Source organism: Sodiomyces alkalinus (assembly GCF_003711515.1).
Source record: "Sodiomyces alkalinus F11 unplaced genomic scaffold SODALscaffold_1, whole genome shotgun sequence".
Classification (NCBI taxonomy): domain Eukaryota; kingdom Fungi; phylum Ascomycota; class Sordariomycetes; order Glomerellales; family Plectosphaerellaceae; genus Sodiomyces; species Sodiomyces alkalinus.
Window position 1 is genome coordinate 1134577 of NW_021167079.1, and position 129257 is coordinate 1263833.

At 51.1% G+C, this 129257-nt stretch overlaps 41 protein-coding genes across 41 annotated transcripts in view; 15 read left to right on the forward strand and 26 right to left on the reverse strand.

Moving 5' to 3' along the window:
* Window positions 1-15698: 15698 nt before the first annotated feature.
* On the forward strand, window positions 15699-16137 carry SODALDRAFT_326212 (hypothetical protein). The gene is made up of 2 exons (XM_028610114.1): window positions 15699-16049; window positions 16108-16137. The coding sequence occupies exons 1-2, from the start codon at window positions 15829-15831 to the stop codon at window positions 16118-16120; spliced, it is 234 nt and encodes a 77-aa protein (XP_028469852.1). The 5' UTR covers window positions 15699-15828; the 3' UTR covers window positions 16121-16137.
* SODALDRAFT_5848 (hypothetical protein) lies at window positions 15974-16610 on the reverse strand. The gene has a single exon (XM_028615507.1). It carries the CDS (start codon window positions 16528-16530, stop codon window positions 16117-16119), a length of 414 nt encoding a protein of 137 aa, XP_028469853.1. The 5' UTR covers window positions 16531-16610; the 3' UTR covers window positions 15974-16116.
* Window positions 16611-16800: 190 nt separating this feature from the next.
* On the forward strand, window positions 16801-17238 carry SODALDRAFT_270071 (Thioesterase/thiol ester dehydrase-isomerase; the record flags this gene model as incomplete). Its single annotated transcript, XM_028607696.1, has 1 exon — window positions 16801-17238. One exon carries the CDS (start codon window positions 16801-16803, stop codon window positions 17236-17238), a length of 438 nt encoding a protein of 145 aa, XP_028469854.1.
* Window positions 17239-17576: 338 nt separating this feature from the next.
* Window positions 17577-18921, reverse strand: SODALDRAFT_318815 (NAD(P)-binding protein; the record flags this gene model as incomplete). Its single annotated transcript, XM_028609408.1, has 3 exons — window positions 17577-18100; window positions 18188-18712; window positions 18876-18921. 3 exons carry the CDS (start codon window positions 18919-18921, stop codon window positions 17577-17579), a joined length of 1095 nt encoding a protein of 364 aa, XP_028469855.1.
* Window positions 18922-19615: 694 nt separating this feature from the next.
* Window positions 19616-21238, reverse strand: SODALDRAFT_266779 (hypothetical protein; the record flags this gene model as incomplete). Its single annotated transcript, XM_028607507.1, has 4 exons — window positions 19616-20174; window positions 20265-20356; window positions 20567-20824; window positions 20897-21238. 4 exons carry the CDS (start codon window positions 21236-21238, stop codon window positions 19616-19618), a joined length of 1251 nt encoding a protein of 416 aa, XP_028469856.1.
* A 3885-nt stretch (window positions 21239-25123) lies between these two features.
* On the reverse strand, window positions 25124-25965 carry SODALDRAFT_354169 (hypothetical protein; the record flags this gene model as incomplete). The annotated part of the gene is made up of 4 exons (XM_028613693.1): window positions 25124-25227; window positions 25322-25408; window positions 25490-25597; window positions 25677-25965. 4 exons carry the CDS (start codon window positions 25963-25965, stop codon window positions 25124-25126), a joined length of 588 nt encoding a protein of 195 aa, XP_028469857.1.
* A 774-nt stretch (window positions 25966-26739) lies between these two features.
* Window positions 26740-28936, forward strand: SODALDRAFT_326217 (hypothetical protein). The gene is made up of 3 exons (XM_028610115.1): window positions 26740-27398; window positions 27462-27618; window positions 27741-28936. Exons 1-3 carry the CDS (start codon window positions 27058-27060, stop codon window positions 28587-28589), a joined length of 1347 nt encoding a protein of 448 aa, XP_028469858.1. The 5' UTR covers window positions 26740-27057; the 3' UTR covers window positions 28590-28936.
* On the reverse strand, window positions 28770-30591 carry SODALDRAFT_347143 (chitinase 18-2; the record flags this gene model as incomplete). Its single annotated transcript, XM_028613288.1, has 4 exons — window positions 28770-29900; window positions 30041-30272; window positions 30371-30395; window positions 30479-30591. The coding sequence occupies 4 exons, from the start codon at window positions 30589-30591 to the stop codon at window positions 29215-29217; spliced, it is 1056 nt and encodes a 351-aa protein (XP_028469859.1). The 3' UTR covers window positions 28770-29214.
* A 2271-nt stretch (window positions 30592-32862) lies between these two features.
* Window positions 32863-34021, forward strand: SODALDRAFT_6068 (chitin deacetylase). The gene is made up of 2 exons (XM_028615531.1): window positions 32863-33038; window positions 33103-34021. Exons 1-2 carry the CDS (start codon window positions 32950-32952, stop codon window positions 33815-33817), a joined length of 804 nt encoding a protein of 267 aa, XP_028469860.1. The 5' UTR covers window positions 32863-32949; the 3' UTR covers window positions 33818-34021.
* Window positions 34022-35319: 1298 nt separating this feature from the next.
* On the reverse strand, window positions 35320-37257 carry SODALDRAFT_268589 (dual specificity phosphatase; the record flags this gene model as incomplete). The annotated part of the gene is made up of 1 exon (XM_028607614.1): window positions 35320-37257. One exon carries the CDS (start codon window positions 37255-37257, stop codon window positions 35320-35322), a length of 1938 nt encoding a protein of 645 aa, XP_028469861.1.
* Window positions 37258-38055: 798 nt separating this feature from the next.
* SODALDRAFT_6128 (hypothetical protein) lies at window positions 38056-39124 on the reverse strand. Its single transcript, XM_028615536.1, has 2 exons — window positions 38475-39124; window positions 38056-38388 (listed from the first exon to the last, which is right to left on the reverse strand). Exons 1-2 carry the CDS (start codon window positions 38980-38982, stop codon window positions 38174-38176), a joined length of 723 nt encoding a protein of 240 aa, XP_028469862.1. The 5' UTR covers window positions 38983-39124; the 3' UTR covers window positions 38056-38173.
* A 362-nt stretch (window positions 39125-39486) lies between these two features.
* Window positions 39487-40505, reverse strand: SODALDRAFT_326223 (60S ribosomal protein L34). Its single transcript, XM_028610116.1, has 3 exons — window positions 40435-40505; window positions 40209-40332; window positions 39487-39890 (listed from the first exon to the last, which is right to left on the reverse strand). Exons 1-3 carry the CDS (start codon window positions 40470-40472, stop codon window positions 39702-39704), a joined length of 351 nt encoding a protein of 116 aa, XP_028469863.1. The 5' UTR covers window positions 40473-40505; the 3' UTR covers window positions 39487-39701.
* A 561-nt stretch (window positions 40506-41066) lies between these two features.
* Window positions 41067-41568, reverse strand: SODALDRAFT_318822 (hypothetical protein; the record flags this gene model as incomplete). The annotated part of the gene is made up of 3 exons (XM_028609409.1): window positions 41067-41269; window positions 41329-41392; window positions 41446-41568. 3 exons carry the CDS (start codon window positions 41566-41568, stop codon window positions 41067-41069), a joined length of 390 nt encoding a protein of 129 aa, XP_028469864.1.
* Window positions 41569-41654: 86 nt separating this feature from the next.
* SODALDRAFT_354177 (hypothetical protein) lies at window positions 41655-43298 on the forward strand (the record flags this gene model as incomplete). The annotated part of the gene is made up of 6 exons (XM_028613694.1): window positions 41655-41687; window positions 41788-41876; window positions 42086-42174; window positions 42249-42329; window positions 42435-43155; window positions 43217-43298. 6 exons carry the CDS (start codon window positions 41655-41657, stop codon window positions 43296-43298), a joined length of 1095 nt encoding a protein of 364 aa, XP_028469865.1.
* Window positions 43299-44809: 1511 nt separating this feature from the next.
* On the reverse strand, window positions 44810-45521 carry SODALDRAFT_6208 (hypothetical protein). Its single transcript, XM_028615540.1, has one exon. The coding sequence runs from the start codon at window positions 45349-45351 to the stop codon at window positions 44887-44889; it is 465 nt and encodes a 154-aa protein (XP_028469866.1). The 5' UTR covers window positions 45352-45521; the 3' UTR covers window positions 44810-44886.
* Window positions 45522-45976: 455 nt separating this feature from the next.
* Window positions 45977-48039, reverse strand: SODALDRAFT_6215 (repressible alkaline phosphatase). The gene is made up of 3 exons (XM_028615542.1): window positions 47939-48039; window positions 46692-47868; window positions 45977-46622 (listed from the first exon to the last, which is right to left on the reverse strand). Exons 1-3 carry the CDS (start codon window positions 47939-47941, stop codon window positions 46030-46032), a joined length of 1773 nt encoding a protein of 590 aa, XP_028469867.1. The 5' UTR covers window positions 47942-48039; the 3' UTR covers window positions 45977-46029.
* Window positions 48040-48306: 267 nt separating this feature from the next.
* Window positions 48307-50260, reverse strand: SODALDRAFT_354179 (hypothetical protein; the record flags this gene model as incomplete). Its single annotated transcript, XM_028613695.1, has 8 exons — window positions 48307-48373; window positions 48493-48511; window positions 48602-48759; window positions 49113-49157; window positions 49219-49720; window positions 49804-49858; window positions 50019-50135; window positions 50201-50260. The coding sequence occupies 8 exons, from the start codon at window positions 50258-50260 to the stop codon at window positions 48307-48309; spliced, it is 1023 nt and encodes a 340-aa protein (XP_028469868.1).
* Window positions 50261-51323: 1063 nt separating this feature from the next.
* On the reverse strand, window positions 51324-53279 carry SODALDRAFT_269195 (hypothetical protein; the record flags this gene model as incomplete). The annotated part of the gene is made up of 3 exons (XM_028607644.1): window positions 51324-52140; window positions 52220-52663; window positions 52750-53279. 3 exons carry the CDS (start codon window positions 53277-53279, stop codon window positions 51324-51326), a joined length of 1791 nt encoding a protein of 596 aa, XP_028469869.1.
* A 4663-nt stretch (window positions 53280-57942) lies between these two features.
* On the forward strand, window positions 57943-59961 carry SODALDRAFT_6309 (hypothetical protein). Its single transcript, XM_028615545.1, has 5 exons — window positions 57943-58244; window positions 58361-58498; window positions 58587-58950; window positions 59045-59682; window positions 59757-59961. The coding sequence occupies exons 1-5, from the start codon at window positions 58131-58133 to the stop codon at window positions 59907-59909; spliced, it is 1407 nt and encodes a 468-aa protein (XP_028469870.1). The 5' UTR covers window positions 57943-58130; the 3' UTR covers window positions 59910-59961.
* Window positions 59962-61370, reverse strand: SODALDRAFT_6307 (ATS1 protein). Its single transcript, XM_028615544.1, has one exon. It carries the CDS (start codon window positions 61112-61114, stop codon window positions 60014-60016), a length of 1101 nt encoding a protein of 366 aa, XP_028469871.1. The 5' UTR covers window positions 61115-61370; the 3' UTR covers window positions 59962-60013.
* A 6317-nt stretch (window positions 61371-67687) lies between these two features.
* On the forward strand, window positions 67688-69546 carry SODALDRAFT_335930 (prephenate dehydrogenase; the record flags this gene model as incomplete). Its single annotated transcript, XM_028612552.1, has 4 exons — window positions 67688-67770; window positions 68170-68230; window positions 68290-68401; window positions 68504-69546. 4 exons carry the CDS (start codon window positions 67688-67690, stop codon window positions 69544-69546), a joined length of 1299 nt encoding a protein of 432 aa, XP_028469872.1.
* A 635-nt stretch (window positions 69547-70181) lies between these two features.
* On the forward strand, window positions 70182-71981 carry SODALDRAFT_347154 (hypothetical protein; the record flags this gene model as incomplete). Its single annotated transcript, XM_028613289.1, has 5 exons — window positions 70182-70223; window positions 70273-70389; window positions 70463-70783; window positions 70892-71428; window positions 71494-71981. The coding sequence occupies 5 exons, from the start codon at window positions 70182-70184 to the stop codon at window positions 71917-71919; spliced, it is 1443 nt and encodes a 480-aa protein (XP_028469873.1). The 3' UTR covers window positions 71920-71981.
* An 813-nt stretch (window positions 71982-72794) lies between these two features.
* SODALDRAFT_287038 (GMP synthase) lies at window positions 72795-75867 on the reverse strand. The gene is made up of 18 exons (XM_028608561.1): window positions 75631-75867; window positions 75423-75570; window positions 75335-75367; window positions 75243-75282; window positions 75034-75191; window positions 74849-74962; window positions 74604-74767; window positions 74449-74545; window positions 74233-74388; window positions 74146-74176; window positions 74015-74085; window positions 73924-73951; window positions 73826-73848; window positions 73728-73771; window positions 73637-73674; window positions 73296-73525; window positions 72999-73190; window positions 72795-72937 (listed from the first exon to the last, which is right to left on the reverse strand). The coding sequence occupies exons 1-18, from the start codon at window positions 75673-75675 to the stop codon at window positions 72918-72920; spliced, it is 1632 nt and encodes a 543-aa protein (XP_028469874.1). The 5' UTR covers window positions 75676-75867; the 3' UTR covers window positions 72795-72917.
* A 769-nt stretch (window positions 75868-76636) lies between these two features.
* Window positions 76637-78392, forward strand: SODALDRAFT_6546 (integral membrane protein). Its single transcript, XM_028615557.1, has 4 exons — window positions 76637-76716; window positions 76795-77010; window positions 77212-77487; window positions 77655-78392. Exons 2-4 carry the CDS (start codon window positions 76840-76842, stop codon window positions 78021-78023), a joined length of 816 nt encoding a protein of 271 aa, XP_028469875.1. The 5' UTR covers window positions 76637-76716; window positions 76795-76839; the 3' UTR covers window positions 78024-78392.
* A 401-nt stretch (window positions 78393-78793) lies between these two features.
* On the reverse strand, window positions 78794-79573 carry SODALDRAFT_262002 (ESCRT-2 complex; the record flags this gene model as incomplete). Its single annotated transcript, XM_028607455.1, has 1 exon — window positions 78794-79573. A coding segment is annotated over one exon (780 nt), but the record flags the coding sequence as incomplete, so codon positions are not given.
* Window positions 79574-79997: 424 nt separating this feature from the next.
* SODALDRAFT_269251 (40S ribosomal protein S16) lies at window positions 79998-80815 on the forward strand (the record flags this gene model as incomplete). The annotated part of the gene is made up of 3 exons (XM_028607647.1): window positions 79998-80066; window positions 80268-80339; window positions 80525-80815. 3 exons carry the CDS (start codon window positions 79998-80000, stop codon window positions 80813-80815), a joined length of 432 nt encoding a protein of 143 aa, XP_028469877.1.
* Window positions 80816-81412: 597 nt separating this feature from the next.
* Window positions 81413-82295, reverse strand: SODALDRAFT_6603 (hypothetical protein). The gene has a single exon (XM_028615564.1). The coding sequence runs from the start codon at window positions 82186-82188 to the stop codon at window positions 81601-81603; it is 588 nt and encodes a 195-aa protein (XP_028469878.1). The 5' UTR covers window positions 82189-82295; the 3' UTR covers window positions 81413-81600.
* Window positions 82295-83585, reverse strand: SODALDRAFT_6612 (hypothetical protein). Its single transcript, XM_028615567.1, has 2 exons — window positions 83424-83585; window positions 82295-83326 (listed from the first exon to the last, which is right to left on the reverse strand). Exon 2 carries the CDS (start codon window positions 83263-83265, stop codon window positions 82402-82404), a length of 864 nt encoding a protein of 287 aa, XP_028469879.1. The 5' UTR covers window positions 83266-83326; window positions 83424-83585; the 3' UTR covers window positions 82295-82401.
* Window positions 83586-86445: 2860 nt separating this feature from the next.
* On the reverse strand, window positions 86446-88275 carry SODALDRAFT_326237 (hypothetical protein). The gene is made up of 5 exons (XM_028610117.1): window positions 87912-88275; window positions 87616-87830; window positions 87212-87392; window positions 86657-87016; window positions 86446-86582 (listed from the first exon to the last, which is right to left on the reverse strand). The coding sequence occupies exons 1-5, from the start codon at window positions 88207-88209 to the stop codon at window positions 86575-86577; spliced, it is 1062 nt and encodes a 353-aa protein (XP_028469880.1). The 5' UTR covers window positions 88210-88275; the 3' UTR covers window positions 86446-86574.
* Window positions 88276-89530: 1255 nt separating this feature from the next.
* SODALDRAFT_354192 (hypothetical protein) lies at window positions 89531-91407 on the forward strand (the record flags this gene model as incomplete). Its single annotated transcript, XM_028613696.1, has 10 exons — window positions 89531-89547; window positions 89697-89929; window positions 89994-90065; window positions 90194-90251; window positions 90321-90380; window positions 90466-90476; window positions 90632-90752; window positions 91061-91082; window positions 91164-91249; window positions 91320-91407. 10 exons carry the CDS (start codon window positions 89531-89533, stop codon window positions 91405-91407), a joined length of 768 nt encoding a protein of 255 aa, XP_028469881.1.
* Window positions 91408-91786: 379 nt separating this feature from the next.
* Window positions 91787-93028, reverse strand: SODALDRAFT_354193 (hypothetical protein; the record flags this gene model as incomplete). The annotated part of the gene is made up of 7 exons (XM_028613697.1): window positions 91787-91845; window positions 91960-92009; window positions 92107-92145; window positions 92258-92485; window positions 92515-92722; window positions 92782-92859; window positions 92962-93028. The coding sequence occupies 7 exons, from the start codon at window positions 93026-93028 to the stop codon at window positions 91787-91789; spliced, it is 729 nt and encodes a 242-aa protein (XP_028469882.1).
* Window positions 93029-102775: 9747 nt separating this feature from the next.
* Window positions 102776-105760, reverse strand: SODALDRAFT_287048 (P-loop containing nucleoside triphosphate hydrolase protein). Its single transcript, XM_028608562.1, has 7 exons — window positions 105370-105760; window positions 104994-105121; window positions 103965-104933; window positions 103744-103851; window positions 103150-103278; window positions 102917-103075; window positions 102776-102855 (listed from the first exon to the last, which is right to left on the reverse strand). Exons 1-7 carry the CDS (start codon window positions 105504-105506, stop codon window positions 102815-102817), a joined length of 1671 nt encoding a protein of 556 aa, XP_028469883.1. The 5' UTR covers window positions 105507-105760; the 3' UTR covers window positions 102776-102814.
* Window positions 105761-106163: 403 nt separating this feature from the next.
* Window positions 106164-108913, reverse strand: SODALDRAFT_326239 (phosphomethylpyrimidine kinase THI20). The gene is made up of 7 exons (XM_028610118.1): window positions 108672-108913; window positions 108374-108555; window positions 107708-108178; window positions 107442-107601; window positions 107160-107310; window positions 106589-107059; window positions 106164-106453 (listed from the first exon to the last, which is right to left on the reverse strand). Exons 1-7 carry the CDS (start codon window positions 108725-108727, stop codon window positions 106415-106417), a joined length of 1530 nt encoding a protein of 509 aa, XP_028469884.1. The 5' UTR covers window positions 108728-108913; the 3' UTR covers window positions 106164-106414.
* Window positions 108914-109814: 901 nt separating this feature from the next.
* Window positions 109815-114395, reverse strand: SODALDRAFT_267304 (hypothetical protein; the record flags this gene model as incomplete). Its single annotated transcript, XM_028607543.1, has 3 exons — window positions 109815-111818; window positions 111923-113387; window positions 113449-114395. 3 exons carry the CDS (start codon window positions 114393-114395, stop codon window positions 109815-109817), a joined length of 4416 nt encoding a protein of 1471 aa, XP_028469885.1.
* Window positions 114396-115481: 1086 nt separating this feature from the next.
* Window positions 115482-115920, forward strand: SODALDRAFT_354199 (hypothetical protein; the record flags this gene model as incomplete). Its single annotated transcript, XM_028613698.1, has 3 exons — window positions 115482-115577; window positions 115645-115700; window positions 115821-115920. 3 exons carry the CDS (start codon window positions 115482-115484, stop codon window positions 115918-115920), a joined length of 252 nt encoding a protein of 83 aa, XP_028469886.1.
* SODALDRAFT_326243 (uricase) lies at window positions 115693-117272 on the forward strand. Its single transcript, XM_028610119.1, has 3 exons — window positions 115693-115786; window positions 115853-117009; window positions 117087-117272. The coding sequence occupies exon 2, from the start codon at window positions 115977-115979 to the stop codon at window positions 116862-116864; it is 888 nt and encodes a 295-aa protein (XP_028469887.1). The 5' UTR covers window positions 115693-115786; window positions 115853-115976; the 3' UTR covers window positions 116865-117009; window positions 117087-117272.
* Window positions 117110-117709, reverse strand: SODALDRAFT_374449 (hypothetical protein; the record flags this gene model as incomplete). Its single annotated transcript, XM_028614678.1, has 3 exons — window positions 117656-117709; window positions 117315-117435; window positions 117110-117239 (listed from the first exon to the last, which is right to left on the reverse strand). The coding sequence occupies exons 1-3, from the start codon at window positions 117693-117695 to the stop codon at window positions 117110-117112; spliced, it is 291 nt and encodes a 96-aa protein (XP_028469888.1). The 5' UTR covers window positions 117696-117709.
* A 588-nt stretch (window positions 117710-118297) lies between these two features.
* On the reverse strand, window positions 118298-119302 carry SODALDRAFT_326245 (54S ribosomal protein L23). The gene is made up of 2 exons (XM_028610120.1): window positions 119247-119302; window positions 118298-119071 (listed from the first exon to the last, which is right to left on the reverse strand). The coding sequence occupies exons 1-2, from the start codon at window positions 119265-119267 to the stop codon at window positions 118553-118555; spliced, it is 540 nt and encodes a 179-aa protein (XP_028469889.1). The 5' UTR covers window positions 119268-119302; the 3' UTR covers window positions 118298-118552.
* A 503-nt stretch (window positions 119303-119805) lies between these two features.
* Window positions 119806-121217, forward strand: SODALDRAFT_326247 (superoxide dismutase 1 copper chaperone). The gene is made up of 3 exons (XM_028610121.1): window positions 119806-120220; window positions 120310-120387; window positions 120563-121217. The coding sequence occupies exons 1-3, from the start codon at window positions 120109-120111 to the stop codon at window positions 121102-121104; spliced, it is 732 nt and encodes a 243-aa protein (XP_028469890.1). The 5' UTR covers window positions 119806-120108; the 3' UTR covers window positions 121105-121217.
* Window positions 121218-125353: 4136 nt separating this feature from the next.
* On the forward strand, window positions 125354-127415 carry SODALDRAFT_318843 (hypothetical protein; the record flags this gene model as incomplete). The annotated part of the gene is made up of 6 exons (XM_028609410.1): window positions 125354-125368; window positions 125560-125709; window positions 125784-126119; window positions 126195-126356; window positions 126425-127312; window positions 127392-127415. The coding sequence occupies 6 exons, from the start codon at window positions 125354-125356 to the stop codon at window positions 127413-127415; spliced, it is 1575 nt and encodes a 524-aa protein (XP_028469891.1).
* Window positions 127416-128333: 918 nt separating this feature from the next.
* SODALDRAFT_326251 (glutamyl-tRNA synthetase) overlaps window positions 128334-129257 on the reverse strand; it is a 2413-nt gene continuing 1489 nt past the window's right edge. Inside the window, exon 5 of the mRNA XM_028610122.1 lies at window positions 128334-129257. This exon is cut by the window's right edge and continues 20 nt beyond it. Coding sequence (XP_028469892.1) covers window positions 128519-129257 — 739 coding nt within the window. The 3' untranslated portion in view covers window positions 128334-128518.

The following is a 129257-nucleotide window of genomic DNA, read 5'->3' on the forward strand; positions in this document are numbered from 1 at the left end:
AAGGGGGGGGTTCGGCTAATAACGCTTTAATACCGCCAGGGTCCTGGCTTATAGGGCCCCTATTCAATACTAAACCAGACCATTATATTATCTCTTCCCCGTTATAGTATCGCCGTGTTCTTATAGGCTTCTATAACTTCGAGGGCGAGGCGGAAGTCGTTAAGCCTCTTCCGTTATAGGAACCACTTAGCTATCGCCCCGGCTTCTATATTATAGTCTAGTATATTATATAGATCCCTTCTAGTCGTGAGTAGTCTTCCTACGGCACCGAAAAGGTCCTTACGCTTATCCTCGGTTATATCCTAGTACTAGAGTATTATATACTCCGCTATTTCTGCCCCCCTATCGCCGTAAAGGCACCGCGTTATTAAGAATCCCAGTACCCTTACTTTAGCTAGAAAAGCTTATAGGCCTAGTTTTTCTAATCTAATCTAGGTAAGTACGGAGCTTCATAGCTTAAGGAGTCCTTTATATTTCCGGAGGGAGCGTATATCGGAGGGCGGCTTAGTGCTGCTACGGTATAGGTATAAGGCTATTATACTACCGCCTAGACTTAACCCTATTCTCTTATTAGGGCCTTCCTCGGGGGTAAGGTTCCGGCCTAGGTTATTAGGGCGGTAAGCTAGGCTATCCACGCAAGGGCAGCGTGAGTTCTATAATATTAATTCGGTATTACTAGGGCTTTTACCGCGGCATATACCCTGGCTAATATCTTATCTTCGGTCCTTTCTTCCTATATCCAGAGGATCTTCCAGGCACTTAGGCTTAAGAGGTATAGGTTAAGAGGGGGGATAAAGGTCTTTTTTTCGAGGACCCTAACTAGCGTGGCCCTATAGGCTCCGGCTACTATTTAGAGGTATCGGTTCTATACTGCTATAAGTGCTACTACGGGGCTATACTGTGGGCCGGCCCTTATCTTATAAACGGCTAAGGCATAATAGATAACCACTAGTCTTATTACTATAAAGTATAGTCTCCTAGCATCTCTAAAGCTATACCCTTATGCTACCACACTATGCCTTAAGAGGGCGTATATTTAGATGACTAGTCGGCTCTTTACCTTTTTAGTATATTATCAGAAGTCGAGTTTCCTATTAAGCTAGACGCCTAGGAGCCTTATCACCTCCGTTACTAGTACCGAAGTAGTACCGAGGTAGAGCGGGGTAAGGGAGGGTTAGCGTGACTTCGTAAAGGGGATATAGATATACTTAGCTAGTTCGAATTATAGTCTGCTCGCTATTTCCTAGTTTAGGTAAGTTCGCTACGCGGCGGCGAGGCGGTGCTATATCTATACCTCCGTCCTGCTAAAAGCGATAATATTTGTGTTATTAGTAAAACCTACTACTATTATTTTAAGGACCCTTTTTAGCTCCTCGTAAAGGGTAGAGATATAGAGGATAAAGAGGATAGGAGAGATCGGAGAGCCCTATAGTATACCCCCGCAGAGGTGTTATAGGGGGACTATTTTACTATTAAGTAGTAGCTAGGCTATATGGTCTTGGAAGAAGCTACTAATTAGGGTAATAAGCTATTAGGAGAAGCCTTTCCTTTCGAGTACCTTGCGGAGGCGAGAGTAGGGGATAGTATTAAAGGCAACTTTAATATCTAGTTAGAGTATCGAAGCGGTGCTGCTATAGGCTTAGCTTACTTTTACGGCCTCCGTGACTCTTTATACTACTATCGTTATACTTCGCCCGGTCCGGTTACTTATCTATTCTTTTAGGAGAAACTAGTAGTCCTCTGCTACGGCGGCGATATAGTTAGCTAGTATCCCCTTAAGGACCTTATCTATTATACTGAGGAGTAATATCGGTCGCTAGCCTTTCACTATCTCGTAATCGGCCGGCGGCCGACTTTCTTTCTTAAGGACTACTATAGTACTATAACGGCACCTTTTCGGGTAATAGCCTACTCCGAGGCATACTATAAAAATAGTATTTAGTGCACAGTATAAGGAGGGTCTATATACTTTTAGGGGTCTTGCTAAGAGCCTATTAGGCACTAATACCACCTAGGGTTTAGTCCTTTTTAGACGCCCCTATATATCCGCTACGGTAATATCGTGGCGGATATCCTACCTAAGGGGGAATTTTGCGCCTAGGGGCCTAAGGGCGGTAGGGAGGGGGGGTAGGAAGAACTTCCGGTTAAGGACTTCGGCTTTCTCTGCGTGTATAGTAACTAGGTTATCGCTATTATCTCGGCGTAGTAGCGGTACCGATAAGGGGTTTAGCGGTACTCCCCTCTTAGTTCGGGTCTATTTCTATAATCGCTAAAGGATATTATCGTTCTTCCCGGTCGTGTAGAGTAGGTACCGCTAGTATAGCCGCTTTATTACCGCTATAGCCTTATCTTAGCACCTCTCCATTTCCTAGAACTCGTTCTATCGATTCCGGGGCTTCCTAGATATATATCTACGGTGGAGGCGCCTTATTTCCTAGGTAAGAGCGGTTAGCTCCGTGTTCTACTAAGGGATAAGTAGGAGTCTAGGGGTGCCCCCGTAGCCACGTGGTACGGCCTTATCGGCTAGGGTTATAAGGTCCTCGATTAGGTTACCTAGTACTAAGTCGATATCTCCTAGTATTATAAGGGAGCCGGTCTGCTATAATTACGTGGCGGCGAGCTAAGAGACTTATAAGAGGTTAAAGTCCTTCTAGACCTAATAGGGCCCGGCTAGGTCCCGTGGTAGTATTATCGCAGTACTTGCCGCAGTGCCTATCTTTATATAGATTCGGGCTATCTATAAGTAGTAATCTAGCCCGATAACGGCCTTATCGGGGCTGCTAAAATCGTAGCGGAGTGTTACGACGGCTTCCGGTCCTCTATAGTTATAGCGGATAATAGGGGACTGGCGTCGAGGTTTTAGTTTAAGATAAGAAGAGGATATTAACTAAAGAGCAGTAACTATTATTCGTAGTGTTTAGTCGTAGTTGCGTCGTAAAGACTAGGCGTCTTCTTCACGAGGTAGGTTTAAGCGTAGAATAGTAGTCTAGGTAAAGACTTAGATTAATCGATATCTTATTCTCTAGTAGAAGTAAGACCTAGAATACTCTAGTATATATAGGAGGCTATTTACTAGGCTCGTAGTGAATAATCCTACGGTGTTTACTGGGTTCCTAGTGAATAGTCCGTGGTGTTTACTAGCTCCCTAGTAAACACTCTTAGGTGGGCTATATTACTTTATTAGTTCCCTTAGATCACGTGACCTCGTGGCTTCCTAAGTTAGCCCGTCCCTGCTTATATATAGTCCTTTGTCGTGCCTGACTATTTAGTGCGTGTTTAGGCTATTAGCCGTAATATTACCTCCCCTCTTCTAAGCGCTGTCCTAGCGGTCGTATAAGTAGGTCGCCTTCCCCAGGTTTTATTATTCTCTGTTCTCTTTTCTTTCTTCATAGCTAACTATTATATCCGACCGTGTGCAGAAGCGTTCTACTAAATCCGCTAATTCCCCGTCTTATTCTACGCTCGATCGCTAGGTAAAATCCGCGTTAATTAACGATTAAGGTTACGAGGCTATTCCTTATTCTCGTTACTTCGACCGTAACCTTAGCTGTCTTATCCTTAACGATCTTAATCACTATTCTTATTATTATCGTGTGGGTCGCACTTATAATTCTTCTCGTATCCTGATATCTTCTGGTTGGTGTTTTTATCGCTTCCTCGAGTTTTTCTTATTCTGACTCTTCTTTCGTAGCTCGCCGAATCAACGCCGAGCTTAAGCGGCTCGAGTAGGAGGAGAGTCTTACGGAGGAGGCCCTTCAGAAGCTCGTTCTGGAGTAACAGCGAAAAACCGCCGAAGCTCTGGCTAAACTCTCCCGTCTTCGTCGTATGCGCTTGCAGCTCTGTAAGAGAGGCGTCGAGATGGTCCGGCGGGACCTCGCGAATATAGAGGAGTTAGAGGAAGCGGAGCGAAAAGAAGCCGAAGCTCGTCGCGCGGAGTCGGAGGCTATGTTAGCTGCCCAGGCTACTGGTGTAGTTAACGTGGTTGGTTAGAATCAGATTATAGCGCAGGATATAGTTGATTTTTCGGATATTAATTTTATATAAACCGCGATATCCGGTTCTGGGTCCTGATAGTATTTTATCGGTATTGCTTTAGGAGTTGTTTGTAATTGATTAGGTTGTCTTTGGGTTCCTATGTGTTATCGCCGTGGTCGTAGTTTTTCTATTTTATAAAATATTCGGTGCTATCTAGCGTCTCTCAGTGGTCGAGGATTTGTTCTGCTTCGTACACGTCGCTAGTGTCTACCATAATCGTGTCTTATATGATTTTAGTATTTTCTGGTATTAGCTTAAGTAGTAAAATATAGAAATTATTATATATCCTTATTATCGGAGGTAGTGATAGAATATAGTCCGTATCTGATTTTTTCTTTAGGATTTTAAATAGTCCTAATTTTTTGAAATCTAATTTATCGCTTGGTCGTTGTGTTTTGATGTTTTTACGAATAAGGTAGACGCGGTCCCCCCTTAAAAGGGTTAGTACCTTAATCCTTAATTAATTCGCGTATCTGCTTATTCGTGTTCTGACTATCTCTAGGTCGGTTCGTAGTTCTTCGTGTAGTTTTTTCATGCTTTTAACTGTTTTTATCGCTCTTAGTGCATCTAGTCCTTCTAAAGGTTTTCTAAATACTATCGGGGTATATCCGTAGTTTGCTTCGAACGGTGTTTTCTTTATTAACTCGTTTAATAAGCTATTATATATAAACTATATAAGTAGTAGGTATTATACCTAATTATCTTATTCGTACCCTATATAGTATTATAGGTACTATTCTAGGACTTAGTTTATAATTTCGGTTTATCCGTCCGTTATAGGGTAAAACGCTATCGAATACTTATATTTCGTTCCTAGCTAGCTTATAACTACTTTCTAGAAGTTACTAGTAAAGAGTTTATCTCTGTCCGTGATAATTTCGTCCGGCGCGCCGTAATCCCAGATTAGGCGGTTAATAAAGATACTTACTAGTTCTTCTACTATAGTGTTTTTAATATATAGAATATAAAGAGTATATTTTATAAATCGGTTAACGATCACGAATACGCTATCGTAGGCGGTTCCTATTACTAGGTCTTTAGATACTAGGAATCCTATTATAAAGTCTATTATAATTGATTTCTATAGTCCGTCTACTACTAGTAATAGCTTTAGTCCGTAAGGTTTATATCGGCTGCTTTTTACTTTCTAGCAAATATTGCAGTTACGAATAAAGTCCCTAACTTATTCTTTAGTTCCTGTATAGCCGTATTATTATCGTAATCGGCGGTACGTTTTATAAACTCCTTAATATCTATATATTAGTAAGGCGTATACTTCTTTAAACGTGGTATCGATTACCTGATTAATGCTATTTATTTCTTTGTTTTTAAGAGTGAGAGCTTCTCCTTCCTATTAGAGTATAGCTTATGGTTTAGATGATTTATCAGGTATCCCTAGTCGGCTAAGTGCGTTTACGCGACTATTTTCGCTTTCTTTTATATATTAAATATAGAAGTTAAATTCGGATAGAAATTCTGCCTATCGGATCTATTGTTTATTAAGAACCTTAGTAGTGGTGAACTATACGAGGTTCTTATAATCCGTGTAGACCTATACCGGGTGTTTTATTCCTAATAGATACGGTCTCTATTCCTTAAAGGCTTCGATAATAGCTATTAGCTCTTTATCGTGGATCTAATAGTTAAGTTCTAGTCCACTGAGTTTTTTGGATATAAAGGCTATAGGATATAGTCTCCTTTCTACGTCGCGTTATCCGAGTTATACTCCTAGAGCCTAGTCGGATACGTCTATTTCGAGTTCGTATTCTTTATCGGGGTTTAGTATTACTAAGATAGGTTCGCTGGTAACCCTTCCTTTAAGGGCTTAGAATACTTCTTCTATTCTTTCGTTCTATTCGAAGTTAAGTCCTTTTTTAGTTACTTTAGTTAAGAGAATAGTAATTTTACTATAATCCTTAATAAATCGTCGATAATAGTTAATAAGTCCGAGGAAAGACTAAATATCGCGAACGTTATACGGCTATAGCTACTCAGAAACGTATTAGATCTTCGCCTTATCTATATAGATTTCGTTAGGTCGTATTATATACCCTAAAAAGTTAACTTCTTACGTATAGAATTAGACTTTTTCTGGTTCGACTAATAGGTCGGCGTCTTATAGAAGTTATAGGATCGTGTAAATATATTATCGGTATTCTTCGAGTGTTTTAGAGAAGATTAGGATATCGTCCAGGTATACTATAATAAAGTAGTCTAGATACTTCCTTAGGATATCGTTAATAAGCGTTTAGAACGATACTAGCGTATTTATTAATCTAAAAGGTATAACGAGGTACTCGAAATATCCTCGCTTTATTCGGAACGCTATTTTCTATTCTTCTCCTTCCTTAATCCTGATTAAGTTATAGGCTCCTTTTAAGTTAAGTGCTATAAACTATTAAACTCTAACTAGCTAATCTCGTATCTCCGAGATAAGAGGTAGTGGGTAGCGGTTCTTAATAGTTATATTATTAAGTTATTAATAGTCGATATATAATCGTAGTTTGCCGTTTTCTTTTAGTATAAATAGGATTAGGTATCCTGCCGGTGATTATAATACTCTAATATAGCCTTTTACTAGCATTTCTTCGAGATATTCTTTTAAGGTATTTAATTCCTTTTAATTTAGCCCGTAAATTAGAAATAATTTTAGGTATATCCCTTCCTTAAGGGGTATCTCGTGATCGTAATATCGATATTTCGGTAATCTAGTCTTTAGATTTTCGCTAAATAGCTTTCCGTATTTACGGTATTCTAGTAATACCTTAGCGAGTCTATTATAATCGCTGGCTATTAGTCCTTTTTCTGCTTAGATAATCTAGTAGATTCCTTTAATAATATTCGTTACGTGTTAGTTATTATGCCGTTACTGCTATCTTAAAGTTTTTCGGACTTCTTTCGCCTTAGTCCCTAACTTCTAGCGGCTGTCTAAGTCTCTCTAAGGCTCCTTCGTCGGTAAGTCTTTCTACTATTTTCGATAGATATCGGGATTAGGTAAGGTTTCCTTTATAGTCTTCTGCTTACTCTCTAATCTCCACTAAAGCTAGCTAAGCTTCTAGTCTATATCGGGATTCGACTTATTAAACTATAGCTCACTAAGGATAATATCCTTATAGCCTATATTATATATATCGAACTTTATTACTTTAGTCTTATTCTGAATTTCAACCTAGAGATATATAGTCTCCTAGCTAATAATGACTTCTTCTTAGGACTAGTTCTTTCCCGTATACGGAGTAATTTTATACTCGTTTTCTAGGTGTTTCCTAACCTAGGGGATAAAGAACTTTCTCACGGCTACTAGTAAGATAAAGTTTCCTGCTACGCCTATATCTAATAGTGCGTGTATCTTATATTTACCGAGTCGTATTCTAATATAGTAGTACCCTGTACTGCTACGTGTTATAGAGTATATCTATTAAGTGCCTCTCGCATGCTCCTTACGATAGTATACTCCTAGTTTTTTATCTGTTTAGCTTAGTGTTTAAGGGATATCTCTTTATCCAGGAACCCGTACTAGATTAAGAGCCGTTCTATCTATTATAGGCGCTTATCGAGGGCCTAGAAGCGTGATTCCTAAGCTTCTTAGTCTTATTCTAGTTATCGGATTTTCTCGATAGCATATACTGTATAGTTAGTGGTATTATATTCGTTTAACCGGTATTCGTAGTAGTTATACCTAAGTAGTTAAGGCGACTCTTATGTCCTTTATCCCTGGTTTCCGTGATAACCTAGTCGTTACGTTATCTTCTTAAATAGACTCTATCTTCTAGGGTTCGTCCTTTATTCCGTGGCTATAACTTACTAGCCTGTTTACGTTCTATCTATCCTTTCTTACGCGTTTAGTACTCGAGTGGTTAATTATCCGACTCTTATAGGCTTATTATTAGGCCGGTAAGAGTATCTCGGTTTTCCTAAGTATAGTAAGGTCGCTAATATACAGTTTATTACTATTCTTCGCTAGTATTCGTAGGTGCTTTACGGTAAGCATTATTAAAGCTAAGTTTGAGAAAACGGACTTAGTGGGTTTATCTAAGGGGTTCTTCCGCGAGCTAGTCGAGTATCCGTAGCTAGATAGTTTCTTCCTTGATTAGGTCGGCTGCTTCTATAAGTTAGTACTAGAAGTTCGTGTTATTATCCGGAACTCCGTCTAACTCCTTTTCCTAATCTTATTCTTCGAGTTTAGCGATTTCCTCTTATATATAACGTGCATAATCTTCTTTCTTAAGTTAGTATTTCTCTTTGGGAGTAAGTCCTACTTCCTGGAGGGTGCTAAAACCTCTACTATTAGTATCCGTATAGACTTCCTATTTCTTCTAGATCTCTAAGATCTACTTCTATCTTTTAGCTTCTTCTTTTATCTATCCGTATTTTTAAAGGATTTCTGCGATAGTTTATAAAGCTAGTCTATCCTTATCCTAGTCGGGGATTTTAAGGCTATAGTCGTTATCGTACTTATTACTAGATACTATAGCGAGTATCTTCTAGGGTCTCTTAGGGTAGTATCTAGCTCCGTCCTTCTCTAATTAGTATACTAGATAATAGTTATCGTAACAGGTTATCTAATAGAGGTTAACGTATAGTGTTTCGTCCCTATAAATTTCCAGGTATCTAATAGCGTTAACTTCTTTCTAGGGTCTTTATTTCTCGATCGTATTTACTTATCGTTATAATCGTTCTTTCTTAGGCTTATAATAGTCGCGTGCGTAGTAACCCGGTATATTATAGTTATAATACTTAACTTTCTTTATATCCCTTTTACTCTGCTTATCGCTTTATCGGTTAATATTATCGAGCTTTATAGGTCTATTATAGTACCTATATAAGGTGTTTCCGAACTAGTATAGGTGTAGTTATTTCTTCTTTGAATTAGCCGTGTAGAATAGAACGCTTATTTAATACTTCTTCTAACGGCGTTATTTATAGTTCCGGTTATTAATACGAATTATTATTATAGTATATTCGCTAAACGTCTTAGGTTAGTCTAATTGGTATAGTTTATCCTTTACTTCTTCCTTAAATCCTTAGTAGTACCGATCTATAAGGGGTTTATCCGGGTAGCCAAGCTTTAATAAGATTTACTAGAATCTTATAGTATAGTCCGTAGCTAACTTAGTTTAACGTAGCTGGCTTAGTCGTTCGGCCGCGACTCGTTCCTTATCGGGCTGGCCGAAGATAGCGTTAAGTTTTTTAATAAACACGTCGAAGTCCTCGAAGATTTCCGTGGTCCCGGGCTTCCTTAGGATTTCTATTCCTATATTCTCCAGGTAGTCTCTATAGATAGATTCGAACTATTCGTGCGTATCTCCCGTGAGGAGTGCCGCGGTATAGAGTACTTTAGTTTCTTCTATACGGATACTATCCTGGTAGAATAGGAAATAGCCTCTAAGCTAGGTAATAAAGCTCTAAAGCTATCCTCGAGTTCCGTCGTACTTAGGGGGTGTAGGGTACTTATACTTAGCCCTAATCCTAGGATAGTTTAACTGAGCTCTTAGGGTTACATTCTCCCCCTGAAGCTGGGTGACTATGTTACGAATCTGCTAAAGGTCGTTATTCCCTTTAGCGGCGGTGGTAGGCGTTATAGTACTCGTAGCGCTCGCGGTACAGTTATTATTATTCGATATATTAGAAGAGTGATTACTGGCTACTTCGTCGTCTTGTTAAGGTTATCCTGGTTCTTCCTCTTCGTCGGAGGAACTGGATTCTTCAGACGATGATTCTTCTTCAGATAAAGTGACTTCTTCTTCCTTAGGTGAAGTAGCTTCTGCTTCGGGCGTACTACTTATTAGCTATCAAGGTCAGCTTACCGAACAGAATCGATCAAAATATTATAACGGCTTCCGGTCCTCTATAGTTATAGCGGATAATAGGGGACTAGTATCGAGGTTTTAGTTTAAGATAAGAAGAGGATATTAATTAAAGAGTAGTAACTATCGTTCGTAGTATCTGGTCGTAGTTACGTCGTAAAGACTAGGCGTCTTCTTCACGAGGTAGGTTTAAGCGTAGAATAGTAGTCTAGGTAAAGACTTAGATTAATCGATATCTTATTCTCTAGTAGAAGTAAGACCTAGAATACTCTAGTATATATAGGAGGCTATTTACTAGGCTCGTAGTGAATAATCCTGCGGTGTTCACTGGGTTCCCAGTGAATAGTCCGTGGTATTCACTAGCCCTCTGGTGAACACTCTTAGGTGGGCTATATTGCTTTATTAGTTCCCTTAGGTTATGTGACCTCATGGCTTCCTGAGTTAGCCAGTCTCTGCTTATATATAGTCCTTCGTCGTGCCTGACTGTTTAGTACGTGTTTAGGCTATTAGCCGTAACACAGAGCTCTTATATCGTATATATAAGGTTAATAGTATTAGTACGCCGGCCCGGGCAGTACTATATAGTAGTTCCGGGGGGGGTTACTAGGTCTAGGTTCTAGCGAGTTATAAGAGTAAGCAGGGTATTAGCCAGGAGGTAGTAACGCGGTGGCTATAACTATAAGGGGTAGTATAGGTTAAAGTCTCCTTTAAGGATATAGCGGCCCCGTGGCGGTACTATCTCGAATATACCTTATAAAGGTATATTCTAGGGGATCCTAGCTAACTAGTAGTTCTCTAAGTAGATTAACTATATTATAAGAGTATTATCTCCGGTCCTAAATATAACCGCGTAGGTATTGTGGTAGGCCCGCTATATCCATGTATATAGCGGGTATCTCTTATAGATATATAGGAGGGCACGGCCCCTTCCTTAGATTAGCTGGTATACCCCTTAAGAGAGGTAGGCAGGGCTTTTCGTAAAAGGGTTAAGGCCGGGTTCCTGGATTACTATTATATTATACTCGGCGCCACACTAAAGCGGGAGCTCCCGCCGCGTCTAACTCCTCCCTATATTCCACGAAAGGACATGGATTTTTATTAATTAAAAGAGGGGAGAGATTAAGATAATATACCCGGTATAACCGGGGTCTGGCTCTAGCTCTAGGGCTCTTACTACGGTACCTCGCTAGCCCCGCGGGGGACTATATAAGCGCTTATTAGGCCCGGTATCAGGGAGCCCTGCTATCCCCTAGTCCTTTTCGGGGGGCGTCCTCTACCCCTATAAAGGGGTTAGTCCTAGTCCTGGGCGATAATAATCGGGGGGAAGATCTACGGTTACTATAGATATACCGTTTCGGTCTAGCGGGTGATATCGAAGTCCCTAGCTCGGTACTTATACGCTTCGCGGGTTTTCTCGGCCTGTTTCCTTAATAGTCGGTATAAATCGTTAAAGGTATCGTGATTTCCGGCGTAGGCGGTATAGCAGTGGGGGCGCTCGGGCGCTATAGTGTTATAGTAGCCTAGGCCTTATAGGTACGCCGATTCGGGTTTAGCATAGAAGCGGTATACCCTCTCTGCTGCGGGGTAGCCGTTAGTCTTATAGCCGAAGTATAGGTATTTATAGTACCTTAGGGGGCTTAGGTTAAGGTCGTATAGTTTATAAATATAGCTGCCCCCTTTAAAAAGGAGGGTGTTCCGGATAAGGCTTACTACCCTTTCCGGTAAAGCCGATTTAATAAGGAGAAGCGCTACCCTGCTAATACCGTGGTGGGGTACTTACTATTATACTTAGAGGATTTTAGCCTCGGGATTTATATCTTATAGAGATACTAGCAGGTTTTCTTCGGATAAAGCGTTAAGGACCTCCTAAGGGATAGCCTTAGTAAGCGTAAGGTAGGTGTATAAGGCTAGGGTGGCTCCTTTACTAAAGGCCTTCTTAACCTATTATTCCTTATAGGTAGTCTACTACTATACCCCTTCGGTAAAGGTAAGGTAGATATCCCCGCTTAGTAGCTTCCGTGTCGCTATAGCGTTATATTAGGTAGTTATAGCGTTTATAGCTTAAATAATTTCCTTCGGGGTCCTAGCTTTAAGGGGCTAGTTTTCGGGGAGGGTTCTTTAGCGGACGATTAGTTCCCGGTAATACTTAGCGGGGATTACTTTAAAGAGGGCGGGGTCCTATAGTGGTGCTATTATAGGAGCCCGGGCTATAATATTTACCTAGGTCTCTTTTATACCGCTTATTCCTTTCCGGAGTTCTTCTCGGGTAATGTAGCGGACGGAAGCATATAGGTATACTAGCGGTATTATACCGGCGTTATTACGGGTACTACGTATTATAATTAGTTCCTTTACTAGCTCTATAACCTGCTTAATCGTGTCCCTATTAGCTAGTAAAGCCTGGATTTCTGCTTTAATCTTAGCTACTCTTGGTTCCGGGAGGCGTGGTGGTCCCCTTTTAGTCTTATATCGGTTCCGTGCTATATCCTGCCTCCGGGGGGGGGAGGGGGGGGAACCGCTTATATTACAAAAAGTGGGTCCGTTACGAATTCTGTATAGTCGAGGTCGGAGCGATACTATCCTATAATTCTTCCGGCTATACCGTAGCGCTAGTATTACGGTGCCGCTATGATAGTATCCCAGGGGGGAGGTAGTAGTTATAACCTTTATCTTAGTAGTTTTATCGATTTTACTTCTGTTACACGCCCGTGGTTAATAGACGTATTAAAAAAGTTCTCTAATATAAAATAAGATGTTGCGAATAGGGTTATAATACCTTGAATATCGTAGCTAAACCTATTATCTACGAGGTAGAATCGCCTATTAGGTATAGAAAACGACCCTATCGTAGATACCACTTAAAGTAACGAAGAGTTATTTATACTACCCTCGGCGCCGGTTAGAATATACGTAAAAAAGAGGTCGAAGTCTATTACCGCGAGGATATTTTATATAAGTTAGCCCTTCCTATTATAGAATCGCTACTAGGACCTTAGTGGAATCCACGCTGCAATATATATCCTATAGATTACTCTAATATAGCCGTTAAACTAACTATTCTGTTACGATAGTTTGATATATCGCGATACGTACATTTACGGTGGACTTTTAACGTATTCGATATAAAGTTAACGTATTGTACTAAGGACCTTGTTAAAGATACGCGATCCCGTATTTAACGATATCTTAAAACGGTGGTATATATTATGTAACGACACGCTATAGCCGATAATATAAAGGAAGATTATAACCTTCTACGATTTCGTATAGTAAGAGGTCTCCTTAATAGTGCTATTCGTTATAATCTACTATATAAGCTAATAAAATTCGTTTCGATTAAGTCTGAATAGGTTACAGAATACTATATTGGAACCGATAAAGTAACCCTTTATAATACTTAACGTTATAGTCGGATTATTCCCGTGGTCGCGATAAGAGATATTTCTACGCCCCTAGAGGCGATAAGTGACTTTAATTCGTCGTAATACTAATTAAAGAACTATTATATCGAGTCCCCCGAGGGTATTATCGTTATCTTAGTTAGTAATACTATTATTAGCCTTACCTAAGACGGCGCGGCTAATAGTAGATCCTATCCTATTAAAAAAGTATAAGATACTGCTTTTTACTTTAATAGGCACTCCTATACAAAAATAAGACCTTTTTAATAAAATCTCCCTTATATAGACCCCTACCTAGCGTGGTACCTCGATAATAGAGGGATAGTAGAGGAATGCATAAAAAATGCAGTTACACTGAGAATATCGTAGAAAAGGGGGTCCTTATACATCGGTGGGTCATTATTTATGCATCCTAAGGGCATTTTTACAGTTTTCAACTAATAGTTGAAATTGTCGAACAGGGCCTTAGCAGGCGAATCAGCGTCAAGTAGAAGAAGGGGCCATCGTCCCCCGGTCACATTGTAAGTACCTTACCGGGAGTCACTATGCGTTAGTTATCCTTGGATTATAGCCTAGTATTGCTCGGTTTATATCGATAAAATATGTGGCTATCCTTAGATACTAGGCTATCCTTGGAAATACCACTATCCTAACTTTAGCCCGGAGGTAGTATAGCTAATAAGACGTAAGTACGGATAAGATATATTACTAGTGCAAAATTTATATAAATATGTATAAATACGATTTAATTAGACTTTATATCTATGCCTGTCTTAGGCGTTCTAGAAAAACTACCTAAGAAGTCCTTATCCTGAAATACGCTTACGAATACTATTTCTATAGAAGAGGTCCTGCTATGTAGAAGAGGCACTACTATATGGAAAAGGCACTACTCTGTGGAAGAGGCACTACTATATAGAAGAAGTTAGCTTTTCGTCACGATATCGTGGAAGAGATCTACTTACCTCTATTGCTTTAGAAGAGGCACTGCTATGTGGAAGAGGCACTGCTATGTGGAAGAGGCACTGCTATGTGGAAGAGGCACTGCTATGTGGAAGAGGCACTGCTATATAGAAGAGGCACTACTATGTAGAAGAAGTCAGCTTTTCGTCACGAAGTGGAAGGACTCTGCCTACCTCTGCTATTATTATAGGAGGGCTGTTATTATAGGAGGGCTGTTATTATATGAGGGCTGTTATTATAGGAGGGCTGTTATTAAAGGAGGGCTGTTATTATAGGAGGGCTGTTATTATAGGAGGGCTTTGTATAGAAAAGGAAGAAGAAGATCCTAATCGTAGAGTCACACGGCAGAATAACCGTACCGCCTACTACGTAACCTGCCTACCTGCCTACCTACTTACCTCCTGCCCTCTTACCCCTGCCTTCTCATAATAGCTTCGTGAAGACGTATAACTTTAATGGACCAATAAAATCACTTTAAAGTAAAATTCCCGTAATTCCTATTGGTTAATAATCAAGGACTACTACGTATCAAAGGATAGAACGGATACTAACGATAAGAGGGCTTTTCCAAGGATAATTAGTGGTTCCAAGGATAACTCTTTTCCTTATTTTCCCACTAAGGTAGGTACCGTACACTACAACGTAGCGTCACCGTCAGCTTTTGCAAAGTATTACGATTTAATACTTTAGGTACGGAGGCACCGTGGGCTTTTTTTCTTCTCTTTACGTCTCCTCTTTTCTTCCCTCCCTATTAATATCACTATCGATATCGACCCTCTGCTATCCGTATTTATTTCCGCTGCCTATCGTCGACTTCCTTTCGAAATAGAACGAGCTTGAACCTCCCCTTTTTAATATTAATACAGACCTGTCCTCCCTCCACTTAGCCGTTTCGATATCAGAATCATCTGATAACATGGCGGGAAACGGCGAGACACCCGCCTAAGGGCTAAGTTCTGTAATCTCGTAGGCGGTAAGAGTTAGCGCGATAATAGACCAGGAGACGGACACTCCGCTTTCCCGTTCCTACACCTTTCCGACCGCCGAACTTAACGTCGACACCAGCGACACGGCCCCCGCCCTATCCCCTTCGTCCAACCGGCAATAAGCGATAAACCGCGTTACCACTACCTCGTCCTCCGATTATAATACCGGCGTATCTTCCCTCTTCCGCCGGCGGGCCGAATCGCGCGTTAACACCTTCAGGCCGCTGGACGACTTCGACGAGGTCACCATGGGACTAGTCAGGACTAGTCCATCCCCAACGAGGAGCCAAAAGGCTGATGGATCGCCAAGGCGTGGCCACAAAACGCCAGTCTGATGCCGTTGGTGACGAAGACGTCAGATACCGCAAGGCACGGTTCACAGAGGCGATAGAGCATCAAAGGCCTCCCTCGCGGTGACCAGAGACGATCTCTGAAGACCCAGAGACGTCAGATATCCATGTGGGCAACTAATCAATTTGGTATTTTATTACCCAACAACAACCACAAGAACGACGATCACGACAACGACCACAGCAATCAGGACCAGCCTCGTCAAGCCAATTAACACGCCAAAGGTGGCCTCGACAGCAAGGCCCTTGGAGATGAGGAGCAGATTGGACTCTTCCCCAATCGACCATGACCCTGTCAATCAACCATGGCCCTATATCCAACCTCCGAAGTCGACGCTCTTCACAGATCTTCCCGAGGCGGAGCAAACGGAGGCTCAAAAAGGTGGTTTATTTGGTTTGTGTGGATTGTGTGTTTATTTGGACTCGAGACAACGGCCGCAACGGCAAGCAATTGGGAAAGTCGGAAGGTATCGGTATTCGTTCTCGGGTGGGATTTGCTACAGAAAACTGAAAAAGAGTACGAGTCAGTCTGTGGTCTTCAAAGTGCCCAACTGACAATACTCACAAAAGGATTTTAACGTTGTTTTCGAGCTCTTTGCGTTTTTACGCGTTTTTCGAGCTTTTGTATTTGAGTTGTTTTGGAGCTTTGCCTACGGGGGAGTGTTGCGGCGGTGGTCCGTGCCCATAGCCAACCAATCAGGTTGCCGCATTTAGGTTTGGTACTGCATAAGGTAAGGTACAGTTGTACCTTGCTTAGTGTGGTCGATTCAACATGGTCCGTGTACCATACGAAGGACGCACGATACTCCGTACTATATCCGAAGTGCCGGTCTTGGGGGCGGCTGCCGTCGATTCGTTCTTGACGATTATCCATCCGGGTGCAGCCTCCCCTTTTTATTTTATTCTTTTTCTTTTTATTCCTCGGGAAGAGAAGAAAAAGGGAAAAAGACGAACCCTCACATACAACACCACAGACAGTGGCATTCATTCAGGTTTGATCTCTCGGCTGCCCTAAAGTCATCGTTGCTATCCTCATAGGCACACCCTCGATTCATTCCCACCCCAACGAAAGAGCCAGGGTCCAAGTAACAGCGCCCATACGATGGCCCCTCCCGCGGAAGCAATCCGGGATCAACCGGATCAACAGGATCAACCTCCCGCAACCACGGCACCTTCGTCATCACCTTCTTCCGTCGTCCCACCAGATTCGGACGACGAAATATCCGCCCACATCCTCGCCTACCACGACACCCGCTGCATGGCCTCCCCCCTCTACGCCTTCCTCCTCTCTCACGAGACGCACGGCCTGCAGCTCACCCACGCGTCCAAGGGGCTCGTGCGCTTCCGCCTCCGGCTGGCGGCCTGCCACCTCAACGCCGCGGGGAGCCTGCACGGGTCCGTGGCGGCGACGGTGGTCGACTGGGCGGGTGGCCTGGCCGTGGCGGCGTGGGACCTGCGCGCGCAGACGGGCGTCAGCGTCGACATTCACGTTTCGTACCTCTCGGGGGCTCGGCTGGGGCAGGTGGTTGAGGTGGAAGGGCGTGTGGACCGCGTCGGGGGCAGTTTGGCGTTTACGACCGTGGAGATTTGGAAGGTGGACGGGTTGGAGGAGGAGGAGAAGGGCGTGGAAGGGGGGGAAAGGGATGGTTGTGTTGTGTTGGGGAGGCATACGAAGTATGTGAGGAGTCGGTCCTAAAGTTCTTCGGTTCGTTCGTTTTGCCTTCATCTTGGTGTCTTTGGTTCCCGGCGGACGAAGTGGTGGGCTACCATCTGACAGGTGAAGGGAAGAGTCATGGGTATAAGATACGAGATATGAGACATGGAAAGTAGACATAGATCCATCAGTATATAGACAGATACGTGGCATGCTTGGACGGGCTGACTGGGTGGTTTGTGTGTATCCCTACATGAAATGAGTAGCAGGATTGGGGGTCGCTGAATACAGGGTCAGGGAGATAAGGTGGTTTCTTTCGAAGGACGGTATATGCAAGAGACCGTATATACAAAACAAGGTCTGCAGGTCTAGGTGGCCATCTACTGGATTGCCTTGACGGCACCCCCGGCAGCCCCCGACTCCAACAACCCTTCTAAAATCTGCAGATCCTTCAGCGCCTCGAGGGGAGTCTGCCGCGCGTCAACCCCACCCCGCGCAATACTGGCCGCGAAAGCCTCCGTCTCAGCCTTGACGCCCGAGTCGCGCCCAAACTGCGTCTTCTCGACGACCTGCGCACCGCCATCGCCACCGCCCCTGCGCACGACCGTCACCTCGGACGACGTCATGGTCACGCTGCCCTCGGTGGTGACGACCTGACACTGGAGGCCGGCCTTGAACTCGATGCCGAACGAGATGCTCGCCGTCCCCGAAACGCCGCCGCGGGTCGTCAGCACGCCGTAGACCGTGTCGACGGGCGGGAGTCGGGGCTGGAGAAGCGCCGACCGGGCCGTGAGCTGGGTGACCTCTTCTCCTTCGGCGGCGGCGAGCATGGAGCGTAGCGCTGCTATAAAGTGCACGCCTCCGTCGAGGAGGAAGCCGCCTTGATATTCGGGGGTTTTGCGCCCTTTGTAAGGTTAGAAGAAAATAAAAGGAGGAAACAAAATGAATAGGAGAAGGGGGAGGGGGAGGGTAATGGGGAGAAAGGACGTACAAGCCGTGTTATAATACTGACTATCATCCTTCACAAGCGTAAACATGTCCAGATTAAACGTCACCAACTTGCCGCCCACCTCACGAATCTTGTCAACAGCATGAACGATGGCAGGCCAGAAGCGGAAATTCTCAGCAACAGCCCACACCGGCTTCGTCAGCGTCGTCGAAGTCATGGTATTATACCAATCCATCAGCTCCCTAGCGGTAGCCACGTCCTTCGCGACAGGCTTCTCGCTCAGCACATGCTTCCCGGCCTCCAACGCCTTGCGGATGACGGCCGGCTGCGTCAAGATGGGAAGGCAGACGACCACGGCGGCAATGTCGTCTCTCTTGAGCAACGCGTCCAGGGATCTATCCTCGCCTTGGCCCCCTGCTGATGCTGATGCTGATGCTGCTGGTACGTCGTAGTAAATGTCTACCGCACTGGAGGCCGATAAGGCGAGCAATGACGCCGATTTCTCGGAGCGGGAGTAAATTGCCTTGAGGGTCAGGGAAGGGATTGCTTGGATGGCGGGGAGGTGTTCTGAAATGGGTGTGCGTTTGTGAGGTTAGCTTCTGGCGTGTTCTCTGGCGCGTCATGTGTTGACATCATTTTGTCTGGGGATTCTAAAGTTTGATACCATAGACGTGGGGCATTGGTGACAGTGTTGAGTGATTCGTTGAGGGGAAAAGGGGGGCTGTCTCACCTTCGCGGGCGAAGATACCTGCGCCTAGAAGTGCAATGCCTGTCATAGTAACGGAGGGTTTATCTGGATTGTCTTTTGGTCTTTACCAGTGTGTGCACTTGATGAATTCGTACCGAGCAAGGTAGTAGACTGAGTACCTTGGGTAGGTAGTCGTGTTAGTGTTCGAGTGAGATACTGGCAAAAATATATATACGTGAAAATACCTGGAAATGCTCGAGTCTACCTACTGTTATCCATGACCCCGCACCCCGCATCTTTAAAACAACAACTCGGGAAACCGCTCGAAGTAATTACACAGTAACCATCCACTCTGCGTCATATCATACTCATCTCATATCCCGTCTCATCACCCGTGATGTCCACAAGAATCCTCTCGAATAATTCACCCCGGAACTAGGACCCCCACCGCCTCCTACCCCTGATCGGTACGTCATCAGGTGTTTGGAACGTGGAGACTTTGGAATGAACTAACTAACAGATGGGTCCTGTTGGGAATGAGTTTTACCTCTTTCTCATAAGAAAGCGATCTAACCCCTTCCTAAAGCCTCACCAGGATGGCATCCCCTAGCGACGTCAAGGAAGAAGGCATCTATTTGAGCATCAAATCTTAAAATTCCATTTGCCTTTTTGCTTTGAATAATAAATAACCTTGGACGTCCTGTCTTCCGGTGGTAGAATATAACTATTGCCAAACCCGCCATCTCCGCTCGCCGCATATCGTACTTCTCGGTGCGCCAGACTTAGGCATCAGGGCCGACGTGAATAATAGTGAATGTCGCTTCCTCGCCGCAAGGGCCCAGCACCAGTCTCCCGTCCCCAGGAACGATACACCGGTCTTCGCCCCCGTTGGCAGGCTTCCACACAAATTCGTCGCTGTCCAGATCAATCCTGACCAGTTGCCCGGCGTCCGTCTCCCCTTCTCCTCCGGCCCGCCCGCCGCACGAAAAGAGCGTGACGTTGTCGTCCGCCGCGCGCCTTCCGTCCGTACTCACGCACCCATTCGTCAACACGCTCGTCACCAGGGCCCCGCCCTTCACCGACCCGTTGTTGTTCCGCCCCGCCGTGATCAGGTCGAACTTCTCGTTCACGCGGCCTCCGCACCGCACCAGCTCCAGCGGGATCACATTCTGTCGGAAGTCCCCTGCCGTTGGGTCCACCGAAACGCACTGGCCCGTGGATGCCCGGATCGAGACGTATTGCACCGGCCGAGTCGCCGTCCTGTCGAATCGGTGGGCCTCGGCCGCTGCTGTAGGATTCAGGAAGCCTCCCGCCCGCGACACGGGAATGCGCTCCGTCGGGCTGGCTGGGGCATTGTCGTCGTCCACGTCATCTCCCGAGTCGATATTCTCGCCCTCTTCCGGGCCAACGGATGAGAAGACGGGGGCCGACGCGCTATCCGTCGGATCAGCAGGCGCTTCCGTAACGGTGGGAGGCTCTGAAGCTTCAGGGACAGCTGGTTCAGGGGTAGGCTGAGGGGTAGACTGAGGGGTAGGGGTAGGCGCAGGCGCAGGCGTTGGAATTCCGCCACCGCCACCGCCACCGCCGCCGCGGCCCCTACCGCCCCTGCCGCGACCTCTACCACCTCCTCTGCCACGGCCTCGTCCTCGTCCTCGTCCACCTCCACCAAAGGCCCTCAAGCCTCCATCCCGGTTGCAGTTCTTGACCTTAGTACCGCCCCCAGACGTGTGAACAGCCTCTGACGCTTCTGATGCAAAAGTAAACGTCTGCGACGCCTCCCCTCCCGCGCAGTCAGAAATCGTCAGCGCATCGCCCTCCACCGCAAGGCACTGGCCTTCACCGTTCTGGGGCCGGAAGGCCAGGGGCTCGTTGCCGCCCTCATAAGCGAATAGCTGCGAGTCCGTCACCCCACCGCCGCCCCCCGCCCGTCCACCGCACGAGAAAAGGTTGACTCGACCACCCCGGCCGTCGAAGTTCAAGCAAGCTTGTGTCTACCACATTTCAGTCAGCACACCATGACCTGGAAACCCCATCAGAAAGGAAGTGGTATATTGAATGCATACGAGCGTGTTCACGACCAGCGTCGCCCCCGGCCGATCATTGTGGATGCCTTCGGTGATGACATCCCAGCCCTGGCCGTCAGTGCTTCCGCATTCTGCAACCTGGACCGGCGTCAGGTTGGCTCGAAAGTCCCCTGATAGGGGGTCGACAAAGAGACACCGCCCATCTGATGTCTGAATTTGGATATCCGAGAAGGCCCGGGTCGCCGTTTCATCCCTTTGGTGAGCTTGAGCAGTGGCTTCTTCGTTGATCTCTTGTACGGCGCGGACAGGGAATGTCTGGCTTGCGGAGGCAGGAGTGAGCCAGGCAACTAAAGCCAGGGCCAGGGTTCGTTTGGTGAACATGATGAAGATGATGAGAATGGAAATTCTTGTTCGGAGCACCAGAAGGGAAAAGTCAAGGACAATAGAGAATGAAGATGACAGAGAATAAAGAATAAAAGACAAGAAACGAAAGGAGGTCGTCCGGCGAAAATAGTTGTAAGTATAAAGACAGGACCCTGCTCAGCAGTGTACCGAGAAGAGAAAGGCAAGCCAGAAAAGGAAGAAAAAGATTGTTGAAAAAAAGAAAGAAAAGAAAAGGAGCGGAAAAGAATGATGCTATTCGCACCCAAGATTGTCGCAACCAACAGCCTGTGGTTGAAGAAAATTCTCCGACATCACGATGGGCTGGCCATGGTATATACTACCCGAGGGATGCTCGCACCATGGGTATTTGGACACCACATGGTGGTTGGCTCCTCCCCCCTGAGCCAATTTCGTTTCCCCGAGCCTTTGTTTGAGGATTGGAGCACCCGTTTCACCCAGACCACCATCTCGAAAGTACCATAATAAAGCGGCATAGACGCCGTTTTCCGACCATGAAAGCGCCGTTCGGGTTGAGCCAAGGCTCTTCATGAGAAGCGAAAGACGGGATTGGAACAAGGGTGGCGGGTAGGAAGAGCCAGAGATGGGATGGCGGATCCCTGATTGCTTTGTGTCCAACTGTCCATCTCCCGTCAGATCATCCAAGTAAGGTAGGTACGACGTAGTGATGCGGGGATAGACGCCAGCACCGTTTTACGTGTACCAGACGACGTTTGTTCTGTTCTGTCTGTGCATGGTGCATGGCGGTGATCTTCTTCCAGATCCCTAGAAGAAAACATCTACCGGGCACATCATTGGCTGGCTCGCGGTTGCACCCAGGGCTTGTGAAACTGTTGTCAATGCGTCCAAGCTGGACAAAAGAACTGGTGGACAAAACATGAGACGCGAAAGCCCCGGCGCGGGTACAAATTGGGTCAAGTTTTTCGAAACCCTGTTCACCCGCCCAATAAAAAGATGAAAAATAAAATAAAAACTTCCACCTGCCCGTCCCAGCCGCCGCTGTGTGTGCAATGGACGTCCATGAGCGCCTCTGAATGAACAACCCCCCCCCCAACCCCCCCCCGATTTAGAGGAACAGGGTCTTCCACTGTGTCCGTAGTCAGTACACTGACACGATGGTGATACGCGCCCAGAGAAATCCTAGGAAAACATATTTCATCTGCTGGGTGCAGTGTTGGCTTGGCCGGCAAATCTGCGCCGACGCTTGACCAGAAGCCCGAACTGCAAGCACAGTTCAATTCGTGCTCCTGCGGGTATCAGTAGTATTCATCCCTGTGCTTTCCCACTATGCCCTTGGATAATCGATTACCTGCGCAATTTCAATCAAATGCGCAAACGACTGTTCGCCCAACTATTCACTCATGGACATTATCTGGAGCCTCAACGCGGCTGAGTGGCGGAATTGCAGCGAGTGTCAATGATGGTTTTCGAGGGTCGGCTGTGTGGCTACACATGCAGTGCATCGTCTCTTTCACCGATCAAACAGCGCAGTGCAAGGTGAGCGATGAGCAAGGCGTCGCCCCCTGCCTTGAAAATAAAATAGAATAAAAGTCCTCACGCTCCCAAGCAGCGGTCTGCAGACTCGGCATCACGCGTTCCCTTTCGTCCCTTTCCAAACAGTGATGCCAATGCTGACCTAGCCGTCCGTGGTCGAAGCGGCGAGACGTCGACACTGGGCGAAGGTGAGCACCCGAGTCGAGCATAACCGATGCAGCGAGAGTGAGTTTCTGAGGGCCATGCCTAGCCCACAGTCGGCATGCCTTCGTGGTATGGAGACATCGCGAGTCAAAAGAAAATCGAATGCAGCCGCCGGCCTCGGGGAGGTTGGAGCGTGCGAAGCGCTTGGAGCTCGGGGAGCCAACCCACCCAACCGCATTAGGTAGAGGGGACACGAGGTGAGATGGTGGGAGGGGACAATGCTAGACAAACGACAGGCCGGTGAAAACTGTCAGCCGGGCTGATAACGAAGCCAACCCCACTGGGGTGTTCAGAAGAAACGAAACACCACAATATTGACCTAAACCCCAAAGGAGAAAAGCCTATGGTAAGACAATGAAGGTCAAGGATTAGAAGGGGAAACGGAGAATGAACCGAGAAAAAGGAAGCATTCGCAGGAGGATTCGTTCCGCCGTGCATACCTGGTCACTCCATCACTGTAGGTGGAATGCGCAGAGCCTTCACGATAGCTTCATCCGGGTCATTGTTCCGGGTCAGGATCAGGGTCGTCTTCCAGCGCAGCGCACACGGGGGATGCGTGACAAGACATCTACCAGCCAGATCTAGCATGTACGTACGTCAAGCCGGTGAACCCTGATTGCGATGTGGTGATGGCGAAGATGAACATGATGGCGGCCTAGACCGAGTCAAGTCCGTTGTCGGGAGAGGCCCGAGAGATGGGGAGCATGTTCACGGGCATGGCGCTCACAACCACGAGGGGAGGGACATGTATGGTTGGCGATGGAGCCACGAAATTCTTCTGATTTGGCTCGTGACTTCCAGAGCAGCGGCCGTCACACCGCCTTGTTCTGGCTAGGACCGGACCCCTCCGCAACGAAGAAACTGGAGAAAGAAAGAGGGAAAACATCCAGGGTAGAAAACTGCGTCGGTGGGGGTGGACACGGCAAAGGCGAGATGAGGTTAAATTGAGAAGTGGCGAGAGACCGAGACATGAATATCATCGGCGGCGGTCGACGATGCGTCAACATGTGGGCCGTCATCTTGATGGTGATGTATGAGGACGGATCCAATGTCATATCATGATAGGTGAAAGAGGCACGGGGCGGGGAAAAGATGAGATGGTGGGAGAGAATAATAAGGATGCAAAAAGAGGAAGCAAGAGATAAGGAGAGGAAGGTTTGGGGAGATCACCGGAAAGGGGGTACGTGCGGCCTTCGCTACCTACCTACCTTATGGGCATGGCATGTTAGGTAATTTTCGAGTACACCGTATCACCCATTACCCCAACCACCTTTAAGGTGAGGCGAGGTGAAGCTTGAACTTTACCTGACTTTATACGGTGCTACGCCGTTACAGTAACCACCAATTCCCACGAACGGCGCTAGAGACCGGTAACGGTATTCGGTTTCTCTGCTTGGAAAACACCTTGAGCAAACATCGCCAGGCACCTGCAACCTAATAAGGTGCACCTTCTCGCCGAACTTGCCAGTTTATCGGTCAAACCCATCTTTACTGGATCCAACTGCCAATACCTTAGTTATGGACATGCAACACCTACCTGATTAGGTACCTACTTTGTATAACTCCTGCACCCCAAGAGAGAAGTAAGGTTTGGTTAGTGCCTTTTTCAAGGTCCTCAGGTACGTACCAGCCCCTGTATCTTGAAATGTCAGTGAATGGCAGTGGCTTTAGTAAAGCTTGTCTTCGACTGAGGTGCTCCTTCTTCGAATATCATACTCCTACCTCTCTACGCGTCATCTTTCGTCAATTCCCTCTCATCGTTCTTTCTCATCACGAAGTTACCTATTACGAAAGTAGAATATGTGCACTGACCACTTCGTGGCACCGCCATCCACTTAATTATGCTCCTCACATGTCCGACCTCGCACCTGGGTCTTCCTCCCCGGCATAACACACGACATCGTATCGTCTTGTTGCAAAAGCAGACCCTCCCACCCTCGGCTCCCGTCAGAGTCTGGGCCCTTCTATTTATTTTCCGAGGCTTCCATTGATTCCCCTGTTCTGTGCAGCCTGCGTCAGCCCCGGCTTTTCACACCTGCGTTGATCGTGGTGTCCTTCTTTCTCTTACCCAACGCTTGAGTCTAGTCCGCATTAGAATCCCCGATTATCACCGCGCCAGCTTTCCTGAAGCCTCCCACCATCTCTTCTCTCCCGCATATCGCTTCCCTATGCCGGACGGCCAAGCGAGCTTGGCCCCGGGTCCGGGGTTCCCTTGAGCCCACTCGAGTCGTAAACCACATCCGCTGTCCGACTCGTCCAGATCTGCTCGTCTTGATGCGTTGTTCATCACATGGCCTCATACTACCTCTGTCCGTGTCTCGTTATTGTTCTTCTTCTATTTACAGGTCCTGCGTAACTACACACTATGTGCTAGGTCCAGGCTTCGGTCCTGTCTCTCCAGGCTCACACACAGGTCCTGCGTCGTTCTTTTGGGCTGGTCTGTTCGACGACCTACCGATGAATCAATCCACGCCCTTGCTAGACTTCGTCCAACCCCTTCCTGGTCCGTATAACTACAGTTCTGTCACTGACCTCGTGACTCCTCCGCCTCCCCAGGCGGCACGGCGGCTTCCATCCCCCGGCCTTCGTTGCTCGGGCTTTCTGCCATCCTTCGTCTACCCGTCGTCTGCCCCCCTGCCGCTGTTCATATTCGGTGGACATTCAGAGACTCGCGATGCAGCGGTGTGCGCGGTGTTCCTCTTGTCTACCAGACCAGTACCAGTTTTTGGTGCTTCATCCGTCTCCCGGCTCACCGCACGGCCGCTGTCCGTACCATCTCGACTAGTCTGATGAGATGGTGGGAGGAGCCCGGGGGGCGTGATGGTGGGAGGAGGAATGGGAGTGAGGGGAGATGATCTGTCTATCCACATTCTCTGGTCTGTCAGCATCTTTCCGATTACGGTGACCCAGCGAGATGAGTTCGCCGACAGAGACCCGCGTTGCTGCCAGGAGAAGACGAGGAAGAGATGGCCGATATGACCCACGATGCCCTCATAACCACACACCATGACGAGTTTATTATAAAACCAAACGGTCCTGCGACCCTATCCACCAATATTGTGACCAAACTCTGGGGTATCAGTTGAAGATCATCCCTTACCATAACCTTGATATATCAACTTCTCCGGTCCCTTTCATCAGTTCCCTATCTCCCAGCTGCTTCTCTTCCCCATATTGTCGTTCTTTCCCGCTGCGTTTCTCTCATCGTCTTTGGCCTGAAGCGTCAGCAAGGCTCTACACTACCATGTCGGGCTCGGAACCAACTTTGAAGGAGTCGCCCGACTCTTGGCCAGCTGAGAGTCGCCACGTCGTCCGGGTTGTCGACAGATCAGTTGACGAGATGGATGAAGCTGACAGACGTCTCGCGGAGCTGGGCTGCAGACCTGTACGTGCTCTCCCCCCTTATGCGTGGGGATCTCATGTCTCACACCGTGAACCTGTCGAAGGACATAGGGGAGAAGTCTGATCATCCCCGCCTAGGTCTTTAAGCGAGAGTTCAACTACTGGTCCTGCTTCAGCTTCGCCCTGAGCATTTCCGGCCTCTATGCTACTGTCATGGTCACCTTCAGCTATCCCCTATTAGCGGGCGGCGCTGCCTCGGTCGTCTGGTGCTGGCTCATAGGGGGGATCGGCACCCTGACACTGGCCCTGTCGATTGCCGAGATCTCGTCGGCATATCCAACGTCTGGTATGCTGCGTCCGGCCTCTTATTCACTACTAGACTCCACGTCGCGGATCACTTCTACGTCATGCAGGCAGGGTACTGACTCCGGCCCATTCTAGGTGGCATGTATTTCACCATAAAGTACCTTTGCCCTCCGGACTATGTTCCGGTCGTGGCTTGGATTTCTGGTACGTTGCGATTCCGTGCGAGGCTGCCTGGCAATCAAAAAAAAGAAGAAGAAGAGCAAATCTCAGTCACTGCCCCTGTTCAGGGAATGCAGGGCCGCATTCCAACCCGATTCTTCATCTGGGTCGCAACGGCCCGATTCCGTTCAAGTGGAGGCGTTCCTCTGACGGCATTTGTTTGATTGATAGGATGGCTCAACCTCATCGGCACTGTCACTGGAACAGCATCGGCGGAGTACGGATCAGCTCAGATGCTCCTCTCCTCCATCTCCATTGCCACTGGATTCCAGTACCGGCCCACCCAGGTTCAAACCATCGGCGTAATGGCGGTATTGTGTGTTGCCCATGGACTGGCCAACAGCATGTCCACGCGGTGGCTGAATAAGATTTCCGGCACGTACGCCATTGTGCACATATCCATTCTACTGGGGGCTGCGCTGGCACTGCTGGCCGTGGACCGGAACAAGCACACTCCAGAATATGTCTTCACCCACCTTGAGCCGCAGTCTGGCTGGTCACCCCCTGGATTCAGTTTCTGGTTTGGGTGCTTGAGTGTTTCCTGGATCATTGCAAACTGCGATGGAGTCGGACAGTGAGTTCCCTTGCCCCTTCTCCATGGACAGAGAGACGTCATCATACTGACAAGAACTCGCAGCATTGCTGAGGAGACCAAAAACCCGTCCAAAGTCGTCCCATTCGCCATTACATCGTCTGCTGTCTTCACATATGTTGTGGGTTTCTTGTACAACATTGTCCTGGTTTTCTGCATGGGCGACCCCCGCGAGCTTTTGGACTCACCAACCGGCATGCCCGTAAGTGCCGAGCCCGCTGGCTTCCTCCTTGCTTGCCCCTCCTCCCGAGTATCATCCCTTTGATCAACCCTCTTCTGTGCTGGATTGTACATTCTGACTTTGCCCGGCTGACCCTGTCAAAGGTCACGCAAATCTTTTACAACGTCATGGGTCCGGCTCCGGCAGTTCTGCTCTCCATGGCAGGTTTCATAGTCATGAACATTGTATGCATCCCCTCCATGCATGCGGGCTCTCGCACCGTCTGGGCTTTTGCCCGCGATGAGTTACTTCCGCTTTCCCGTGTCTGGTTCCGCATGAACTCCCGCACGGGCACTCCAGTCCCGGCAGTTTGGTTGTATGTTGCCCTCTGCATCACTGTCAACCTCATCGGTCTTGGATCCGACATTCTCATGGCGGCCATCTTCAACGTCTGTGTGGTTGCTCTCAACTGGAGCTACTGCATCCCCATCCTGTGTAAGCTGATCTACCCTACACGTTTCGAGAAGGGATCTTGGAGTCTAGGCCCGTTCGGCGTTGTTATCAACATATACTCGATCATTTGGAACGCTTTTTTGTCGGTTATCTTCATGCTGCCTACCGTCCGCCCCGTCACCACGGACAACATGAACTACGCCTCGGTTGTATTGGTCGTCACCCTTCTTTTCTCCGTCCTGTATTGGTACCTACAAGGAAAGCAGTATTACACCGGTCCCCGTACGTACGCCAGGGTGTCGGATGGGGATGTCCTGGGCGTCGACGAAGTGGTCCCTAGCCATGACCTGGAGAAAGCCGGGCACGAGGACCTGCCGGCGAAGCAGGGCGTTCAGATCGACGTGGAGGAAGTCGAGGCCAATAATTCAGAAACGAGCTCGACGGTGGCCATCGTCGACATGAAAGCACACTCCTATCTGCGCGGCCCAGAAGAGGTCAAGGAGTCGAACGATTCGCAGGAAAGCCTGCCTACCGGCCCGACGGCCACACCTCACCGATAGAACGGCGAGGCATATATCAAAGTAACGTCTTTGTTGAGTCTGGGCATTGGGAAACGCGAGTGACTAGAGGTGAAGGGCCTCGGGTCTCAGCTAGCACCATGGCATTATTCATACAGCATGGCATAGAAAACGACGCCATGGACATGGCACATCTTTCACAATATTATGACTTTGCTTCTTCCTCATTTCTTTCTACGGTTCTCTCCTTGTTTCCTTCTCTTCTCGGTTCCTGTTCAGCAACTTATTTTATTGCAGTTTGTTTTTCGGGTTGGGATATTGGGCTTCGGCAACTTCACTTTCGACTATCAGGGGGGGGGGAGTGTATGGGTGAAGAAGGGCAATAAAAGGAAAATATTGCTTCGACGCAACCGCACCACGGAATGGCATATCACTCTGTCCTGTCTGATAGATGGTCGACCAAGTCGACCGAAGTAACCCTAATAGGCCATTGCTACACTGGCATATTTGCAAAACTTCGTCATGTTGAAAGTCTTTTGTTGCAGTCATTCATCATTCATTCATGAGGTCCTATCTCATTTCATCGTCACACAGAAGTGGGACGTCCACGAGGAAACGGACAGAAAGAACAGCAAGAGAACGAGAGAACGAACATCTCACACCCTCTTCACTCCTCCTCGCCGTGCTCATATAGGCCTAGAAAGCCAGCGCTCACCAAACTCTCAGGACCGGGGCGATCGGACGCACCAGTCCAGTACATCAAGCCGCCCAGACCGCGGTCCCTGACATAGCGGGCCTTCTGCCGCACGCTGGCCGGGCTGTCGAAGCTGACGAACCCCTTCTCGGGGTCACTACACCAAGCGGCAGCGGCGTGGTGGTCGACCTGCGCGTTGGAGACCCACTCGTCGGGGAAATCGCAGTAGTCCATCTCGCCTGCGCCTTCGAAGGGGTGGCCCGGCCCGGCGGCGCCGGGGAAATAGCGCGCATAGGCGGGGATGCCGAGCAGGATCTTGTTCGGGGGAAAGCCGTTGGACAGGCAGTAGTCTACGCCCGAGTTGCAGTCCGCTCGGCAGGTGGCGGGGTAGTCGGATCCGTCGTCGCCGCCGGGGGGGAACAATTGGGCTTGGTGGCCGGCCACGTCGGTCCAGGGGCCGGTCAGGTCGTAGGCCATCAGGTTGAGGTAGTCCAGATAGGCTGCGGCTTGGGCGAGGTTGATGTTGCGGAGGACCCAGGCGCCGGGGGGGAGGGCGGTGGTGATGAGGTATTGCGGGCCTGGGAGTTGGGTGCGCAGGGTGTAGAGGAGGTGAAGGAAGTCGTGGCCTTCGGTTGGGTCTTTTGGATGTTCCCAGTCGACTGTTTTTCCACCCCCCCCGGCCCCCACCGGTCTCGCGTTAGCCGAGGATTAACGTCGAGGAGGAGAGAAGGGATGGAGGGTTGCTAGGCTCGTTGCTCCCCGAAAAGAGGAAAGGATATGGAGGGGAGGGGGCCTTAACTGTCTATGCCATCCATTTCATGTTCATCGACGAAAGCACGGCAGGCGCGGGCGAAGGTCTCGCGGGCTTCCGGGTCGGCGGCCAGGGCGGGAAATTCGGCGCTGGCACTTGCACCCCCGACGGAGAGGAGGGTGCGAAGATGAGGATGGGTATGCTTGAGCTTGGCGAGGGCAGCGAGACAGCCTTCTTCGCCGTCGACTTCGATGGAGTTGTCGGCCCAGTCATCTAGGGGCTAGAGAGTGAAGAGAAAGGTTTGGTAGTCAGACATTTATGTCGCGACGGCACTTTGACGAATTTCCTCGAGGCTGATGATGCAGCAGGAATGCATACCCTGAGAGTGCCGTCTTCATTCACACTGGTCGATGTTAGACAAGGAAAGCATGGAATGGGGGTTGACGGGGAGGGGAGAGAAATGAAGAGGGGCGACGCGACACTCACCCGACGAAAGCATAGAGAACGTGGCTCGCTTGGCTAAGGTTGAGATCAGAGGGGGCGAAGCCTTTGTAGACACGCCATTGCGGGTAGTACACTGCGTTGGCAAAGCCCGACATGGCAGAAGTCGAAAGGCTCGAGAAAACGCGGGTTAAGAATGATTACGAGTTTGAGTATGGAGGAGTGGGAAATGGATGGACATTGTGACCGCAGTCGCTTGCAGAGCTTTATTACGACACAGCCTCTCGACTTCACTTCAGGGCAACGGGTAGGGCTACTGGTGGCAAGAAGGGGCAGTGGATGGGCGGACGCGGAGAACAAGGACCCCCTCTCTGAACGACAGCTCACTGGCTCTAGATGAGGAGAGAGTGTCTCGGCAGCCACGCAAGCAGCTCATGCCGGGCTAGATCTATTGGATGCAGAAAGGGCTAAAAAAATATCCCTCTAAAGCCGAGTTTCATTGCGTTTGATAGCGGCAGAGTTCTTGCATCTCATATAGTCAGGCTCAATGTGTCTGTTTGCCATGAGAACTTGGAATGCCGGGTGAAAGATCTTCGGCCGATACACGCTCCGTGCGGGATGGAATGGGGGCGAAAGTGACGCCAAATGGGGATATGCATCCAAATGTCTGTCGGCTCGTCGGGTATTTGTGTTCTGTATAATAGAGACGGAGACGCTATTCAGTTCCAGCTTCTAGCTTCAACAGAAGAAGATGGACGGTGAGGTACTACAAGACGAGGAGCGAGGAGGCTTTTACAAAGTCGTTTTGAAGAAACAGAAGCGAATCCATAATTCATATCATTTGTATTAGTACCTACTGCTTTTCTTCGACGAAGTTCCAGCATAATTACATCTGAGTAATCCCGGTCAGGTCAGGACAGAGGCTGCAAATTACCGTTAGTAGCGAAAAGTACCGACGCGTTCTGCAAGATATGATTACGTAAAGTGCTTCGGTCATTATGTCAGGCCCCTGTATATGCCCCACGGGTTAGTCACGCGCCGCTCATTAATAACCTTGCTCCTTTTCTTCGTCCCGCAAAAACAATGCGGCATGTCAGACACGACTCGACATAACGGATACGACAAGGCTTGCACCGAACGTGTCCCACGCACGCCGAGTACCGAATACGCGCGATCGGAGATGGATCCAAGGGTCAGCAATAAGCATATTCCCGGCATGGCGGGGATACGAGGATAATAATCTCGCTGCGCAGCTGTAGTCCAACATGGCTCGTCGTTGTCGGTAAGCCATAAGCCATAAGATGCAGCGTTCCGTCTCAACGTTCACTCACGCAGGGCGAGGGAGGTAAGGGATCAAACGCAGCCTGGCCAGATAAGGAGCTTGGACCGCAGCATCGCGAGAGAGAGAGAGAGAGAGAGAGAGAGAGAGAGAGAGAGAGAGAGAGAGAGAGAGAAAATTGTCGCATCTGAAAGGCGACATTCACAGGCAAACTTGTTTGGCCCAGCTGCACGAAGTAGCTCGAGCCAACGCCGCAGTTCCTGTTCCAGATCCCATCTCTCAGCTCCCAGCTCCCACACCTTCTCCCACCGGAGATGACATTAGCTCGCAAAAACTCACCGAATCGATGCATTGGGCTTGGGAGGACCAACACCACCAGCACGCTCCGCCGGCCATGCCCGTTCGTCGTACACATCACCTTATTGCTTACCCTCCCTTGCTGTCCCTCCGGCCGGGCCTTTTCCCCCATTCCTGCGTCGCCCGATGTGTACTCCGGTTCCCAACGAGACGAGCCGCATGTTCTCTCAATGGAATCGTCGCCGTCATCGTAGCCTCCGTCCCCCGTTTTGCCTGGCCACGCTACGCCAAGCTGATTCGAACTATTCCGACCGCCCGGGTCCTTTCCCCCCACCGGCTGTTGATGTTCCCTTTGACCTTTTCCCAGGGGTGAAGCCCCCAACCTATTGTTGCCCAGGCAAACATGTGCTTAAGATCGCTGATCGAGTCCCCATTAGGTGCTGTATGGGCATTTTGCATTTATTTGCCTCGTATCCCTACCGTTCGCCAAGGTCATCTCCTCGGGCGCAGTTGCTGGAGGCGCTTTTCTTGTAACCATACACCATCATTATTCGCTTCCGATCCAATACATGGACCGGCAGTGTCAGTGTCACGTCGTCTACTGCTTTCCCAGGGACTCGGCTAGCCAGCCCGTGCATCTGCTCGTGATGGGATCCCCACGCGGGGAGTCAAATTCCCGGTATTATTAGTACGAGACGAGCCCCTTAGTTGGTGTTTCCAAGACGACTCTCTCCTCTCGACTGCCTTGGTGATATCTGCTCTCGCCATATATCACACATTTGCATCAGCCCTTCTTGCTTTTAGCTTTGCTTATCCGTCACATTTTAGTCTGGCCGCCCTCGTTCAGCCCGGTGTGCGTGTGCTGTGCCATCTTCAGCTCAACTAGCTGCCATTCGTTTATTACTCCCCGTGCAACTTGAAACCTAACCCGCTTCACGTCATGCGTCCCTCTAGTTTCTCGCGCCTGGCAGCAGCTACTGCCGTGGTGGCCGTGGCCGTGGCAGACTCCCTACATCAGCGAAACGTCGAGTACGTGTGACTTCTCCAACATATGTGCTCTAAGCTTTGTCATCCGCCTGCCTAACCTTCCCAGCAGCTCGTCATCAGTCGAAGGACTCAACTGCAACGCCCCCCGGAACGCTCCCCCTCTCGGTCAAGTCATCACCACCTGCCGTAGCCCAGGCCAGGTAGCGCTGACCTACGACGACGGGCCTTACATCCACACCTCCTCCCTCCTCGACCACCTCGACGACCTCAACGTGACGGCAACCTTCTTCCTCGTCGGCTCCAACTGGGGCCGCCAGATGGACGAGGACGAGTGGGCCTCGATCGTCCGCCGCATGCACGCCGCCGGCCACCAGCTCGCCTCGCACACCTGGGACCACGAGGACCTGAACCTCCTGGACAGGGCCGGCCGGGCACAGCAGATGCGCCGCAACGGCGACGTCTTCCGCAACATCCTCGGCTTCGCCCCGCGCTACATGCGGCCCCCGTTCTTGTCGTGCGGCGAGTCCTGCGTGGCCGACCTGTCCGACATGGGCTACTACGTCGTCGACACCGACCTCGACACCAACGACTGGCAGCACAATACCCCCGAGACCGTCCACATCAGCGAGCGCATCTTCGACGACCTCCTCGGCTGGGAGCCGAGGGGGGTTAGCCGCATCGTGCTCGCCCACGACACCCAGAGCACCACTGTGCATAGACTCACGAGCCATATGATCTCGACGCTGCGAGGCAGGGGCTTCGAGGCTGTGACGGTGGGCGAGTGTCTTGGTGATCCAAAGAACAACTGGTACTGGTACTAGGGGCCTTTTCCAATTTTTCTTTTTCTTTTTTTCTTCTTCTTCCTTCTTCTTCCCCACCTCACTTTTTTCATCGTCTCGTCCTGTTCGGCTTCTTTTGACTTCCACTTCACTTTTGACACTGCACTTGGGAAAACGTCTTGATGAAGATACGACACGATGACTCTTCGCATAATGGCAGCCTCGATCATCTAGGACCGATCCAATACAAGAAGGAGAAAATATATCGGGGGCCCCGTCAGACCGACTGCTTACTGGATATTAGATATATCACTTCTGTTTCTAGGACCACTGCAAGCGTCCCATAGCAATGCTTGGGTTTCCCCCCGCATCCTTTTTAATAAAATAACGTCCTCGCCGTCTTTGGTTCCCTTTCAGCCGCGTTTGCCGAGTTATGCAGTGTTCAGTCTTCAGGCATTCTCGTGTCGGACCTTGCCCCCTTTCTCCCCTCCCTCTCGACCTTCTTTTTCCTCTCTCTCTCGAACTTCTTTCTCCTCTCTTTCTCGGCGCTCTTGCTCCCTCTGCGCGGCCCGCCAGTACAGCGGACCCTCGCCCCCTTCGTAGTAGAAGTCCTTAAAAAGAGGTCCCTGGACCGGAATCCTCTTACGATCTGTTCTCCTTTCGGGTTCCCGGAGCCGTGAGAAATTTTCGTCCTCAACCTCCGTGGTTGTTGGGTTGGAATCCGGGCCGCCTGTGTTGTTGAGGACGGGCCAGGTGTGCGGAGAGCGATAAACACCCGAGCCTGAGCCACTGCCCGAGGCCGATGCCGATGCCGGTGCAGAGCTGGACTGTCTCGGTGCCGGGAGGGTGCTACTCGGCTGTGTTTTGCCGTATAGGCGGGACTTGGCCACCTTTGTTGCACGGTACATTTGTTGTATGACGCGCGGAGACGCCCCCTGGTTGTCAAGGCTTGTTATGAAGATCGAAGAATGAAATGTAATGTGTTGGGGTTTCGGAAATTGTAGCCGTGGATAGGCAGCTCCAGCTTCAGCTTCTTTGCAAAAGTGGTGCAGTGTGGCAATGTTGGTGATTGTGAGTTCACCAGGACTGGGGAAATCGGTTCAGTTGAAAAGACGGGAAATCATGGCCAGCATGTGTGGACGAAGGGGGCAGGCAGGTTTCTTTAACAACAGACAGACAGCTCGGTGGCTACTTCCTCTCAGCTAAAGAATTTATGTCTGACCCGATATGATTCCCGGGCAGGAACCAAGAACACATGCAGTCACAAACAAGTCACAGTGACCTGATTGTCCTCATATCTCCGTACCTTAGGTTCTGGTTCTAGGTACTACGGACCAGATGCTCAGCCTGTTACACACCATAATAACAGCCTCTTACATATTCCTATGCTGAGGGTCGATAACATTGAGATATATCCACACCTCACTGAGTAGCTTCTTTTGGTGAACGTGGCAAACCTTAAGGACCAACCCATACCCATGCATTGGGGGGGAAACATATCAAAACAAGGGGTAGAAAAGACACGACGCCCCGCAAACCCAAAATCATGCCCTGTCCTTACCCTTGGATAAGCCCGAGTATCGTACAAAAAGATGGTCTAAGAAATGCGAGTGCCGGATTCCATTAGGCCTCGCCGCTGCAAAGGTATCAATGGCCTCCTGAACTTCGAACCCGCACCGCTCCACTAGATAGCACACGAGGAAGTATCCGGTCCGGTTGAAACCATAATGGCAGTGAACGCCGATAACCTCTTTCTTCTCATCGTCTACCGCATCATCCTCTTCGTTTTCGCTCACACCCTCGTCCAGTGACGGGGACTTTTGCTTCTCGCTGCGAATCCGGTCGACGACCTGTATGAACGAGTCGACTTCGCCATCCCTCGGAGGGATCTTCGACACCGTAGCAAACTTGTGGTAGGAAACGCCGCCCTTCTCCATCGTAAGGGGATCGTACACCGGTTGGTCATGGCTGATATCGATGACCGTCCTGATAATTTCACCCCATTTCTTGACGAAGACGGCAGGGCTGTGCACGTCGTCAGCCTCACGGAGGGTCTTCATGGCTCGGAAGACCGGTGCGCCTGGTCGGCCAATGGGGGCCGAGACGGGCGCTACTTTTCTCCATTTCTCGAAATTTTTGACGTCCCATTTCCCCTCCCGAGAGAGGTACTGTAGCTGCCAGCCTAGAGAGAGGCGGCCCGAGACATGGTTCTGTAAAAAGTCCGATATCAGACCACTGAGGATGCGCACCGTGGCCGGCATATAGAGCAGAGCATGGTTAGCGGGGGACGGCATGACGACGGCCTTGAACGTCCCGGCCGGATGACGAGGTTGTGGCGGCACGCTTGTCGGGGTCTCCTGCGGGGTAGAAGGGTCGTCTTGGCTGTCACCTCGGTTCGCAATGCTCCGGTCCCTCGTGAAGTCCTCCTGGGCAATATCCTCAATCCGCTGTGGGAGATGTTCCGAAAGCGTGGTCGAGGTGTTGACCGGCGCTGCGGAGTCCGGTATGCCCTCACTCTCGTCGCCAGGTTCCGCTGGAGGCGGCGACCGCTTGGTAATAGACTGTTCGATCCTTTTGACCTCGTTGGGGGATGTGACATGGTCGTCCTCGCCTGCAACCAGAAATACCGGAACGTTGAGACCAGCCCACACATCTTCCCCAGACATGCCACCCTTGGCGATGCCGTCCTCAAAGGTCGGCAACGTGCCCCATGCCACACGACGCCAGACAGGGGTGCGACTCTGAGTGTTGAAACGATCCTGCATCTTGCGCAGTTGCAGACTGCCTCCTTTCCCAACAAAACGAGTCACGCTCGCGCTGTAGGGACCACCTCGACGATCCCACGCCCGCCAGAGGTCAAATAGCCATCCCGGAGTCCAAAGAAGTCTCCTGAAGAGCGTGACCTTCTCTTCCGGTAATGGGCCTGGAGGACAGATACCAACTAGGCCGACGACATGCTCAGAAAGGGACGTCCTCTCTGGGGTAGCGTGGCTTGCGAGACGCGCACAGAAAGCACTGCCGAGGCTGTGGCCGATAAGGACGACGGTCCCCTCAACATCCTTCCGTCGATACTCCTCGATGATGACTTCGAGCAGTTCGACCAGGGCCTCAAAAGAGTATGCCTCCCAGCCCGCGGGGTCAAACTTGGACCGACCGCAGCCTGGCAGATCGATGGCAAGGCAAGAGGACAGATGGACAAGGCTGGTGAGAAGAGGGTAAAACTGGGCGACCGACCCTCCCAAACCGTGGACGAAGACGAGAAGCGGTAGAGATGGGTGCGGGAGTTGCTCAGCCTGCCGATGTCGTCGATAGAAGACGCGGACTCCAGGATAAGTGAAGCGAGACGTGCGATATGACTTGACCTCGGAGTGCTCTCGCAGCAGCTTGGGGTCTGTGGCATCCGAATCGTGGGGAGCCCAGGACGGGCCATCGATCCATCCTGCGACCTCCTCTGGACTACCGGAACTGGCCGGCTGGGTCATCTTCGAAGCGATAGCCGGGAGGAAAGCAAAATGTAGGGAATTTGATGGCCCGTAAATCGATATTGATCCAATTCAATTGGAGGATGGTCTCGGGAGTCCGCAAATTACCGACAAAAAAAGCTGAATGATGGTGAAAAATGAGTCGGAGATATAGAATGCACTCATTTGAGACCGTAATAGCAGCATCAATCAGGCTCACTGACTGCTCTTTTGTCTTCACATCTCACAAAAGAGCAACCGATGGAGAGGTATAACAGTCTTCCAACTCTGAGTCAAAGTTTAGAAAGAGAAGAATCGCTTAAGAGGGGGTGGCAGTGGTGGTGGTTTCGCTTGTGATACGGATGCCTGCCGCGGATCGCTCCCACGTATTCCGACTGGGCCTCTCTTCAATTCGTTTTGTTCTGTTGCGCCCGGGCATGCGCCCAGGCTCCTGACTCGAGTCAAGACAGGTCAACTTGGAAATTCGTACTTGGAGTGTTCCAATTGACCTGTGGGGGATCTGATATCAAGGGATATTGGAAGAACGTGGTTGACAGCGTTGGTTTTAATGGTGAGATTGGGTGAATCAAGAAACGTTTGTTGTCCATTCGCTCCCTGAACTTTCTCAAACCATGATCCAGATCAAGGGAGATAGATGACTCAGCCTTGGCATTAATTCTCCTTGACCAACCACCTTGCATAATTACCCCACTTGCGGTCTTCTACATCCTCCAATTGGACAGATGTCTCGGTGAATATTTAGCCAATGTACACTAAAGGCTACCACACCGATCCTAGATATTCACCGAAATGACGTTCGGTATGCTATTACCATATTTTCGTACTTCGGACAGTCGTTGATTACTGTAGCACGGATATGCTTGCCGCGAAAATTGCAGTCATCATCGAACAAATAGCTTGATCATACGCAGAGCTGTCACTCCTCGACAGCTCCCTTCCCTTCCACCCACCCGACAGGTATCAATGCTGCGGCTACATCCCCAACACCTCTTTCCGTAGCCAGTAGGTTAAACTGCGCCGCCGCATTCCGCGTGTCCAAGATTTCCACCCGTAGCCCAAGCTCGCCAATATGCCGTCTCGTCTCCGGACTCAGAGGGCGAATCGTAGGACCCGTACCAACCACTAGTAGATCTGCCAGAGAGATTTCCTTTTCGTTAGCTAACTGTCTCCGTGCACCTTCCCGTCTCTCTTACGGGAGGGAAACGTAGAAAACGCACCAGGTTTCGGCCACATCAGTCCCAGAACCGAAAACGCCTCTGGAGGAATATCCAACTGCCCGCGCTCGTTGTATAAGCGTAACCTCTTGCTCTTATCGGATGCGTCCGAGTCCGCTTTGGCAAGCCATGGCCGCCATGCGAAAGCCTCGCCGCCCACGAGTAAGGCGCCGTCACCGCCGAGAATCGACAACCCGCTGTTTAATAGGAAACCTCCAGGTACGGTAGCTTCAATGTTGGTCGAGGGGACAGGCGTCGCGCCGAGGACGTCGAGCTCTGCGATGTCGGCGGGGCCTCTCACATCCGACTCCGAGGGAGTTTCTTGCTTCCTTCGTCGCCAGACAGGAGAAGAATGGAAACTCCGTTGAGCCGGTAATGACTGGACAAATACTGTGCGGGCTGCTTGCGGCTGGATCTTGCCAAGCGGACGGATATATGATGTGGACGTGGGTAGAGGAGTTCGTGGTAGGCGAAGGACGCGCAAGGCGCGGATAGAGCTGGAAGAGTGCATGGCCCGCCGGACCGTTGTGGTGTTACCGATGATGACCGATGGAAGGTCCAATTGCTCATTATTCTCCTAAAGCCTGGACAATCAGATTCGTGGTTTTCGTAAATCGAGGTTGGAAGACAAATCTAGCTCCGTTGGGTGACAAAATAGAGTGTACGAAGTAGGTATTGGAGGCTTGTGTTGTTGGACGTCATGCTTACCCACTCTTCACACAAGGTACCTGGCTAGAAAAGAAAAAAGCCCCATTCTTACTGTAATTCCCAACAGCGCCCAAAAAAAGCCAATACGCGGCAGAATCAGAGCTTCATCACCACGAACCCAAAATTCCAACACGCATGGGATAAAACTACGGATGGAGGGAGGGATAAAGGGTCGACGGCAAAGTTGAAAATCGAAACCATAGTCACACAATACATGAACGCAGATCATAGCACATCGAGTCTTAGACGGAAACCCCGCAATTCATTCCGGTATCAAAGCCTGCCCCCAGATGGCAGGAGACCGCCCGTACCTTTTTTGTTGGTTGGTATGCGCGTCCTTCGCAGCACATGCAGTCCCATTTTTTGCCCTATTGAACACCGAAGCGCAATGAACCAACCCCCCGAGCCATCCTATTGCCGGGCGTGTTGTGTTGTGTGTGTTGTGTGTGAGATGATTTTGATTGACCGAAAATTGACGTGACGAGAGAATATGGAAGAACGTGACAAAGTAGTATTGTGTGTTTATTTCTTCTTCTCGCTCTGGCCAGCTTCCTTGAGCACCTTCTTCACAATCTTCTGCTCCTCGATCAGGAAGGCCCGGACAACCCGGTCCCGAACGCAGTTGCCGCACCTCGAACCGCCGTACGCACGCTGGACGGTCTTCTTGGGCTTGGAGATCTGGGAGTACTCGCGGGGGCGGAGGGCAGGGATCTGTCAAGAGAAATGGTCAGCACCGATCCGTTCTCGATGTGAATGCGTCGTGGACCGCCGGAAAAGAAAAAGAAAAATCGTCCTCTTTCGTTGCGCTTCGGGGATTTCGAGTTGTTTCTGCAACGAGTGCGAATCATTGTGACACCGGAGACATCCTCTCAACCCGGCTTCGCGTTGCAAGGCAAAGTTGTCGCAGCCGCCCCGTAGTCGACATCCTCATGAGCCAACCCATCGACCAGACCCGGTGATCTGTCGCAACAAATCCGAACCCCTCCTTCGCATCGGCAGACTTCATGTCGGAATCAGATTAGAACTTACGCCAGGCAGCTTGGTGCCGCAGTCACCGCACTTGGGGGCAGTGCCAGGCTTCTTGATGTGAAGGATACGGTGGGCGCCGCCGGGGGTCTTGATGATGCGGGTGCGGTTTGAGGTGGTGTTGTAGCTGCCAGGAAAAAAACCCGTTAGTCGGTTCTGTCTTTTTCGAGCAGCGCATTGGCGAGAAGATGATAACTTCGTCAGCAAAGAGAACGGGAGAGAAACTCACCCGTTACGACGGCGATAGGTAACGCGCTGGCCCGCCATTTTGCTGGTGTTTGTCGACGTCGTCGTGAGGGTTGCTGAAGTGTTCGTTCCGGGGCGACGACAACAATTTTGAAAATTAGGTGTGGGTGGTGGAAAAGGTCGCTTGACTACAAATGGTGGGTCCAATGGGAGTGAAAGCTGTGGGACGATGTCTGGGGCTTGGTTGGTTGAGGATGTGGCGTTTCAGTCCCGGTACTTGTGGCGGTGCGCATCTACCTTAGGTATTGACTTCGAGCCAGAGAGGGGTCGCTGACATGCAACTGAACACATGCTTCCAACTCCAGGTCCGGATTGAATAATACGGGCATCCTAAGCCCATAATAAAGTGGTAACGTGCTTCCAGAGAAGCAAAGCTCAACATAACGCTAGTGCAAACTCCTAAGCATTTTATTAAAGACATTCCACTTGTCAGTGCCGAGGATAAACCATCGCAACTCAATTCCTCTGATGGTCACCATGAGCCTCATTGAAAAAAAAAAAAACCCTCCCCCTGAAAAATTTAGACTGAATATGAGCTTGCTCCATGCCATGCTGAACCTTTTAATACCAGAACCCTGAACGCCGCCCTCGCTGCCGGAACAATCAAGCACTGTATCATGATGAACTGTCTATCGTCATCCAATCGGGATGGTCCTTCGACCTCCATAGCTTGATTCCCTGAGGCTCCTCTTTTCGGCGCTGGGCGGCGTGCTCCAGAATTTGCCTTGTCTTCGCATCCTTCTTCATCTCTGTAAACTCCTGCACTTCCTTGTAGCTGTTGTTAACAGAGTCGGAGAACGAGTGAAAGAGGGCTTCGGCTACGAGATGCACAGTCAGCAGGAGGCAGGCGGTGGGAGAAATTTCGGTCGGTACGTACGAGATGGCTGCTTCTCCGTCAACGGTTGAAGCATACGGGGAATGGTTGTCCTCAAGTCGCGCAGCTTTAGATTGATTAGCATAAGGGCCCCGCGGAAAAAGGAGGTCCAGGACATACCTTGATGTGTAACAACTTGAGATGCTCCATTGCATCACGGAGACGCTCCTCATCCCAGCTGCCCTGGTTAGTTGAGGCGGCTGCCGCTCCGTTGCTGTTCGCAGGGGTAGTGTTGCTGGCCATGGTGCTGTTGCTCGGCGATAAGCGGGGTGAGCCAGTTGTGGCTGTCGTCGCGGACTCGTTTGCTTATTATCAAATCATAACCGGGAATGGGTGGCAGGCTTGGAGTTGCCGACCAGATCGTAGCCCCAAAATTTGATAGGGAAATCGTGTAATTGACGAGTGGTCATCAACCTCGGTATTGTTTCGAGGGAGCGAGAAGGACAATGACGCCCAACTGAGGTGGAGATACTGGAGATAAGGACGATGGTCATTAAACCTTCTTGGTCTTATCCGTCCAAAGCAGATTATCACGTGCAATTTATCATCACGTGAGAAGTCTACCAGTACCTTACCAGGTACCGTTATCTTAGCTGGGACATACATACCTAGGTGCCCAGGTAGCTACATATTCTGCAAAGGCCTTCCATTCCTCAGTTCCATACACAGAAATCATAAACAGTTGATTCTCTGTTTGCCCTGGTCTTCTTTATCACTTTCTGAATCCCACGCGGCGAAAATTATCACCGAGCTTTACCAGCTACCCTCATTCATACGACGTAAATCGGACCAGACACTACGGAGTACCTGCCTTGGACGGAGATCTTCAAACTCCCGAGGGGCCCGAGGGTACGTGCACTAAGCCAAGCTTTTAGCGTAAGCACCAAGAACCATCAGTAGGAATCACTGATAACCTTGTTTAGACCGTGCGGATTGGAATTCTCTGACTCCAACCTCTTTCCATTCTACCCACTGTCCTCAACCTGCGCATCAGTACCACTGTTGTACAGCATCACCAAGGTAGGCGCGCAAACCTTCCGTAGCTGTCCGATTCTGGCCCTAACTTTCCCTTTTTTTCGACATTTTTAGCAGCAAAACACCTTATTCAGCTACCGCGCACAAAAGCGCACACGCGACATCCATCGTACCACCCCTCTTTCCCCAAAGTCACCCCGACAATACCGCCAAGCTGGATTCCTCAGTAGCAATGCCGAACTCCCCCCCTCCTGCGCTGCTTCCGCCGCCGGAGGGTATATTCCGTAACTTTGAGGATCTCCTCAGTTCGGTCCAGCGCGTCGCGAAGGACCAGGGCTACGGAGTCGTCAAGCTGCGTGCCTCCAACTACCGCGACGGCAAGCCCACCCGCTACGACCTCGTCTGCGACCGCGGGGGCGTCAAGTACTCGAGCACGGCGAAGAAGCGAAACCCGTCGACGCGCAAGGTCGACTGCCCCTGGCGTGCCAAGGCCGTCTGCGAAGTCCAGCTGGGCAACCAGTGGCGCTTCGCCGTCCAAGAGTCACGCCACAACCACGAGCCCCGGATCGCGACCGCGCCGCCGGGGCAGGAGAACACGCCGCTCGCGCAGAGCATGCGCAGCTTCACCAACAAAATCGATCGCCTCTCCCACGACATGGCGCAGGGGTTCATCCGCATCGAACAGGCCCTCGACAACCTCAACAAGCGGCTCGAGAACCTGGAGAACCGCACGGGTGGGTACGAGCCCCGATTCCAGAACATGGAGTCGCGCCTTCAGGGCGTCGAGGCCCGTGGCAGCGGCATGGAACTTCCCATGGACGACGTCGACGCGCGGCTTCTGCAGAGCGGTGTGATGTAGGATGATGGCCACGGCGGAAATCTCGATGTCGAAAATCTCGATGACGAACAATGCAAGGCCCAATGACGCCGTCGGTCGTGAGGATATCACCGACAAGGACGTAGCTGCTGTTTGTCAACTCGAGACCAAACGAGGTTAATGCGACCGGCAGAGGAATGCGGCATGATTCGGGAACATGCCTACCCGATGACAAAGGGGAAATGGCAGGCTGGAGGGCTTCGGCCTGGGCTGCCTGTTTGTGGGGACACTTTGAGGTTGTGTTTGAGGTTATATTCGGCAGGGCGGAGGGTTTTGTGTGTTTTACTCCGATTCTCGCTGGTATCTTTTGGCTCACAATGATTCCCATTGGCGTCACACACTTGAGCAGGGTTCGGAACGGCGTTTAGGTATGGTATTTTTGCTTCGTCCTTTACTTTCTCTCCCTCCTTCCTTCGCGGCCAGCCACTATTCTCCAGAGACTCGGGAACACATTTGTATGTAAGGTATAATCCGCTCAGAACGGATTCTCTTCTCCTCTCTCCACTTGGGTATTTGGATTGATTTCGGGGTTTTTAAGGGAGGTGCAATGATGTTGTAGATGGTCAGGTCTGTAAGGAGGGTTACTTTCGCCTTTCTTTCCGAGAGGCGACACACACATCATCGCAGATTACATCCACTCTGGAGCTTTAGATGAAGGCCAAATCCATCAACTACGCGTACGAAGTACTTCGCTGTGAGCCATGATCTGAGTTGTCTTCTGGCCTTGGATTCACGCCGGCTCGACTTATGGTGGTTTCCGACGCGCTGTGACGCGTGCCCCGCTTCCGCCTCTCCGTAACGGGGTTTCCGCTCCGAATGGATCGTCGTCGCCAGCCGAGGACTTACACGACACAGTACTCGTAATGACCCTTCGCACGTCCGTAGTCGCAAACTGTGATTCCAAAGCAAGAAATCCACTGATATCCATATCGATCGAAGCATTATTAGATCTTAGGCGGAGTATCATCGGTAGACCAAACTGCTACGTAATTACCCCATGACGGTTTTGGTTTGGCGTGTCTTGACAGCACCACATTGTACACTACAGCTGAGAAAAAAAGAAAAGACAAAAAAAGGGCGATGCCATTCGGCTGGGCCGCTCGAATGTATTGCAAAAGCATTTATGATTTTCTTCCGCCCTTGGTATGTGAAAGGAGGAAAAAGAAGGAAACGCCAAACCTCCCTTCCAGGACGAGGTGATGGTGCCATCTACATCGTATTGAAAAAAGAAAATGTGTTTGGTTCCTTGTGTTAATAAACACAAGCGACTAGCAAATAGAGAAACGGTCTCTTAATGTACGAAGTATGGACTGCAGGCTCTTTTGCGTCCCTGTTTCAGCGGATTGCGCCTTCGTTGACGGTAGCCTTCCCCGGGAGACAAATCTGCAGGGGTCCAGACAGCGAGTAGGAACCACAAAGAAATTGTCCCGTTTACGCTCGAGCCGGAACAAAAGAAGAAAAAGGAGCCCCTTGAATCGTTGCAGGTGTCGTGAGCTGATTACCACAACCCAAAAAAAAAAGAAAAAACTGAAGTTGGTTGCAGTAACACCATGAGATTCCTCGACACCATATGGACCGTGTGGCTGTAAGTATGGTGTAGTATCAGATCTTAAAATAGATGTAATTCCCTAGCCAGATAATATGTCGTGTTCCTCATGCACCTCAATCGCCCAGAGTCAACGTGTTGATATATAACGTATTTGAGATCATCACCACACCCACTCCGCTCCCGTGCCCGTAGTCATACTCCTCATTTCCACTCTCTCCTTCCCCAGCTTCACCGCGCCCCTGGAAGCCCGTTCCGCAAAAATAGGTCTCAACTCCTCGACGACATCCTCGTCGAAAACCGTGCGACTACTCCCTGCGCTCCCCTCGCCCGCCTTGCTTCTTGTACCAGCAGAAGATGTGGGCGAAGAAATGGTCGCGGAAACCAAGCTGAACGACATTCTGCTCTCTCTTGGTTCGTGAGCGCCGCGGTGCGGACTTTGCCACGGACTTTGCCCGGGACGGCTTGACGGTGTTGTAGTGGGTGACGATGGTGGCGACGCGTCCTGAGCCTGGGTTGTGTGGAGGGATGATCTCCTTTGCGGGGTGACGCTTGGGGAGGCTAGGGTTCGAGTGGTTGAGGCTGGGGTGGATACCCTTGTGAGGACGGGACTTCGCATGGCCTTCATCCTGGGACTGGAAAGTCTCTTCAGTATCTCGAATGGTTCGTAGTATTGCGATCCCCTCCGTGGATTTTCGCGATGATATCAAGTGGCGGTGTGAGAGACGCCCGTAACTAAGGTACCAAGGGGGAAGACTCGAACGAAAGACCTTCGAGCGTCTTGATTTGAATTGGTTTTTGGCAGCAAGAATTAAGACCGTAGACAATGAATTGCGAAAAGAAGGCACATGCCTAGATGTTACAGTCCAGGGAGATGCCGTTTATTAGCGTCTGGGGTCGAAATCGGTGACATTTTGAGTCACAACAGGGGTGCCATTACCTGACTCATCCCCATGTCGGCCTGTTGATCAGATCAACCACCACCACCACCACCAAAAGAAAAGGAAAAGACACAAAAAAAAAGGTGGGCTTATTCGTCTGCATGGTATTACCCCCGGATCCAACAGATGTTTTCGTGTCAAAGCGGTCCGTGATGTGAGATTATTCAATGTAAAGTCATCCTGTAAAAGCAAAGCAACAGACCCCATATGCCATTCCCGACCAGAAAGCTACAACCGATATGGTATGCATGACCTATGACCATCGAACAAGGGAATGCTACAAGTACATACAGTTAGGGTTCGTGTAAGGGTATATGAAACGTTTGAGGTGCCGCTCGCGTTGGTGATCCCACGTCGCACCCCAATCACCACTCTCCGTTCCCGTACCACCGCTGTCCGTTGAGCATACGCTGTTGCTCCATCCAGTGATCCGGACCTTCCACCGACCCCGCAACTTGGGCAGCAAGATCTTCTTTCAGCAGACGATCAGCGCCCAGATGCTTTGCTCTGTCGGCCTTGGCCTTGAGCTCTTTCGTGATGGCACCCACGTCAACGTCCAGCCACTCGTGCAGGAAATTGCCGATGTCCGTGTTCTCCATGTTGCCGCGGATCTTGTCGACGCCTCGTCCGCCCGAGCTGTAAATGTTCACATCCACCGCTGAATGTCCGTGCGTGCTCCAGCCCACATGCGCCCGAAGGCTGATCATGGCCGCGAAAATGTAGGTTCCGTCCAAGGGCGCCTCGGCGAGTGCTTCGAGTTCCTCGTCCAGGGCGTCCGTGATTCCGAGACCTGCTATCACCAGGTTCTTGTTAATCCACTTCTTGAGGTCTTTCTTGCTTTCGGACGGCGCTTCGACCACGTGCTTCGCCAGTCTCAAGGCCAAGTATTCGGCTGAGGAATTAGCTTGGGCAAGTGCCTTGGGAAACCAGTCATACACCGGCCATTGGCCAGGCTCCTCTGATATCACCACCACAAGTGTCAGTCGTAGTCAGTAGAGGGGGGTGTTATGGGGGACGCAAAACTCACGAAGCGCCGTGGAAAGACCACCCGTCTCGTGGTCGCTGGTGGCCACCAGGATGGTCTCGGTGTCGCTCTTTTCGATGAATTCCAGCACAATCTCGAAGGCGTTGTCATATTCCAGTACCTCATGTACCTGAGCCGCCGGGTCGTTGATGTGGCCCGCATGATCGATCCTACTGCCCTCAATCATGAGGAAGAATCCTTGGTCACTATCCTCCGTCGCTTTCTCCAGGGCACGCAGAGCTGTCCTGGTCATCTCGGTCAGGCTCGGGTAAATGTGGTTCATGTGGCGGCGGTCAATCTCAAAGGGAACGTTATAATGGGCGAAGAGGCCGAGGAAGGGCATATTGACGTTTTCGCCTCCGTCCAGATCATCGAAACCCGCCCTGTCGCTGGCATAGGTCCAGTTGAACTGGCTCTGCGCGATGCTGACAACGTCCGTGTCGTCCAGGCGGCAGCTGTCGTCGGTGCCGTTGGGTAGAAAATGGCAGCGGCCACCTCCAAGCATAAGGTCCACGACCCGGCCGAGGGGCCCGTCACCGACCTCCTGCAGAGCAATATCGTCGTTCATGGACCGAGTCAGAACATGACTGGCGAAGCATGCCGGGGTGGCATCAGTGATATCGGTGGTGACGACGAGGCCCGTCTTGTACCCAGCCCTCTTGGCGGCCTCGAGAACGGTGCCGCAGGGCTCGTAGTCCGGCGTGACAGAAATCGCACTATTGTAGCTCTTCTTTCCGCACGAGAAGGCCGTGGCCCCCGCAGCGCTATCGGTGACGAGGGAGTTGGAGGACCGAGTGCGGCTGGTGCCCCAGAAGTTCTGGTCCAGCGTGAGCGTATCGTTGTGTGGGAGGTCGTGGATATGCTGGCGGAAACTCCGTGTCAACGAGAGCGAGGCGGGGCCCATTCCATCGGAGACCATGAAAATGAGATTTCGCTTCTCGGGAGCAGAGGGCTCATGGCGCGTTTGACGGCTATGCTGGCTCCAGACGGCGAGAACGATGACACCCGCAGTGGCCAGGAGTGCCCAGATAAACAGGAGGGTTTCGCGCAGTCGGAAGGGGCCTGGAGGAGGAGATGGATCGGGGTCGTAGCCTGTCTCGTCGTCCCCGTCTACAGCGTTGCTCGGGCGGCGGCGGGGCTCCTCGGACAGGAGAGGTGTCCGATCGGAAGGGGAAGGTGACTGGGGGGGGGGAAATCGCTGGTTAGCTCTGAGGGTGTGGCAAAACGTAGGATTTAGCATCGGAGGTTACCATGATGATAGAATTCCCCCTCCCATGTACCGATGCGTGAAAGTGTCCAAGTACCGATGTGTGTGCCAAGAGCGAAAAGAATAAAGGTCGCGATGGTCACAGAAGGGGAACTGGTTGAAATGAGAGCGGATAGGAGAGAGGAGAGAGGATAGAGGCTGAGAAGAAAAGACAGAGAAGAGAAGAAGTAACGCGGACGCGATCAGGACGAGGTGCCTCGTAGCTGGCTGCTACCTGCAGTTGCCTCGTACGCCAATTGTCTTATTAAGATATTCCCTTGTGATCCATGCGCTGAAACTTTGAGGAGACGGCTGTACAGTGTACACGCACGGAAAACAACAGGGGGCAGGTAACGTCGTAACTCCAAACCGCTAGCTCATTGCGTCATAGTGCTGTCTCTGCTGTTGTCCCCATCTTGCAGTACCCCTCAGCCACGATCTGTGGCGCAAGATAAAAGGAGCACATTGTGCACATGCAATGCAACGTCTACGAAATATGAAGTCACGGCAGATATTAGCCAGATCTGGTCATTGTATCTGCACCCGACCTTCTGTCACTCGTCGTCCTGAAGAAGCACTGCACGATTCCGGTTTGGCATCGGGGTATGACCAGGCACCGCTTGACAGCTTATCCCGTGGAACCAGCTACCACATGCGTCTCCATCACTCTCCGGAGTACTGTCCCAGGAAATGTCCAGATAACCCCGTTGCTGTACCAGCTGTCGCGTAACCATGCGGTCTGTCAAAGGCAATAGATTGCGTCCGGTTAGGGAGGCAGAGTGTGCAGTCTTCAACACTACATCTAGAGGAAGAGATTGAGTTGCACTCCAAGCAGCGTCAAGTGACCTCGGAGAAGCAAGTGGGCCACTCAACGAGTTTACGTTCGAATATTCAGGCCAAAAGAAGGAAGAAGCCTATTTCGACCTCTATAATCCCCAGCTTGGGGGGGGGGGGGGAAGAAAGGTGCCGAATAGGATATCTTGAACCAAAATGAGTGACAATGTGGGTTATTGAGCTACCCAAAGTATCTGGCAAAGTACACAAATCAAGTACAAAAATGTCATCAAGACCACAGGGCTTAACAGAGCCCCTATTCTCCTTTGAGTAGTGCGAAACGAATCAATGGAAACTCAATCTGGGATGCTGCCTAAGGAAAGGCACTGAGAAAAGACACATACCCATGTCCAATCGCATCCAACCTCCTGTTCCCAACTATGGCTAGTCTGGTGAACGTCGATATTGTCATTGTGTAAACCTCCGGAAGAGCGTCCATTCGAGGTTTACTGAGGAGGGACGGGAGCCTGCGTGGGCTGGGGGAACCCAGGAGGGAATTCGGAAGGCGGGAACTCAGGCGGGAACGGAACCTCAGTTTCCTGTGGAGGCTGAGGCTGCTCTGGGGGCTCCCGAGGAGGCTGCTCAGGCGGCTGCTGAGGGGGTTGCCCCTCATCGTCGGGCAGACACTGGTGATAGTATTCATTGATCACGACGCAAGTGCCCTCAGCACACTCGGTCGGGCCATCGTGCTCGATGCCGCCGCACTGTTCGTAAAGCTGGGCCTGTCCAGGGTTGCCGGGGTTGCCAGGGTCAGGGACGTCGGTAGTCGGAATCGGGGGCAGCGGAAGCGTGGGCTCGGGGATGCCCGGCAGCGACTCAGAAGGCTCGACCTGCCGGCGGTTCCAGCCGGCGGCACGGCCTTGAACCCCGGCCGATGCGGCGAAGGCAGTGATGAGAAGCGTAGCCTTGAAGTTGCCCATTCTGACTGAAGGGTGACGGAACACTTGAGTTGCTGAAAAGAGAGGAAGGAAGAAGTTTATCTTAAGGTCGTTGGAAATCCGGTTCCAAAGACGCGATAAACCAGAAGAAAATAACGAGACTTGGTTGGTGTGCTCTCAGTAAATGGAAGCTGGAGCTTGTTGAGATCGGTCTGGCAAAAGATAAAAGGAAGTGACTCCGGGGTTGAGAACCAGGCCTTTTATAGATGTTTTGGCACCGTCGATTATAATGCTGAGAGTAAGGAGTGCTGTAAAGTCTCGGCAAATACCAGAGCGGCCAGATAGTTTGAGTCGATGGGCACCTCAGTGCACAACTCCTAACACGCCTGGCAATGGGGGCCCGTAGACCCAGTTGATGCGATGGGAGTGCCTACATTTGCCGCGTTCCCGATTATGATCGTCCCGGAAAAATAGGGCTGGGGGGAAGATCTACTCAATATGAGAGGGGGACTCGAAACTGAAAAGCCTCGTCATTCAGTGAGTAGTTGCGTCACGTCAATATACACGTCCTTGGGATTGATTAATCTCGCCCTGGGACGCGACTGAGAACGCATGATGTGATGGAATTCACATGTGCAAGAATGCCTATCGAAATTTCGGCTTGCAAGCACCGAGCTGTTGGATCGGGTAGAGAGTTACAAAGAGAACCAGACTTTGGGGATGTCCTCAAGTACATGGTCTCCTCGATGCCGACCTGGAATCCCGTGAGCGTTCTCTGTTTGTTGACACTCTCTATTTGTAACAGGCCCGGTCCGGGAATCGTGACTAGCGAAGGAAGGGATATGCAATGTTGTTTCGGTTGACTATTCGACCTTCAAATCTGTCAGTCAGATTTCGAGAGAAACCTTCATGTATGATCCATGGGGTGATGAAGACAGTCTCGGGTTTATGTGGTTGTCAGAGAAGATCGGCTCGTATTTCTCCAACCAAACCCTTCAAGTCGCATTGCCGCGTAAGGGGTGGGTCGTCAAAGTCGATCGGGGGGCATGTTCCCATGGGCCCCTCCCCTGGGTACGGTTGTGGAGATGTCCGTTGACAACTGCCGACTCGGCTGCAGTTCTGGGGTTATAGGAGCGGCGGCGCCAGTTTGTCAAAGAAAGCTTCAAAAAAAGCTTCGATTGAGAGACCTGACGTCAGACCATCGCATTGCATAGAGTCGCGCATAGAGGCCGGTTGCTAGACTCACCGCCAGAGCGTACACAGAACACCCTCGGGAACGAATACCCTAGACGGACATTGCGTGACGATCCAGGAACCCTCAAGTGATGTGGCGTGGTTTGGGGACTGGGTAGAAGGCCAGCCTTTGGGTAAGATCAGAGTCAAATAGGTCTTGCACATCACCTTCCCACCGGTGATCAGATTCCCAGATCTGTAGATCTGTTCCTGACTGGTCAAAGTTGATTCGGTGCACCAGGCTTTGCTCCGCGGACAAGTCGAGAAATTCTCTGGAAAATCGTTGTTCTGGGCCTGAGCCGGGCCTCTGCACCAGCGCAAGGGGGATTTCTGAACGGCCTGCGACGTCTCGTCTTCACGGCGAGACAATCGAATGCGCAAACCGTTTCGCAGCAGTCAGGGTGACCCAATCGCCCGCATACTACGCCCCAGGAAAACAGATGATCAATCAGGGTTGGGGCCCAAAAAGAAGTCGTCCATAAAGGGAAAGTCTGGCATGAAGTCGCACTGCAATTCCGGGAAGGGATTGGCTAGAGGGTCCTCGGACGGATCAGGCGTTAACAACTTGTCAACGACATCAGAGTGCTGCGCAAGACAAATGTCGCCAAGATCCCAGCCATGCTGTCGTTGATGCGAACGCAAGGCCTTAAGGAGCTCGCTCGCTAATAGCAGTGAGGGACTCTTGGCCAGTGCAGCTGGCATCTCCTCCGTTTCCAGAGCACAGCGTATCAAGAGAGTCGCCGTGTGGGAGAATGTAAAAGCAGACATCGGGAGCCAGAAATCTCCAAGCTGACGGGCGTCTAGCTCCTGGACGAGAAGCACAATATCTTCGGCCGTCCTTCGGACTTGCACGTAACGACAACTCAGCTTCTCCGGATCCGAGTCTGTCGACTGCTTGTGGTTGTTCAGTTCAATACGCCGTAGTAGAAGTCTGATCGAAAGATAGGCGAGTCGCAGGTTGGAGGCTCCATGGACGCCAAGGTGAGTACCTCGGATGATGATTTTTCGGACGTCTCCTGCTAAGGAATCAATCCACCTGTCGAGGCTGAGTTCCAATTCGCTCACCGAGGAGCACGCCGACCCCCCTGGGAGTAGGTAAACATAGTCTAGAAAACCTTCCAACACCTCCGATAGTCCGACTACGGAAATGAAGACCGCTTCTGCGCCCTGACTCTCCTTGGATGTTGACAGGTACTCATGTGTCGGAGATGGGACGTCATAGTGTTCTCGCCTCAACCGAGGCGGCGTGCCGTAAGCTAAGCTAAGCCTGACGAACGTACGGACGGGTCAGTGAACAACTGGCATGCGACGGGATTCGAAAAGCCAGCGAGCGCAATAACACGTACCAACGATCATGAATCAAAAGACACCACCAAATCTTCATTCTCAAGTACTTCTCCGACTGAGGGATATGCCAGGAGAGCGGGTTGCGGTTCAAGCCGAGGGAGTAAGAAATGGAAACCGCCGCACCCAACAGCACGCCATTGCCGATCATGGAGGTAGAAGGCCGACCTCCCGCGTTGAGCAGCATGGCGGCGATGGTTGCCATACCGGGCGAGTATTGAAGCTCCGAGTAAAGGATTTGGCACGCCAGGTTCCACACGAACCGTCCATCGGGGCATCGTTGGGAGGAGAGATGAGCATCATACTGCCAGTATGACAGGGAATGGGCGTAAAGACACGAGAGAAGGGCGGGGGAAATGCGACCCCGGGCATTGAGGTACTGATCTCGGAAGGAGGCTTCGTCCAACAGAGGGAAACAGATGTTCGTCTTGCCCATGTACCTGGAAGAGCATTCGCCCATCAGCCAATTTACACCCCGAGCGAGGTGATACACGAGGGGAACAAAACCCGCTCTATCCACACTCACATGTCGACCACCTGATCAGTCCACGGCTCGACGAGCTTCTCGATGGCCTGTAACTGCAGGGAAGGGGGAGAGGGGTTCATAGCCATGCCAAGGGGACGCCTCATGACCTTGGTGAACATGACGGGTTCGGAATCACCACCCATCATGGGCCGGATGATAGGCAGGCCCCTTGTTCCGCCGCGAGCGCCGGATACCGTGGAAAGATAATCAGCAAGAACATGGTTGTCGCTAGTGAGAGCTGGGCCGACAATATGAGGGCTGTCGTCATCTTCTTCCTGATCGAGAGAGATTGCCATGTCATGAATTTGCGGGGCCTCGGTTAAGACGGTAGAGGGAGGCTGGCTGGTCGAGCTCAGGGGGTTATTCCCAAGGGACAATTCGTTTGTTCGGTTTGACGGGGCGGCCGTCACAGATGATTGCCGGGCGGACCGAGCTACTATAGCCTTCCCCCTCCTGGAGGCTCCTTTGTTTCTTTGATTGGATTCTGGGCTGGGAGGGAAAGCGCAGTCACTTCCATGAGCCTGGCACATCAGGCAGGACGAAGATCGTGCCTCAACCACGCAACGGGACTTCCTTCGCCTACAGGCGATGCAAGCCGGCCGGGAATGCGACCGATACGGGCGTTGTTCGACCATGTCACCCAAAGGAGAACCAGAGATTTAGGCTCTCCCGATACATCTAAAATGAGCGTTGCCGGCCATGCAACGACAAATGTAGATGATATGATAAACGAAGCCGTGAGAGCTACCTTAGTCTCCGCGGAATACCCCGGAAATTGCACCGTGCCCGCGGAGAACCATCAATTGCTCTGCTGACTAAAATCAATGTGCATTAGGTAAATTACGAGTTCGATTCCGTGTTCATTTCCCCCTTCCTTTTTTCTAGTTTTCCCCACCATCCAGACCCCTACATCTTTCGTCACTGGGTGGTTTAATCCGTAGGTCAGTACCCCTTATTATACAGCGCATTCAAGAACTGCCACTCATAGTGTAAAACAGGACGAAGAGTATACATGCGAAGCCGGTTCGTTGGATTGGTGTTTGCGCCATTCAACCTCTGCCCACTAGGCGCTCACTATTCCTGAGATGCTGGACAATCCAGGAGATCTTGTCGCACCACAGTGACAAGCTGGATAGCATGGACCTTCGTATCGGGGGTGGTTTGGCGTATCTATGGCATATGATACAATCCTGGACGACCTCGGGTGTTTAATTAACGTCAGCCACAGGGAAGTACTTGACACATATGCTAATTGTCTTTAACAAGATACGGCCGTTTCCCTTTCTACTTATTCCCAAGGGGCACTTGCTCTCCTTCTTCTTTCATGGGAGGGGAGCTCGCCTGCCAGAAACTTGCAGAGTTGAATATTGACAGCTGTTTGTACAGAAACCAAGTTCCCAAGCCCCTTTATCTGGCTGTCTAAATCTAGAGTACATACGAGACGGCACATCAGCCAAAGGCATAGATGGCCACGACATATAAATTGAACATAATATACCGTCAAGTCTACTCATACCCCTTTGACACTGTGGCGTGTCGTCTCTTTGTCTTTTTTCTAAAACCTTTTGGATTCTCCAGCACGGCAGCGTGCTACTTCTTCTTGCTAGCGTTGTACATGAAACGACGTTTGGATCACCACTTTCTCAAGTCGACGAAGCAAAGCCAGTCTGGGTCATCAAACGATCAACTCCCTGAGCTACAAACTTTCATCTTGGGGCTGGATGGCCTATGTCTATTCTCGGGGCACAACAAGATGCCTACATAGTAGGCAGCCAACCACGTTACCTTACGGAGTAGGTGTGTTGGCAGTATTGCGCACTTTCCCTTCGGAATCTCCAGCTTTGATTGGGATCCCGAATCTTCCACGGCTTCTCAACAGAGCAGGGCACCGCCGCGTGGTAATCCTATATCACCTTATGCGCAGAAGTCCTGTACTCTGGGATGTGCTCTTTCCCAGCTTTTCAACGTTCACTCTATCAAGTCTGCCAACAAGCTAGGGCTGTTTGTGACGTTGGGTGTAGTGATTCTCGTTATGTGCGTACACGTCGGCGTAGATTTGGGCTAACGATGAGTAGTAGTGCTTTGAATACGCCACCTAAGGTACGGAGTGGCTATCTGTGAGTATATATTTCCCGCGCTTCGGGCTTTGACTACGGCAGGAGGTCTTACGTACTTGCCTACGGCTACCTACCTTACCTGCGATGCATATCTTGGACATACCAACCAGGGACGTACGTACCTAGGAAGCTACCAGTCAGGGTAGATACCTTACTCAGGGAAGTAAGGCAGGCACGGTAAATTCGCCAACTTTCTCCATGGGCCGGGGAACGACGCCCTTTTGAGGTCTTCGGCTAGGTATTTATCATGGAAATTATCCCACATCTCGGTGCGCCCGCACTTTACTTTCCCACAAACCCGCAGCCTACAACCCAACGCCGTGGTACATCCACCGTGCCACACATACTTCTTCTGCCTGGAGATGATGCTGATATTTTTTCTAGGCATCTGGCTTAGAAAAGAGTTGCTACGTCTCTTATTCATCTAGGAGATCATCTCATCAGAGAAAAGAAAGAACTTCTTTTCCAGTCTCTCCTCAATCGCCAACCGTGACCCGGATGGCGTCAAGCTACCAATCTCTTTCCACCCGCCCGCGAGGGGAGAGGCGAAAGGGTCAACCAAGCCATGGCGAGCCTTCTATGGACGAGTCAGACATGGAGAAGTTGCAGCTTGATACGACCCTTCGTTCTGTGCGGCCTAAGCGCCGCAAGAGGACTCACACTGACGCGTCTGCGACATCCGTCACGCCGCGTTTGAAAGTGTCGCCTGAATCAGTCCCCATCGCAGATAAAGCCGAAACTCCTTTCACCGTTGCCAGCCTCGAAGTTCCCGATATCTGGGCCGATGTCTTTATGGTCCTTTACCACCAGAATGACACCGACGGCTTAGCCGCGTGTGCGCGTCTCAGACACAGCATCGGCATCTTCGCGATTCGCCTCTTGTATAGGTAAGCATCACTTGACGTATATTTCTCCTTGTCGCCTTCCAGCCCTTGCCGACCTGTTCTGGCCACTTATTCTTTCCGAAAATCACGCGGGCACTAACAGGCCATGACCAACGTTTTTCAGAGACTTGACCATGGAGCTGACCTGGACCGATTTGCGCCGAGCGAAGCGGGCGTTGTCTATCCTACGATCCGTCAATGGAACCACCATATACCCGTACAGCCTATATGCCCGCTACATATCCGTTGAAGACATGGCAGATGCCTTCACTCTCCAGGTAGCTGATGTCGATGAGTTCTTCCGGACGATCCAGCCAGTCAACATACCGCCGAACGCGAGAGACTTGCGCTTGGATCATGAACCGTCCATGGTATCCGTGTTCATTAGCATCTTCATTCAGCATCACGTCAAGCATTTCCCTGTCGTGCGTCATCTGTCGACCTCGTCCTGCAACCTCCTCATCCCTCTGCCTGTCGTTTTCGAGGGCCTTGAGGAGCTTACGATTTCATCACTCCATGCCACTGATTATCTGGGCCGTCTGGCCCGCCACGGGTGCCCCAAGCTTCATACGGTGTACATAACCCTACCCATTGGGGCCTACTCGTCAGAATATTCTCCCCATCTTCGACACCCTGGCCCCGGTTGCCGAATCGGCGGCTTCGTTAGTGAGCTCCGTCCGAACACTCTGAAGCGCTTCCATCTTAAATTTATCAACGACAAGCATGACGTTCTCGGCCCCATTCTCGGCCACACTCCTCCAGAGGGCGGGCTGAGAAGTATTGACGGCGAACCAATCTTGAAGTCGCTCCGGCGACACAAGCTCGAGTCTCTGCGCCTCGTCCGAATGCCAAACTCTGCCTATGTGCACCTGGCTATGTACACGGAGGCGTGTGATTCGCTCCAAGAGCTCGATATCGCGTTCCCCGACCATTGTTGGGGCAACGTCGGGGGGGGGACGGTTCCCGCAGCAAGCACCGAGCCGATGGCGCTCTGGCTCCGGAAGTGCACGAAACTTCGCAGCATCAAATGGACCTCTCTGGAAGGCGGAAGACCCAGTTCGCTCGGAACCTGGACCTGGACTAATCTGCTCGCCGAAGTGTTCAGCAAGCCCTTGCCATACACCCAGCTTCGTGAGCTCGGCCTCAAGCTTCGTTTCGCGAAAAACAGGGCGTACTGCGCTCTTGCGAACCTCAAGGACTTGGAGTCTCTTCAAATAACTGTTGACCCGTCACTGGTACCTGCTCCTCGAGGTCGTATAAAAGAGCTCAGGATGGAAGCACCGAGACAGCTCACATCCTCTATTCAAGATCTTAGGAAGCTGCAGAATCTATACATAGACGACGGTAACTTTCATCTTTCTGACAAGGCCTTTTCCTGGTGCAGACCCAAACCATACGGTGCGTCTGGCCAGTCTGTCAACCTTTTGAGAAGAATGAGGATTACATGCTCCAGTCTGCCGCTGAACGTTGGGTTCTGGAAGTGGGCATCTCACTTTCCCCTCATTGAGGAGCTACATATCAATGGGCCCATCGCAATCACGCCCCAAGACATTGAACTTTTCATCAAACATACCCAGCGGTGCTACGAGGTGGAGAAGAACCTCCTGGTCGTGCAATCTGGGACTACAATTCATTCATCAAGGGTCGGATCGGGTCGGTGCAACTAGTTCCAGGCGGCAAGGCGACGGGTAAAGAGCAGAATTTGCGGCCTGCTGTTAATTCATGGGCATCAAGGTGCTTTATGGTTTCTTCTGTTGGTTGTAAAATTTGCTGGTTTGCCGAGTTCTTGGGCTGAGTCGAATTATTTGCCGTCTCCGACTCGCATAATATAGCAGACTCACCAAACTTAGGGGCAGGTGTCGGTTGGATTATATGGTCTTGTAGCTTCGGATTTGGAGCTGCGCGACGAAGGGAGTGGTGTGCATCATGGTCAGTCAGATAAAAACCCTAATACAGTCTCAGTTAAGGCCCTTCATGGCTTGCATCCAGTGCTATCACTGCTATGTATGGCATGACCACCGAGTCAACGTCAGAGGCAATTATTCCTCGTCGTTGTTTTTACTCGACGGTACTTAGGTAAGCGACACGTATGTGTGGGACGCTGGAAACTGTATTAGTCATCGTAAGAGTTGAGGGGTGTCCGTTGAGTGCATCGTGCGTACATGCCCCAAAACGGGAAGTACGAAGTCCGAACACACCCTCCCGAATGGTACCGGCGTCTCACGGAGACTCATTCGAAGAACGGGGCGCACGAAAGTTCCTAATTTACTTCGAGACAAGTTCGACCAGATTCGCGAACTTCAAAACGATGCTGTTCGCTCCTCCGCCTATCCATTCATGTAAGGACGAAATTATTCTCGTCGGCTAAGCCTCAGCCGCAATGGCCGTCCTGAACTTGACTCTCAGTGAGGACGCCGTCGTCGCCCTTCGCGATGCCCTCATCTGCCTTAATAAGTTCAGCGACGACGTTTCTCTCGAAGCTCAGAAGGACAAGGTTTGTTCCATTCTCGTCCTCGTCATCGAGTCCGACATCCTTAGCAAACCTTCGAACAAAAGCAATAGAACGGTCTTGCGCTAATGGCTCTGCTCTCTCTTTGCGGCAATGCGTAGCTCATCCTCACTGCTCTTAATTCATCCAAATCTGCATATGCTTGTTTTTCGTTCTCTGCCACGCGCTTCTGCTCGCGTTATCACTTTGAAGGCAGCTCTCAGAACCATGAAAAATTCTATTGTACCCTCTACATCCGAGTGAGTCACCCTCTAATATCCTTCCTCCAACCGTCTCACGAATACCAGCCATGCTCCTTGCCCTTTCTTACTAAGAATGGGGATATAGGCTCTTATTTCCATCTTCCGCAGCCGAGTGGGCGGAGATCCGCAGCGTGACCGTGAGAAGGAGACTCTCATTGACCGCTGTGAGGTCGCCATCGAGGATGGACCGGGCGTCCAAAGCCGCTTCATCGCCAAGCTCGTCTTCCGGAACGGTATCGCCTCCACGCATCGTCTCCCTTTTGAGGTTGTGGTGCCCGTTCACGCCAAGTTCAATCGTGAGGAGGCAGTAAATCACTGGACCATCCCATCGAGGACGCTGCGGCAGCTGATGGATCATTTCGGACCCGGCGTGGAGCTTTTGGACGTCAACTCGGATGGAGAGCATGTCAAATTCACCTGTTTCACCGAAAAGACGGTCAATGGAGACGGTGTGTGCTGAGTCCCATTCCCCACGTTGCTTTGCGTATGGCTGCAGGTGAAGCTTAGAAACTAGAGAGAGGTGTGCTAACCATTTTTTGTCAGAGGTTCTCAAGAAGCCGCTACGTACATCTATAGCCATCGAGGTTGACGAATTCGAGGACCTCAAAATCGAAGACAGCCTCCACATCGTCATCAACGTGCGCGACTTCCGGGCCATTATCCAGCACGCCGGTATTTCCGGTACCAATGTGATGGCCCGCTACTCTGGTCCAGCCCGTCCGTTGCAGCTGACCTACCCAGGCGACGCCGTGTCTTGCGAGTTTCTCCTGATGACCGTCGGTGAGCGCACCGCCAACCCTCCCCATAAAACCAAGAGGGGGAAAAGCGTCAATAGCACAAAGGGGCCACGGCAGCAACAGCTCGAAGCCGCGTCTAGGAGACAGAGTGCTGCGCCGTCAGAACAGCTCCAGGGTGCCCCGCAACCTCAAGCCTCGGGTCATGCACAGTCCAGACTAGGTGGTGCACAACCGCCTCCGCCCCAGCATCCAATGCTTTCGGCCGGGTCGAATGTCGGAAGAATGTCAGCGTTTGATCTCCGTCCGTCTCAACGGCCAGCTCCGCCGCCTACTATGCGCTCGGAGGGCCTGTTTGTAGATGACTACCAGTGGGAGCCAGTTCACGAGGATGACGAGGAAACAGAGGAGAACGCTAGGTTAGAATGGGACCAGAGCGTCCAAACTGTAGGTTTCATCTTCATCCATCCCCTCCCTAACCTCTCCCTCAAGCTGCCTGTCACTGACACAAATGGTTGCAGGCCGAGCCTACGTCCCGCATGGACCGCACCATGTCCGACGCGGACGAAACGAACGAAGCGAACGCAGACGCCACCCAAGCGAGCAGTGTTGGCTTGGAGCCGACGCAGCGTCTTTCAGAAGTGGAGCGTATGGGACTATTCTTCCGTGAATAGACTGGGAGAAGCAGGGTGACATCGATCCCACCACACTATTGTTCTCTGCTGGGAATTTCGATGGCCAATGGGACAGCATATCCCCATCCGATTCGACTGGATGTTCAACCAGTCGTAATGTTGACCCAGCTTGTTGCACAGCCAGCACCAATGCCTGTAATATTAGAACCGGACGGAATGAATTTTGAAGAGGCAATGACATTCCAGCGGCCCTTGACATTGTTGTTTTCCGCTTGCGGTCCGCAGTTGCCGTGTTCTCCCCAGCCCCAAGACAATACGTCGCCGTCATCGGTCAAAGCTACGACATGCTCGCTTCCGATAGCAATTCTGGAGAGCTTGGGCAGATTCGGCGGCGAAAGCTGTCCGTGGTCATCCCGGCCCCAGGACAGGAGTGACCCATTTTGATTCAAGACGTACACATTGCTCCAGCCGGCTCCGACGTCCTTCCACCCTGGAACTTGTGGCGGTGCCGACGACCGAACGTGCCATTTGTCTGACCCCAGGGTTTCCAGGCGACCCGTTTCGGGCTCGCCGAACAAGCACGTAAATTCCCGGCCGCACACGGCTCGCACGATCTTGAAATCGATTCCCTCGACCTTCCTGGGCGTATAAATGATACCCTCAGGGCTACCGGCCTGGCCCTTGCGTCCGTTGCCCCATGAATATGCATCCCCATTGTTTAGTACAGCAACCACGTGTCCCATGCAAGCCGCGAGATCCACAACTTCGGTTCCTGGGGGTGGAAAGTCCTTGAAGCGCGTGGCGGAAGGCGAGCGAACAAGCGACTCCCCATGACCCAACTCGCCTTTCCCACCGGAACCAAAGCTGTACAGCTCGGTGAATTTACCCTGGCCATCCCGCTTGGCAATGAATGTCGCTTCCCAAGTGGCCGCGATCAGTGCCACGTCTTTCGTGCCGGTAGCTACATCGTCTTCTTTCGCGAGCTGGACGGGTTGAAAGACGAGTTCATTGGTCAAAGCGGATGATGTAAGACCACAAGCGCCAGAGCTAGGATCACCGCTCCAGTAGAGTTTTCCATCTGCGGTAAGAATAATGGTGTGGTTTCCACCGGCTGCTATCTTGGACACGGGTGAGGCCGGGGACTCTGGGTGGAATATGACCTGTTTGGGGACCGAAACATCTTCTTTGTGGGATATTCCGAGCTGACCTGAGCCGTTCGACCCAAGAGTAAATAATACGGACATTCTTTTAGCGGGAAACCCAGGTTCTTAGGCTTGGAATCATAAGTTGAAGAATAGGCTCAGAACTTGTCAGCACACAAATAAGGTACGCAAAAGATGTGTGTGTGCATTGAAGAAGAGTAAAAGATACTCTGCGGAAATATCTAACTATAAGGTAAAAGGAGGGGAAATCGATATAGATATATCGGTCGGAAGTACTCTATCCGAGTATATAAATGGCGTAAGTCACACCCCGATAAGTGTGTGGTGGTATCTGACACCCCCCCCTTAGAGCTGCTGGATTAATCCTGACTATTCTGCTTAATTAAAGCCGTAAATCTAGGGTAAAATAGAGGCCTAGATATTAATCCAATAATTAAACGGCTTATTAAAAAGCGCGCTCTTTTTATGCCTAAAAACGTTAAAAACGTGTAAAAACAGGTAGTTAAATTAACCCTATAATAACGTTAAAACGTTAAAAACAGGTGCCTAAATAATAATCTAAGCGGCACTAAAATAACAGTTAATCTAGGCTACAGATTATAAACTCAGCACCGCACCTCGTATAAATTACCTTAAGCCCCCTGGCTTAGGACCTTTATTCCTAATAGATATATAAACGTCTTATATTTCTACGGGGGAAGTACCTTAGTTAGCCTATCGCTGACTATCTCTTAGGTCGAGATCTAGGCGATTAGGACTTTCTTCTATTAAACGACCTATCGAATCTAAAGGGCGTGGATATCTAGATACTTTAATCTAGATATAACCTAAAGGCCTGGAGCCTTTAAAAGGATCCTCGTTTAGTTATTATCGTAGTATATCGTTAAATGCTTATTTTTAAAGGTTAAGGTTAGGTCCTTAATTAAACGCCTAATCGCGAATTACTGCCTAGTAGTAGCAGAAAGGGCTATAAGCTCGGCTTTAGTACTAGAGATCACGACACTTATTTACTTATTTACCTTCTAGTCTATAGAACCCCCGAATAATAGTATAGTATAGCCTTAGGAGCTATACCAAGTCTCACGGTTATCTCTAAAGGCTATATTAGAAGTATAGTAAAGTGCGTATTATAGGTGGTTTTTACGTGGTCTAAAGTAAAAGCATAGAGACTTAGTCAAGGCCAGGTACTTTAAACACTTATCTACGGTATCGTGATACTATTTTAATAGGTTAGTATTAAATTCGGTAAGCCTCGAAGCGGCCTTAGATATGTTAGGCCAGGTCTAATAGGCGGCGTAATTAATAGAACCGACCTTCCGTAGATATAGGTGGATTAATTCTGCAGAGGCTTATTAGTCGGTAGTAGTTAATTCTAAAACGTTAGGAAAAGGAAGAGGGCTTTTAACCCTACGCCCACTAAAGGGGAAATCTATCCCTAACGCCTTAATCTTTTCAGAGATATAGTTCTCGAGCGAAAGCTAAAGCCGACGTTATTAACGATCTCGAACCACTCTAATCCCTAGGAACCACTTAAGTGGGCCGAGGTCCCTTACTTAAAAGTGCTACTATATCTATTATATAAGGGAATTAGCAGTAGATTAATATTCTTTCCTATAGATTAGAATAATATCGTCTATATAGAAGAAGACGATTAGTTCCTTACTTTTAAAGACGTAATCGTCTTTAGTCAGTTACTTTAGGTCGTATTTACCTAAAACGGAAGAGAGCTATTCGTGCTATAGTTTAGGGGAGAGCGACGTACGCTATATAACGCCCTACGTAGGCGTTATATATTGCGCGAGGGTGGTAGCGATAGCTTTAAAAAAGCCTCGAGGTTACTATTAGATATATCTTTTACTGCTTAAAGCAGCGGCTACCCGGGTAGATCCTTAACGTAAATCTCTTTGTTAAGGGTGGCGTTAGTGAAGGCGTTAACGGCATTAAGCTAATAAGTCTCCAGGTCAAAATAGACAGTAATAGCTATTAACGACCTAAAGGTCCTACCGGCAAGGGTGGAAGCGTAAGCGTTAAGGTGGTTTTTAGGCTATTAATCGCCTCGCATGTATAGCCTCGCCTTAAACTTACTAACGTACCCCGACGAGTTAACCTTATACTTAAAGACCTATTTAAGGTCTAAGGCACGTTGCCTAGGGCAGCTCTGCTACTTTAAAGATGCCTATTAACTTAAATGTATCCACCTCTTATACGGCTACCCTAAGCCATTATAGCTTATAGGGGCTCTTTAGTATCTAAGACCAGTTTAATGGTTCCTTAGGTATCTCGCGGCGTAATAGCGGCTTTTTCGGCTTCTCGAAGGTAAAGTAGGAGACGTAATCGTTATATCTAGAAGGAGGTTAGAGATTACGAGTAGGCCGCCCTATAGGGGTAGACGTTAAAGCTAAAGCAGGCGAACGATAGGTTAGTTATTAGGCCTAAATGGTAGTAGTAGTAGTAGGATTAGACTTAGCTGCTAAAGATAGGGTTACTGCTTATAGATTAGTTATTTAAGGAGCAGCGGTAGTAGCAGTAGCAGTGGCCTCTTTAATAACGGATTAGTTAGGTGATAATAATCCTATCCCGACGGCATCGTTAGTAGCCTCGCCTATAGCCTCTTTTAAGGTGGAGGAAGATCCGCTAGTATCGTTAGATTCCTCTTAATTGCTACGTTTAATTATAGGATCGTTAGGAGGTAGCGAAAAGGGCGTATAAGTAGGCCTTAAAGAAGAAGAGGTTATTAAAAAGGGTAAAATTAGTGCTTTTAGTGCCGTTATTAAAGAGGAGGGTAAAATAGCAGTTGAAGGGGAAGAAGTAACGGTAGGAATAATAGTAGGTATAACGGTAGGCACTATTCCTGCCGCGGTAGCCGTTCCACGTAATACCTCTTAATTAGTAACCTATTAGTTTTTAGAGGCGTTTTTAGTGGTTTTTGCGTTAGTGGTGGTTTTTAATCTTTTACCACTACCGCCGGCTACCTCTTTAGATCTTAACGATTAAGGCTGTTATTAACGCCTCCTTCTCTCTTATAAAGCCTTTATTATAGAGTTCTCCTGCGTTACTATAGGTATACCGACATCGATAATATCCGTTATAACGCTAAAAGAATCGTGAATCCCTTAATCTAACGGTAGATTAAGCTCTTTATATAGTTCTAAAGGCATATTAGGCTCCTCTCCCCTATTTTTATAAAGGACTAACTCGTCGAACACGACGTCCCTTACGCGTAAGATCCTCCCTAATTTTAGCACCTAAATCCGAAAAATATTAGTGCCTTCGTAGCCGAGTAAATAACCGATATATACCCTCGGTATAAGCTTTTCGTTCTTATACCTCCCTCGCAGATAGTTAGTAGTTAACGTGTACGTCTTATAACTATACCTCTTTAGGTGCGTAATTAAGGGATTGGTTCCGGCTATAAAGCTAACAATACCCTCTTTGTATAGCCACGCGTTTAGTGCTCCCTCGGGGGTTTACTAGCCTAGATCCCTACGTGGAATCCTATTATATAGGTAAGTGGCTACTATAATAATCTCTGGCCATAGATCCTATTAGAAGCCTAAGGTATGTGCTAATACCCTCGCGATAGCGAAGATAATATCCCTATACCGTTCGGCATTAGCGTTCTATACGGCTATATAAGGAGCCGATCTTTCTAGCAGGATACCAAAGACTAGTTATCTAGCTTCTTCTATAGCGCCCTCTCTCCATCGAGTCTAATCACACTAATAAGTAGCCTATACTACCTCTATAAGAAGAGTTCGAAGTTAGCTATTAAGGATAGTATATGTTTATACCCTAGTATCGTTCTGGTCACGTTTTTATACGTGCAGGGATCGTGGAATAGGGTAATAGTATCGTCGCTGTTAGCGGCAGGATCTATAGAAAACAGATCCACGTTAATCCTCTAAAAAGGCCTTATTAGCCTATAGGTAAGTAGACGTCGCGATACTATCCTTTTTACCTTACTAATAGCGTAAGCCTCGTAGTCTACCACTAAAGGTGCCGCTCTTTCTTCTTTTAAAGCTATAATACCTCCTACGCACCCTTTTACCAGCTACGCTAGGCTTAAGGGTTTACGTGCCCTAGCCTCTTATACCATAAACGGGCGTCGGCCACACTTATAGGCTTTAGTTCCCTTAAGCTGTTAAAATAGCTCTGTTACTATAAGCATTACAGCGTGCTCTTAATCGGTTCAAGGGTATATTAGCCGTTAACGTTAATTAACGGTAGGCAGGTATATCGGTCTATTACTAAGATATCTCTGCCGGTTATAAAAATAGTATTCTAATCCTTCTATAACCTACGCGTCGCTAGCAGCGTTATAGGATATCTATCCATAAATGCTACGCTCTTTAGTATAAGGGTATAAGGATATCCTTTTATATCTTTAACCTAAAGACGCAAGGTACCGTACCCCTCTACTAGATTAGAGGTACCGCTACCTATCTAAAATCTAACGATAGTGGTAGCAGGCTAGAAGTCCTTAAGCAGGTAGCGTTAATTAGTTATATACCTTAAGGACTCCGAATCGATTAGTAACTAATTAAAGAGGTGGTTACTAACCACCTATTTAGTCTATAGGAGCGAGAAAACCGATAACAAAGCTACTACTTCTTCTATAAAATTAGAGGCAAAATATATATTGTAAAAGCTATTATCAGAATCCTCTTCCCTATTATTAACGAAATTAGATACTTCCTTAGACTAATCTTTCTCTAGTAACTTAGCTTTAGTCTCTTTTACCGTATTTTTTGCCTTATCGATATCCTTTTTAATATACTCCCTAAACCTTTTTTACTTAGAAGCACTCTAGCTCTTAAGAACGCGGTTATAGCGTTCCACTACCTCCTTTATAGGCATAAAGCCCTTTTAGCGGCGCGTCGGATTAATATTCGAGTAACCACTCCACGGATAGCAGTGGCGTTTAGCTCTTCCTATCTTAACGTAATCGCAGATAAATTCCCTTACCGAAGAATCCTCTTTTCTCTATTACTGCTGACCTTCCTAATTAATAGGCTACTATCTACTATCTTTATCCTTTCCTAGGAATATCGCCGTATAAAACGATAACTCTATAGGCTTCTTATTAAGCCTATAGGGATACCTACAGCGTAACTAAACCGTATATTCGTTTATAATCTCTTCGATAATAGGTTAGTCTTTCTTATCTTCTCTTAAAATCTCTATAAAACGCGCCTTTAACCACTTTAAAGCTATAGTACCGATAGCCCCCAAAAACGCGTTAAGTTAATTCTCTATAGTATTAGAAGATCTAACGCTATAGGTTTTTAAATCTCGGTATAGCGATATAAAGTCCTAAAGCTAGCGCTTATGGGGTATTCTCCGTATATTTTATATATATTCTTCCTATCTCTTCTTAACTAAGGACTTCTAGGTAGCGTTAATAGGTTTAAGATAGTCCTTTAAGGCGATTAGGATATCTTTAACCTCCTTCTTCCCCGCGTACTAATCTTTAAGATTAGGATTAACTATCTTCGCGATATAGTCGTGAAAAGTAGCTAAACCTTATTACTATTACTGATATTTATTCTCTTTACGTTCTATAGCTTAAACTTACGATCCTAGGTATTATCTTCGTTACCTTCTTCTAGCTCTAGAGGTTCCGAGGATTCGAGCTATTAAGGACATTTAGATTCCTTAAGGTCTGGATTAATAAGGTTAGAGACCTAGTTAGCGTAGGCTATCTATATAATAGCCTTAATCTAATAACGCTATTCTTTTAGTAAGGTAAGGATCGTATAGTCTATTATAGGTAACGCTATAGTTAAGGCTATCGTCTAACTAACTAGGACTATAGGGAAATAAACTATCGAAACCGACTATAACGGACCGATTAAATAAGGAACGATTAAACGAGATAGAATAAGATAGGGGGTTAAAATAAAGTAAGCGGACGTAGCTAATAATACTAAGCTAACCGCTATAGACTTAAGACTATTTTGACTGTCTTAAAGCTACAGGATCTATCAGAATAGCTTCGTTTATTAGAACGCTGGGCTTATAACTATTAGTATATAAATAAGATATGCAAAAGATATATATATGCATTAAAGAAGAGTAAAAGATACTCTGCGGAAATATCTAACTATAAGGTAAAAGGAGGGGAAATCGATATAGATACATCGGTCGGAAGTACTCCATCCGAGTATATAAATAGCGTAAGTCACACCCCGATAAGTGTGTGGTGGCATCTGACAGAACTCAAGTTCCTGTGGTACCCGCACGAACCTAGAGTCTCCGTAATTACACCGTATACGTACTATTCGGTACAAGGTTACTACCGATTTTGCATTCGAAATGAAGCCTCCATCACTCTATCCAGCTCATGTGGCTAAGCAATCTGCCCCACTCTCAGTCAACCACAAAAACTCGCGACCTCCCGAGATTTCCTCTCGATTCCTCCTTCTCCTCGCATATGTTCAGAGCATCCGCAAAGCCACCCGCCCAACCACTGACTCCCCATCGGCGCGTTGACAGGTGTGGAAGCCAGCTCTTGAAATTCTCCTTCCAGGATGTGAGTTCTTGGGCTTCTTCCATAGTCCTAGAACAACACAATTCCTCGCCTCAAGCCCTACCACCATGACCTCCACGTCTCCTCCGTCAGCCGCGGCCGATGGCCAGATTCGGCCAGACGGGATGGAAGACTTTGTCGTCGGTCTAATCGGCATGGGTGACATGGGGAAGATGTATGCGCAGAGGCTTTCTGCTGCCGGTTGGAAGTGAGTGCGCCCAGCAACTTCCATCTGCATTGGTGCGAGAACCTCTGCGCGTCAGGGTCTATGGTATGTCCTCTCTTTTTCATTTCGTCGGCACGTCTCAAACCCTTTTTTCACTCCACCCTTCCCCTTCCCCTGTGGTATGATGACATGAGCGCATTTGGCTAGAGTATCGTTCGGGACGCCCTGGTCGGCCATTCTGGTCTCTGGGTACCGTTCCGTTCTTTCCATGATGATCCCCTAGCTACCTTAACAAATTATTTTGTCTGACCACATTACCCTTGTCAAATTCTTCTATGGCATTACATGGATGAGAACGTTTACTGACTGGGTCGCAGAAACCAGGACTTCTTTTTCTCCTTTCCGTGCTCATCGATCGTGGAACTGACAAGCGGAGAGCAGAATAATGGCCTGTGATACGGAGGAAAAATATGAGGCGCTGAGGAAAGAATTTGATGGCAATGTATGGACTTTGCCTTCCCTCGCCTAGTCCTAGTATCACAGCTGAGTATCGGGTAATAGAACGATGTACAAATCTGCCGCAACGGTCACTTGGTCTCGAGAGCCAGCGACTACATTATCTATAGCGTGGAGGCCGCCGCCATTCACAATGTAATTGCCCAGTATGGACCTTGTATGCGTCTTTCCTGCGCTCCCTGTGCTTGTTTGTTGCGGTTAGAATCTGGCGTCTTCGTATGGGGCACACGTTTCTAACACTGTCGTGCTTCTCTCGCAGCCACCAAGTTGGGTGCCATCGTTGGCGGTCAGACGTCATGCAAGGACCCCGAGATCAAAGCCTTTGAGCGCCATCTCCCCGCAGACGTGGACATCGTCTCGTGTCACTCTCTCCATGGACCAGGCGTCGATCCACGCAACCAACCGCTCGTGATCATTGCCCACCGCGCCTCCCCTGCCTCCGTGGCCAAGGTCGAGATGGTCCTGTCTGTACTGGGGTCTAAGCACGTTCACCTCTCGGCCAAAGAGCACGACCGCATCACGGCCGACACGCAGGCCGTGACGCACGCCGCATTCCTCTCCATGGGCAAGGCGTGGCACGCCAACCGGCAGTTTCCCTGGGAGATGACGCGGTACGTTGGAGGGGTCGAAAACGTCAAGATCAACATCATGCTCCGCATCTACTCGCAGAAATGGCATGTGTACGCCGGCCTCGCCATCCTGAACCCGGAGGCGCGCAAGCAGATCTCTCAGTACGCCCGCAGCGTGACGGCCCTGTATAAGCTGATGCTCGAGGGCGACCTGGGTGCGCTGCGAGCCCGCGTGCTGGCGGCCAAGGAGAAGGTGTTTGGGCGGGACGACGCGCCGCTCTGGGACGATCAGCCCCTCCTCAACCCTGATCTGCTGGAACGGTTCTCGTTGGGGCGCAAGGAGCCGGGGGAAGCGCCGCGGGCGAACAACCACCTGAGCCTGCTGGCCATGGTGGATTGCTGGGCCGAACTCGGCATCATACCGTACAATCACATGGTCTGCTCGACGCCGCTCTTCCGGCTATGGCTCGGTGTCACTGAGCACGTCTTCCGGAGTCCGGGGGTCTTGGACGAGGCGCTGCGTGTCGCGGTCGAAGACAGGACGTACAGGTCCGACGACCTCGAGTTTACTTTTGCCGCTAGGGGATGGGCGGAGTGTGTGTCGCTGGGTCACTTCGAGACGTGGAAGAATCGGTTCGAAACGACACAGGAGTTCTTTGAACCGCGGTTCAAGGATGCTACTGTGGTTGGGAATGCCATGATGAAGGCTGTTCTGGAGAGCACAAGGAATTAATGAATGTAGGCACAACATGGCACGATTCGGGAATCTGGTTTATTGATATAGCTCAATCAAAGTCTGGCAGGTCGCCCGGTACCTCAGTGAAGGTCTTGGCCGTCACTCATGTAAGCGGCCATTCATCAATGTTATTATCATCTCTGTCGCGAGGTGTTTCTCCTTTTCTTCTCGCAGGCTTTCTTCTTTCATGGCGGACCTTTTTCCGATTCGTCATGTCCAAGACAGCTTTTCTTGGACTACAGAACAGTGGAAAAGCCCAGATCATCTCCTTTCTAGGTAGCCTATGTCCTCTTCAGGTCTCTTTGACATATCCCAGGGTCGCTAAGCAGTCTCTTCTTTGCACAATCTAAAGCATAGAGTTCCCTTGGGGCTCAGATCAGTGGTGGGTTTTTCCCAGTGTTCTTCGACCTGTGTCTACTTGTTCTTACCTTACTTAGGTATTCTACCTTCCTAAGGTACCAAGGGTACCCCCAAATAGGCGGCCAGAGAATACATCGCTCCTTCTCCCAGGCTTTCTATGGATGGGGGTAGGAAGGACCGTATGCTCTTACCCTCCCGACGTCCTGTTATCACTGATTCCAATGACATCACTGCCTGGTTCGTCCCTTGCCAAGCCGGACTTGCACATCGACATGGAAACGTCGAGACGCCTGTCCAGCGGCCAGAATATCGACGTGGCTAAACCATCTCAGCTTCCATTTACTCTCACTTCCCATCTGCCAGGTGGCGCGTCCTCAGCCGCAAGCGCCTCACCGGGCGTTCATCAATCTAGCGGAGAGGATGCTTCACCCCGACCCCAACCCCAACACCAGCACCAGCACCAGCACCAGCACCAGCATCGTCAGTTGATACTTTCCCACCCACCAAGAAAACTGAAGGCACCAATACTAATCTACGATGGCCGGCACCGCAGTCCGCCAACCCTAGGACCAGGGTAAAGATCGCGATGCCAGCCGGCCGCCCTCCTCCCCGACCATCCCAGGGACAGGCCAGCTCTTCGCTTCAGTCTCAGGGTGACGCTCGTAGCAGTCTTGCGGCACAGTCCAAGCCGCAGCGTTTCTCGATGGCTCGTCGCGGTCTTGGTCCTACTTGCACGCACACGACTATGACCCGTATCTACAGCATCGATCTCCGTTGTGATTCGTGCCATCAAGTCGGAGCTTTCGGCTGGCTGTACCGCTGCACTCAGGATCGAGAGGAGCTCATCTGCCAGATGCTGGCTGTTGGAAGCAAGGTAGGTTGAGTACTTGTACTTTTATACTCACTCGCTTGTTCCTTTTCTTACGACGCGACGGGGAGGGGGGCGGGGGCAAAGGAGCTGATCCGATGATACGAGTAGAAGGCCACATTCGACGAAACTGGCGATGTGCTGGCAACGCAAGTCAAGCCGCGGTTACGAGGTCCCGAGGCACGGGCAGACAAGCTGAGCTTCTTCAACGAGATTACTTCTGAGCAATTGCAAACCTACTCGGCCGAACAGGTTGCGGCCATTTTACGCCAGCGTGAGCATGTCCAGAATGTTATCAAAGACGAACTAGCGAGGCACAGGGAAGACAGAGCAGAAAAGACACGACTTTTCGGAGAGTTGCGTCAGAAGACCGGTGAACATGTTCTCCCGGAAGTCGCCAGGATCGATCGTTGGGATGAGCTCCAGAAAATGAAACCATGGGTCCCGCGCCCTGAAGATGAGTGCCAGTTCAAGGTATGCCCAGCTTGCCGAGAGACAGGGGCGGAGCGCGCGTCCATCAGCCTCGAAGGCGTTCTCAACGGTGATATCCCTGCCACGGCTGCCACAGGCTACGGCTTTCACGTCTTCGACCGACGACCGGTGTATGATGCCGCTTTTGTGGCCAAATTGGGCGAACACGCCAGCCGCCGTGTGAGTCCAATATCCCTTGCCTTTATGAGAAGCCGAGGAGCGGCTCATTGTTGTATTTTGTACAGCAGGCCCCTGTTGTTACCACGGATTCTGAAGCATTCGCTATGCCCTCTGAGCGTGACGACTCGACGACCACTTCTATGTCGAGCAACGCTAGCAGCACGGACGATCAACTGCCCGACACGAGCGGCCGCGTGTCGTGGAATAAAAGAGGCTGGAATTCGCAGGGGGGCGTATCTACTGTGTACCAGGCAGCGGCCCAAGCTGCCGCCGCTTGTGTCAACAAGGGACACCTTCCTCGATCACCTGGGTCTCCAGACCTCTCTCATCTCACGGATGTGGAAACCTTTCTGGAGAAAACGACCGAGATGGAGAAGCGCGAGTCGGAGGAGGGCAAATTCGGTGACAAGCCACTCGAAGTGGACAAGGGAGTTGCACTCTCGGAAGAAAGCGTCGAACTGCATATTCCAGATGTGCTTACTCAAGTCTAGGAGAGTGTGGAACCAACAGCGACGACGGCGATTATTAGGGCCAGTCTTGGACTGCTTGCGACTTGGGGATACCTCTCTTGTACCCCGCTCTTGTACTCCGCATAGAATTGCGATCGCTTCAGGTCGGAATTCGGTTATCGCGAGGCTTACCGTTGCATCCGCGCATCGCACGGTTGCGAATATGGGATTCGCCCCGGCGGATATGCCCGTAGCAAAAAAGGGAACTGTAGACGCTATTTGTCGGCATAATTCCCTCGTAAATATTTAAGGTCACGGAATGAATACGAGAAGAGCATTTACCAACCTGCAGTGTGCTGTCTGAGTGCAATGCAACGTGACAACAGCCTCCCACAGACCCTCAGTCAGTCCCTTGGTTCACGCCCCCGAGTACCTCGAATGATTTGTGATTTCTGTCATTCACTGGAAGAAGTATCGAATTCGTAATTCCAACCCGTGTTGAGAGGACGGAACTTCTACTGGGCGAGGGAGAAATAGGTAATCCACGGAAAACACAGCGGCCGAGCGAACCGATCTCACTCACCATGTCCAAGGCAACGAAACTCTAATGCTCCGCCATTCCTTCAGCTTTCGCCTGTCATGTCTGGGATGGCCTTGCATACAAAATGGAGCAACAGCGGCAGCTTAATCGAGGCTTTTCGCCGGTGATTTGTGAAAGGCCATGATGGGAAAAGGTACATGACTGAGTGATAGGAGAGAATCGCGAGCCTTGATCTTCAGGATGAGGGATAAAAATGGAGTGGCTAGAAGACGTAGGCATGCTCTGGAAACTTGGTTGAGGATGTGGCAGCGGCAGAGCGTTCAAAAGTCTAATGCCAAGAGATGTCAACTGTTAATCAAAACGGGAAAAGAGCATCAAGTTGTTATAGTGTGAGTATCTATGCCGCTCCCTGGGAGGTCTCCTCGGTGTCATCACGAGCAACAAGTTGTAGCTTGCACAGTGTCTACAAATCAAGTCTATTTTTGAACTCAGAAATCAATCACTCTAGCTCGATGGTACCTATTACCGGTTAGTACTAGTTCTTGAGTAAAGGGAGGTTGCTTGAGAGGATTCGTCTCACCCGGGGGCTTCGATGTTGTATCGTAAACAACTCTCGCAATGCCATCGACTTCGTTGACAATGCGTCTGCTTATAGCCTTCAGCAGAGTCCACGAGAACTCGTACGGCTCGGCGCTCATCATGTCCAAGCTGGTCACGGCTCTGAGGATGCAGATATACCCGTAAACCCGGGAATCACCCTGCACTCCCACGGCTGTCACAGAAAGCCCAGTCAGCGATTATGCTCAAAAAAAGATACGCAGGTCCGGTTGAGCAGGGCAAGTAGGCCAATGTTGAAGGAAAAGGATAGACCACGTACCTCTGTTCGTGTCAAGCGCAGCGTAGGCTTGCGTGACCTCTTGGTAAAGACCAGCTTCTTTGATCATTGAGATGAAAATGTGGTCGGCCCTTCTCACGATCTCGACTCTCTCGGGAGTGATCTCGCCGATGATCCGGATACCAATACCTGGTCCAGGGAAGGGATGTCTCATGACCAGATCTTCATGGATACCGAGTTGGCGACCAAAACTCCTCACCTCGTCCTTGAACCTTTTTTTGCAATCAATGTCAGCTCTCGGTCACAAGGCCCAATAAGTACTGGCGGGGACTCCCGGCGTTGATCGGCGAGCGACCAGAAAATAGGGGAGGAGAGCGACGTACAGCTCGCGAAGGGGCTCAAGCAACTTGAGTTGCGCCTCCTGTTTCTCATATTAGTCCTCATGTTCTAGAACAGCCACCTGGCTTCACTTACGCCATTCTGCATTCGAGCCGGGAGACCTCCGGCGTTGTGGTGGGCTACGATCATGTCAGTCAAAAAGGACATTACACGACAAGCATGGAAGAACGTACACTTGATGGTAGCTGACGGCCCTCTATATTTGTTGTCAGTGGGGGTTCAAAGCAATGTGGGACCTCTGCAGGCCCTGTTTCGGTGTTCGACTCCTTACCTGAAGCTGAGGCTCTCAATGATGTCGGCTATTCAAAAGTTAGGCTCTCGCAGCTATGGAAAACGATGCGATAGCTGATGATTATACTGACCATATAAGGTGCCCTGAAGGAACCATTCCACCTTGCCAGCAAGGGGTGTATTCTCGGCGCCTTTCTCGATCCTAAACGGGTATCACAATGAGTCCTGCACAGTTCGAAACTGGTGAAAAGGGGTAACTTACCGAAGTGCCTCAATCTCGAAGAGATCAATGACTGTACAAAAAGAAATTAGTACGTCAAGTCTGCAAGTGACATATATTCCAGCTTACAAGTTCCGCCGATGATCTTGCGCTTGGCCTCGGGTTCGACGACTCCGGCAAGACGACCCAAGAAGAGCTCAGACCCATCCACAATCGTCAGGTTGATACCGAGATGCTCCTGCAGCGTTTCCTTGACTTGTTCGCATTCGTTGAGACGCATCAAACCTACAGGTTGTCATTAGAGTTAACCCGTATTGTATATGCATCTCGGACCACGCTGCTTACCAGTATCCACAAGGATGGCGTGGAATCGGTCGCCGATAGCTTCTTTCAGGAGCTTAGCCGCCACGGTACTATCAACACCTCCAGAGACGGCTCCAATCTGTCAAACGGGGGTTAGTCGGTGATTCACCGTTTGAAGCAGTGCTCTCGACACATACAACTTGGGCCTTGTCTCCAACAAGCTTGCGGATCCTGTTGACCTCCTTTTCGGTGAAGTTCTCCATCTCCCAGTCGGCACGAGCCTTGCAGATATTGACGGCAAAGTTGCGGAGAATGTCAGTGCCCCGTGCGGTGTGGGAGATCTCAGGGTGGAGCTGGATACCTAAGTAGCAGCAGTCATTCCTCGTTAGCTACCCGAAAGGATGGCCAGGCGAGAGCCTAGGGTGCAAGGGTGAGGACAAACCGAAAATGGGTTTCGACTCGTGGGCAATTCCGGCGAACTCGGCGTTCTTCGTCGAGGCAATTTTCACAAATCCCTCGGGCAGACGAACGAGCTTGTCGAAGTGACTCATGAAAACTAAGACGATACGAAGATCAGGAATATGGACCCCCAGAAGATCACACTTTCGGTGTGAGGGCAAGACAAACCGTGCAGGCAGTCTCCCAGACCCTCGAAAAGGCGGTCGGGATCGCCCCCGACTTTGTGGATGGAAAGGTCCGTCTCGCCATACTCTCGCGCATCGCCGCGAGCGACGTTCTTGTCGTTGATACGCCAGGCAATTTCTTGACAGCCATAGCAGATTCCCCTGGGCTTATAAGCGAGCTGTCACGTCTGCGGTGTCTGGTTTGTAGCTTACAGGATGGGGACCCCCAGATCGAAGATTGCGGGATCGACGTCTGCTTACTGTTAGAAGAACGTCTGGGCCGTGAGATTTACGCATCCACTTACGAGGAGCTCCTTCATCATAGACAGAAGATGGGCCTAGTAGCTACGTCAGGAACCTCATATCATGAGGAGAGAGTAGTTCAAGCCAAACCTCCACTCAAAATGATGCCAACTGGCTTCCAAGTAAGCTCCGCAAGCTTCGTGGTACAACTGAGCATCTCGCAGTATACATTGAAAGATCTTAGACGTCGCACAACAAGGTGACTTGTCTGAGACCCAAAATCGAGCACCAGGATTGTCTAGACATTGCAAGTCAGTGACGAACGCCATTGCGGGCTAAATAAGGGGGTTTGGTTCACGTCAAAGGCGCTGTGCGGCGCAGCCGCTTCAACGGTGTCACTCATGGTGCCAGGAATAACTCGGTGAGACGTTATTTAAGAGTAGGTCTGGTATAAAATTGAAGTGTTGTTTGATGAGCGATAATTCTGATCCCTTCAGCGAGTCCAATCTGTCTGATAAAAGTGACTGACAAGGAAAATAAAATTTTCTAACCAAATGTAGCACTATGCCAACTGGGGCTAATACTGTACGTACAGTGAGTGAGTGAGTGAATGAGTGACTCTTGGGTCGCCTTAGTCGTGTTTTTTTGAAGAGGGGGGAAGAGAGTGGGCTTTCCCCAAGTGCTGAAACACAGCGATTACGAAAAATACTCCTAAGTACTTTCTAACTCTTGATAACAGGGTATTTTTATTTGTACTGAAATGTACTTCTCAGCCTCACAATGTTTGTCGTTGCTTTAGGGCTGCATATGGACTCTGGATAATAACAACGTAATCCGTCGTCTCGCCCTTTTTTTTTTTTACAAGAAAAAAAGAAGAAAAAAACAACCCCAAATTCATTTCATCTCAAGCCAACGCTCAGCTCAGCACTCCAATGCGGAATTGGGACGGTCGGTGTTGATTACTCAGATAGGTACTTCGTACTTTCGTGCTCATATTGGGTGAACATGTGGCTGACCGAACCGCGGTCGGTCGGCATAGCGACGCGATAAACAAACCATTGGCCGTCCCACACGCCACGAGACCCAGCCCCGGACGCTCGAGCCGCATTGGCTTCGTACCACCATCCCAACCCACACCGCAGCTCTTCTCGCACCCCATCCTTTGCCCAGTCACTTGTCGCGACGATCATCTAGGATACCCGGAGGACACGATTCTCGGGTTGACTTTCGAAGCCTAAAATATTCTCCATTCAATTAACGGTTGATAATTATTGGCGTCACTCCTTCGAATCCTACAGAACCCCTTGTCTCCAGCTCAGCCCAGCCGGGAAAAGGAGACCGAGACAACACACAGACAGACGGGTTTTGGTGCGACGACAGCGACAAAACAAACCGACCCCGACCCAAAATTCTTGCCTCCCCTAAAACAGTATAACCACGACGGGTATTCGCAACCATTTCTCGTGCGCTTCACGACGCGACGACCTCGAGAAACGTTGACGAGACGTTGATAAACGAACAGACGTTCTAATTGCCGAGGCAAATCGCCATCACGGACAGGGACGCCATGTCGGTCAAGTTCGAAAGCGAGACGATACGCCGCGGCGTCGAGAAGGCTCGCGACCTCCTCGATGGCGAGTCTATCCCGGGCACCAGCGGCAAGCGGCCCCTCAGAGCCGCCATCGGCACCGCCATTACCGGTGGGAGGGGGAATGCCGGCACCAAGGGTTATCTTGCGGTACGTCTCATCCGTCAACCGTCTTCCAACCTTATTCATTCTTCTCGTCGCACCTCGCCGTCGTCACACGACATGAATTCGTTCCTCAGAAAAAAGAAGCGATGCAGAAAAGAAAAAAAGACAAGGAAAACGAGCTCAGTCGCACATTACGATGTCGAGGAATAAAGTACCCGGTGGACTAACAGTGTTATCTTCGTATAGGCCTACATCAAGCAGATCGAGGAGAACCCCCTGCGCACCAAGATGCTGACTGCCGGTACTCTAGCTGGTGCCCAGGAACTCATCGCCTCGTGGCTCGCCAAGGACCGCAACAAGCACGGCAACTACTTCACCTCCCGTGTTCCCAAGATGGCCGCCTATGGTGCCCTCCTCAGCGCCCCCGTCGGCCATTTCCTTATCTGGCTCCTGCAGAAGGTCTTCTCCAACCGCACTAGCCTGCGCTCCAAGATTCTGCAGATTCTCGCCAGTAACCTCATCGTACGTCGTCATCCCTCCCTTCGCAGTTTTCCTTAGGTCGCCCTTCCCCGCCTCGATCTCTCCATCCCCCGAATAAATTCCAAGCAGTTGGAAGCGAAACAAGGGGGAATAGGAACAAGTTTTTTTTTTTTAATCAAAGAATCGAAGACTAACACATCCCTTGCCAGATTGCCCCTATCCAAAACTCCATCTATCTCGTCGCCATGGCTCTCATTGCTGGCGCCCGCACCTTCCATCAAGTCCGTGCCACCGTTCGCATTAGCTTCTGGAAGGTCATGAAGGTCAGCTGGGTCACCTCGCCCATCTGCCTTGCTTTCGCCCAGAAGTTCCTTCCCGACCAGCTCTGGGTTCCCTTCTTCAACCTCGTCAGCTTCGTCATCGGCACCTACATCAACACCGTCACCAAGAAGAAGCGCCTCGCCGCTCTCCGCAAGAAGCACTTCGGCAGTGCTGGTGCCTCCAGCGTTGGCGGTCGTCCCGAGGACTACCCTCCCATGGGCCCCCCGGGTTCCATTGGCCCGAACCCTCCTTACTAAAGTGTTGAGACTGAACGCCGAGGTTGTACGAGGTGAGCCGGAGAGAAAGCTAGTGCAGGGGAATGAGGGCAAAAGCGGGAGGGTGGTGGAACGAGTGACGTGTCTGTAATATGTGGTGAAAGTACTCGACCCTGAGACTTGGACATATCAGGAGTTTTTCTGGGTGGAGGAGGCGGATCTTGTGAGATGGGTGCTGCAAAGAGAAGGATTGTATGTCGGGCAGGCGCGAGGAGAACGTTTCACGTGGGCTTTCCGAGTTCACTAACGAAGCGTCGCGTGTAAACTGTTGTTAACCTTTCTTTGTTTCTATGCTTTCTTCTATCTCTCATGCTGCATGACTAGTGGTGGTAGATAGGTCGAAATCTGTGTGTGGTTCTGTGTTCGAACTCCGTTCTTGACTCGGATGTCTCCGCCCAATGAAGTGTAGAACGAGTGAATCAGGATTCACTACCGCGGCTCGGAAAGCCTACCATCGGTACTGTTCCGAGAGCCTTCCCAAGGCTTCGGCCTCGTGGTCCAAGTAGTGGCCGGCCCGTAACGCATTGGGGCACTAGGACAGGCCTGTCGGACCTGGTGATGTTCCTCATCGTATGTTTACCGGCGAACCCTCCCGGGGTTCAGTGACAGGTCTGCGCCCATTATATGCGGAGCCAGCAAAATGTGGGTGTCATGGAGAACAATACTCCCTGACACTTGTTGCTTTTGTCCTTTAGGCAGATATTAAGCTTTCTGGCTCCTCAGCCGCCTTCGGTCTCAGACGGCACGGCCGCACCTGCTGCCCCTGCCGCTCCATTCACCATGAAATCGGGACTCCAGTATTCCCACTCGCCAGGACACTGCTTATCAACCCAAAGCATGCCTTCTCCAAGGAGGTCCTCAATCGCGGTGACGGCACGGGCGCGGGTCCAGCCGAGATTATCCATGAGCATCCCAACACTTACGTAGCCCAGCACCTGGGCAGCTTCGAGGACGGCGCTCTGATCGGTGTTCAGCTCCTTGGGCACGCTGCGAATATAGGTCTTCCTTCCGACACGGATGACGCTAAAGGAGCTGCCGAGCGGTTTCAGGGTCCCTACGGCGCGCAGGATGTCGTCCTCCGTCACCTCGGGGCTACCTTCAGGACGTGTTTTCGTGATGCGCTCCTTCACCTCGCGGACGCCGATCAGGCCGCCGTTTTCGGGTCGGGTAGCAGTGCACACCTCAACGACACGGACGGCAAGCTCAAAGTAAAAGTCGTTGAGCGGACGGCCAAGGAGCTGTGCCCAGATGGAGCTGCCTGACGATGAGGAGGATGAGGAGGACGAGGAGGCCAGGGGGTCGACGCCTATTGCGGCGCACATGCGAGCGAACTGAGCGCGAAACGAAGGGTCGGAGCGGATATCTTTGGCGTGGGTCTGGGCAAACTGTTGCAGGAGAGAGCGGAAGACAGCAAGCTGGGTCTCTAAGGCGGCAGCGTTCGTGTTACGCAGATTGCTACCGTGACTAGCATACTGGGCGGAGGTGATGCGGGAGCGGTCAAAGGCCCCGATTCCAACACCCTTCCGGGACATGGCTGCTGGTGGTCGACGTTTTGGCCGGAGAGAATATCAATATAACTACCAGACTACCGGGTCACAGAGGCATGCCAAAGATCCAGTATAGAGGAGGGGTCAAGCTCATGAGCGAAGCAGTTGTTGGGTGGGTCATCGGAACCACTTTGGATGACATAATCCTCCCCCAGTCCCAGGGAGAATTAAGTCACGTGCATTTCATGGCAGTTAATTGACCCACCTTTGTCTTGCCCAATCGGGTCTAGCCCCAGCCAAGCGCACGCACAACCCTCACACAACTAGCCGATTTCAATTTTGCAAAGCGAAAGAAAGCGAAAGTGAGTAAAGCACGACAACGCCTTTTATCGCCGACCGACCTGTCAACCCTCCTCCGCTGCTGCGACTCTCAATCCTCTCGCAAGGCCACACAACCCCAGCAGCAAATATGTCGTCCACCCAAAGCGTCCAGTGCTTCGGCAAGAAGAAGACGGCCACCGCCGTTGCCCACTGCAAGGTTCGCGCCGACCTCCCCCCTTCGATCGTCGTCTCGTCAAAAACTGGTTTGGAGGACAGGAAATGTGGAACATGCATATTTGCAACGCGCTTTGGAACCGGGAAGGAGCAGGAACACGACGAAAAATTGAGATGTCAAGGAAGATTGGAGGGGAATTCATTTACCTAAGGGATCGTGACTGACGAACTTCCTCTATTCCAGGCCGGCAAGGGTCTCATCAAGGTCAACGGCAGGCCTCTGTCGCTTGTCCAGCCTGAGATTCTCCGCTTCAAGGTACGACCCTTATTGTTCATTCTCTCAGTCTGCCGCTCCATTTCACGTCGAACCTCTCGCCTTTCAAACTACAACCCATCACGCGATCCCCCGAAATCTTCACATGCCAAACGCCGGCAAATAACCCCGAAAAAGAAGGAAGGAAATGAAGAATGTCAACACATGAATGCTAACTGGCATCTTAGGTCTACGAGCCTCTTCTGATCCTCGGCCTCGACAAGTTCTCCAACGTCGACATCCGCGTCCGCGTGTCCGGTGGCGGTCACACCTCCCAGATCTACGCCATCCGTCAGGCCATCTCCAAGGCCCTGATCGCCTACTACCAGAAGTTCGTCGATGAGCACTCCAAGAACATGCTCAAGCAGGCCCTCGTAGCCTACGACCGCACCCTCCTCGTCGCCGACAACCGCCGGTGCGAGCCCAAGAAGTTCGGCGGTAAAGGTGCCCGCTCCCGCTTCCAGAAGTCCTACCGTTAAAGCATTTACCCATCCTCTTTTTGTTGTGGTGGTGCTGGTGGTGCCGGTGGCGGTGAGCAAAAGCGGCCGGCGCATGGGTATGGTGTGCCATGTACGCCTGCGTTGGTTACCTTTTGGGGGACGAGGGAAATGGCTAGAAACGAAAGAACGGGCGGCGGCGGAAGACGCATGGCTGGCTGGCTAGGGCTACCGCTGGGACCCGAGAATACCCAATCCGAGGCCCCAGCCCCCCTTGCGCGCAGTCTTTGGGAGATGCATGGTCGCAACTACTCACCCGGAGTCAACAGTGGATCAAAATTTAGGGGGGCTTACGGGGTTATCTTGCGCGCGTCGTCTTTTCCGATTATGCATTTGCATGGCCAAGAGGCTAGGCTAGGCTGGTTTGTAAAGGGTCAGGCAGGCAAATGAAACATTGATCAAAGACTGTTGTGAGTTCCGTCTTGGGGGGAACAGGTGTTCATGATTCATCGCATATGGGAGGTAAATATTCTGTGTCATTGGTGTCCATGTTGTGTTCCCACCTCCCAAATCTATCGTTCGCATGCGCGAATTCCCCAGCCTATGTACTAATCTTCTTCTTCCTCCGTGGGGCTCAATGAAAGAACACTGCGATGCTTTACAACCCAATCTACCTGTCTACATATGTAAAAGTCGACAACTCCAATGGACTGGTGCAGTTGTATACAAATTCACCATAGACCTACTACAGAGAATCATACTCACTACCCCTCTAGGTCAAGGCATCTCTCGGCAGGTCGGGACACCATCTGTTTCCGTCCCTCTTTCTAAGACTTGAGCACCCCCCTACCTAGCATCCGCCGATAGCCGGAACTAACGTCCCGAATCTCCTTGTTGAGCCACTTGGGAAGCTTTCTCATTGCGGGCATTATTCTGTGCCGATCCAGATTGACGTCCTTCCTACATTCACCATCGATATCTGTCGCAGGGAGACCGTGAGACAGCTCCGTTCGACCATCTGACGCTCCGAACGCAGTCCTCGTCCAGGCCACAACTGGCTGATGCAAAGATTGCAAAGACGGACGCCGCTTACTTCCTTTGCCAGCGTACAGAGGCGCTGCGGAAGCCATTTTCGTGGTGACAGGATCTAGTCTCATTTGCACATTCAGAGGTCCTTCGGATAAGACCCCGCAAATCAGTTGCTCGTGGGAAGCTACATCCTCAACGATGGAAGCCAATGTCCGAAAAGAGTCGTCACCACTGGACTCAAGGATACTCCCTTCGATGTTGGGCGCAATTCCGGTAGCCCACCCCGGCTCCCAGCGCAACTTACTGCCGTATTGTGCAACCATCCAGTTCTCGATGGCCGAAAATGTCCGCCCAATAACGAGATAGTCCTCCGGGCAGAAGGCCATCTCGTGTGAGAATTGCGGAAACCGCAGCTTGTACGTGGCGAGGGCACGGCATAGCGACTCCCCGAGGTCAGGGACCCTCTCCAGAACGTGTCCACAGTCGATATGATCGAACAGAAGCTGATGGTAGAAGATATCCAGAAGTTTCTTCGCCAACCCCGTGCTTTCTGGTAGCAAGGCATAAGCCCGAAGAACGAAAGTCTGTGCCGTGCGCCACTAGAGCTCGAGGCAGTCGTCGTTGTTCGCGAGGGCACCCGCAATGAAGAGGAACTGGAACTCCCCAGCCAAGTCGGAGTCTCCTGCTGCTCCGCCGTTGGCTTGATCGCTCAAAAATGAAACAAGATGGACGGTAGAATCGTTGGGTTCCATCTCGACATTCCCGGTCTTATCGGCCGTCTTTTCCTGCTCAATGTGGGTTTCACGGGCCAGTCTGGCGAGTGCAAAGGAAAGATCGCCGCCGCACATGGTCCTGGACATGCGGCGTTGACCTGCACCACCACGAGGCTCCGAGATATCCCGCACAGGGTGGTCCGAGTGCACCCTCCAGTCGCGATCGCGCCGGCTTACGACCCTGTGAAGCAGGGGCTCGGAGATGCAGCTTGTGATGCGCGACCAGATCGTTGCCGGCTCGGTAGCTCCCGAGTAATCCGAGGCCGGTGTTGGGCAGTGATAGTGGAAGAGGGATATTTTATGCTCGCGAATGGATTCCCGGTATAGTCGTCTTTCGTATCTACTGACATGACGTCCTAATGTCTGGGTATACTGGTTCCATTGCAGGACGTGAATATTCTGCTTCTTGCCAGAGCTGATAACCCAGCAGCCGCACCGGGGATATCCTCGAATCCTCGGGGTGGCCCACACAAAGTGAAATCCCGGAGGAATTCCCCGGATACCGAAGCATTGGTCTCCAAATCCCACGTGTGTCATTGTATCGCAGCCAACGGTATACCCCTCGGGCAAATCAGTGATGAGTAAGATGTCTTGCGCCAGTGCATCGTCTTCGTGGATCTTGGTCGGTTGAGGCTCCTCCGGGCTTACGGGGGAGCTGCGACATTGCAAGTCGTTGATATTTTCAGGCATGGGGTCTTGGTTAACGGCTAGGCTGGCGTATGGAGGATGTCGTATAGGAGCATCGTTGGGGCTGCTAGTAGTTGGATTGACTTCAGCCCTACTGGGAACCACATCCCGCGGAGTATATTCGAATGTGTGCATAGAGCCCGGTGAGCTCCGTATCTTACGTTAGGTATGAAGAAGTACTCCGTATGCGGGTGACGGGAGAAGATACGTCTACTCGGTCCGAATGTTAAAGCTGATACGATCAGACTCCGTAAGTGGTGGAGGGGCTGGCAAGATCTCTGGCGAAGGGAGGATATGGATCACGAATTCGACAATGGTGTTCTTGCTCTCGGTACGTGACTGATGCGTCATGTTTATGTGCTTCTCTCCATTACTCGAGTGGGCAAGAGACACCCACTTCGAAACACGTGCATCGAGGCAGACGTGACCTGGCCACTCGGCCAATGGTAGCGTCTTGGTGGCCCTAAATCCGGATGCACGGCTTCCAGAACAAGATACTTACCTTGGTCTACCAGGCAAGGTAAGCTTCGATTTACGGAATAAATATTGTCTGGTCAGTACCTACCTATCGATGTTGTTAGCTGCATGTGGCAGTTCAGGCTTTGTTCGCTACGGTGCCTACTTTTGCGGTAGCCTAGTGCCCGGAAAGGTTAATTACGGATAACATGATATTGCATCGTGTTGTGAGGAACATACTCCGTAAACCAGACTCTCAGAGAAAGCTTCCATGAACTTTTGGTGTGTACAGAGTAACTGGCCAGTTGTACGAATACGGAGAAAACGATTCGGTTTGTGTGTAGTGACCTCCGCAGACCGAGCAAGTCTCCCCGGTCAGTCGGTGGCTACGGTGAGCTCTAATACTGTATCTTATGTAAGCCATCAGCCATGTCACACTGTCCGTTTGATTACAAGCCATACCTATTTCTACTTCGTACCACTTATATCCCGATCTAACGGTACACTAATCAGTACGAAAGTCACCGATGTTACACTGGCTAAGAACAACGAGAAACGAAACGAACAAGCCAGACCACCTGCGTACTCCGCAAGACGGCGACGCACTAACGCATGGTAAATCACTTGGCCGCCCATCCCTTTCTCTTCCTACGTGTACTACACTACTTGTTCGGGCCCTTGCCATCACGCGCTATACCCATCCTTGCCCCTCCCCCCCGGGCCTCACTTTAGTTTAGGTATTGGGGTATTTATTCCCTACACTCCCCCTCCAGTCCATCTTTCTCGGGTTACACCACGCTAAAGGGCGGCAACGCATAGGGGATATCCTTTAGCCCTATCTAGGCAAGTCTCTGGGGATTCTATCGGCACCTCACGTCTTGATTATAGGGGCTGGGCTGGGTGGAGATACGCTTTCCCCCCCCCTTCTCTCTCTGTCCTCTTATACCCTTCCCGTACACTCGGGATGGCTGAAGTATATCAAAAGAATAACACGAAGGCTGAAGTTGACGGGAGCGGCTGGATAAATGACGACTGCCAAGGTAGCACGTCAGTCGCACTTCATCCAAATTTCCGTGGGGTTCCTCTCGTTCTAACTATGTTACGGCTGGACTCGCTTTCATGGCGGATCGCCAACGTTACTCCTGGATTCGTCGCACGGAAGAAGACCACCATATTGATTTGAACTTTCGATGAGAGAATGGCACGCGCAATGTGAAGCAAGGATGGCGGATATGATGATGCGCCAGAAGAGGATTGTCTCCATCACATGTAAACCGTACGCAAAAGACTGGGTAGTCGAAAATAACCATAAATGACAAACTCGATACTCGGAAGCGTAAGAACACGTGGGGTTGTCCCCTGCGCAACACCATCGGTGAAGTACGCATCTGTCAGGTGATTACTCCGTACGGGAGTGACACCCGAGATGATGCAACAACAGACAGCCCATGCATTCCAGCAACCAAAAAAAAAAAAGAAGAAGAAGAAGAAGAAAACCACATAGCCTGACGAAGGCCGTCCGTTAGAAGACACAGAGGGGGTAAAGGGAAGACAAAAGCGATGGAACCGGTGAAGAGATCGCCGTTTAGTGCTGTACACCAAGCCTGTCTTGAATTGCTCCGTTCCCGCCGTTCATACTCGGGCCCATGACGCCGTTCATTCCTTCCCGAACTCCGGACAGCGCACTAAGATCGACGCTTAAGCACAGCCGTTGCCTGCCTACCTGGTAGGTTCTTCCTCTGGGGGGCGGTTGGCCGTCTTGGCTCATCCTGTCAATTATTAGACTGCGCCGCAGCTTTACCTGTTTGCGACTAATACATATTAATTCCAACGTACATGTAAACAACACACACACACACACACTCTTCGCACACATATCTACATGTACACCCCTCCCCTGACGATACTGCGTAGGCAATGTTCACCAAGTCCCCATATGTCCAGTCGGTTCCCGTCCCGAGTAAAACAGCCTAAGGATGGCAGTTGTTCCAAGCAGGTACCTTAGTCATATGACAAGGGAGGCGACGATCTCGCCAGCTAGGCCAACTGTTGGGTCTGATCTCAATTGGTACCTTACTTTGGACAGATATAAAATCTCACACCTTGTCCCAAATCTCACCCAGCTAAACGCCAATCTGGTTTCTTGATCTTGTGTCACGAGAACCCCAATAATCACTCAACCGCGCCTCTATTGCAATTTTTTTTTTTTCCTTTTTCGCGTCTTCGTATTGTATGTTTAGACGCAACTCGTATACAGGGCAATATTCACCACCCCCAATGCTCAGTACAGACATGTCAACGCGGAAACTCCACAGGAAAGAATGCGGTGGTAAATTTTGCCCTCTTTTGTCTCCCCCGAGGGACCCCAGTCTGAAATCAAGAATGCATCGTCGAGTCCACCCACGCCAAAGCAACACTCCAAATCGTCACATCGTAAGTAACACGTGCCGAACCAAACTGCACACGCGTGCCCTCTCGTGACGACACCCGTGAAATAAGAGAGTTGCCATACCGTGAAGGTCGCTTACAGTACAACCCCTATGTCTAAATAATGATAAGCGAAGTCGTGGGATCATGAACAGCATGGCAGGCGTTAAGTCGCGGAGATCAAAGCATCCGATAACACACGCAAGTTCGCTCTGTCATTCGTGATAGTTATGGATTGTCTCGTCGCCATCGAGTTCGGTGGCAGGGGTTGTTGTTCGCGAAGGGGGTGTGTCTATCGGGTGGAAGTTTATCGGTTGGAATAATAATGGCTCCCAGCCTCGCCTTGGTGTCGGGGCTTGGATTTCTGGTATCTGTCGGTTCAAGCCCTGAGTCTCGCGCGCCTAATGACTCTGACCGGGCTGTGCACCATTATCTGCCTGTCCCGTTAGTTTAGCGTCTTCTAATCGCTCCGAATGGGTGAGACAAGTCGCTTTGTACCGAGTCGACTTACGTTGACTGTATAGACCCTGGCCGGGCTGCGCGTAAGGTGACTGTGATTGCGGCTGGTAGTTGGCTGAGTACATGTGTGTGCTGTTGTATTCGGGTAATGGCTGTTGCGGAACCCCCGACGGAGGACCGCCGGGGTACGAGGGCTGGTAGCCGATAGGCGGAAGCTGCACCTGCCTGTTGCCTGTGTATGCAGAGCCTGGCTGAGCTCCCTCGGGTCCAGATTGAGGGTCAGTCTGGGCATTCTGAGCTTGAGCCTGAGCCGCGGCCGCGACCGCGGCACGTCGTTGCTCTTCTTCAGCTTTGCGCGCAGCCTCTTCCTCCTTCTTGCGTTGTTTCCATTCTTTTCGAATCTCTTTGAACTCTGTTTTCAACGTACCATGGATTAGCTGTTTGTCAAGATGTTCCATTTGTCTGAAGATCGTGGCGGGAGAGATTCTTGCCCTCCCGAGTCTAGACTGCGATCCGAAGCGACTCCGATGGGGAAACATCATCAAGGCCAATGCCACAAAAGCGGACGAGGTGGAAAGACTAGGCTCAACAAGGGTTATGCGCATACCTTCTGGAGTCCGCTTTGCCCCGTGGGACTGCATGGTGACATGGGCATTCAGATGGTTTAAAGTACCATATGCCTTCTCGCAGCCGTTCCAGCCGCACTTGTACATGCGCTCGATCTCTTCATATCTTCGTCGCGGTCTTTTATGCTGTTGGGCGCCGGGGATGGGGACGAATGAATAGACCTGGTGTGCAGTAAACTATCATGTTAGTCGTTGGGGTTCTGGGATCCACTTCGAAAAACGACATTCAAAAAGAAAACGCCGTAAATGGTCCCTGCGGAGGCGTCGATATTCCCGCATTGTGTCCGTCGAATTCGTTTGGGACGACGCGACGGCTATGCGACGCGACACGACGCGACACACCGTCCATAGGAAAAAAAAAACCCCCCTTTATCAAGACGCTTACCTGGTGCGGTCTGCCCGGCGGGGCGGAGCTCGGGGTCGTGGGGAAGACATGGCCGGCCGGTGCCAACCCGGCGCTGTGCTGGCCGTAACCACCCCAGTCGGGACGAGGTTGAGGGTAGGCATGCTGGTATCCGTGCGCGATATCTCCGGGCGGCGGGCCGTAAGGCGATGGCTGACCGTAGGCATAGGTCGGACTCGGTCCGGCGATGGAGGGATCTAAGGGTACATCGTGGTCAGACTTGACTTGCTGCTGGGTGGCTTGATGGTTGGGCCCATCCTGCCGGGACAAAGACGGACTGTTTGTTTGTTGCGCCATGCCACCGCTGCTACCGCTCGGGTTGCTAGCCGGATGGTACGGTCTCTGGTGGATGTGCTCAGGGAACGATCCTGAGCGCGCCGAAGACGGGTAGACGCCGTACTCCGATGTGGGAGTAGCCGAAGCAGAGTAGTTACTAGGTCGGACCTCCTGCTGCGAGGAGTATTGCGCAGCAGAAGGCTGGTCTGCAGAGGAACCTTCAGAACGTGGGTCGCCGCAGTTGCTTGGATGAGGCGAAGGCAAACCTGACTGGGAGTACTCGGCAGCACTGTGTTCCATAAAGCGAGGCTGTACAAGCAGGTTCTCGATGGACGAGAGCCGATGGAGTGGTAGTGTCGGGTGGTGTGCGGTGATGAGGGCTGCTATATGAGAACCGGACGCATACTATGGCTCAACGGCAGGGAGATCGGGGTTCGTGGGCCGGTGAAGCCGCTGGGAACTAGGAGGGCAGGGAGGAGAAGATGCAGGTATATGCACTGCAGGTATGATACAGCGAAGAGGTTGAATGACGAGGCAATACTCCGTAGAATTAATTGACTTGATCGGCCGGAAGCGCAAGAAGCAATGGTAAGTGGGATATCCTGGGTGAGACCTTGCAGGCGGCGTGGGCGAGTATAAAATTGGTGCCGGGACGGGCTTGAGATGGTGCGGATCAACCAACGAGTCGGGATGGATGCTTTAAGTGGGCGTCGTCAATGACCGATGAGCCCACGGACTTTTCGAATGGATATGCGTAGGTATCTCTGCTGGGTCGCGTCTTGCTCGTCTTTGCTCGGAGCTCTTGCGGCCTGGGGAGCAGGCGTACTAAAATAGTGCGCTAGTTGAGAAGGTGGCGGACTCGGCTGGGCCTCAAGTCCGTCCGAGGGCAGGCTCTAGCGCGAAGATCGGAGACGGTTTCCCACTAATATCCCCAATGTCGCAAGTAAGTCGATGGGTCGGCTGTGCCTGACGTCTGCAGTACAATCTGCAACTGACTCTTCGACTAGTTACTAACGCAATGGTCGAAATGCCGGAGGAGCGTGTTTGGGAACGACGATAGAAACACGACTTAGATTCGTGTGAGAGTAATGGATATCGGTGATTGACGGTGTTGAGAGACGAAAACGTAGAGAGGGGTATGCCGAAAATATGACATGACGCCGCTCTTGGGGCCGTCAATGCATATGTATACAATGGACATAAGACCCATGAAATTACGAAGTGGAAAAGAATGGTGAAGACTGGAGCAGCGTGGGAAAAGGAGGGAGGGAAGGAATGGGGTAGAATGGGACGAGTTTGGCTGCAAATCAGGTTGTGGGGCCAGACCTAGACTAGGTTAAGCCAAGGAAACATAAATCCCAGGCACTGTTTTAGTCGCAGGACAGGGTTCTTAAAAGTCAAGCCTAAAGGAAGGGGGGTGGGGGGTGATCACTGAGCCACCGGGAAAATAGGGGCGTGTGTGGCGTAAGAGAGAGGGCGTGCGCTCTTGAGAAGTGGGGAGCCATGGCACCCCCGTACTTTGTACACTAGCCTCGAGAGATCAAGACGAATGTTACTGATTGCTTAGCGTCTTTGATGCCACGTGCTTGTGGAATATTGTCCGTAGGTAATGATGATGACGATGTCGGTTCTCAGAAGGTACGCGACAGTTGGGTGGTTACACCGAGAGTGGTTCGGGTCTGATTCCGGTACCTACTTCGTAGACGGCCGTTTTGGGCGGCAGAGATTGCGATTCGTACTTTTACCTTGTGCCCCATTTTCCGACTTCGTCATGATGGCAATTGAAGAGGAGAGCGAGGAGAGACACAGACGAGGAAAGGCCTTAAAGGCATGGAACAAGGAAGAGAGGAGGAACCCGAATCGCCCTCCTTCAGTTTATTGTCGGGCAGTGATATATTTGATCTGAAAGTATTGGACCGCACGAGCTTCCAGTCTTCCTCTGATGAGGAAGGGTGGGGGGGGGTGCTTCGCCCGATCAGCTGGAGGTCAATCTATGGAAACTCCCAGGAGGAAGAACCTGGTATGAGGGGGTCGCGAAAAAGAACAGCAACTAATTCGTAGGCCCGGAACACTGACTCGCGGAGACGGCCGCAGTGCTGGAGCGACATGCGGCGTGTGCCAATGGGTGACATGGAAGTTCGTTAGCAATGAGGATGGTGGAGTTCTGATATTGCATCTCGCCCGTTTTCGTGATGAGTAGGGACGCGGGTTTTGTTGGCCTTTTGAAAGCGCAATAAAAAAGGAGATACTATCTCACGTCCCCGGGACTGTCTGTTGTTTCCAGCCATTGACGTTTCTAGCTGGGGAGCGAAAGACTATGTTGCGGATTCTTACTCGCGATTGTTAAGTGAGACGAGACGGCCGGCGGTACGTGTGATGGCGTTACTTGGTCCTGCAGCACACAATTGCAGTTGGGAGATCGCTTGTTCCTCGAGAAGCGCGATTCTCTTGGGCCCGCTTGCTAGGGAACGGTAAACCCTTGAACCTTGCACCTTGCACCCCCCAGCGGAGTATACTTCATATGTGCATAAATATCTGACCTGGTCGAGGCCCCAGGGTCGGTCCAAGTCGGCAATAATAATACACGTTGTACTTCGTCCCTCAGTAGCGAGAAAAGAGGGGTGTGTCCGTTTTTGACACTCGATTTCTTTCGAAATTTTTCCTCGTCTCGTCTCCGAGAACAACTCAATTTTCTTGTCCGGTTGTCAATGTCAATCGACAGGGGTGCGACTACGTTTGACTGGTCAAGAGACTCGCCTGAACACGGTGCCGACAGACTGGCGGTCACAGCTGCACGAGTTCGATGCACCCCAGAGGCGCTGCACAAACACAGCGAAAGCGAAGTCTTGGCTTCCCACGAAACATATTTCTATAAAAGATGTGAACTTTGGCGATAAAACAAGATACGATAAAAAGATTTAGCGGGCAGGCGGATGCACACGTCGCGACGACGTGTTGAATTTATTATTTTTTATTATTTTTTATTGTTTTTTATTATTTATTATTATTTATTATTATTATTATTTTGGGAGAAAAAGGGTAGTGGTGATCGTTGTACCACGCGGTGGTGCCGAGAGTGGACTCCCGTGGGCTGGGTTAGTTCTCCCACCTCCCGAACTGCACCGGACTAATAACTGACCCCTACCCTGAGCGACTCCACAATACAATACAACGTACTCGTCTGGATTCCGCACTCGTATAGACGAATACAGTTGTACTTCTTACATATGTACATCCTACGATGCGAATGCCAGTGGTCTACTGGTTACGGCGTACCCGCCTTGTACGTCGTATGGCCCGTCGCCAAATCCCGGGGACGTCACCGAAGGAAAAAGTACACGTGAGGGGACAGAAAATACATACCTTAGTGCTCTGTGTGCGTAAGTGTGACTCCACTGTATGTGGGGAAGAGGGAGCATCGAACGGTGGAACGCTGTGGGCCGGGGTCCCTTGGGCAGCATTGGTAACGGAGAGTGTTATTCGTCCCAGCCATCGTGAGGAAGCGGAATTTCCTCTCAAGTACATACAACGTAAGTCAGTCAGGTGGACGAGGGAAATATTAGCATGCCGAACGAACGAAATGAGAGATGGAGAAAGAGCAAGACAAATTAACGCCGTGTGGGATGGCACTGTGCCGACATTTCAGCTTTACCTCCTTATCCCCACACTTCGTATAATTCGCCCAGCGTTGTCAGAAAAATCGTGAAGTTTGGAGGTGAGTTCAGGGCAAGGTCAAATAAACGTTTAGCCTCGCTATCCCACTCTGTCACAATTGTTAAGTTTGATCGTATTTGTAATGTAACCGACTTCATAGGCTTTTCTTAAGTCGCTATGGTTGGTATCTACTTCATGTACGTTGTATGTGGTTCCTGTCCTGCTATGCAGAATGATGATGGCGTATGCTCCAACTACTGAGTAAGGTCCACCACTGTGGTGCTGAATAGAAAGAATTGTGGGTGGAGCCGAACCAACTGATAGATCTGCGTCTTTTGCTGGTATTCCCTAGTTTCCTCTTTTTCTCTTCTTTTTCTTTTCGATTAGGTAAGAAACTCTCGGCCAACTCCGTCCACTTGCAGCCAATCAACGACGACCCTGCCAGTCTGCCAGTGTCAATGGTGCGTAATATTTTATGGCGAGAAACGACACGAAAGTGGCTGATGGACGATGTCCACGCTTCCATCCGGCCAGGAGACACACATGGAGATATCAGGGCTTTCAATCGTCTTCCGCTTGATTCTTGTTACGCTTAGTAGTGGCTCGTTGTACGGCGGTTACTAACAAAGCTCTCCCTGCGGTTACTCTAGTTTGATTGAGATATTGATGAATCGTCTTGCTGTGAGAATTACACGCCATGAACGCGCGGATCCCGTGAATCCCGCGTCTGCTGTCTTCCTCCTTCCGCGTCCTGGCCGCCCTCGCGCCAACGCCGCCCGCTGTCGTCCAAAGAGCTTCTTCGATGTTAGTTAGGTCTTGCCGGGATGTCCAGTGCTGCTTGGGAGGCAGTGCAAGGTCCCGTAGCGGGAGAGAGATGACCGTCGAGGGGCCGGCACAGGTCCCCGGCTGCCGGATGTAGCCACTGGACATGACAACCTTTGGCCAACCCACGAACCGACCACGACTCGCGCCCAAGATATGGAACGGTCGCGGCCCAGGGCGACCCAGTTTCTCAGCTGGGGCTGGTCGGGCAGCTGTGGGTGGGGTCTTTTACTCGAGTCCGTCGGAAGTCTGTCGATCTGTGATGTGGGTGGGGAGCAGAGATCGGGGTCCTCGGGTTTTTCTTGGACTCCCGCATACAGACTGCATGCAGTGCGGACTCAGCTGCGTTGTACGAAGTATTAATTGCTCTCCTTCCGTATTACGGAGTGCTTCCACGTTCGTGACCCCAGTCCAAGACCCAGCCCGCAGAGGCCTGACTACACAAATAGGTACCTCGTCGTGTTGCTGACGAGGCTGACGAGGCAGAACGAAGTGAGTAAGGGGACAGCGTGGCAAAGGGTGTAGGCAGGGCCGAGGGAAGAGCCGAGGTGCCCCCTTACTCCGGTCGGAGCTCACCTAGCCGAGCCAGCATCCTCTTCCGCGCCGGAAGCTTGGCGAGGTCACAAAGCGGGCCGCGGAACATTCAAGACTATACGCTATACGGATGGTGCAGGCCGTGGACTTGATGCACGGTGTATCGCTTTGAGATAAGAAGTTGTATGTATAGGTACCAATACCGAAGTTCAGCAGATATCGGGTTGCTTCATTGTCGTCTGTTTCAGGTCGTCATATCGAGTGCCGACAACTGACATCGAAGAACACCGCACCATGAGACACTGTAGACACCGCGACTGGCCTGACCCCTGTGAGCTAGCGTGCGGAGTAGCCGCATGTGTGTGCCCCGCCAGTTCGAAGCACGAAAGGATAGTATTTCGTGATACGTGCTTTTCCGTAGGTAATATTTCGTACCACGGGTAGTTATTATGTATGAAGCAGTTCGAAACAAGAGGTTTGGGCTCTGAGTTCAAGGAATGGGACATTCAAGGCTTACCATACGGCACGGCGCGCCTTGATGAACAACAGCGGGCAATAGCGGGTGAGAAAGGCATTATCCGTAGATCGAAACATGGAAGATACATACAGGTATCGGATAGGACCGGCCGAGAAGGGGAGGGGGGGGGGAAGAGCACGTTGCTGTACGGAGTACAGATACGGATGACGTGCAGGACTGTATGCGGGGTGAAAATACGTCCCGGGTCAGTGGCTGGATCCGAATGTTCTGGCGACTGGAAAAGAAAGGCAAGGTACTTCACTCCTCACATTCTCGGACATACGGAGTCGAACTGGAGAGAGATATGCATTTGCCACGGCTTAGAGATCGCGAAGTACGGAGAAAAGATGTTTCTCTTTCTATCTCTATCTTTTTTGTCCTTTTTTTCTTTTCTTTCAATACCCCCCCTTCTCCTTGATTATGGCGTGACTCTGCCTCCTTGAGGAACTGGGCCATCGGAAGTTCCCGTTTTCGATTCGTATTTCATCGGGGTGTTGCCGTACCGTGTCCTTATGCGTACATATCCGTAGCTCGAAGGGGCGAGACCAGACGAGACCAATTGAACGATAGGTCTTTTGTGTCCCATCTGCATCGCGAGCGTCTATCATATCCATCTCCCAGCCGGCTACGCAGGAATGTAAAAGACGGACACGAACGTAACTATTCAAAGCAGTGTATATCCGTATACTGGAATAATGAATATCTCAGGAATGGGCCCGAGAGGTGTGAGATGCCTCGTCTAATATAGGTACCGCAAATGATGATGTACAAGTAAATGACTGGTGTCCTTGTAAAGATGGGAAATCCCGTATTCCTGTATCCAGGGGACATCAGTAGATAAGCCTTCTTGTACTCCGTATTGCATAGATGGAATGCTCCATTTTACCTAAGTACCATGTCTCGCATCTTACAACGTATTTGATGGCAGTATCTGTACCATGCATGGCAGTACATTGTAATTAATTGGCAGAGGTAATGAGGGTTGAGTTCGAAGATCGGTATTCGCCCACGCGAAGCCGTTGCCCAGGGTCGATGAATCCGCTTTGTCATCCAATCCTTCTCAGACTCGACTCTACCTCATATCCATACAGATACCACAAACGATATTGCTCCCATGCCATGCGGTGTCTAGGGGTCACCGGTAAGCCCCCTGAGGCAGACTTCGCCCGCGGCGGCGGCCCAAGGACACCAATTAACCGGCCCCGCTCTCATCCGTCGTCCATCTTTCGACCGTTCTGCTCCGTCCTTAATCTAACATCTGACAGCCACGCTGTCGAGCAAAAGGGAATAGTCGAGAAGCGTTGGGGCAGAAAATATCCCGAAAGACTTGGAGTGCACTAAAGTCTTGGTCAAGTCCCAGGGCGCTGGTTCGTGGTTTACTGGTCCATCACAAGGCACCAAGTCGCCGGAGTGATCTATTGCCGGACATCCTTAGGGGCGTTTGGCGACCCAAGTTGCCGGGTTAGACTAACGTCGCCTCATGATTGCCCCAGAAGGGCGCATGGCCTTTTTTAGTAGCTGCTACGCGCTTAGCCGTCGTGAACATCACATCACATCACACAACTCAACACGGCCACTTCACCCGTGTTGATATCGTCTTTGCGGACTCCAGCGACTACGAAGGACCAGACTAACGGACGACTTGCTCAGCAGTTTCCAGTCCATTGGGTGCCAGTACTTCTTACGTTACATGTGGGTAATATCAAATCCACACGGCCTCTCGCACATACATAGGTACTCCGTACATACACACACCCATGCCCAGACGACGCATACGTAATTGGTTCACACGATTGTCGATAGTGTCCCGTAGGAGGAAGTGAAATACAACGTAGGATACTGAGAAGATTACAAATTGGATGGGGTGGGGGTTCGCAAGGACAGGAACCCAGTGCATGGGCATCTCAAGGAGGCAGGGAATCCTATCCTCCCCACGCATAATACTTCCTATGTACAGACATACATTCAAATTTCCACTGTTGACAACAAGAACAATTTACATATGTATGTACTTCGTACGATCGATCGCCATTTTCCCCCTCCAACCACCCAAGAGATAAATTTCCGGAAAAGTCTAAGAAGTACGAAGAGTGTCTCAACAGCTTAGGACCGTGCGTGGCAACTATTATCTTAGGTTCAGAACATGCTAGGTACAAATATCGTGAAAGCTTGGCATCCGGTGCGTCGAATTTAGGGGGGTTTCCTTTTTCCTTTTTCTTTATATACCAAGAAAAAAGGGGGACTGCATACGTGCGTCGTACTCGTCACTGGACGTCATCTTCAATCCTGCAAAGTGCAGATGATTGGCTTCTTGACAGTGGCGACCACGCATATGGGACACGTGTAGGAGACATGTCTCTGACTTCTGGCTGTCCAATCCAGGCGCTTGCCTCGCCAGCCACCCGACACGACACAAGAAGACATTCATTTGCCAGCATGTCCCTGACGCACTGAGTCATGGGATCATGAAGCGGTCAGTACATACCCTTGTTCGCAGGTGGCTCACCCCCAGGGGGAACGTGGGATTCGAACGCCCCTTCTTCTCCGTATGTATTCGTACGTTGTATTTATGTGCATATGAAATGCCTACCGTCGAGAAGAAGGGCCAGGGTACCCCCATGTGCAAGGAGAGAAAACGGTTGGTCTGGGGGGGCGTCCGCCGATAAGCACCCAGATACAGATGCATATGCATTGGCACTGTGAACGGATCCCGAGCTTACTTTGGAGTAGGTAGATGAGTTGAGGAAACATGGACCGACCCATGCCGGTCAGAGGAATCCCGCTTCAGCAAAACAGAAGACGTACCCAGTGATCACAGGAACATATGCGGATACCGTACGTACAATGTATGTACGGATATGGATACATACGTGCGATGTACATATCGTTATTCCTGCCATTTCGTGTTTGGCGGTCAAGAGTTGACCCCCACCGATAATCCCTCAGAGCCGCGACTGCCGAGGGAAACAAAATTGTGGGTCAAGTCAAGGGTTACCTACTCGGTGCGTCCGTCAGCACGCTGTGCTCTGAATGCTGGGAGCAGTTCGAAATGTCAATTAAATCCTCGCCGCTCCATATACACGGTACGTCGCTGCATATCCGTCGAGCTCACGAGTTGGGGGCCAAAATCCCCAGACTTCCCAAGAAAGGGTGTGCTAGCAATACCCCAGCCGTGCTAGCGCTACTTCCGTCGAGCAAAACAACAGCACCATTCATTCAGGCCCAGATGCCCCGCAAATTACCCACGAAGGACAACATACAAACAAGGTAGTCGGGTTTTCGTCCGCCTCCGAAGCCCACAAGCCGGCAACCGGAAGTCTTTTGTTCGCCTGACCATTCGGGCTACGAGGTACTTAACATGATCGGTATGATCGCGGCTGGGCCGATCCTAGCTCTGAAGCTACCGCCAGAGACCCTATGTATAATGCGTTGAATTGAGCTGTTTGCACCCAGCCTTTCTGCTGAGTATCTTCCAGCTTGCCAGCCTCCTAAGCGATGGCAAGCACATAAATCGACTCGAACAATAATAACGGAGGCTACCATAGGAGCCGATGACTCGCCTACCTAGGTAGTCAGCTGCGGGGGCCTGGGCCTCCACTCCCACCTGGATGGTTGCCCATCGCTGACCCCCCGTAGGGGAGGGGATGTTTGATGGGGACAACTGAGACATTATTTGCCTCCCCACCTCTATCCAATAGTCGGTAGATATGGAGCATGTAACATCCATCCCCAGTCATGGATGCAACCGTGAGGACCACTCAGTACCCCCTGACCCTCCTATAAAGGCCGCTACCTTATTGCGTACGTGTCTCGATGCCTCTACAACCTTTAGACACAGTTATGTAAGGTATATGCCGTACGAAGCGCGAAGTACCCAGTAATCATTCCGGAGAATACTATCAGAGGAACATAGGCAGGCACATGACAGACTTTTCATGCGGTCCTCTTAGCGCGAACTGTCTTAACTGTTCTCTCCCGAGGAGACACCGATAGGGCGTACGAAAGAACGATATTCTCGGAGACTAATTATTAGCCTGAGGCTCAGATTGTCCGGGCCAGTCAGTGGTCTTCAAATCGGAAAGATTACCGACGTTCACTTTCCTGCGACCTTGTCCTCACAGCTTCCACACTGACAACCTGGAAGGAACGACTTGGCTGGCTGAAAAGTTACATTCGAGGATGTACGAAATAATTACACTGTATATGAGATGCACTCCGAAATCCCCCCCGTGACACGGAAAAAACGCTTGGACTTACATGGTGATTTGTGGTGCATCCTGATCTGATGCCCCATAATTAACGATAAACCCCCTGTAGCACTATGGAGTGTTCCGTATGGTACAAAAGGTACCTACAACGTACATAATTCCGGCGTCCGCTGTTATGGAAATCGCCGGTAATGATGTCCCCGTGGCCCAGTAGATGAGAAAATACGCTACTGTATCTGTACTCGGTATCCTGTGCTCCGTACGTAGGTACTTCGTAACTGTAACTGTGATTCCTGCATCTGTTGTGGTCACTTCCCCGCATGTCGGTAATCAGCGATCATCGTAGCGTCCGCGAGTAGCTTCAGGGACGGAGGGCTGAGCGCTGCCCCCATCGGCGAAGCTAAACCTACGGCCAACCAAGTACGTATCACCACTAGAACAAGGCGATGCGACGGTCAACCGGTTATCTCGACGTCAAAACTGGGATCACTTCCTACATAAGTTACTAATTAGCAAGAGGTTTTATTTGGCACGATGCCATTTCGACACGATCAGCGTGATAAGGATTGCAGCTGGTTGACTACTGATCCACTCCCTGTATCCAGGAAGGACATGGGAGCGACTTGGACCTCATCTTACAAATGTCCGTAGTCTTACTGGTAGGTCCTTAGAGCTCCCACCCGTGTTTATATCTTTTCTTGCTTTTATCATAATCGTCCGTAAAATCTGCGGTCAGATCCAAAAGGCCGGAGCTAACATGATAAGGGCATGTCATGGCTTACAACGTACCTATGCAAGGCACTTGCAACCAGAGATCTCAAACGTTCAAGCCGAGTACAAGAGACTATGTACGTTGTAAAGGCGGCCTCCCTCACATCATTCAATATGAATCAGCGCCTGAAATGGAACAATTGCAATAATAAAATGGAGGGAGGTACGGAGAAATCCGGAGCAATTGGCAGATTTGGCTTGTTCGATACTTCCATCTTCGATGCCTACCTGCAACGTACGTCGTATACGAAGTACATAATGAAGGGCTTCTCGTTTTGGGAATGAGGATGACGAGAGCTTGATGGCGAAGCAGCCAAGATGCATTACTTCGAAATTAGTTAGTATGCCGTTTGTGACGCTAGTTGCAGAGCATCCGAGGGCCAAGTCCCTGGCCTGGTTGGGATGCGGCGGGCTAGCTAGCATGGGGAAGTTGGGCTTACAGCCCCCCTGTCGGTCAAGGTGCGTGATCGATCCTTGCGACAGATCACCCGCTTGCTGGTGCTAACGTCGCATTCGCGTTGCAGAAGCCCGGGAGACATGATGACGCGACGATGTAAAATGTATACATATATATATGTACGTTGTATAGGTATATGCGGAAGAGCAACGCCCTAACATTGCCAACAACAACAGCATCAAGCGCGGAAGATGGGAACTCGGTAGCTAGTTAGACGCCATAGGAACTAATTGCTTTTTGCCTCTTCTGGCGGAGAGAGCGTGATAGATTATCCAGGTGATTTACGAACCACAAGGGACGGTGGATGAGTTTGAAGGGGATCAGCCCAAGCGTACTCCCATCGCTTTTCTTCTCGTTTTCTTCGTTTTTATTTGATTTAATTACTTTTCAGTTACCGCTTGGGCCAAGTACCCCGACATTGAGGGCGTCAAATTCTAGCGAGGCTACCTATTGATCATTTTTTTATTACGACTGCCGCGACGCATCAACGGCGGCAGTGCTAGAAAAGCGGCTGGGAGCGAAACGAACGGCGCCTTGGTGCCAGACAGCTGACAGGTGACAGACCGGCGACGGACAAGTTGGCGGCGGCGCTATGTATCGAGTTCGTCGGGTCAACCCCGAGTAGGTATAGGGCATAGGCTTGATCTTCAGATCCAACTGCTCGATCTCCAGGCATAGGGGTCCTTTCTTTCCTTTCCTTTTTTTTTTCTTTTTCCTTTTCTTTTCTTTTCGCCCCGTCTTCTTCAGAGGCTGGAAGAAATCGACGACGCTTCTGCGCCCGGTGGACCAAGGACCGACGAAGCAAATCACGGAGTACACGTACAGTACAATCCATTCAACAGATTCCAATGCCGAGGTCAAAACCACACCGCACGAAGCATGTGCAAAAAGAGTGCATAACGTAAAATACAACGGTACAGTACGATTCATGTACAGCGTACTGCGGGAAAAATAATCCAATCCACCTGCCCCAATTCGACCCGGTCTTTTCTTTCTTGCTTTTCTCGGTTCCCCCTTCCTGCTCAAAACCCTCATCATCATCAGCCTGCACGAAGTCGTAAGTTAGATTGACACCCCCTGCTCCTCGAGACGTGATTCTCTAAACCGACACCCTCTCTCCTGGAAACTTATAAGCGATGCCCGGATAGGGAAAGCGCGCAATCTACGCTTTCAGAGTGGTGTCTAGCGAGATTGGTTATTGAAAACAGAAGGGGGGGTTGGTGTCGAGCATGTCTCCACCATACTATCCTTGATTGGCCATCACGGTCAAATGGAACATCATTGGTGTCAACCTTGCTATGTTCAGCTTCGGAGAAACCCACGCAGACGCTTCTGGATCCATTGGCCGTGACAAGAGAAGACGCATACGGTATGCTTATGACAAATGACAGGACGATAATGAATCGAGTCGAGAGAAGATGAGGAACGGGTGCAAGAGAGTGTCCAACCGAGGAGGCGCCTTCAGAGGAGCAAGAGCACCGTGTGCGAAGACGACATCTTGGAGCTGAACGGAGATGCTGGGAAACAAATGGAACTACGAAGTAATTAATTACAACGTACTTGTCAACCTGTCCCTCATGTACATTGTGATTGATTGAAAGCAACCTTTTATCCCACCGCATCGGGCACGGTAGCGACAAGGGCAGAGGCAGGGGATAGGACAGATCAGCCACGAAACCCCTGATCAAAGCGATACAGGGCTACCCTTCGAATCACTAATTCACTCAACTTGTCTTGTCTGAGCCAGGCGTCATCTGCATCTCCCATCTGCATTTGCATCTGCATTAGTCTGAGCATTAGCACCCCTCACCCCGTGGTCCTTGTCCGTCTTGACGAGCAGGTAAGGCTAACCTTTCTCGACTCAGCCCGCCATCTAAGGTAGAGCACCGCTTGCGACTTCTGTCATTGATCTTCATCGTCATCTCCCAGAGTGAGCAACTTGAGGTCCAAACGGGGAAGGCGCTTAGACTTTGTCTTGGTTTCGCCCCTCTCAGCTTGCAGCATGCCCTGGCGATTCTGCAGGTCCTGTTCACACACACACAAATGCATGCATTGTGTTGCTGAATATACGTACAAAGTGATTATATAGGGAGAGAACAGGATGAAATGGACACTGTCATCTGCTGCGTTGGCACGCGTGCCAGAATGCGACTTGGGAACAATTACGGCGCATATACAGTTGTAGGCTAGGTACCGTGAAAATAAGGCCTACGTGGGAAGCCTGGCGTCAACGGTGTACATAACGAAGTGGTGCCAACCACAACGTGTTGCCAGTTCTTGAGCCACAAATCCTTGCCATGTGCGATGCCGGGGATCGATGTCCCCGTAGAAGAAACAAGAACAACCGTCCTTTTCTCTGCATCGCCACGTATAATCGTTTGTATCCGTACCGGTGGCTCCAGTCGCGAGCCCCTGACAGGGTGGTTTGGCCGTACTATCATCGTCCTCGAAATCCATATGTTTCTCCACCCTGCGGCTCGACGTATGTCTACTCTCATAGTACGACGTACAGTATTTATCACAATCGAGATTCAATCTCATATATCATCTATATCATCACTGGACCGTGCCTCGGCGGGCTGTTGTCTGGCCTCCACCCAACACGCCCGTAGTTTACACTCAGGTTCCAGGGAATTATTCTCCGCCCTGTCTCGCCCAGCATGCCTGGAAAGCAAAACATACCCCAAGGGATGCTCCAAAACCAGGACTGCAGGCCCTCGCTTCGCTGTAAGGGAGAAATGACGGCAGCGTCCGACACGCCACCACCCCAGTGCCCTCGTGGTGATCGTCACGATAGAGGGTGAAACCAGCGAGAATGTCGGTTCGCCATGTGCAGTCTTGTGTCACTGGCGCCGGTCTATCTTTCTAGGCCATGCATAGGTAGAGTTCTGCTCAAGAAGATTCCAGCCATTCGCCCAGATGAATACTCGTTGTTGACATATGCAGTCTTTCCCTCTCTGCGTGTCTCGAGATATGCGTGCGGGAGCCACACGTGTCGTCCGCATTCTGGGGTTACACGCGGCCTCGACAGCGTGGCAAGACCCGGGTCAAAGGGGGGCGGGGACAAAGGGACTCGATTCAATCTTCTTCCATAACAGGTAGCCAAAGAACTCCACGGCATATTCCCATCTGTCAAAAGTTACATTGACTTCGGCCTCATATTGCGTATCCTTAAGTGAGCTAGCTCCGTGGAAGAAGCATGGCTCTTGACGGGCACAAGAACCATCTCCATCCGAATAAGTATCTGAATTATTTCAGTACTTATGGGCAAGGTGAACTGGAGGCCAGGCAGGCAGACAGGCAGGAGGCAGGCACATATCGCCCTTTCAATGACGAATGCCAGAATCCAGGCAATGCCCATGGACGGGCGAACTGCCATCACGAAGAACGGTGTTGCAGGTCACAAGGTTGACGGAACGTTTCCCTCATCATTAAAAAAATTGCATTACCGAGCAAAACACATTGTTGGCCTCAGAGGCAGGTATCTGAGCAAAGTAGTCTATGTGACGATCCATTCTTCCATTGCCGTACCAGGCATGTCCCCCTACCATGTCGCAGCCTCCAGCATGTCATGCCGGCATCATAATGCCTGAGCAAGGGACATCAAGGCGTCATAGCAGGTCTCTTGGCTTCGTAGTGTGAAGTCGGATTACCCTAGCCTCGTCCAAGAGGATATACCATATATGCCGTGAAAACTCGAGGGACTGGGCTGAAAACGAAAATAAAAAAGGAGTAAAAAAACCAAGAGTAAAGCAAAGAAGCACGGCGGACGTCTGCCAATGCAGACGGACATGAGACCCCTCTTACGCATGACGAATACCTTCCAAGTCTAGACCAGCCTGTCTAATAACGCCGATGTTGCCAGACAAACAATTTGCAATGAAGACGAGCAAAAGAAAACAAGGTCAGGGTCCAAGTCGATGCGACATCGACGCGTGACTCTTACCAGCGGCGGCTGCCGACAGGCATGTTATTCGCATTGTCTGCAGAATCAGTCAGAAACAGGCTCTCCACTGTCTCTAGGGTATCATCGCCTAAACGTACTTCGGCCGCCGCCGCCGCCGCCCCCACGTCCGCCGCGCCAGCCGCCGTAGCGGCCACCGCCACCACCGCCGCCAAAGCGGGTCATCTCAGCAAGACGAGGGTCAATCTCCTGACGAGCTTCCTTCAACACGTTGACAAGATCACGAGCCTGTTTCGCGTCTAGAATTGGTCTGTCAGTAACGGGGCCCATAACTTGAAGAGGGGAAGAACAGAATGGGGTCGGGTAAACTCACTATCAGTAGTGAAGAAGGTGATGGCGGTGCCCTTGGCACCAGCACGACCGGTACGGCCAATACGGTGGATATAATCCTCCGAGTTGTTGGGGTAGTCGTAATTCAAGACATGAGTGATGTTGCGGACATCTTGGCAGAAAGAATTAGCATAAAATCACGGCGGGATATAGCAACGTTCCAGCATGGAACCAGAGAAGACAGCTAAGTATATCGAGCTGTGACTTTGAACTCTTTGAGGCATCGACAGGGCTGTCTGTATGCGTACACATGCCATCCATGGAAGTTTCAGTGCACCGGGGGTCCTCAGGCGAGAAGAATCTTGGGGGAGACCACTTGAAGCGATCAAACAATGCCAAAGTCCACACTTGTACCATAAGCAGCGGAGAGCGGCACAAGGGCAGACCAACGAGTATAGCAGAGGGATGGCTACACTGCGGACCAAGACTCTACACATTTGAGAACCGAGCAGGCACGAGGATACCAGGCAATATTGCGCAATGAACAGAGCCCCTAGACAAGAGAGTAAAGCACAGCAAGTGGTTGCTGGAGGTTGCCATGAAGCGGGGAAGGGGAGGGGATGGAGTAGGTACTCACCGATACCACGCGAAGCTACATCCGTCGCAACCATGATAGGGCTCTTTCCCGTTTTGAACTGGTCGAGGACCCAGTCACGCTCGTTCTGTTGCTTGTCGCCGTGAATAGCTGGAGCAGAGAGTTAGCCCAAGTCGGTACAAGTAGGAAAAAGATGCGCCTGCCGTGCGGAAAATGCAAGACAATGTAAGAGGGAAAACACGGGGGAGGGGGGGCCAACGTACAGAGCGCAGGCCAGCCGTCCTGGCGAAGGAAACGGGTGATGTCATCAGCAATGCGCTTCGTGCCGACGAAGATGAGGATTTTGTTTTCTTTGTTCTCCATGACCTTTTCTAGATGCTTAATCATGCGGTCGCGCTTTTCGCTCTCGGAGACGACTTCGACCACCTGGGTGATACGGTGGTTCGCGGCAAGATCCATGGATCCAATGTTGACTTGGATGAAATCGGACAGGAAGTCGCCAGCAAGAGCGCGGACCTCCTTGGGCCATGTCGCCGACCACATGAGTGTCTGACGATCAGGGCGAATTTGGCCGATAATCTTTCGAATTTGGGGCTCGAAACCCATGTCCAACATGCGATCAGCCTCATCAAGCACCAGATAGGTAACGCGGCGAAGGTTGGTCTTGCCGGCTTCCAGCATGTCGATCAGGCGACCAGGTGTTGCGATACAAACCTCCACGCCTCTGGCGAGATCCCGAATCTGAGGGCCTTTGGGGACGCCGCCGTAGACACAGGTGTTGCGAATACGAGAGGACTTGCCGAACTTGGTGATCTCCTGCTGAATCTGGACCGCCAACTCGCGGGTCGGGGCGAGAACGAGAACTATGGGACCATCGCCAGGAGCCAATAGTGGTTGCGCATTGATGTGGACGATGGCGGGCAGGCAGTATGTCAGAGTCTTGCCGGAACCCGTCTCGGCGATACCGACGACGTCGCGACCGGAAAGAGCCATGGGCCAGCCTTGGGACTGGATAGCTGTGGGCGCAGGGAAGCCCTGAGCCTTCACTTCATCAATCACATAGCGGGGGAAGTTGGCCTCGTCGAAGGTCTCCACGGGCTTTGGAATATCGCTGCCAGCCACAGTCATCTGGTGCTTGCGGCGGAAGGCCTCGATCTCAGCCGGGCTGCGGCGAGCGACATCCGAGTGCTCCTTGTAGAACGACTTCTCGAATTTGGGAAGGGTATCCATATCTGGAAGAAATGCGTTTGTTAGCAGAATGTAATGAGGAATCAAAGGACGGGAAAACGTACCCCAAGTTTGTTTCTGAAGGCCAGCACCGAGATTGTTCATCCGATCACCACCGCCGCCGCCGCCGAAACCACCGCCTCCGCCTCCATAACCACCACCGCCGCCATAACCACCTCCGTAGCCGCCGCCGCTGCAAAGGCAAGTTAGTCATCATTATTAACAAAATCCGATAAATCGAAAAGACCACATGACATGATGATTTTCGAGTAGAACGAGATGCTCCAGTAAGAAGATGGATGAGCGGATGTCTGGAGGAGCTCCTGCTGCAACCACCATCAAAGTAAGGGGAGAGGGAAGGGAAAATATGATACGAGCAGATTGGAGGAAGAATTGAAATGTTCTCAAAGGAGAAAGGGGAGTAAAACAACACAAACGTACCCGTTTGATTGGCCGCCATATCCATTGCGGTCGTCGCCGCGATCACGATCCTGACGACCACCTCCGTAGCCTCCACGACCGCCGCCGCCGCCACCGCCACTGTAACCACCTCCTCCGTAGCCACCACCGTAGGACATGTTCGCGGTGTAGTGATTTGTCGGATTGAGGTTTTGAGTGTTGTTGATGGTACTGAACTTAACTGGGCTGCGCACGAAGGGGGCGCAGGTGAGACGATAAAACAATGGTGTCAAGGGAGCGTGGGGGAATTGCTTTGCGCAACGGACGCAGAATTCCGTTGGAGAATGAGTAGAACGAGAGCCTTGTGATGATGGGGAGGTAGGAGAGAAATGGGAAAGGGATGGGGGAGGGAAGGTTTGATGGAGGGAGCAGGAAGATGTGTAGAAGAAGTAGTTTTGAGGGAGGTTTGCGTAAGGCAGGAAGGAGGCGGCAACCTTGAAGGACCCTGCTTCTTTTGGGTTGGGGAAATTTTTTCCCTGCTTTTCTTGTTATAGCTTTTTGCCCACCCGGCAGAAAAAAAAATTTCATCCACCACGCCAAAAGGAAAGCGCGTCCGAGGCACCACGCTAGAATGTAGTTTGAAGACACCTTACCGTAAACGGACTAACTCATCCTGTGGCGCAAGAGTGCCTACGCTTAATCATCCTTATCGTTATCTACCGATTATCACGTCGCAAACATGGTTTGAGTGGCGAGGCCAAAAAGAAAAGAAGAAAAAAAAGAAAAAGGGGGGGGGGGGGGCAAAAGGAACCTGTGCGAGGACATGTGCGAACTTCAGTTCCCATATCCTCTGCCGTCACTGGTATCAGGACTGCAAAACTGAGAGGGTTTACTTTTTTATTTGCTTATAGACCCATTTCTTTTCGTCAACCGACGCCGGCTTCTATTTCGGCCTATGTCACGGATCAAGCCTCCGTTCACTTCCGCTATCCTCTTTAATGTCCTGCTTCATTTCATCAGAGGCGCCGTAGCCCCAGACATTACTTGGAAAAATACTCCGTGAAGCATCCAATGCACCTAGATTGCATTATTGACAGGGAAACATCTCCCAGAAGCCAATCTCCATCTGTCATTTCCTCCATGTCAGTCGGTCCAAAACTGCCTTGGGGGAGGGAGGCGGGAAGGGTAAAGCGTGTTGGACACATTGAAGAAGTGGCGAAGCGGGTTTGAGAAGAGTGAAGGAGAGGAAGGGAGGACACACCTTGGTAGCATGGATGAAGATCTCGACCAATCGCTCCAAACCCGAAGGAGATACGGCGGCAGCGTGCTTCTCCATTAGTTCCGACCCCGTTCGGACAGCCGCGACATAGTCTTCTGCGACGTAGTTCTCAATCCAGGGCCAGAACGTGTTCTCCTGGCGCACCGTCGCCGGGTCGGCGTGCAGTTGTTTCCCGACGGCCCCGTACCCGAGGAGGCAGGGCGCCAGGGCTACTTGCAGCGCCAGCCAACCTTCGCTCTGCCCGACATCCAACACGTACCGTGTATACGCCGTGCAGGCCTGGTGCTCCATCGTCGCCTCGATCTGCGGCACCGTGATGCCAAACTGGGCACAGTAGTCGATGTGCAGCTTCATCTCGTGGGCGATGTGTTGCACAATCTTCGCTCCTGCCACCACATCCTCTATCTGCTTCGCCTTGTAGGAGGCCAGGGCGTTGGCGCGAGCGAAATGGACCTGCGAGCGAGGCTTGTTAACTCCCTCATTGACAATGGTCGACGATGTCTTGGGGTGAGGGAGAGGAAGAGAAAAAGGTTGTAGAAAAGAAGGAACGCACAAGATACAGGTAGTCCTGAATCAGGTATCCCTTGAACGACTCTACGGGAAGAGTGCCGGCTCCCATGGCCATGACGAATGGGTGGTACACAAATGTCTTCCACACGTCCCTGACATCTGGGCGGTCCAGTAGATAGTCGATGAAACGCCCCCTAAATGAAATGATGAGCACAAGAACCTTTTCGGGGCAAAGGGGAGGGGGGGGTTGAGAGAGAGATGGCAGGAGAGAAAGAAGAAGAAGAAGAAGAAGAAGAAGAAGAAGAGTTCCGTCAGGATTACTTACGGCGCAAAGGGAAGCTTGTAAGTCGAATGGAAATGATTCAACGGTCCATGACCCTTCCCAAAGTCAGGGGCGGTGCGAATGGCCGCCTCAATGTACCAGACAGCCTTCCTGACAGCATCGATGACATGAAGGCCATTGGCCATGTTTGATGCAATGGCCGCTTAACCCATCTGTTAGGTTCTTGATCCGAAAAGCTTCGCCATCAAACAAAGCAGTCGAGAGGAAGAAAGAGAGATAGATGGGAATGGGGTCAGCAGGTGACTCACAGGCCAAGGAACAACCAGTCCCATGCGTGTTCTTCGTCCCCTGGAACGGTGTCTCGAACCTCACAACCGTATCCCCAGGTCCGCAGAGCACGTCCACGACAACCTCCCTCTCATCGTCCGTCTCGGCGACCAGCAGACCGGACGTCATGGGCGTGTGACCACCTTTGACGAGAACCCACTCAGGACCCAGGCTTCGAGCCGCCCGTCCGATGGTTTCTAGGTCCTCGACGCTCCGGATCTCCGGCGGCGACTGCCCCGCCTCGGAGAGGAGAAGCCTAGCTTCAGGGACGTTGGGCGTAAGGACGGTGGCATGCGGGAGGAGGTCCGAGATGAGCTCACGCACTGCTTGGCGGGGAAGGAGTTCAGCGCCGCTGGTGGCCACCATGACGGGATCGATGACCACTTTCTTCAGGTTGTACTTCTCGAGGCTTTCGGCAACCACTTTAATGCTTTCGACAGAGGCGAGCATGCCTTTTTGTTTGCATTGTCACGTCAGTTTGTCCCAAAACCCCGTTTTCCGAATGAAGGGCCCAAGAATTCCCAATGGTTCGAGGCGGTTGAGCAAGTGTTGTCTGTATCGCCCTATACCAGAGGGTAAGGGAGGGGGGAAGGAGAGGAGAAAAGAAAAGAAGAAGAAGAAGAAAGAAGAAGAAAAAGTCAACTCACCCGTCTTAACCACATCGACCCCGATATCCTCAACACACAGCTTGATCAACTTGGCCAGGAACTCTCCCGGTACATGGTGGACGTCGTACACGCCATTGGTGTCCTGGGCAGTCAGAGCCGTCGTGGCCGTCTGCGCGTAGCATCCATGCGCGGCGATGACCTTTTGGTCAGCTTCGAGGCCCCTAAGAGGATTATTAGCATTCAGTTCCCCAAAGCTGGTGATGATTTTCTCGTGGTTAAGAGGGGAAGTTAAGAAAAAGTAACAAAAAAAAAAAAAAAAAAAAAAAGAGTCACTCACGCCCCGCCAGAGTTATCGGACCCAGCAACTACGAGGACTCTCCTAGGCTGATCCATTGTGAAGGGTTATGAAGTTGATGAATTCTCCTCTGAGAAGGTATGTTTACTGGAAGCCAGGAGATCAAAGTTGAGAAAGCGAAACCGACGTAACGTGAATTTACGGAGTAAAAGCTTCCCGGAATGGCACCGATAGCGGATTACAATCGGCCGTCGAGTTATACTGTAAAGGTCCGGCACTCGGCGTCGTAAAGCGGGGGAAAATCGGCCAAGTAAAAAAACAGGAGAAAAACAAAAAGGAAACCACCCCTCCTCTATGCCCCAAATTTTCCTTGCCAAGGTCATTTGCACGACGGGCTCTGGGCATAAGTAATTATAGCGCGTACTTGATGTACAGTACTAGTATCTATCCACATAGGCGATGAAGTGATCAAGCTAGCCAACAGTGTCTCGTCAACAAGTTGTTCCTCTAATCTCCAGTCGGACGTACAGGTTGTCATGCACACGTAGAAAGTGAGATGCCACGATAAAAAGAAATCGCTTGGGTAGTTTGAGATGACCTCAATTCGGTACATCCTAGATAATCCTAACTGTCTGCTTCATTTTGCAAAGAAATGACAAGCATCACTTGTTGCCTCCTAACTCCGCCTTCCCCCCTGGCTCCAACCACCCCCCTTTTCGCTGCCGACAAGTGAAAACGAGATGACCAAGCCCCCCTATAACCAGAAGCTATCTGTTCCTCAAGACAGATCTTCGCAAGATCATAAAATACAAAGAGATATGGGTCCCGCAGGCCTTGTCCAAACATAGCGAGAGCCTCTTATTCAGTGCGGCTCACATCGCATCCTTTGGCCTCGGCCAACAGTTCAGACCCCAATCGTTCCCAACTTGAAAGGAAACAAACAAAAGAGAGACCTGTTTTTCAAACAAAAAAGAAAGAAAAAATGAGAAAAAATGAGGAAAAGGGAGGAAAAAAAAAAAGACGGAAAAAACCCCCGGGAAAAGGGCCCGCGCTGACTCCTCCCTCGAACATTCGTTCTTCTCATGCAATCGCATGCATGGACGGGACTATGGAGACAGCTTGGCTGCAAATGCCTGTCATCTGGGTATAGTACGATATTGGTCGCCCAAGCGTTACGCCCGCCTTTCACTCCGAGTCGAGAGACGTGCTTGAAGCTTCGGAAACTCCGCTGGACGGTCGGCCATTCCGCGCTCGGGTGTCCTTTTCAAGATCCGCCGGATCCGAAATGGTCCTCTGCCTCTCTTGCCTCTCCCCTTCCTCCCCCAAAGAAGATGACTCACTGTCCCAGCCACTAGTGTTCATCCTTCCGTGACCATCTTCGTCAAAATTGGCTGGGTCCGAGATGCTCTGGGGGCGTTCGGCACGGGCGTCCTTCCTGGACCTACGGCCCATGTGGGTGTGCACGTGTACTTCAGCGGGATCAGAGACGCTCCTTTGTCTCTCAGTCCGCATCTCGTCGCTGGAGGACGACATGCTGCGCCCGTCCTCATCCGGCTGCCTGGTCTTCTCTTCCTTTCCCCTTTTGTCTTTTTCAATCCTCTGGTCCGGGTATGCGGTGTCGTCTTCGTCTTCGTCGGCGCCATCCTCTTCGAACACGATGCTCCGCAACACGCTCTTGTCGAACAACTCTATAACCATCCGCCTGATAGGCAGCCGGTAATGGTTGTACTCGAGCATGGCCATGACCCTCTTAAAGAGCTTGGGATCCCTGAAGCCCGCCGCGTTGTTCTGCTTGATCTGCTTCAATTCGCTAATCGCCCGCTTGTACAGGATGATGTTGCTGAGGTCCACGACCAAGTCGATGATCGTTTCATTGACAGCTTCTTTGTCGTGGGGTGGGGGCAAATTCCCCTTTTCGAGGGGAGGCCGCGCCGCCACGGGAGGCGGAGGTGTCAGGATCGTCTTTTGCGTGTCGGGGAGCCGGATACAGGCGGCGATCGTGTGCTTCCAAGGAACGAAAGAGAAGAACTTGGACAGGTCATTGGGAATGCAGAAGCCAAGGGACTGACCCCTCCGGTTCAGGTTCGAGTCCCAGCCGCACCCCGCGAGGATCTCCAAGCCATGGACGGATCGGGAAATGAGACCCAACACAAAGAATGCCGTCCCCCGGATGCTCATGACCTCGTGTTCTTGTGCGATCTTGACAATATTCTCAACCACGTCGCAAGACTCGACGAAGGGCGCCCCAAGCTCCATGGATCCTACGTTCCCGACGGCCCACATGCATCCCTTCACTTTGAGAATCAGCTCGGGATCGGCCGACTGCATGCCATGTTCTCGTATCGTGTTCGCGAAATCGCTAAAATGTCCCTTCTCCCGCAGCATCTTGCATCCCTCCTCCGTGCGTGCGAGCTCCCGGTAGAAGTGGGGCGGAAGGTGGCTCTCCGGCTCCATCGCCTCGGCTTCTGTCTGACCTAGCATGCTGATGCGGCCCTGCTGCTCGTCTGGGTTATCGAAGAAAGCCTTCGCAAGGCTCGTCTCGATTAGATCAACGTAGGAATCATTCCTCCCCAAAAACCAGTCGTCCATTTCATTGCTAATATAGTCGAGGCCATCAAGATAATGATAGCCGCTCGAACTTGACAAAAAACGGAGAAGCAGCGGCGCGCTCAGCTCCCCGAGGTGGTCCATAGCGGGGCGGCATTGCACAACATACTCGAGGTACGCTTTCTTATTGCATGCCTTCTCGAGAATCTGCACAGCCGTCCGGCAGACCTCGACGTCTGGGTCGTACAGTTGATCGACCAGCCTCTTAATGGCCCATTTCCAGTCGACCTTGTCGTGGTCTCGCATATTATCGTTGAACGGCCGCGTGGCGTACTTGCGCAGAATTTTAGTACCCATGATGCGGATGTCCCTCGTGCCAGCCGTCAGGGCTTGTTCTATAAGCACTCGTGTGTGGCCGGGGACACTATAGTCGAAGTTGGTCAGGAGAAGCTTGATCAGATCCGGCCGCTGCTTGTGCGAAATAATGTGATACATCATGTTGAACATCCTCCAGCGCTGCAAGAGCTCCTGGCCCTTGGGATCGCTACTGAGGATGCCCAGCATAGGGAAATACCCGGCGGAAAGCGTCGTCTGAAGCCGACCGGGTGCGAAGATGGGATCAGACGAAGTCAGACCGCTGCTCTACAAGGGAGTGTCAGCACAGCGATCACCGAAAAAAAAGAAGAAAAAAAGGAAGGTGGCACATGACGATTCATGACGGAAAGGCTCCTGGCACAAAAGCTTACTGGGTCACACTGGGCCAGGCATTCGGCCAACTGCCGTAGCAACTTGCTGTCCTGCAAGAATTTTACTCCCTCGGGCGATTGGAGCAACGAGTGCATCAACGCACAGCCGGCTCTAACGTACTTTTGCGTGTTTTTGTTGCTCGTGAGGTCGGCAAACCGGTTCTTAAAAGGTCTGTAGAAACTCATGATGCGGTTCATGAATTTGGAGACTTTGATCGTCTCCTCGAGCCTCTTGCCATTCTGCAGCGGCCCGTCAATCATCCTGAGAATGGTATCCCAGTTCCACTTTAGGTAGTTCGAGCTGTTCAAGACGTTGGAGTCCACCAGCAGCTGCCTGAAGACCGTGTCGTGGATGACCACACCGGGGTTGCCTTTCTGCTGCTCCTCGTTAAGGGCGTTCAGATTGTCAACCGACGGTGACCCGATGCTCGATGAGGTGTCTGATGTCCTATACAGAGTCTTGCTCACGGAGCTGATCTGGTAGATGATGCCCGAGGAGATGAACCTATCATCATCCTTGAACTGAGTCGCCGCAGCAAAAAGCTCCGGGAGTAAGGGTAGACTGCGGCTCCATGACGGGGGCAGCAACCTGCTGGCCAGCTTGAGAACCTCACCAATAAGTAGGCACGTTTTCCTCGTTAGATGGGCTTCGCTATTTCGCGCAACGTGTAGGAGGCTCGGGAGGAGGTCGGCTTTGACGAGGACGGCGAGAAGTAATGCCGTGTAGTGGTCGAGGAAAGTTTGCTCTTCAATGGTATCTTCCTCGTGGGTCGGACCTCCGGAACTGGTGGACGCTGTAGTGGGGGTGGAAATCGACTTGAGACTAGCCACTCTCCCATACGTCGTGAGCCGGCGGCCTGCCAGGAACGAGGAGGCCCAAGAAGGGGGTTTTATGCGGAGAATGGCGAAGAGGAGGTCGATGACGGTCTCTTTGATCAAGGGGTTCGGAAGCACCATGCTACTAACAAGAGACTTGATCGCACGGAAATCCCGCATCCCCAAGACCATCAAGCCAGACCAGCTTTTGAGCACCTTGGCGATGGCGCGCGAGTTCTGCTTGAGCAGGCTTTCGGTTGCGAGGGTGATATCGGTAAAGGCCGTAAACAGGACTTCCAGATCATAACCCGAGCGTAGATACTTTCTCTTCTCTGGCCGGTCGAGGAGAAACATGAAGGAGGAGGCCAGCGTGTCTGGAGACTTGTAAGTCCCTTCGATGAGAGCCTCGGAGATCGGAGGTAGGCCGCCCGAAGCGACAACTAGCGCTGGGTCTCTTATGAGCAGCTCGGCGAGGGTCTGAAGACACATCGACCTTAACCTGTCGTCGACCTGTGCGGCGACGGCAGCGACGGCCCGGACGACGGCCCTTGAAATCTGTTGGACTCCGCCTTTCACTTCAAGGAACGCACGCACAAACTTGAGGGCCTGCTCGCGTTCCAGATCCGCTTTCCGATCTTTGATCAGCGACCTGTACCCGGTTAGCCTTGACATACTCACTGATCAATAAAACTAGAGTGTGCGCCACCCACGTTATCGCTAGATAATCCGTGTTGAGTTCTCTGATCTTTTTGAGAGATGACACATCGGAAATCGCATAGCGGACCATGCGGTACCCGGCAGCAACCACCTCCCGCGCCTCACTCAAGAGCATCACCTGCATACGCAATCCGAAGACGGGCCATACCAGATCGTATTTCAAGGTAGGATGCCTCTTCAACAAATCGACAAGACTGTTAGCTCTGCTGACGTAGTATTCAGGGCCGAGGCCCTCGACTTCCAGAGCCTGGAGGATCTCGGTCAGAGTAAAAGTGGGAGACTGTTCCGAATAGTCGTCAAAGTCGGAACCAGCACCACTCCGTGAGGCACTTGGCGGGGAGCGTAGGCCGTTAGAATGGGGCCAAGCGTCACCAGTACGGTTCCTGATAGGAGTAGCGGGGGTTTCCTTCATCCTCTGCACATCGGCTATCATCTGATGGAGCTCCTTAATCTTGTTTTTGGACGCGATGAGTTCGGCCTCAACCCGCGCCCTCTGGTCCTTGGTCTGCTTGGCCTTCTTGGAATTGAGCGCTTCTAGCATGTTCTCGCTCCCCTCCTTTATTTTATGTTCGCGATTGAGTAGTTCCCGCAGACTGTTGAGGTTTTTTTCGGTGAGCGAGGCGTTGTCGTCATCGTCGAGTCGTTCGCCGCTATGCATTTCGAGGCGAGACCCAGCACGGGATGTATTCATCTGGCTGCGCAGCTCGGAACTGAAGCTGCCGGGGGCCATGGACGGGTTGAGGGAGGACCCACGAGGAGCGAAGCTGAGGGAGGAAGCAGCGACGCTCCTAGGACCAACGGTACCATGACCAGCAGGTCCGGCGGGGAGCTTGAGGTTGACCGAAGAGCTTCCATCGCGATCGAAACTTGGGCGGGGGGTTGTGGTCGAGGCAGACTGCTGCGGGGGCGGATGTCCCTTCTCCCGGGATGCGCCCAGCATGGCGGCAAAACCTCTCTAAGGTTTCCGCAGCTTCTTTTCGGGCTTCCAAGAACGTGGCATTCGGGCAACTGTTTTATCGAGAGATGGTGTATGGACAGATTTGTAGGGAAGTCCGACGTGGAGGGCTTTGACCGCTCGAGTCCCGCTCGCAAGAATCGACCACAGATGCGATGAAGTAATGTAACGATGCCTCGTGGGCTTAGGTAGAGACGGAGAAATGCTACCGAGGTCCTGCGGGGTGTGTGATCAGTATCACTTCCGCAAAAGGCTGTCGGACAATTGAGGAGCCGGCCTCGCCATGAAGCGCGGAGTTAGAGGCGGAATTAGAGGTGCATAGGCAGACGTAAGGAAGTAAATAAAGGTTTGGAGGCTAGGATATGCAGGCCGGAAAGAAAAGATAGATAGAGGATAAACTGTCAATGATAGGCCATACCAAAGAAGATATTGTCGTAAGTTCTCCAGCCTGTGCAGATGTGCCCGGGAAAGAGAGCAAATGCACAAAGGGGATAAGTCAGAAAATAGAACAGGTTAAGAAAAGAAGAATAAAAATGCGCGCTTCCCTTGCTTAAGATTGTTAAGGGGTACGACTACTAGCTGGTGTTGTTGTTGTTATCGACCTCGTATTACAGCTGCCCTTGGTGAAGCCGACAACCTAGAGATGGTAATAAGAGGTGCACTTATTAGTAATTATTCCTGTTGCATTCCCTCCCCCACCAACAAAAACCCACATGGGATTTACTCAGCACTCAGGTGGTCCGAGTGTTAATCAGCCACAGCAAGAAAGTTTCAGTGGCTGGAATATGTCGCACAGACCTCCCTTGGGGATGGAACAACCTAACAGCCGATTACGCGTTTAGGCACGGATGGTGGATATCCATAGGATTACCGGGCATCAATTTTGCCTCCTATAACCAGACGTTTTTAACCACAGTTTTACGGCTTTAATACAATTAATTTTGAAACCCTTAATCTAGCCGGTTTTTTATCGTATTTATCCTTTTACGGTTACGCTATATTATTACGGATAGTGTGGCTTGCTTATAGAAGAAACCGCGGAAGCCCCCTGTGGCGGGCATATCCTCCACGATGGTTATCGGCGGGCTCCGGCGGGCTGTATGCACTTTTGGTGAGACCACTGCCCCGTTGCTTCTCCCGAGCCCCGCGACCGGCGCCCCTCATTGGGTATGTCGAATCTAGCTCAACTTAGCTCTATCATCACTGTATCGTCTGATATATGGCTTGCCTTCAGATCAAGGCTCTACAAGAAAACCTATATATCGAGACAGTAATTACACCATCTCAACGGTGAAGGCTACCTTACCTTCTTTCCTTTTTTTTTTTTCGTCGTGAATATCTAGATACTTCAATTTCGAGTTGCCTCTTATTATTAGGTACTTGCCCGTCCAATCGCACCTCTCGTCATAGCTCCGTGCTTATCATACCACACACCGAAGCAGCCCCTCACTGCCAGTGCTCGCACGAGATCTTCAAAATCGACATTCTTCCAGGTTCTGAACCTCCCTAAAGAAGGACGCCCATTGATCCCACTCTTCACCGTCCTTTAATTTCAACCCTGTAACAATGCCTTCGCTCGCCTCCGCCCGCTATGGCAAGGACAATGTCCGCGTCTTCAAGGTCTCAAAGGAAGAGGGCGGCAGACAGGCCGTCACGGAGATGACGGTCTGCTGTCTCCTCGAGGGCTCCATCGACACCTCGTACACCATCGCCGACAACTCCGTTGTCGTGGCCACTGATTCCATTAAAAACACCATCTACGTCAAGGCCAAGGAGCACCCGGTCAACCCACCAGAGCTATACGCCTCCATCTTGGGCACCCACTTCCTCGACACCTATGCTCACATCCATGCCGCCAACGTCCGGGTCGTCGTCCACCGCTGGACTCGCTACGAAGTCGACGGTCGCCCGCATCCGCACTCCTTCCTGCGCGACGGCGAAGAGACCCGCATCGTCTCAGCCCGCGTCTCCCGCGACGAGGGCGTCCGCCTCACCAGCGGCATCCAGAAGCTCACCGTCCTAAAGTCCACGGGTTCCGCCTTCCACGGCTTCGTACGCGACGAATACACCACCCTCCCCGAGACCTGGGACCGCATCCTTTCCACCGATGTAGACGCCTCTTGGACCTGGTCCTTCCCGACCGGCCTCCCGGCTGTTCAGGAGTCTGCCGCCCTTTTCGATGGCGCCTGGGAGGCTGCCCGCACCATCACCCTGAAAACTTTCGCCGAGGACAATAGCGCCAGCGTCCAGAATACCATGTACAAGATGTGCGAGCAGATCCTCGCCGCCGTCCCGGAGACGCAGTCCGTCAGCTATGCTCTCCCCAACAAGCACTACTTCGAAATCGACCTCAGTTGGCACAAGGGCCTGAAGAACACGGGTGCCGATGCCGAGGTCTATGCTCCTCAGTCCGGTCCGAACGGTCTCATTAAATGCGAGGTTACTCGGTCATAGACCAGTTCATTTCTCTATTTTTCTCGTGGAGTGAAAGTTATGCTCTATTTTCTCGGCAGAGGAAGAAGGGTTTGTCTTGGTACGAGGCAGGATCACCCATTGGTCATGGTGCATGTGGTCAGGCGTTTCTAAGGTATTGTTTCTTGTATGTAGACCCATATTCATTGGCCGGTTTGGATTCCGAGTTGAATGAATAAATCAATTGATTCGACTATATAATAGTCTTGCTCTTTGAAGCTTTCGATTTACGACCATGCCCATTGAAAGACTGGGGAACCCGTCCTCTCTCCCCAGGATAAGCCGGTGAGGCAAGTCCTCCCCGTGGAAAACATAGCAAGCACGTAGTCCTCTAACGAAGTCGACGAGCCTCCCTCGCTGCAGGCACATCGATGTCTGCGACACCTCGCATTACTGATTCATAATTCCCCTCCCAGCAGCCTTGAATGATACTCTTCAGACGAGGTGAAATTTCCCGTAAAGCTTGGATACTCTTGTGTCTGGAAACGCCGCTTTATTTCAGCCTCGACCATATCCTCGTCCAGTTGTTTATTTGTCGCAATCTCGTAGAGCACTGTACTGAGTCCGGAGAGAGACCATCTTCGGTCAAGTCACGGCCACGACCGGGTCTTCATCGGACAGGTGGGAATTCGAGGCATTTAGCCCCGTCAATTCTCGCTCCGCCAAAGTCTGCTAGGCTAGCGACGGAGTCTCATCGTTTGTGGTGAGGAAGTTGCGACAACTGATATCGCCGTGAATAATGCCTCGCGAATGTATATACCGGATAGCTTCACTTGCGTCTTTCTGCCCACCTGTGGTCGTTGGCTTAGACATTATGAGAAAGCCGCTTCACCTCGGAGACAGGTCTGCGTAGAAGCTCTTATAAGGTCCCGGCCTTATGATACTCAAGTAGTTAGTTAGCTCGGCCGTGGTCGGCGGATACAGGGTGTTCTATGCTCTTACTATTGCGTCTCGGTTCTTAATTCCATTTTCTTTGGACCCTTTATAAGGTCTACGATTACGAAGGACAAGTATATACGACCATACCCACTGGAAAACTCGGGATCCCGTCCGCTCTCCCCTAGATAAGCCAGTGAGGGCCGGATTAGTAGTTGGGTGGGTGACCACCAGCGAATACCCGGTGTTGTATATTTTTTATGTCGTCTTCTTAATTTCCTTTTTTTCTCTTTTCTTGTGTTTGATCTGCGATTTGTCCCCACTACAAATAACATCGTAGAGAAACAATATAAGAGCGAGGCTTGTTGAGACAGGCAAAGACGTTGTCATGGCCACTAGTCGTTGCCATTCGATTACGGACATCGAGGTCTGACGGTAGTCTTAGAGCACGTTTTGGGCCGGAGTAGATAATCTTAGCCATACCATCTCCTGACCCTGAACTCGTGAACAATGTACGTGGTGGTGCTCAGTGGCTGGTAGTAGACGACATGGGATTAGATGATTCCTGTTATGCTCTGTTGTGGTGCCAAAATGGCCATGATTGCTTGGATTCATCTCGTCCTTTCCAACAAGCAAAGTCATGACAATAATATAGTACAAAGTACCTATACACGCCGTTTGCCTTTCAAAGCTTCGGCACTGCGCCATCCATCTGCGTCCTCGGACCATCCGCCAGCAAGGTCCCCAAGCGTCACGGCAGCCAGGTAGCACATATGCTCCCCGCTTCCTCTACCCTACAGTCTCTTCATCCCCGCTTCACGAATCGCCTTGACAGCATCTTCCCACCCATTCTCACCGACCTTGACGCCGTTAAACTGCACAATATTCTGCTTATACGGGTGCGAAGGACCCTCAAAAGCCTTCAGCCGTGCTAATCTCTTCTCGCGCAGGCGGTTCTTCGGTAACATGCCGCTGACGGCTTTGCGTAGCACCTCGGCGCCGCCGTGCTTGGCCATGAGCACGTCCATGGTGACGGACTTGAGGGAGCCGGGCCGCGTCGTGTGCCTGTAGTAGGTCTTCTGCCACTTCTTGCGGCCCGTGACGTGAAGCGCCGCGCAATTGGTCACGACGACGTAGTCGCCGCAGTCGGTCGATGGGTCCCATGTCGGCTTGTGCTTGCCCATGAGGAGCACCGCGATGCGAGAGGCAAGCCGGCCTAGTGAAGGGGGTGTGACGGACGGCTGCGTGGATAGGGTTGGGTGCAGAGCGGCTGCGGAGATCTGGTGCCAGACGCGAGAGTAGGAGAGCCGCGTCTGTAAGAATGAGAAATCATTCCATCAGCGACGGCAATGACTCGGAATGAGATCATGTGGGAAAGAGATCATGTGGGAAAGAGATCATGTGGGAAAGAGATCATGTGTGGTGTTGGCGGAGGGCGTGAAAGAAAAAGAGGGAGAGGGAGAGAGCTTGAGGGAAGAAAGAGCTTACCAGGCCGATGTTTTGTGACATTTTGGGCGGATCAGCGAGGGTCTACGCCCTCACGGTAGCAAACTGTTCTACACTCGAGGTGATCTCAATGTATTCTTGATCTCAAGGCCATTCAGTATTGGTTGTCGTCCTAATCGCGGTCGCTGTCCGGTCGGTGAGGCATACTGGGGCTTCCGTGGTGTCTCTGGAAAGTTTGATGCCAAGATGGGTCGCTGTGGATCGCCAGAGGAAGCCGAGTATGTAATCAGGTTGAAGTCACGTGACATTCATTGTCAGGTCCGACGTCCGGCCAACTGGTTGCGAGATCCGACGGTGGACAAGGAATCGAGGGACCAACTCCGGGACTCGGCTTGTGGCGATTTCAAATCAACCCACAGATGAGTGTGGATATCCATGGAAACGTCGCAGTTAACAAGTTATCAGATTGTATTATCGTGCTAGTAGTCCCTGAAACTTGTCTCTCTTCATTACTCTTGCGCATTCCGAACCGTTCTGTTTATCGACCCCTCCGCTCTCCGACAGTGCTCTACTCTCTCTTAAACTTTATTGAAATACAGGTCACTCTTTTAGTCACCGCCCGCGATTTTCTTGGAGATGACGGCCTCACACCCCTTTCAGGTTTGTTGTCCCACCTCATGATCTGCCCACGTTGGAGAGTCATCGTAGTCAGGGGGGAAGCGAGCGAAAGGGAAATGGAATTTTTCGGAGGAACAAGAGGAGAGGCGACAGGAGGATCAACATCTCGTTTCCCACAATTCTTTCGCCAGCGTTATCTTTAAGGGGCAAACCGTTTGGCAGTTCGCAGGCTTAAAAGAGCCCCGCTAATGAAACGCCTCCTGGGTAGACCATCTTTGCGGTCTCTATGACATGTGACGGTTGCGCCAAGTCCGTTTCAGATTCGCTTTACAAACTCAATGGAATCAACAAAGTCGAAGCCAATGTGAAAGACCAATTAGTTTCGATAGAGGGCACAGGTGGGTTTCTTCAAGAGAACGCGACTGGACTTGGCCATGTTTCTTTCATTCCACCTGTAAGCTGACGTTTTATTGCCTCGTTTCCGTAGCGGCTCCATCTGCCATCGTGGAGGCCATTCAAGCCACGGGGAGAGACGCCATTCTGCGAGGCTCGGGATCATCAAACTGTAAGTGCAAGAGATTCCAGACAAGCCCGTGCGCGCCTGGCCGGGGCTGCCCTTGGCTGATTAAAAGCTGTTTCTGTCCCGGTCCGCTCGGGACAGCCAGCCCATAACTCCTCGCCCATGCATCGTCACTTGTTCGTACACCCTTGTTACTGATACTGATATCGTATCCGTACAGCCGCGGCCGTCAGCATTCTCGAGTCCTTCTTCCAATCTGATGCGACTGCCAACCGGGGGATTCCCGCCGACGGGGTGGAGCGGGATGTCCGGGGCTTGGCGAGGATGGTTCAGGTTTCCCCCACGTCGACACTGATCGATCTCACGGTGCGTGGTGTAGCCCCTGGATTGTACCAAGCGACGATTCGACAGTCGGGGGATTTGAAGGATGGCGCTGCCTCGACAGGAGGAATCTGGTCGGACCAGGGGGCGCACGATGGCTCTGCAGCTAGAGGAATTCTGGGTTCTCTCACAGTAGGACCTGATGGCCGCGGCAGCGCATATATCAACCATCCCTTCCAAATCTGGGAAGCCATTGGACGCGCCATGGTCGTGTCGAGACAAGACGAATCGGCTGGACCCCCGAAGAATGACCCGGACACCGTGGTGGGCGTCATTGCCAGGAGCGCTGGGGTATGGGATAACGACAAGACAGTATGCTCTTGCACCGGAAAGACTCTGTGGGAGGAGAGGAGGGACGAGGTGAAGAGGGGGATGTTATGATGGCCACGATCTATGACTAATCGTTGTCTACTTTTTCTTGGAAATGACTAGATGCATATATGGAGATGTAACCCAGGTCTTTAGGGGCTCATCGTCGGTCACCTGAATATCGTAGAAATGAGTGTTGATTTTTAGCGACCCTCTCTTACCCACGCGCTTGGCCTATGACGACTGTCGGGTGTTTCCCTGTTCGACACCGTAAGTACTTCGTAGTCTCCAGCACATGGGAGTCAAAGTTGGATAGTTTCTTGTCTGAGATGAGATGAGATGAGATGAGACGGGACGAGACGAGACGAGACGAGACGAGGATCTGAACTCCTAGCTTCAAATCAAAGCCGTCTGTATGAAACGGAGGCTGGAGAAATATGCTAGGCAAAGGCCCTGTTCGGTTGCCGAGAAGATACATCCGAATTATTTCCTGTTGGAAGAGATCAGAACACAGAGACTTGCGACAGGCGATCCCGACACGGGAAACAAGCTAACAGGGGGCGGGGATAAGGCCGATACGGGCTGGCATTCCCCTTAAGCAACTGCCGTGTCGCAGAATAAGGTAGCTATCAATACCGTCTCATATACCTGGCAGTAACAGAGTTCAAGAGCGTTCAGATCATAACTGATTTACGAACCCGTAGCCCTGGGGGTGGGCAGGTAAATGATGCTGAGGTGTATATCCCGAGATCGGATTAACGAGGTAGCTCTGGATCGAATGCAGGTAATTAGTGTAAAGAAGAGTTGATGATCCGCCAAGGAAAGAGAAAAAAAGATGAAGACGACGAAGGAACTGATACTTGCACGAGGTTGACAAATGACGTCCCTTGAGCTACCGTTCATGTCCTTTGATAACCAGATCGGCGAAAGCTAAGGTACCTTACACATCGGTTACTCATCTCATGACATTGCGAATGAAATGATGTAAGGTTAGTATTATATTCCTGTGTTGTTGTTGTAGTTGTAGTTGTACCTACCTTGGGCAGGTTCCGTGGAGGCAGACCCGTGCCCAACGTGGTTGCTCCTGCCGTCGACAAACTCACATAGGTAATCTACCTTCAGCTCGTATTCGAATCTATGCGTCACTTCTCCTGAAAAGCTTCAGCGACGACTGATGTTTTACATACATACCATTGGCAGCTCCTGGACAACACTCATCACCGCCGAAGGCGTCACATGGCAAATACGCCTATCTCAGTGGCATGCCAGACTGCACACGATCGGAATTTTCTCCAATTACGTCGCGAGTCAACGACCGGTTACAGCCACCAGCGGCAAAGCTAGACCAACATGCACCAACATGCACCAACTTGCACCAGCAACCTGCCCGATACTGTGGTTCGGGCTGGTTCGCACAGCGCCGACCCAATGCAGGAACTCGCCGTCATAATAGGGCAAAATAGACCAAAACCCGATATCCTGGGCGAGATCCCAGGGCCCATATATCTATCTATCATTAGAACATGGGCCGCCCCGTAACTTTAAAGAAAGCACCATCTTTATCTTGATAGGTCACGTCGTCGCCACCGGAGCCTGTAAGAAGGCCGTCCATCGTCACGCCCAGCCCATGGAATCGACATAGGTCGCCGACACATGGGCGTTGTGAGAATGATACGCAGCACCTTCGTCTTACCCCTCAGTGCCCTCACAAAGGACGGCGGTCCTGTTGAGCAGGCACCTTGGATCAGTACATACGTCTCGGCCACATCTGGCTGTGTGATGTCCGGATGGACGTGTCCTGTCGCTGTTCGCTGTTCGCTCTTCGCACTTCGCATCGTGGAGAGGCACCCCCTCCTGTCACTCTCGTCACGCCGCTGGCCGAAATGCGGGCGCTTATTGAGGTGATGTCATTGATAGATCTCGTGGGGTTCAACACCTGGCTTCGCAGGGTCACACTCCAAGTCTACCACGAGCCGGCGAGGCCACCAGAAAGGGATGGTTCGAAATGGAATTTCCCCATTCGGCCCTGGGCTTCAATCGTGCATGGCCTTGAAGGTCGTGGTCGTGGGATGCCACGTAGAATTTGCAGGGAAAGATGGGATGGTAAGTGCCGTACTGCCACGAAATCAACCACGAGGAATTATTATGGGAAAAACCCCCGACGCAATGCATACTCAACTGCTGGGTCTCATCGTTGGCAAATTCTAGCCTGTGTTTTACGCGCCCTTGGCCCCCCAAAGCAGTTGGGCGTCCGAGGCCCCCTGCTAGCAATCGTCCAATCACCGTCATGGCGCCCCGCCGCTGTAACAGTTGCTGCGTGGGAAGCGAGGGGCCCTGGGTTTACGGTGGCTGCAGCTGCACCAGTCAACTAGGTTCAGGGGTAATAGTCGATGTTTGAGCCCAATGAGCCGCTTGCTCGTGGTGTGTACGAAGAATACGTTGTACCGTGGGACGTTGACGGTGGTTGACGACGGACGGTCCCACGGACTATTAGTGCAACATCCCGCCTTTTCTGCGACACCCCACTCAACCTCTCGACTCGATTTCGCCTGTGCCTCCTGCGATTCCACTACCGAAACGTTCGATCCCATGCATATGCTTTGCTCTTGATCGGGCGAGAGCCTAGACAGAATCGTTCCCATCCCATTCCAGCCAACCACCACCCCATGACTCTCTGGCCTCGAGGTTCCCGTCAAGAAGGACTTCGTGTGCTTGACACAAAAAAATCACCAGAGAGGTGGAGGATTATCATGTTATGCAAGAGAGTGGTGGGAGAATTTATTTGACGACTTGGCCTGTCACGCACAACGTACAACGTAACGACGGATAGAACTGGACGGACTAGACCTATCGGTTGAATGGCCCTGATCAGCGCACGGGTTCCAATATCCACAGATATCGACAAGCCGCGTCTCGGCCGGTCGTATCTGGTTCTGCTAAGGTCTGGGAACCTCCCCTTCTTACGGAGCCCATCACCCCTTAGGGTACATACGTACGAAGCACAACCCCCTGCCCGAGAATCGCAAAACCGCCAAGCTCCAGACTCCCTGCAACATTATTCTTACGGAAGTACGGATACGTTGTACTCGACAAGCACCAAAGCGCAGAGGCTCGCTTTCCTAGAAGAGATCTCGAGGGCCTAATACGTAGTGGGAAACGCGATTCCCGAGTCGACTTTGCCTGCATAATCATCATCATACCTGACATACCTATACCGTCAACCTGGCTTTTTCCCATATTCTGGATCTCCCCGGCCCCATGTCTCCCTGACCCGCCTAGCCGTCTTGTCCAACAGTTTGTACTCGCCCATCAACGATCATTGTACCCTACTTCCCGTAGCCGCTGGCTTCCCGTTCAGGTATCTACCCACCCACCCATCTCTTCTCCGATTTTCCCGATTCCAGCTGCATGAGCTCTCTCCTCCATCGCCTTTGTTTCTCTGCCGCACTTCCCTCTTTACACCGGCCTTCACCAACTCCGTCTTGACAAAAACGATCCACCGTCGGACCACATTCAAGCTTGGCTCATAAGATACCTCGACTCGACTACGACGCCACAGCTGTAGGTGTGACTACCCCTCACGACGACAGCATTGCGATCACACTCTCGTCTTGCGGTGTGTCTCTGTTTCTGAGGCTTTCTTCGCCATCTTGTCGAGGCACAGAATCCTGTGTCAGTTGCTTTACAAGCAGCCGTCCCCTCTATATTCAGGAGACATATTCCTCCACCACTAATTATCTACAAGTCCGGCTCTTCCGAGGCTCAACGATAAAATTAACCCGAGGCACTATCCGGGTGAATTATTAGTGCTCTTCCATCAGTCTTCTGGCTTCCGAACAAACAGACACCGGTCTCAGTGAAGGCATTCCACTGTTCGAAAAGCTCAATCATTGAGAATCCCACGAAAAAAGTCTACTAGCAAAGCTCCAGCCATACGTCAACTCTTGAACAAATCCGCTTTGCCGCCCAATACTTATTGCCAAGAATCATTCTTGGCCTTGCAGTCTTTCCTACCCAGTCAGAGTAGAGAGCGGGGAAACTCGTCTGCAGCACACGTCTGCAGCCAGCGACTTTGACTGGCAGGGCCAGCTCAAACGCAGTAATAACCCTGCGAGGGCCCCTCTCAGTCCGGAACCGACTCTGTCGTGCAGTTTTCCCGACAATTGCTTTGTACCCGGCCATACACACACACACGTACGAACCGTCGTCGAGTCGCCGCTGGACAGCACTTGTATTTCTTGTGCAGCCTGCGCAACGCGGTGCGAGCAAATTCAAGTCCGGGAATCTCTAGGAGCCACAATCAGACTGAATTGAGCACACCATGTCATTGAAACAGGTAGGTTTGTCGGTGGTCCAGTCCATTTCATTCATGATGCTCGTTGGTGTTCGCGAGGTCTGCTGGGAGCGGGGAGGGGAACGGGAGGGCAAGGACATGATAATAACACCGACCGAGGGGCCCGACCTCTTCACAACACCTGCAAATATACAAGGCGGAACGAGCATTACTGACTTGCTCCCGCAATATAGGAGATAGAAACGTGGGTCGAGGCGCTGGCCCGCTATGACAACAACGAGTTTGACGAAGCGCTGGAGTCATTCGACAAGATCGCCGACACCTCCAAAATCCTCTTCAACATAGGTGTCATCTATGCTACCCTAGGCGAGCACGAAAGGGCCGTACGTACTTCTCGTTAGCATGTTCCGCTTCTCCCGGCCTGAGTGCCGCTTGTTAACGTCTTCCGTGTCTCCAGGTCGAACATTACCAACGCGCGATACGGCTCGATCAATACCTTGCCGTTGCCTATTTCCAACAGGGTGTGTCGAATTTCTTGCTTGGGGACTTTGAGGAAGCACTGGCCAACTTCAACGACACCCTTCTCTACTTGCGAGGCAACACTATGATCGACTACGCCCAACTTGGCCTCCTTTTCAAGCTTTACTCGTGTGAAGTGCTCTTCAACCGCGGCCTCTGCTACATATATTTGCAACAGAAGGAAGCCGGTATGCAGGACCTTTCATACGCAGCCAAGGAGAAAGTTGTTGAGGACCACAACGTGATCGACGAGGCGATCGTCGAGGAGGCAGAGGTATGATTTGCACATTATCTCTACCCGACGTCCCCAGGTCCAGCCCACGAACCTCTATTGACATGTCTGATGCAGGGCTACACTGTATTCTCTATCCCCGTCGGCGTCGTCTACAGACCCAACGAAGCCAAAGTGCGCAACCTGAAGACAAAAGACTACCTCGGAAAGGCCCGTCTCGTCGCTGCCTCAGACCGTGCCAATGCCTTCACCGGTTTTGCAGGGTCCGAAATCAAGAGCGTAAGTCCATTGCCCTCCAGTGACGGCTTCGCCGTTAAGCGGTGCCAAATACGCTAACTATCATGTAGCAACAACGGCGGGAAGTGAAGGACGATCGTCCACCGGACAATATCTCGTACGCCGCGACAAACCTCATCAAGCCCGGTCTTCAGTCCCGGAGACAACAGTCCGAACCCCCCGGCAACCGCAACGTCTTCCCTCCCACCCCTCCGCCCGACGCCGACAAGCCTGGCAGTGGAAACGGCCAGATGAGCCGCGGCGCCTCCGTCCGCAACGGACCCAGGCCTCAGCTCGCCAAGCTCAGCATCGATACCTCTGGTCCCAGCAGATACGAGAAAACGACCAGCCCGCCCGAACGCCGCCCAACCAACGCCGGCCCCAGCCGCAACCAGAGCGCAGCACCCTCACGAACTTACTCACGCCGTGAGCAGCCCCGGCGGACGCGCGACGATGACGAAGCCGGCGATGGCTATCCTGACGAGCTGTACGACATCTACCAGGGAACCAGTCGCGGGAGCCGGAGCAGTCGGGGCGCACGCCGTCCGCCACCGCAGCGGTACATCGACGAGGAGGACGATGGCTCCGACTACGATGACGGCTCATTCGACGAGGGCGATTTTGAAATGGTGACGAATAACCAACCGCGACGGTCAGGCACGACCTCGGGCACCAGCCGTACCGCGTCGCGACGACCCGAGATTCGAAAGGTTCGCGTCAAGGTCCACGCCGATGATGTGCGGTACATCATGGTCGGAACCGCCGTTGAGTTCAACGACTTTGTGGATCGCATTCGGGACAAATTTGGCCTGCGCAAGAGGTTCAAGATCAAGTTCCGGGATGACGATGTGCCCGACGGCGAATTGATTACCATGGGCGACCAGGACGACCTGGATATGGCCATTATGGCCGTCAAGAGCATGGCGAGGAAGACGAAGCAAGAAATCGGAAAGATGGAGGTCAGTTTATTTTCTTCTCTCCCTCTCTCATTCGTTCCACTCTTGTTCGACGACATGGTTCGCTAACTCTACATTGCAGGTCTGGGTTCAAGAACTACCGTAGACGAAACCCCGGAGGCGCACAGGAGACGGGCAGATGAACCAGGTGCAAAAGACCGCACCGATACACATAACATGATACCCCAGCAGCCACCCGCACAGGCTGGCTGCGACATCATCTTTATTATTACGAAGTAATGAACAACCGGAACGGGCGCGGAAAAGCAACGACCAAGGTAGAGCCAAATTAGAGCTGGCTCGAATGGCAGGCCGTCGGGATACACGATATTCTCAGCACACTACACATAGCACACAGCATGGTATAGCAACCCGGCATGGAGCAGCATCCTTCTTTTTCTATCTCCTTTTTTTTTTCTCGCACCGCACTCCGCTCTTCCTTATTATTGTCTATTTACTCTTTTCCTCTGCTGTTATTTTACTCATCGGATACATAGCGGAGAGGGGTAAATATTCCGGGTCAACACCCGAAGTTGGTTCTGAGCGTTGGTGGAGTGAAGGAGAAGCCAGACAGGACAGGCAAAAGTCGTTTGATCCATCCATCCCAGTTACTCGATTTTCGTTGTTCTGTTTGCAACTGGCCTAGCTTGATGGCGTCTCAGAGCCGTCGTAATACTCCCTGCACATATTATACATACTGCCGTGTTTTGTCGGTTTTCCAACGCATATTTACATACGCATCACTCTACCTGCGGTCACTTTGTAGTAGTATCTTTGACCTTATTTGAATTGAAAATCGGGTCATGTCTGTTTTGCGCTAATTCGTTCCATGTTCTCCTCGGGTTGTTTCTCTTCTGATGAAAACTTGGACAGGGTCCAAATCCTTACATTGGTGATGTGGGAGATGAGGTGACTGAAGGGGTTGGGGTCTACCGGTGTGAAACTGGAGATGTTTGGGGGATAATGATAATGTGAGGAGGATTGCGGAAAAGGGGGGGGGGGGGACAAAATCCAAGAATGCAAACCGTCCGATTATTGAAAGATATGGTGAGGGTAGAAATATACATGGCCCGATATATTACATAGAGCATAATACAGATATTAGTACAGTCTATCAACGTTCTCCCGGACCAGGAAGAGTATCTCCAACGGATAATGGGTCATAGATCGTTAAAGTTGGCCCTGCCACTTGCATATTGGCCGTATACCTCAATCTGCCGCCGAAGTCCGCGACGCCGCCCCCCGGAGCCTGACCAAGGCCTCCTCCGGACCAAGGACGGCAAGCTGAAGCTTCGCAGGCTTTGCGGGCCGGTCCGGGTCGCCCGACAGTACGTAACGTAGCCATGCATAGCCCGTCGTGCGCACCTCAAGGGCCGCCTCACGCAACACGGCGCTGATGCATGCTTGAATCGCGTCCGGGTTCCAGTTCGCATCGCTGTCGCGGTCGCCGCCGTTCCCCCCCTCAGCTAGTGTGCAGAGACTAGCCTCGAGGTTGGCGACAAGCTGTGCGGCTGCGGGGTTCGCATCGAGGGAAGCCCGGAAGCGGGTGCCAGACGGGGAAGAGGCTGCGGCGGCCGGGTCGGGGCGGAAGAAGAGGGAAGGGTGTGAAGTTAGAAGAGCCGCGGGGTCGATTGCGGTTTCTTTTGGATCAGAGGCGAGGGTTTTGAGCAGGGCCAGGATGTGAGATTCCTGAGAGCCACGCGGGGTGGAAGGGGAGAGCTGGGGCACGAGCTGGCTAAAAAGACCCATTGTGGCTTCGAGGTCTCCCTCCCCATCGGCATTGCTGCCCTGGAGCCGGCGTTCTTCCAGGTTCTGGATGTTTCTCAGGAGAGGAACGACGAGCAGTTCTTTGAGACGGGCATCCGGGGCGGATGGATCTCGGAGGAGATGGGTTAGGTGGGCACGTTGAAAAACGGGAAGCTTTTCCGGGTTGGTCTGCGCGTTGCCC

Bases quoted from the DNA above. Each gene is read 5' to 3' on its own strand.
- SODALDRAFT_326212 (XM_028610114.1), top strand. From the start codon at position 15,829: ATGACCCTGTCAATCAACCATGGCCCTATATCCAACCTCCGAAGTCGA.
- SODALDRAFT_5848 (XM_028615507.1), bottom strand. From the start codon at position 16,530: ATGAATGCCACTGTCTGTGGTGTTGTATGTGAGGGTTCGTCTTTTTCC.
- SODALDRAFT_326217 (XM_028610115.1), top strand. From the start codon at position 27,058: ATGCTCCTCTCCTCCATCTCCATTGCCACTGGATTCCAGTACCGGCCC. The intron at 27,399-27,461 runs GTGAGTTCCCTT...AAGAACTCGCAG, and splicing joins AACTGCGATGGAGTCGGACA to CATTGCTGAGGAGACCAAAA. The intron at 27,619-27,740 runs GTAAGTGCCGAG...ACCCTGTCAAAG, and splicing joins ACTCACCAACCGGCATGCCC to GTCACGCAAATCTTTTACAA.
- SODALDRAFT_6068 (XM_028615531.1), top strand. From the start codon at position 32,950: ATGCGTCCCTCTAGTTTCTCGCGCCTGGCAGCAGCTACTGCCGTGGTG. The intron at 33,039-33,102 runs GTACGTGTGACT...TAACCTTCCCAG, and splicing joins CTACATCAGCGAAACGTCGA to CAGCTCGTCATCAGTCGAAG.
- SODALDRAFT_6128 (XM_028615536.1), bottom strand. From the start codon at position 38,982: ATGCACTCTTCCAGCTCTATCCGCGCCTTGCGCGTCCTTCGCCTACCA. The intron at 38,389-38,474 runs GTGCGTTTTCTA...TCTCTCTGGCAG, and splicing joins ACTGATGTGGCCGAAACCTG to ATCTACTAGTGGTTGGTACG.
- SODALDRAFT_326223 (XM_028610116.1), bottom strand. From the start codon at position 40,472: ATGGCGGGCCAGCGCGTTACCTATCGCCGTCGTAACGG. The intron at 40,333-40,434 runs GTGAGTTTCTCT...TTTTCCTGGCAG, and splicing joins ACCTATCGCCGTCGTAACGG to CTACAACACCACCTCAAACC. The intron at 39,891-40,208 runs GTAAGTTCTAAT...TTCTCTTGACAG, and splicing joins GCGGCACCAAGCTGCCTGGC to ATCCCTGCCCTCCGCCCCCG.
- SODALDRAFT_6208 (XM_028615540.1), bottom strand. From the start codon at position 45,351: ATGAAGGCCATGCGAAGTCCCGTCCTCACAAGGGTATCCACCCCAGCC.
- SODALDRAFT_6215 (XM_028615542.1), bottom strand. The intron at 46,623-46,691 runs GTGAGTTTTGCG...TGGTGATATCAG, and splicing joins TGGTCTTTCCACGGCGCTTC to AGGAGCCTGGCCAATGGCCG.
- SODALDRAFT_6309 (XM_028615545.1), top strand. From the start codon at position 58,131: ATGGCCGTCCTGAACTTGACTCTCAGTGAGGACGCCGTCGTCGCCCTT. The intron at 58,499-58,586 runs GTGAGTCACCCT...ATGGGGATATAG, and splicing joins ATTGTACCCTCTACATCCGA to GCTCTTATTTCCATCTTCCG. The intron at 59,683-59,756 runs GTAGGTTTCATC...AAATGGTTGCAG, and splicing joins GGGACCAGAGCGTCCAAACT to GCCGAGCCTACGTCCCGCAT.
- SODALDRAFT_6307 (XM_028615544.1), bottom strand. From the start codon at position 61,114: ATGTCCGTATTATTTACTCTTGGGTCGAACGGCTCAGGTCAGCTCGGA.
- SODALDRAFT_287038 (XM_028608561.1), bottom strand. From the start codon at position 75,675: ATGAGTGACACCGTTGAAGCGGCTGCGCCGCACAGCGCCTTTGAC. The intron at 73,952-74,014 runs GTCAGTATAATC...ACTTTTGAATAG, and splicing joins CCTTCAGGGCACCTTATATG to CCGACATCATTGAGAGCCTC. The intron at 72,938-72,998 runs GTGAGACGAATC...AACCGGTAATAG, and splicing joins TACAACATCGAAGCCCCCGG to GTACCATCGAGCTAGAGTGA.
- SODALDRAFT_6546 (XM_028615557.1), top strand. From the start codon at position 76,840: ATGTCGGTCAAGTTCGAAAGCGAGACGATACGCCGCGGCGTCGAGAAG. The intron at 77,011-77,211 runs GTACGTCTCATC...ATCTTCGTATAG, and splicing joins GCACCAAGGGTTATCTTGCG to GCCTACATCAAGCAGATCGA. The intron at 77,488-77,654 runs GTACGTCGTCAT...ATCCCTTGCCAG, and splicing joins TTCTCGCCAGTAACCTCATC to ATTGCCCCTATCCAAAACTC.
- SODALDRAFT_6603 (XM_028615564.1), bottom strand. From the start codon at position 82,188: ATGGCCTTCTGCCCGGAGGACTATCTCGTTATTGGGCGGACATTTTCG.
- SODALDRAFT_6612 (XM_028615567.1), bottom strand. From the start codon at position 83,265: ATGCCTGAAAATATCAACGACTTGCAATGTCGCAGCTCCCCCGTAAGC.
- SODALDRAFT_326237 (XM_028610117.1), bottom strand. From the start codon at position 88,209: ATGGAACACAGTGCTGCCGAGTACTCCCAGTCAGGTTTGCCTTCGCCT. The intron at 87,393-87,615 runs GTAAGCGTCTTG...ACTGCACACCAG, and splicing joins CGCCGGGCAGACCGCACCAG to GTCTATTCATTCGTCCCCAT. The intron at 87,017-87,211 runs GTATGCGCATAA...CGTTGAAAACAG, and splicing joins GGCAAAGCGGACTCCAGAAG to AGTTCAAAGAGATTCGAAAA.
- SODALDRAFT_287048 (XM_028608562.1), bottom strand. From the start codon at position 105,506: ATGTCCTACGGTGGTGGCTACGGAGGAGGTGGTTACAGTGGCGGTGGC. The intron at 104,934-104,993 runs GTACGTTTTCCC...CATTTCTTCCAG, and splicing joins CCTTCAGAAACAAACTTGGG to ATATGGATACCCTTCCCAAA. The intron at 102,856-102,916 runs GTACGTTTAGGC...CTGATTCTGCAG, and splicing joins CGGCGGCGGCGGCGGCCGAA to ACAATGCGAATAACATGCCT.
- SODALDRAFT_326239 (XM_028610118.1), bottom strand. From the start codon at position 108,727: ATGGATCAGCCTAGGAGAGTCCTCGTAGTTGCTGGGTCCGATAACTCT. The intron at 108,179-108,373 runs GTGAGTTGACTT...GCAAACAAAAAG, and splicing joins GGTCGATGTGGTTAAGACGG to GCATGCTCGCCTCTGTCGAA. The intron at 106,454-106,588 runs GTGTGTCCTCCC...AGGAAATGACAG, and splicing joins TCTTCATCCATGCTACCAAG to ATGGAGATTGGCTTCTGGGA.
- SODALDRAFT_326243 (XM_028610119.1), top strand. From the start codon at position 115,977: ATGCCTTCGCTCGCCTCCGCCCGCTATGGCAAGGACAATGTCCGCGTC.
- SODALDRAFT_326245 (XM_028610120.1), bottom strand. From the start codon at position 119,267: ATGTCACAAAACATCGGCCTG. The intron at 119,072-119,246 runs GTAAGCTCTTTC...TCATTCTTACAG, and splicing joins TGTCACAAAACATCGGCCTG to ACGCGGCTCTCCTACTCTCG.
- SODALDRAFT_326247 (XM_028610121.1), top strand. From the start codon at position 120,109: ATGACATGTGACGGTTGCGCCAAGTCCGTTTCAGATTCGCTTTACAAA. The intron at 120,221-120,309 runs GTGGGTTTCTTC...TCGTTTCCGTAG, and splicing joins AGTTTCGATAGAGGGCACAG to CGGCTCCATCTGCCATCGTG. The intron at 120,388-120,562 runs GTAAGTGCAAGA...GTATCCGTACAG, and splicing joins AGGCTCGGGATCATCAAACT to CCGCGGCCGTCAGCATTCTC.